Source organism: Hyaena hyaena, unplaced genomic scaffold (assembly GCF_003009895.1).
Source record: "Hyaena hyaena isolate Hyena2069 unplaced genomic scaffold, ASM300989v1 scaffold_279, whole genome shotgun sequence".
Lineage (NCBI taxonomy): Eukaryota > Metazoa > Chordata > Mammalia > Carnivora > Hyaenidae > Hyaena > Hyaena hyaena.
Genome location: NW_024080910.1, coordinates 242,813 through 383,876, shown reverse-complemented (window position 1 = coordinate 383,876; position 141,064 = coordinate 242,813). Strand labels below are relative to the sequence as shown.

The 141,064-nt window shown below is 39.9% G+C and overlaps 2 protein-coding genes across 3 annotated transcripts; one reads left to right on the top strand and one right to left on the bottom strand.

The window, feature by feature from the left end:
* Positions 1-7,784: 7,784 nt before the first annotated feature.
* Positions 7,785-50,754, top strand: GOPC (golgi associated PDZ and coiled-coil motif containing). Of its 2 annotated transcripts, XM_039246036.1 has the most exons (9): positions 7,785-8,276; positions 32,032-32,196; positions 33,727-33,750; positions 36,854-37,029; positions 38,016-38,181; positions 41,307-41,402; positions 42,680-42,844; positions 45,195-45,375; positions 47,783-50,754. In XM_039246036.1, the coding sequence occupies exons 1-9, from the start codon at positions 7,989-7,991 to the stop codon at positions 47,911-47,913; spliced, it is 1,392 nt and encodes a 463-aa protein (XP_039101967.1). In that variant the 5' UTR covers positions 7,785-7,988; the 3' UTR covers positions 47,914-50,754. The 2 variants fall into 2 exon arrangements, with proteins under 2 accessions (XP_039101967.1, XP_039101968.1); XM_039246037.1 differs by lacking the exon at positions 33,727-33,750.
* A 13,452-nt stretch (positions 50,755-64,206) lies between these two features.
* Positions 64,207-126,681, bottom strand: DCBLD1 (discoidin, CUB and LCCL domain containing 1). The gene is made up of 15 exons (XM_039246028.1): positions 126,603-126,681; positions 103,414-103,626; positions 91,560-91,694; positions 90,069-90,120; positions 87,609-87,681; positions 80,237-80,370; positions 74,998-75,038; positions 73,397-73,606; positions 72,656-72,780; positions 72,249-72,396; positions 72,041-72,148; positions 69,944-70,028; positions 69,660-69,709; positions 68,690-68,809; positions 64,207-65,946 (listed from the first exon to the last, which is right to left on the bottom strand). Exons 1-15 carry the CDS (start codon positions 126,679-126,681, stop codon positions 65,453-65,455), a joined length of 2,067 nt encoding a protein of 688 aa, XP_039101959.1. The 3' UTR covers positions 64,207-65,452.
* Positions 126,682-141,064: the final 14,383 nt, after the last annotated feature.

The window sequence follows — 141,064 nt, the reverse complement described above, 5'->3', positions numbered from 1 at the left end:
ACTGAGCCGTGAAATGGCACTGTACAATATTGTTTTCCTCCATGGTATTTCTATAGCTTTCCTGTAATGCTGACATTATCTCTAAAATGTTACTATTTTACACTGTGAATAGTTCTATGTTATCAATTGTAAACTTACTCATATACTTTATATCCTGTACATTTTACTATTTTATTTTTCATTACTTTATAGTTTCCGTAAATATAAATTTAAATGTCTAATAGGCTTTCAAGAGTATTGTCCAAATTTGATTAACTACGAAGTGTTGGAGTTTTAGGTTGTTTCCTGATTTTAACATTACAAATATAAATACTTTTGACCACAAAAAGTTTGAAAATGTTTTGAAGAATAAAAGCTCCATTTGTTCCCCTGGACCACACCTATTTATTTAGAGTTAAGCTGAGAAGTCTTTTTTTTTTTTTCAGGTAGAAGGCAAAGTCTTGTTGATACCATAAACTGCAGAGGAAGTATAGTGCAAAGGTACAGCCTGGGTGCTTGAAGGACATGCATGTTTTCTTGTACCTGTTCTGGAGGTGACAGTCCCCTCTGCAGTTATGTTGTGCTGCTAAGCAGCAGCCACAAAACGGCCATCACTGGTCAGCTTCTGGCATGCTTTCTTCTGACTTGTGCAGTTTTCACATGTTGACTAAGGGCCCTGGGTATAAAATTCCCTACCTTTAGCTTGTGTTTTTAGGTCTTGAGTTTATGGTTTCCTAAGGCTAAGTAAGGGACAGACTGTTCTTTTCCCTAGAAAGATTTAACACCTTAGCCGGTCATCATTGCTTGGCTTCTTTGGGCAAGAAGAAACCTAATAAAGAAGCACGGGTGCCTTTCTCAAGAACGGAGACTTAAATGACTCACCCAGCAACTGTTCAAAATATATCCCGGAATCTAGGTTTAATCTTTCAGCACAAGGATAGCAATCTCAAGGAATATGCTTTGCATTCGAATTTGGATTGAATTAGATTTATGTCTTTGTTTAGATTCTCAACCCAGGATCCTCCTTGGCTTGCTTTCTTATCTTCTTTATCTTTATGCCCCCCTCTTTGCCTCCCTTCCTTTCTTCCTTTCTATAACCCAGGAATTCTCAACCAGAGGCGATTTGGCGAGGTCTGAAGACATTTTTTATGACAATAAAAGGTGGTGGTGGCCAGGAGAGGATAGGCCGTGTTATGAGCATCTGGAGAGTAATGGCCAGGGATACTACTAAACACTCTACAATGTAAAAGACGGTCCCACAAGAAAGAACCATGTGGTCCAAAATGTCAATAGTGCCGTTGTTAAACCCCACAATAAATACAAATGTATTTCTCAATTAAATGAATATTGGCCTTCCCTGGTTTATTAAAAGCAAAGGGATAGTTCCCACTCTAGACAGGAAACTGAATTCCAGAGAAGAAACTGACTAACCCAAGATCTTCCTGACTTGGGTCTGTAAGCATTGGCTTGTGATTCCTATTGTAAGACTGATCAACCAAGAACTAAACCGAAGCCTTTAGTTTATGAAACTCTCCTTCTGAGGTAAAAGAAAAGAAATGCTAAAGACCCAAAAAATTATGAATATGATTTTTAAGCTTTTATTTCCTTCTTGACAATGTTGCAGGACAAGTGTAACTTTAAGGTAAGACACAAAAATAATTTTTTCTACTGTTTAACCTCTCTAAATCTTAATTTTTTTCTTCTATAAGTGAAGATAAAATGTGAGGAAATAATGTCCATTCTACAGAAAGGAATAGATGACATGAACTAAAAGCATGTCAAGTCCATGGGTGAAAAGGAAGTTGTAGTACGTGATAGTTGTATCAGTTTGGGTTATTAGTTACAAGCAATTTTTAAAATGGGGGAAAAAATCTGCCTAATTTAAACAGAAGAGGAGTTCTTGAAAATTGGGTAGCACACAGAATTGGGAAAACCTAGAGAACTAGATTTGGAAATGGCAAGAATAAAAGGAAGCCTTGGTAGCCAGAATTACAGGCAAAATCACACTTCAGTCTGGTGTCACCACAGAATATGGATGCCCCGGGCCTCCACCACTGAACCAGAAATTGTGTGCCACTGCTGTTCTCACTGCTACTGCAACGGGATATTGCTCCCCCACTCCAGGCTCTTCTCCTCACCAGGAAGAATTGTCCCAAGCTTGCCTCACTGTCTCCAGGGTAAATATTCCAGGTGGATTATTTTGGTTAGCTGACCCCAGATCATATGCCTGTGCTCCAGCTGTCAAGAGCTAGGAGAGTGGGCTTGTCTGACATTTTCAGTTCATTATGGGAATAAGACTCTGTTTACCATATTCAAGTTACATAAGGTAGAGAATTCCCTAAACAGAAGGGAGGGCTCAAATACAGGCAGTCCACCATGTATAGTGACAAATATTCACTATAAAAGTCTTTTCATCTCCACATACTCCCCCTGCTTACCATGGCCACAAAAGCCAAATGAGCTTTGAATGAGTTAGTCATATGGGGCCAAATTCTACGTCCAACAATGCTGTTGACTTAGCTTTTGTGTAATTGTTTCCCTATACTTTTCTGACTTGTTCATTTGAAAGACTATACAAATTCTAAAGAGATACTTAAAGGTATTCTTACAGTTTTAATCTAAGTGAAAAAAAAAGAGGTAACTAATGTTAAAAATGTTTTAAGTGTTCAGAATGCAATACAAGGGGCCCCTTGTAGAATTAATCTAGAAGAATGAATCTATGAGAAACACAAATGACAGGCGCTGATGAGGGGGAGTCTGTTTGATCTGTAAAGTCTGGCAATCTGAGATATAAACAGTGACTTTTCAGTGGATGAAAGAAGAAGAATCAATGATTAGTAAACTCTGATACCATTGTTGATAAATGGTGGTTTTAGATAATGCTGTTATCAAACCTGGAGTTGTGGGAAAGGGTAAATAGAGAATTTAAATAGGTAACAGTGGTAAAGGAGTTGTAGTTTGTCTTTGAGAGTGTAAGGAAAAAACACAGTGATAGAGATTTTGAAAATTGTTTTTTGTTGTTTTGTCTTTTTTGTTGTTTAATTTGAGAGAGACAGAGACAGTGCGGGTGGGGGGAGGGCAGAGAGGGAGGAAGACAGAGAATGAGAAGCAGACGCTGAGCTGCTAGCTCAGAGCCCAACGCAGAACTCAAACCCATGAAAACGTGAGATCATGACGTGAGCCGGAACCAAGAGCTATATGCTTAACCAACTAAGCCACCCAAGTGCCCCATTATGTTTTGTCTTTAGGTCTGGGTACACAAAAATGTAGTAGGTCTTAAATTTTAACTATAGGCAAAATAACTCTCAAAGCTTCAGTTATACTGAATTTATTATTAGTCAAGTCAACCAGATCATTGTTAAATAAACATTTCTCTTCAGATTAGGAAAAAATGTTCCTTAGATTTTAGAGACCACACGTGTTTTGTAGATATTCCTCACTCTTGAGCCATTATAAAAATATGTTTAGCTATGCTCTCTGGCAGGTATCAAAGGTATATCTTGAAAAGTGACAGGTTTTAGATTTCTAAGTAGACTGTTGTAATATTTTAAATATTAAACTGATTCCACAAATACATCATTTTTACCATGTTCTATGTTCTGTATTAGGACCTGGCCTTCAAAGATAAGTTAAGATACGGTTACTGCTGCAAGGAGCTCACAGTCTGAGGGGCTCCAAAAAACATGATCAGTGCTGTAGCAGGTACTTGGATACCTAGATACCATTTAGTTTAAAAGTGTTGATGGTATCCATAGCTCCACATTAGAAGAAAAAAGGACAGTTTCCTGAAAGAGGTGTCTGAGCTAATCTTCAATCACTGCCTTAAAATTTTAGGTTCTATGAAGAAGGCAAACAGTTTTTTCTTATGTATATATAAAAGAAATGATCAGAAGGAGAATAAGGCTAAGAAATCACTTTAGGATGCCCAGATTTACTTCTTCAATATGAATATCTCAAATTTTCAAATTGGTAGCAGATACCAATAAATATAAGTAATACATATGGACTAGATATTCCAAGACTTTATCTGCATTGCTCAAGTAAAATGGTAGTGGATTTTCCTTGACTTTATTTATCATACAACTGTTTATAGTGACCAACATCACTTAAATGACCTTTTCTTTTTTCCTGGTGGGGATATTAGAAAGTAAATGAAACATGCATAGCATAGTACAGGGCCTGGCACATAGTAGAGTTCAATAAACGGTAGTCTCCCTCTCCAACCCAAAGTGAATCTTCTATGTCCATTCGATACAGTGCCTTTGCAATTAAAGATGCTTTGATAAATGCCAGAACTCTACACTGACCTCACAGCTTAAGTACCAGTACTCACCAAAGAAATCTTTAGCACCTTCTCTTTTTCCCCAGTTTCCTCAATCCCCATCCTATTTATTCTTAGTAATACCTGTGGTAAAACTGTATAGGGATGAGTTCCTAAAACAAAACTATCACATTTAATTTTTATTAGAGATTTTTAAATCACATAAGCATGATTCATGAAACAGTTATTGGAAGTTTCTGCCAATGCAATTGCAAATAGAAGTATCAAGATTTTATTATCTTTGGGAAAATAAATTCCACAAGAACTGAGATTACATACAAATTCCAAATTCTAGAGTAGGTCAAGATAAGGCAATTAAAAATTAATTAACTAATTAATTAAGTCCATCGGGGGAAGAAAAGGCAATAAATGTAGGCAAAGCACACTGACAACAGATGGCAGCACTTGAATATCAAACCCTGCTTTTTACTTCCAGGTTAGGTTGCAATCTGCAGAAATACAGATCCCTGGTCAAAGTGGGCAAAAGATAATGTCTACACAAAGGGCACCTCATGAATATTTGAAACAGTCACATAGTACTAAGATAGCAAGCACACAGAAATATGGCAGCTGCTACATAGTGTAATAATGAGAAGGGGCAACATGAGATAATAAGTCTTCCAAGACAGGGAATGTGGTTTGTTGGAGTTGTAGAAGTTGTAATCAGAAATGGAACTGGGTTCTACAAACCAGACAATGTGGTATTCACAGAGGATTGGAGCACTGGAAGCTTAAAACACTCGAAATGCATTTCAGCTATGCCTACACAGTATAGCAGGAAGTTGAAACTATTCCTTTTTTGTTTGTTTGTTTGTTTTATTTCTAGGAGAGAGAGAGAGAGACAGCATGAGCAGGGGAGGGTCAGAGAGAGAGGGAGTCACAGACTCTGAAACATGCTCCAGGCTCTGAGCTGGCAGTCAGCACAGAGCCCGACGCGGGGCTCAAACCCACGAACCGCGAGATCATGACCTAAGCGAAAGTTGGACGCTTAACCGACTAAACCACCCAGGCGCCCCGGCTATTCCTTTTTTTAAAAGAAATTGAATTTATTTCAACTGTAGTCCAGACAAACTAAAGAGAGTAATCATAGAAAATGAGTAGTATTGTGGCTCAGTCAGTTAAGCGTCCGACTTCAGCTCTGGTCATGATGTCGAAGTTCCTATGTTTAAGCCCCATATCAGGCTTTGTGCTGATAGCTCAGAGCCTGGAGTCTGCTTTGGATTCTGTGTCTCTGTCTCTGCTCTCTTCCCCCCTGCCCCCCGCCTCAAAACTAAATAAAGATTTTAAAAAATTTTAAAAACCTTTTAAAAAAGGAAATGACTTTTTTTGGTAATATATTTCATATTAATGGACTTGTTTATGGCTTAAAATTGGGAATAAATGATTTGTTTTAGAAAAATTTTTAGATTGGGGCACCTGCAGGGCTCAGTCGGTTAAGTATCTGACTTTGGCTTAGGTCATGATTTCATGGTTTCTGAGTTGCAGCCCCACATCTGGGGCTCTGTGCTGACAACTCAGAGCCTGCAGCCTGCTTCAGATTCTGTCTCTCTGTTCCTCCTCCGCTTGTGCCCTGCCCCTCTCTGTCTCTCAAAAATAAATAAATGTAAAATAATAAAAAAAAATTTCTTAAAAGAAAACTTTTGGGTTAATTTGTCAATTTATTATGCTGGTTACTTAAAGAGAAATGGATTTCTTCATCCCTCTATATTCATGGTTAATAGGCTTTGTAGAAAAAGACACCTAGGTTGAAATCTCACCTCATTTGATTCTTAGCTATCTGACTTTACCAAGATACTTTAGCTCTTTGTGAATTGTCTATTAAACAGTAGTAATAGCTACCTCATGTGATTTTGTGAGGGTCAAGGAATTAAATAGCACAAAGCTTTACACATGGTACATTTTCAACAACTGAAAGCTGTTCTTATGTGATTCCAGGTATGTTCCCTCCTCCAGCTCTAAATTATTTACTTCAAATTCCTGAAAATGCCTTGCTGACTATAATATGTCCAGAAAAAGTGGCAGGGGCCTTGGTAGCTGTAGTAACGTTCTTGCAAATACTGCAGATGAAAATAATTTGGAAGGGAATGAGGTAAAATGCATATTTCAGTTTTAGGTTATATATTGTGTATTAAAACCTATGGGAAGGTGTCTATTTAAGCTCAAGGCAAAGACCTCATGGTTAATTTTGCTTAGCTAAGTTTGCTGAAGCCAAACCACTTTATTGACGCCGGCTAGCCTGCCCTGCAGTACCCAGAGAGCGAACTAAGCTTTCTTAGCCCTCAATGTCAATGCGTTGGCGAGAGGGTACGCGATGCAGGCTTTGGTGCAGAGCAATTGGAAGAGTCTGTTCTAGATCACATGAGTCCGTAGAGGGCTAATAAAATATTCCCTTAGGCAATACAAGAGAGACAATTCTCACCAGCCTACCCTAATGTCTGATTTCTCCTTTCCTAAGACTGGGCTACGCTAGAAGTTGAAAGGAATTGAGCGTAAATAGGGCTAATGGTAAAGAGCAGTTTGTCAACACTCCCAAAGGTACTACAAAATTCAAATTAAAGTTGTAGCTGTTAGGGTTTGACTCACCAGCCTACGAGCTATGCGTGCGTGAGGCTCCAACCTCACTCCTTTTTGTGTTTCCAATGCCTCAATATGGCTCTACACTCAATATATTTATGAATATATATATCTTCGTATTTTTGTTTTTATGAAATGTCACTGTGGGAACACCGTAGTTGTTGAAACATACACTTTTAAAAATAGTTCCTTTGGAAACGTATGACCTGTGGTGTCATAATAAGGATGAAGGCACTGAAGTACTTTAGTACCGAGCGAAGTAAATTTTTGAAACTGAGGCTTCAAGGTTAAAGAATACAACTAAATCAGGCAGCTAACACGTGACAGGGCGCAAGACTCGAACTCAGTCGTGCCTAAGACAAAAGGTCTCGCGTGATTTCAGCGAAACCTCGCCGGCCGCTGTCTTTCAACGCGCAGCTCCAAGCAGATTCCATCCGGAATTCAGGGCCTGGTTTAGCAAGAAGAGCCCGTATGTCCACCCACCTCACCCTCCCCAGGAACTGCAATGAAAGGTAAAACGTGGCCATTGCGCATGCTCACACCGCCCTTCCTTACATGCCCTTCCCCGCCCTGGACGTCACCGCAGCAACTGTCCCAGAGGACTTTAGAACGGCTCCCGCCCACTGTGAAGTCAAGCGGGCGGAAACTGTTCATCTCTGCGACGTGGACACGTTCTCTTCCTCTAGCCTTTCCAACTTGGAAGTCGACACGATGCGCTCCTGTTTCTCGGGGATTCATACTGGAGTTTGCCAGTTGTCAATATGGCCGCTGACGGGCCGGTTCCAAGTAGAGGCTTTTCATAGGCTAAGGTCGCATCCTAGCCCCACCCACTCCGTCCCTCCAGGCTGCGTCCGCCTAAGGTCTTCGCTACGCATGCGCAGCGGGGGCGGGCCGGGAGGTGGGACGGCTTGATTCTTCCGTGTGCCACCGCCGCCGCCTTAGCTTAGCTGCTCTTGCCACTTCTGGGCTGCACTGCCGGCGTTAGCCGCGCGAGGGAAAGGGAGGGGACCGACGGAGCGTGCGTGCGCGGGGGTCCCCGCAGTCCCAGCAGTTCCTCTCGCGCGGGGTGGGCGGCGGGGGTCATCAGCAGTCTGGGGAGGCCCTAGACGGCGCCATGTCGGCGGGCGGCCCGTGCCCGTCAGGAGCCGGAGGGGGCCCCGGGGGCGCCTCCTGCGCCGTGGGGGTCTCCCCCGGCGGGGTATCCATGTTCCGATGGCTGGAGGTGCTGGAGAAGGAGTTCGACAAGGCCTTCGTGGATGTGGATCTGCTCCTGGGGGAGATCGATCCGGACCAGGCGGACATCACTTATGAGGGGCGACAGAAGATGACCAGCCTGAGTTCTTGCTTTGCGCAGCTTTGCCACAAAGCCCAGACTGTGTCCCAAATCAACCACAAACTAGAGGTAAGCTGTGGGCCCTGGAGGAGGTGGCGTTCAACCCAGTCATCAGATCCCATTTAACGCACTGGTGAAACGACCCTAGAAAACTACCCACCAGGGCCCCTGAGCTCAGATGCGACAGGAGAGTGCATGTGTATATGTGTAAAGCAAAGGAGTGAGGTGAGGTTGGAGTAGAAAAAGGGGTGTAGATCGACGTGTGGGTGCCCTGGAGTCCTGTCACCCACCTTCCTAGTATTTCTGTGCGGAGGAAACAGGAACTAATTACACCAGCCTACTTGTACAGACATCATGGAGAAACCTAGGATTTAAGTTCAAAGATTGTCACAAGAATACTTTAGTCCACCTCTCAACATGTGAGTTCTTGTATCGATTCTGACAAACTGGGTTTGTGTATCACCAGACTGATACAGTGTTGATTGTGTTTTGTTTTGTTTTTTTTTAACTATTTCAGGTCATCGTATCTTGTTTCACAAAGACATACTATTTCCTGCATGCATTAACTATTTAAGGGAATTCTATCAAAGCTACTAGGAAAATTTAGTGGGATAAACTGGATAGTATTAGTGCCCTTCTCGGTTTACAGTTGGCCTTTAAATTATAGGCAGATAACCAGGAGAGTTCTCTACAATTTTTCGAAAGACTTATACCATTGAGTGAGGTTTTGTTTGTCCTTTACTATATTTCCCAAAGTCTTGATTTATTTGTGAGAGGATGTGAAGAACGATCATTTGCTGTAGTCTCTAATCTCGGTTGTGGCTGTGGGTGTGGGTGTGGGTGGAGTGGTGGTGGTTCCAGAACCACAAAAAACCTACCACGTTGTGCAGAAAGTTAAATTAATGCATTATTACAACATTTAGAAACATGGCACATTAACATTATTACATAAAGGGCATTTTCTAACTAAATAATTTAACAGAATGGATACTTCATTTTAAAGTAGATAAAAATAGGATAATCGCCGATGTGCAAAGCTCTTTGAACGTGAAGTTTCCCAAGAAATCATCATTGCTATCAGTTACAATGATTTAGAGCGCCCCTTAGATCCAAATCAATATGAATATCAGATATGTGTCCTCTCCTTGATTAGTGGTTAGCATTCTTCCACCTTCCTGTCAGTTAGCCATGGAAAGGGTGGTCTAGTTCATCTTTGATTAGCATGGATGCAAATCGGAGTTTTGTTTCTTCACTGAATGTACTGTTCATTTTTATTCCATTCTTTTTGAAGAGGTTTGAATGGAAGTGCTGATGTGAAGCTAATCACTTCTTGTTCTAGGTATATGAAAAAGATTTTTGATATCTTGATTACTGCTTATTTCTAGAAGATAATTTTTTGGGTAGTAAAAATGCATTTAATGGTTTTTAGAAATAATACTTTAGCTTTAAATACCAGAGCAAGAGCAGCTTTTGCCTCGTGAGAACTTTCATATCATTTCCAACTGCAAGTACCTACTGGGGATTAACAGCTATTAAAAAGTGAAACAATATCTAACTCATTTTTTAAATGACCAGAGGACATTTTCAACAGTTTCATTTTGATGTCAGATATAAAAATCTAATTTTGGAGAAAAAATTATTTTGTGAGTAGGAGATGGTACTCAGTCTTTTTCATCTTTAAATATTTTAGGTGAGTATTCAGAGCTATAATAAATTATGTAAGTTCTTTTTCTCAGGAATTGTAATTGCGTATTCTGACTCCACATCCTGGCTTAGGAGGTGGCGTTATTTCTCAAAATAAGAAACGCTAGCCTGTTGTGATGTGAGCATGTTTCTTCAACATACTTGAAACCCTTGGCTTTAAGATCTTAGAAAATGGGGAAGGAACATTTTGTTTATGTGTTTTTTCAGTTACAGTTGACTTATCTGTGGGGTTGATGTTTCTACAATTGGCAGTGTTTACAGTTTTCATGGAATTGGTTCTGTATTGCTGAGAAGAGAGGTTCATTGTCAGTAGTGCCTTTCACAGTAGACCTGCTGTTGGATTATTTGCAGAATTCCAGAGGTTCATATACTGTTATTAATCTGAGATCTTGAAATCCTTAGAAAAGATTGCCATACTTTCTTGCCCTGTTTTATTTTTTAGTAAGTGGATTGAATTATTTCTATTGTTTTTAAGGCTATGGGCATGAAGATATAACATGTGAGGCCATTTATGATTTGATATAACATGTGTGCACCAAAGTTTAGTGTTTTTACAGATTAATACCTTAAACTATATTACCATAATAAAATTGTTTTAGAATCAAGACACAAATACTTCCAGTATGGGTAACTTATAATATATTTAAATTGGTCTTGAGTATCTTTCCATATTGCCCGTTCTTCTGCCTGCTTATTGTGTCTTTAGGTAATACCATATTTAATATCAATATAGTAGTTAAAACAGTTTTGCCTCAAAAAAGTCAGAGGTTACATTTAAAATTAAGTAATAAATGGCGTGCCTGGATGGCTCAGTCAGTTGAGCGTCTTTCTGACTCTTGATTTTGGCTTGGGTCATCCACCCCTCCAGCCCCCACTCCCACGTTGAGATTCTCTCCCTGTCCTACTTCCCCATGCACAAGCGTGTGCACAGTTCCTCTCTCAAATAAAATGTAAAACATAAAATAAAAATTAAATATAAATGACGCTTATGTGACTACTGCTTGCCATAAGTTATACCTGGGGAGAGGGCTATCTATAAGGGGAAGGGGAGGGCAAAGAATATCAGAATATATTGAGATAGTGCCATTTCAGGGTACTCACATCTCTCTTACACTTCCCACCTGCATGAGAATTTCTGCTGTAGTGAGCCACTTGGTGACAGCTGTGCTGGAATCACAGGTATTGAGTGGGACAGTGGTAAGAGCAGTAGCAGTAGTAATAGTTACAGTAGTGTGTTAGAGTAATACAAAGATGTAGAACCAATACTTTAGAAAAACCCACCTGTCTACCTGGAAATGCAATTTTCTGCCTTTTTATTTACCCCTTTTTTAAAATAACAGCAAGACATAGGCGCATGGGTGGCTCAGTTGGTTAAGTGTCCGACTGAATCTCAACTCAGGTCTTGATCTCAGGGTTGTGAGTTTGAGTCCCGTGTTGGGCTCTGTGCTGGGTATAGAGCCTACTTAAGAAAGAATAAAAAAATAAAAATTAAATGACAGCAAAACAATATATCTTCTGTCACATCTATCTTCTTCTACCTCAGTTGCTGAATCAGTATATCTTTTTAGAGTGATTTCCTGTTCACAACCATCGTAGAGAAACTTTTGGTCTCGAGCCATGTTTATGATGAACTAATGATGTTCTATTCTTTTATGGCTTTAACACTGTCCTTTTTATTAAACAAGTGATGAGGACATTTTGCAGCCTTGAACTTGAAGGTTAATATTGATTCACTGTGTACTTCTGTGCCAGATGCTGTGTTGGGTACTTGGGATACAGTGGAGACCAAAATGGACATAGTTATTCCTGTTACAAAGTTTTGATTCTGTTGGGGGAGTTCATTGGAATAATTATCACATAAGTGTGAAATTCTAACTTTGATGAGTATTATGAAAGGTACATAGTGTAATGGGCGCCTGTTCTGGGGTATCAAGGAAGGCTTCCTCTGGAAGCAACCATTGAGTTAAGACATAAAACATAAGTAGGAATTAATTAGGCCAAGACAAGCAGGAATATCATTCAACATTTCAGTTAAGAAAACAAAGTGGAACACACCTGTGATGGGTAGGTGATAATGCACTTGAAGAACTGAAAGAGAGTTGGTATGTGTTGTCAGAGCAGATGGCCAAAGAAGTGAGATGCAAGGTAAGATTGAACAAGTAGCTAGGGACAATATCTACGTGATTTTATAAGCCATGCAATAGATTTGGGAGCTCTCTCATACCAGTGGGAGATGTTTTACACTAGATGGTAACCGGGGTGCCTGGGTTGCTCAGTTGGTTGAGCATCTGACTTTGGCTCAGGTCATGATCTCACAGTTCATAAGTTTGAGCCCCGCGTCGGGCTCTGTGTCTGAAGCCTGCTTCTGATTCTGTATCCCTTTCTGTCTCTACCCCTCCCTTGCTCGTGCTCTGTCTCTCACAAAAGCAAAATAAGCATTAAACATTTTTAAAAATAAATAAACTAGATGGTAACCTCGGATATGAGATTAGCATAGCTCACTGGGTCTAGGGTAAGGAGAGAGTTTTGGATAATGACAAGAATGAATGCAGGAAGTCCTTTAGGAGATTCTTATTTTGATCCATATGAGAGGACAGTCATGCAGGTAGGGTAGTGAGATGGAGGTGACAGAACAAGAGAGGTTTGGGAGGTAAAAATAAATAGTCTAGAAATGGATTGGAGGGATGAGGGAATTTCGGATGACTCCAAGATGCCAGTTGGCTGGATAGATGGATGGCTGTGAGTTATTAGTAACAGTAGCTATATTGCTAACCTTACTAATCAATTAGGACTGGCCAGTCTCTTCTCTGAGTGTTTTGCTTATATTGATTCATCTAATTCTCACAACAGTTCTGTGTGATAGGTTTACTATTATTATTCCCATTTTACCGGGGATTAAGTAAGGGGACCAAGGCTCATAACTAGAGAAACCAGTTTCTCCAAAAACACACATTTATACCTGATGGGGGAAAGAGGATGTGGAGAGAAAAGCAGGGCAGAAAGAGTGAGTGTGGCTGGATAGATAGCAGGAAGGAGGAGTGTAGAGTTCCAGGGAGGTATTGTTATATGAAAAACATAAATGTGTATAAGCCAATGAGAAGCATTTAGTTGAGAGGAGAGCTGAATATTCTAGTGAAAGAGAAGGAGAAATTGTATTAGTAAGGTTTCTGAATGAAGACGAGATCCAAGATACATGTAGAGAGAATGGCCTCACATTGAAAGCCCAGCTGTTAAACTTTGAGGGAGAAGGAGATGGTGGGAGCAGGAGGTGGGAGGTTAAGAGTTTTTGTCTGATGGCTTCTTTATTCTCTTTGAAATTGGAGCCTGGGACAACTGCTGAAAGTGGGTGAGAGTAAGAGCTTGGAGAGAGTGAAAAGATTTGAAACAGTTATGGAAGAGTGGGAGAGCAGTTGGCCAGAGAAATAGAAGGACTGCCAGTCAATGTGAGAGACTTATTTGGAGTTAGTTGTCATAAATTCATGGTACAACCAGTCTGCCCTGTTGTGTGACTTTCTCCAACAATACATGTTTAGTAATAAGCACAGTAATGAGAGTAATTACTATCCAGTATTGTAGCAAGGAGTTTGCTATGTTGACAAGAGTGTTACTGAAATGAAAATGATACTGGGGATGAAGAAAAGGAGATAATCTTCCATTAAAGAAGTAGAAACAGGATTTAATAATTAAAGTAAGGGCAGAGGATGAGGACAAGGAGGGGTTAAGGATGCCACCACATTTCTGTTTGACAAATGGATTAGATGGTAGCTGTTTGAGTATAATAGTTTCCCCCAAAATTCATGTATACCCAGAACCTTAGAGTGTGACCTTATTTCCAAATAATAATTTAAGTATAAAGATAAGATCATAACCTATTAGACTGGACCCAAAGTCCAGTGAGATTGTCCTGATAAGAGACACTCAGGACACACAGGTACACTGAGATGAAGGCTATGTGGAGAAGGAATCAGAGATTGGGGTGAATTGTCTGTAGTCTGAGAAATGCCAAGGATTGTTGTCAGTCACCAGAAGCTAGGAGACATGCATAGAACTGTTTCTCCTTCAGGGTATCCAGAAGGAAATAGGCCTGCCAATATCTTGGTTTTGAGCTCTTGGCATCCTAAACTGTGAGAGAATAAATTTTTGTTCTTTTAAGCCATTGAGTTTATGGTGATTTGTTATGTTAGCCCTAGGACACTTACACCATTTACTGAAGTAAAGAATCCAGGAGAAGGAGCAAATCTGGCAGGAAAGATGAGTTTAGGAGATTGTATTTAGTTAAGGTTCTTATCCTTTCTTGCATATTCCTAAACTAGTGTCCTAATTGCCCCCTTTAAGCCATCCTTTCATTGTCAAAATCATTCTTTTTTTTAAAGTATTTTTTAAAATGTTTATTTTAGAGAGAGAGCATGCACACATGTGAGTAGGGGAGGGGAAGAGAGAGGGAGAGCATCCCAAGCAGTCTCTGTGTTGTCAGCGCAGAGCCCATCATGGGCTTGATCTCCCAAACTGTGAAATCATGACCTGAGTGCAAGTCAGGAGTTGGACACTCAACTGACTGAGCCACCAAGGGACCTCCCCACTCTTTTTTTAAGTTGTATTTATTTATTTTGAGAGAGAAAGAGTGAGCACAAGTGGGGGAGGGTAGAGAAAGAGGGAGAGAGAGGATCCCAAGTAGGCTCTGTGCTTCATCACACAGCCTGAAATGGGGCTGGAACTCACAAACCTAGAGATCATGACCTGAGCCGAAATCAAGATTGGATGCTCAGAAGAGGAGCCAAGATGGTGGAACAGCTGGAAGTTTTTTTTCTGTCTCACTTCTATGAAATACAGCCAGATCAACATTAAACCATCCTGCATACCTAGAAAACTAATTTGAGGATTAACACAACAGTCTACACAACCTGAACCACAGAACTCAGTAGGTATGGGGCACGGAGAGGTGAACTAGGAGAGAGAGAAGCTGCAAAGGGCAGGGAGCTGTTTTTGCTTGTGGAGAGAGGATGGAAATAGGGGTAGAGCACAGGAAAAGCACCCTCCACAAAAGCAGCTGGAGAGAAAGTGGAAAAGTGGAAACAGCTGCAAGAGACTGTAAAAAGAGGAGAAAGGAGAGGGCTTAAATTCCATTAAGAATCTATAAACGGGGAGTGCAGAGTCTGAAACTCTGCAGCTCAATACCTGATGGTGCTCTGATGGGAAGGGTGAATCCCTAGGAGCAGAGTGGGTTCCAGGAGGTCCTTGGGCCATGCGGAGAGAAGCAGGTCCACTGCTAGAAGGACATTTGGTAGAGGCTGTGTAGCCACCCAGTGCCAGCAGACCCCAGAGAACAACCACATTCACTGGTGCTGGAACAAGGTCGTTAAGGGTGAAGCCTGATGCCAGATGTGTGTTGTGAATTTCCATAACCCCTGAAATGCTGCTTCTATATGATCATGTGAACTTTATCTGGGGCAGGCTGGCACCCAGCCTCAGTCTCTGGGCATTGGCAGCAGCACAGTCCCGAGAACATTCTAGGGTGCAGCTGGCACCTGGCCATTGCTTGGTGAGACCCTCCCCCAGAAGGTCTGAGTGGGTCAAAGCTGCAGTCACTTAGAAGTGAGGGGTAGGGAAACACAGCCACATCTGAGATAAAACTCAGGAGGGAGGTGCCGCCTGGCAACCTGACGGCTTGTTCATGGACAGTGTAAACTTGGGGAGTGGATGGAAGCGAGAGACAAAGGAGAGGTGTGCAGTTGCTGGTCACGGAGAGCACAGAGTTCTGATACTAGAGACTGGGTAGCTGAGTGATACCACTTTCACCCTGCTCGCACATGCGTATACACAGCTACAGGCACCAGTACAATCCACACCAGTAAGCTAAGCAGCACCATCTAGAGGAGAACAGAGTTGTTACACTAAGCCCCACCCAACTGGGCCAACCTGGCTCTTCAGGAACACCACAGACCTCTCCGCTGCTTAGTTTATGGACTATAAAGTGCTTCGTAGTTTGACTTCTAGGGGAAAACGATGTAACATCAATCATATTTCAGTCTGTTCGCTGGTCCATCTATTCAATTTTTTTTAATGTTTTATTTATTTCTGAGAGAGAGACAGAGAGAGCGAGCAAGAGAGAGCGTGAGCAGGGGAGGGTCAGAGAGAGAGGGAGATACAGAATCTGAAACAGGCTCCAGGCTCTGAGCTAGCTGTCAGCACAGAGCCTGATGCGGGGCTCGAACCCACAAACCACGCGATCATGACCTGGGCCAAAGTCGGATGCTTAACCAACTGAGCCACCCAGGTGCCCCTCAGGTGTTTTTTTTTTGTTTGTTTGTTTGTTTTAGTTTCCTTTATTTGAATAGAGAAAGAAAAATTTATTTTTATTTTCAATTTTTATTAAAAATATTTTTCTCCAGTTTTTTCTACTAATTTTTTAACTTTTTTGTAAAATTTTTCAAATTCTGTTTTCCATCATTTCAATTTATTCTATTTCATTGTATTCATTTTCTCAAATTTTCAAACATTTTCCTTTTTTTCCCTTTTTTCTTGTTTTTTCCTGTTTTTTTCTCCCCCCCCCCCACTTTTCTCTAATCAATCAGTCTCCTTTCAGTAAACAGACCAAAACACACCTAGGATTTAGCATCATTTACTTGATTTGTGTGTGTGTGTGTGTGTTATTTTTAATTTTTTAATTTTAACTTTTTTTTATGGTATTAAATCCTTTCCTTCCTTCAAAATGATGAAATGAAGTAATTCACCCCAAAAGAAAGAGCAGGAGGAAGTGACAGCCAGTGACTTAACCAAGATGTCTGAACCAGAATTTAGAATCACGATAATAAGAATACTACCTGGGGTCGAAAATAGATTAGAATCCCTCTCTGTGGAGATAGACGAAGTAAAAGCTAGTCAGGATGAAATAAAAATTGCTATAACTGGGCTGAAATCTCAAATGGATGCCATGGCAGCAAGGATGGTTGAGGAAGGGCAGGTTAATCAGCAATATAGAGGACAAACTTATGGGGAATAATGAAGCAGAAAGAAAGAGGGAGACTAAGGCAAAAGAGCACGATTTAAGAATAAGAGAAACCAGTTACTTGTTATAAAGGAACAATATCAGAATCAGAGGGGTCTCTGAAGATGAAGAGAGAGAAAAAGTGTTAAAAGGGTTATGTGAGTAAATCATAGTGGAAAACTTTCCTAACCTAGGGAAAGACACAGACATCAAAATCCAGGAAGCACAGAGGACTCCCACAAGATTCAACATAAACCGACCATCAATAAGGCATATCATAGTCAAATTAACAAAATACTCAGGCAAGGAAAGAATCATGAAAGCAGCAAGAGAAAAAAAGTACTTAATCTATAAGGGGAGACAGATCAGGTTTGCAGAAGACCTATCCACAGAAACTTGACAGGTCAGAAAGGAGTTGTAGGGTCTATTCAACGTACTGAATTGTAAAAATATGCAGCCAAGAATTCTTTATCAGCAAGGCTATCATTCAAAATAGAAGGAGAGATTAAAAGTTTCCCAGACAAACAAAAATTAAAGGAGTTTGTGACTACTAAACCAGCCCTGCAAGAAATTTTAAGGGGGACCCTTTGAGGAGAGAAAAGACGGGGGAAAAAAAAAAAGACCAAAAGCAACAAAGACTAGAAAGGACCAGAGAACACCACCAGAAACTCCAACTCTACGAGAGACATAATGGCAGTAAACTCATGTCATTCAGTACTCACTCTAAATGTCAGTGGACTAAATTCTCCAATCAAAAGACATAGGGTAACAGAATGGATAAGAAAATAAGATCCATCTATATGCTGTTTACCACAGACCCACTTTAGACCTAAAGACACCTTCAGATTGAAGGTAAGGGGATAGATAACCATCTATCATTCTAATGATTGACAAAAGAAAGCCAGAGTAGCCATACTTCTATCACACAATCTAGACTTTAAAATAAAGACTGTAACAAGAGGTGAAGAAGGGCATTATATCATAGGGGGTCTATGCACAGACCTAACAGTTGTAAACATTTATGCCCCAAATATGAAAGCACCCAAATATATAAATCAATTAATCACAAACATAAAGGAACTCATCGATAATAATACCATAATAGTAGGGGACTTCAACACCTTACAGCAATGGACGGATCATCTAAACAAAAAATCAACAAGGAGACAATGGCTTTGAATGACACGCTGGACCAGATGGACTTAACAGATATGTTTAGAACATTTCGTCCTAAAGCAGCAGAATATACATTCTTCTCCAGTGTACATGGAATGTTCTCCAGGATAAATCACATATTGAGACACAAATCAGCCTTCAACAGGTACAAAAAGATCATACCATGTATATTTTCAGACCACAATGCTATGAAACTCAAAATCAACCACAAGAAAAAATTTGGAAAGATACCAAATACTTGGAGACTAAAGAACATCATACTAAAGAATTAATGGGCTAATCAAAAAGTTAAAGAGGAAATTAAAAAGTACATGGAAGGGGCACCTGGGTGGCTCAGTCGGTTAAGTGTCTGACTTCATCTGAGGTCATGACCTCCCAGTTCGTGGGTTCAAGCCCTGCGTTGGGCTCTGTGCTGACAGCTAGCTCAGAGCCTGGAGCCTGTCTTCGGATTCTGTGACTCCCTCTCTCTCTGTGACCCTCCCCTGCTCATGCTGTATCTATCTCTCAAAAATAAATAAAACATTTAAAACATTTTTTAATAAAAAATTTAAAAAGTACATGGAAGCCAATGAAACCCCAAACCTCTGGGACACAGCAAAGGTGGTCATAAGAGGGAACTATATAGCAATCCAGGCCTTCCTAAAGAAAAAAGGTCTCAGACACACAACCTAACCATACACCTTAAAGAGCTAGAAAAAGAACAGCCAGTAAAACCCAAACCAGCAGAAGACAGGAAATAAAGATTAGAGCAGAAATGAGTGTTATCAAAATTAAAAAAAAAAAAAGTAAAACAGATCACTGAAAGCAGGAGCTGGTTCTTTGAAAGAATTAGCAAAACTGATAAACTGCTAGCCAGTTTGATCAAAAAGAAAAAGCAAAGAACCCAAATAAATAAAATCAAGAATGAAAGAGGAGAGATCACAACCAACACAGCAGAAATACAAACAGTAATAAGAAAATTTTATGAGCCACTATAGGCCAATAAAATGGGCAATCTGGAAGATATGGACCAATTCCTAGAAACATAAACTATCAAAACTGAAACCGGAAGAAATCGAAAATTTGAACAGACCCATAATCAGAAAAGAAATCAAATTAGTAATCAAAAGTCTCCCAAAAAACAGGAGTCCAGGGCCAGATGGCTTTCCGGGGTAATTCTGCCAAATATTTAAGAAGAGTTAATATCTATTCTCTTGAAGCTGTTCCAAGAAATAGAAATGGAAGGAAAACTTCCAAACTCTTTCTATGAAGCCATCATTACCTTGAATCCAAAACTAAAAACTCCACTAAAAAGGAGAACTATAGACCAATTTCCCTGATGAACATGGATGCAAAAATCCTCAACAAGATACTAGCCAACTGATTCAACAATACATTAAAAAAATTATTCACCACAACCAAATGGGATTTATACCTAGGATGCAAGGCTGGTTCAATATCCACAAAACAATCAATGTGATTCATCACATCAATAAAAGAAAGGAGAAGAACCACATGATCCTCTCAATAAGTACAGAGAAAGCATTTGACAAAATACAGCATCCTTTCCTAATTAAAACCCTCAAGAAAGTAGGGATAGAAGGATCATACCTCAAGATCATAAGAGCTTTTCCTAAAGTCAGGAATATGATAAGGATGTCCTCTCTTACCACTGTTATTCAACATAGTATTGGAAGTTTAAGCCTCAGCTGTCAGACAACACAAAGGAATAAAGGCATCCAAATCGGCCCGCAGGAGGTCAAACTTTCACCCTTCACATATGACATGATACTCTATATGGAAAGCCCAAAAGATTGCACCAAAAAACTGCTAGAACTGACCCATGAATTCAGTAAAGTAGCAGGATATAAAATCAATGCACAGAAATCGGTTGCATTCCTATACACCAGCAATGAAACAACAGAACGAGAAATCAAGGAACTGATCCCATTTACAATTGCACCAAAAACCATAAAATACCTAGGAATAAGTCTAATGAAAGAGATGAATAATCTATACACTGAAGACTATAGAAAGCATATGAAAGAAATTAAAGAGGACATAAAAACGGAAAAATATTCCATGCTCATGGATAGGAAGAAAAAATATTGTTAAAATGTCAATACTACCCAATGCAGTCTACATATTTAATGCAATCCTTATCAAAATAGCACCACCATTCTTCACAGGGCTAGAACAAACAGTCCTAAAATTTGTATGGAACCAGAAAAGACCCTGAATAGCCAAAGCAATCTTGAAAAAGAAAACCAACACAGGAGGCATCACAGTCCTGGATTTAAACTCTATTACAAAGCTGTAGTCATCAAGACAGTATGGTACTGGCACAAGAACAGACACTCAGATCAGTAGAACAGAATAGAGAACCCAGAAATGGACCCACAAGTGTAAGGCCAACTAATCTTTGACAAAGCAGGAATGAATATTCAATGGAATAAAGATAGTCTCTTCAGCAAGTGGTGCTGGGAAAACCTGACAGCGACATGCAGAAAAATGATCCTGGACCACTTTCTTACACCATACACAAAAATAAACTCAAAATGGATGAAAGACCGAAATTTAAGACAGGAAGTCCTCAAAATCCTTGAGGAGAAAGCAGGCAAGAACCTCTTTGACCTTGGCCATAGCAGCTTCTTACTCAACACATCTCTGGAGACAAGGGAAACAAAAGCAAAAATGAACTACTGGCGCCTCATCAAAATAAAAATCTTCTGCGAAGGAAACAATCAGCAAAACTTTTTTTAAAAAGCAGCCAATGGAATGGGAGAAGATATTTGCAAATGACATATCAGATAAAGGGTTAGTATCCAAACTCTATAAAGAACTTACCAAACTCAAACCCAAAAAACAAATAATCCAGTGAAGAAATGGGCTAAAGACATGAGCAGATACTTCTCCAAAGAAGACATCCAGATGGCCAACACACACATGAAACAATGCTTAGCGTCAGTCGTCATCAGGAAAATACAAATCAAAACCACAATGGGATACCATCTCACACTTGTCAGAATAGCTAACATTAACAACTCAGGCAACAACAGATGTTGGCAGGGATGCAGAGAAAAAGGATCTCTTTTACACTGCTGGTGGGAATGCAAACTAGTCCATCCACTCTAGAAAACAATATGGAGATTGCTCAAAAAATTAAAAATAGAACTACCCTACAAACCAGCAGTTTCATTTCTAGGTATTTATCCAGGGGATATAGGTATGCTGTCTTGAAGGGGCACATGCGCCCCAATGTTTATAGCAGCGCTATCAACAATAGCCACAGTATGGAAAGAGTCCAGATGTCCATTGGCGGATGAATGTATAAAAAAGATGTGGTATATATATTAAATGTTATATATATATATATAAAATGAAGTATTATTTGGCAATCAAAAAGAATGAAATTGTGCCATTTGCAACTATGTGGATGGAACTAGAGGGTATTATGCTAAGCGACGTTAGAGAAAGACATACTGTATTCTTTTGCTCATGTGAGGACTTTAAGATATAAAACAGATGAACATAAGAGAAGGGAGCAAAAGTAATATAAAAACGGAGGGGGACAAAAACATAAGAGACTCTTAAATATGGAGAACAAACAGAGGGTTGCTGGAGGGGTTGTGGAGGGGGGATGGGCTAAATGGGTAAGGGGGATTAAGGTATCTACTCCTGAAATCATTGTTGCACTATATGCTAACTAAGTTGGATATAAATTTAAATTTTAAAAATTAATTAAATAAAAATTTTAAAAATGTTTTTATCTAACAACAACAAAAAGAATTGGACACTCAACTGACTGAGCCACCCAGTTGCCCGTCATTGTCCAAATCATTCTAAAACATGTCGTTTTAATGGTTCATACCAAAAAAGGGCAACTCTGATTTTGGTCACTCTTCTTTTACTTCTTTTACTTATACTTCCCTTTTACTTACTGGCTAAAATTCAAACTCAGGCATGGTGGTCAATGCCCAGTGTGTCTGCCCTTTTGTCACCTCTTATTAGCTCCTTTGGCCTCTCAATAAAACTGGTCTGTTTGTAGCTCTCTAAATAGGCCTTGCTCTTGCATGGCATCAGTACTTTAACATAGGCTTTTGTGTATAATGCCTTCTCTGTTCCCTTTGTCTACAGTATGAAACACCCACTCATCTTTCAAGATATCACTTACATCACCATTTCTGTGAAGGCTTCCCTTACGGCATTTATCTCTGCTCTGTATAGGCACCTTCAACTCACCTTTAACTCACTTGGACTGTTAAATTTGTTATGTTGTCCTGTCATTAGTAGTTGCCACATCTCTCTACCTCTAGAAGGTAATCTCTTTGAGGGTCAAGACTATATTTTAGGTGAAATAATATCAAGTGCTTTGTGAAAGCTGACTTTAGAGGGGAACATTATCTCTTTATGAACTCATTTTGGTGTCTAGGAATTGGTGTTTTTCTCTATAGTGCTTTCAAACTTTATGGAGTAATGAGTAATTCCTTTGAGTATGGATATCTGGTTAACTGAGGTGTGGATTACAGAATTATTGTTCGGCCCCTTTTTAAAATTTGAAATTTGAAACTCACATTAAATACCAACCTTTCTGACCTGTTTACATCCCTGTCTCGCTTGCAAGGGGTTTTCATTTCTTAGACTTTTCCCTTCTCTATACATTAGCTGATCTCTTTAGTACTCAAGTAAATTTCTCCTTTCTGACTGAGTTTTTCACTGCTTTTTAAAAAATTTTTTTATTTAAATTCTAATTAACGTACAGTGTAATACTAGTTTCAGGTGTAGATGATAGTGATTCAGCACTTCCATGGATCACCCAGAATTTCACTTCCTTTTTTTTTCACACCATTTTGAATTAGTACATCATACACGCCTCTATAACAGTGCTTATGACACTCTGTCATAATTGGAAGTGTGATTTTATCTCTTTTTACCAGAGAGTGAAATTCTGAAGGGTAGAATCCATGTCTTAACTCATATGTTTTTGTCTCCAGATCCTGGCACACAGTGTATACTCAAATATTTATTTAAATGCATAAATTATTTGAAACACTTTTAGTGTCCTGCCATGAATCCTCAAAGATTACCAGTAATCATTCTATAATACAGATTTCATGAGATCTGGGTTGGTGTCTGTCTATATCCATGGTATCTAACACCATGTCCAGCACATTGTTGAATGACTAAATCTGCAGGTTCATTTATTCCCCTGGTATGTGGTTTGCAAGGATATGATTTGTAAGTTAATCTTTCATGGTATTCCACTTTAAGAAAAATTTGAAACTGTGGCTAAAAGTAACATTAAACATTCATACTGTGTGTATGGATTCAGTGCACTTGTGATATTTCTAGAACATAGGGTAGCTTGATTCTCTTCACCCTACCTCCAGTTTGATTGTAGAGCAAATCTGTTAACATGAAAATGGAAACAGGAAACGTTTTGTGTTGTTTGGAACTTCATTTTGAAGTTAATGTCAAAGTAATTTAACTTTCAAAAATACTTCACAGGGAGAGGGCACTTGTTGGGATGAGCACTGGGTGTTATATGGAAACCAACTTGACAATAAACTATTTAAGAAAAAAAAAACTACCAAAACTCTCCTGAGCTTTGAAATAAAAAACAAAATTCTTTAAATAAAAAAAAATACATCATAGATTTATCTGTTTCTTTTTGAAATCCCTCCAGCCCTAGTTCATTCACTTTGTCTTCTGTATTATACAGAGCTGCCTTTTTTAAAACATCAATTTGATTATGTTGTTTTGCTTAAAATTCCCCAATTATACTATGAATAAAATTCAAACTTCTTTTGATGGCTGTCAAGCTCTGTATGATCTGACCTCTGGATATTTCTTCAATGACATGTCCTACCATTCTTTTCTCATATTTTGTATGGTGCAGTCACATGGGCCTCCCTTCAGACTCAGAGACTACAGTTCTCAAACTTTCCGTCTCAGGACCCCTCTCTACTCTACAAATTATGAAGTCCCCAAAATGTAGATTATGTCTATAGGCATTTACTGTATTAGATATTAAAACTGAGAAAACTTTTAAATACTTCCTGCAACAGTTGAAAATAGTAAGTCTATTATATGTTCATATAAATACCATTTTAATGAGATTTTTGAATAACTTTTCAAAAAAAAAGAATAGCACTGTTTTACATTTAAGATTAATTTTTAAATATCTGGCTTACTAGTAGAGAGCTGGATTCTCATATCTGCTTCTGCCTTCAAACATTTGTGATAGGAGGTATGGGTTGTAGCATAGAAAGGTTGACCTCACAGAGATACACAGTTTGATAAGGGAAGAGTATTTTAATAACCTTTTTAGATGTGGATATTTTTCTTTGATATTTAAAGGTAATTTCTTGGGGTGGCTGGGTGGCTTAGTCCGTTAAGCATCTGGCTTTTTGGTTTCGGCTCAGATCATGATCTCACAGGTCATGAGTTTGAGTCCTACTTCGGGCTCTGCAGTGACAGTGTGGAGTCTGCTTGGAATTCTCTTATCCTTTTCTCTCTCTCCCTCCCCGCTGTGCCCTCTCTTTCTCTCTCAAAATAAATAAGCTTTTTTTTTTTAAAGAAACAGTAATTTCTTAAAGGTTAGTTATAATGTGGAGTCTAAAACTCTTATCAAGTTTTCATCCACTGTTACACTAAAATACATTGGTCTATGTATGTAGTCATTGAATGGATCTTTTACTGAGTCCTGATGTTAACATTATGGATTGGTCATTTTGAAAATACTGGTTTGCTGAGTTATGCACATTTTCTAAATGTGGGTATACCTCATACAGTATTTAAAAAATCACATTTGTTGGGGTGCCTAGGTGACTGTCAGTTAAGCATCCGACTTTGGCCTAGGTCATGATCTCACTGTTCATGGGCTTGCGCCCTGTGTTGGGCTCCGTGCTCACAGCTCAGAGTCTGGAATCTGCTTTGGATTCTGTGTCTCCTTCTCTCTCTGCTTCTCCCCTGCTTGCTTTCTGTATCTCAAAAATAAACATTAAAAAAATTTTTTTAAATCTTATTTGTTAATATCACCAGTCTCATCAGAAAGTCTTTGTGTTTGGAAGCTGTCAAGCTTCAATTTTTCTAAAATTCTAATTTTCATTTGAAAACACAGATTCTTATCATTGGCAATAAATGCTCTCAGTTGTTTGCCTTGAAGTGACAGATTCGCTTAAACATTCTCAAGAATATGTCTACCAAATATATTAATCTGAGTAATGTATTTGTTCTTTTTAAAAAAATTTTAATGTTTATTTTTGAGAGAGAGAGACAGAACATGGAGCCTGGGAGACGTAGAGAGAGAAAGACACAGAATTTGAAACAGGCTCCAGGCTCCGAGCTGTCAGCACAGAGCTTGACGTGGGGCTGGAACTCAGAAACTGTGATATCCTGACCTGAACTCAAGCCAGATGCTTGAGCCACCCAGACATCTCTGTTCTTCTTTCCAGTAAAAATGGTGTTCCATGAAAAAAAGAGTTTGGTGTTGCAACTCAAGCAAATGCATAAGTGGTTTTTCTTGGGACAACATGATTTGATATGCAACATATACGTTCTGTGTACACTTCCCATTTCATCACAGAGAATGTTAAAAGGAAGTACTCAAGGGTTGAGATTTTTAAAACTCTATAATTTTTATTGCCTCATCACGGGCATTCTCAAATGATGAACTTTTTGGGTTTTTTTTAGCTGCATGCATATAGTAGCTTGGACTCAAATGCTTTCATTTTACTCATCATCTCTTTTGCACCTTCAGTACAAATGTCATCATGGTGAAAAAGACAAATAATGTTTTATTAGTATTAAAATACTTTTGACCTTGTGGATGGCCTGAAAAGGTCCCACAGGCCTGTGAGAACTGCTCCTCTGACAGTAACCGGAACACTCTAAGAAGAGTAGCCATACTCTCCCACCACACTAATTCCCTTCTTTTAGTTTCTTTCATACAGCTTACACTTTGTAAGTACGTGTTATATTACTTGCTTTGTAATGACCTTGGACAAGTGGTTGGCATGTGGTTGGTGGTTGATGAATACTTGTTAAATGAATGTAGTTTAGAAACAAAAATAAGTTTTCTGGTCTTAAACTGCAGAGCAGTGTGTAGAGGAATGATGACGGATACAGTTAGTGGTCCTTTATGCTTGGATTGAGGGAATTGGAATGAATAGGTAGTTTTCTCACAGAACTTTTGTAAACCAAATGAGCAGGCTGTTTCAGGAACTGACTTGTAATCAAGAGGATTATTACTTCCTGTCTTGAGGGGTGGCAGAGATTTTTATATTTGACCTCTGAATACATTTCCTATTTGGTCAGTCTTTGTTTTAAAATAGGAATTGCTGGCTTTCTGTATGCTTGGGTGGTTGGAGCAATGCTAACCACTTCAGGCACTGGGGAAAAAGAGAAAACAGAGGAAGATTCTTATTTTTTTTTAATTTTTTAAATATTTAATTTTGACAGAGAGAGACAGACAGACAGACAGCGTGAGCTGGGGAGGGGCAGAGACAGAGGGAGACACAATCTGAAGCAGGCTCCAGGCTCTGAGCTGTCAGCACAGAGCCCAACGAGTGGCTCGAACTCAGAAACTGCGAGATCATAACCTGAGCCAAAGTAAGACGCTTAACAGACTGAGCCACCCAGGCACCCCAGGAAGATTCTTTATAAGAGGTGTGGGCTAACTCAGATTAGGTCTAAGACTGCTCTGCTATGTTGAAGGAGTAGAAGGAAAAACAGGGAATGGATCAAAATGCTTTCATTCGTTACATTTTCTCCTTGACTTTCGTCAATGAGAACAACAGAGAAATTGGGCTTCGAATTTTAACATCTGCATCTTCTCTTTATAAAGAATTTTTTCTTTTTTTTAAAAATTTTTTAAAATGTTATTTATTTTGAGAGAGAGACAGCGTTCAAGCAATGTAGGAGGGCAGAGAGAGAGAGGGAGACACAATCCAAAACTGACTCCAGGCTCTGCACTATCAGCACAGAGCCTGATGCAGGGCTCGAACTTAGGAACCATGAGATCATGACCTGAGCCAAAGTCAGAGGCTCAACCAACTGAGCCACCCAGGTGCCCCAAGAATTTTTTCTTACTTTTTAAGTTGAGCAACCTCTTGAGAAATTGACTTAATGAAGAGTCTGTATTTGTAATGGGCCACATACAAAAAAACCTGTGTACCACCCTGTTTTCTTTGCCCTTTTAGAATAAAATCATTTCTGATTTGAATATTAGTCTGCCAAATTAATTAATAAATACCACTTATGCCCCTTTAATTTCTTAACTCCAAAAGTTTTACTCAGTTATTAATGAATCATGAGATTCTTGATTTGAAAGATAAATCATTGTGGGGCTACCAGGCAGTGTATGCCTTTTGAAACACACAGTATACCCCCTGCCACAAAGATTTAATTAAGTAAATCTAATTAAACCTTTAAAGAGTTTTTAAAAAATTTTTAAGTAATCTCTGCACCCAACGTGGGACTTGAATTTCTAACTCCAAGATCAAGAGTTGAATGCTCTACTGACTGAGCCTGCCAGGTGCCCCTAATTAAACCTTTAGATCTAACTTCCAGTTTATAAAAAATGTAAGAAATAGAGGAGTATATTAGATAACACCGTAAAGAAATAATAAGATTAATGCAGGATGAAAGCAAATGTAATGAAAAAAGAGGTAAGGGTTGTTATAGAGTAAATGATTTATATTAAACTTTTTCTGGGTATAGGTTCACTTTACCATAAACTTCATATTGCTTAAGAAGAGTGCATATTATTCAAATCTTTGTTTTCCTTTTGTGGTTATTTTGTTTGAAACACTAAAAACCTGTAGGTTGTTTGTTTTGTTTTGACTAAAAAGAACTTTCTAGACAAGACTTTTAAGGAGCAGTCTTTAAAATGTACTGAACATTGTCTGGTAAAAGGGGATCTTAAATGTTTGTGATTTTCTTTGGTGGGCATTTTTGTTGTTGTTAAAGGGAAGAAGATCTGTTTACCATACATGTTTATCATACATGCAAGGTTTTTTGTTTTTCTTTAAAGAACAGTTAGCTACCATGTATATTAGCATATGCTTCTAAATATAGAAGTATAGTTGACACACTATATTACATTAGTATCGGGGTAGTGATTCAACAACTCTGTATGCTATACTCACAAGTGTAGCTATCATCTCTCATCATACATTGCTACTGTAATACCATTGACTATATTCCCTATCCTGTACCTTCCATCCCATGACTTACTTCCTAAAAGCCTGTTGCTCCAGTCTCCTTTACCCCCTTTTTGCCTCTTCTCCTACTCATGATAATAAGTGTGCTGGTGTGTGTATCTATATGTTTGGAGGGAAGGGGAGAGAGAGAGAGTGTGTGCATGCAAGAGCACTTCTGTAGTCAGAAAAATAAATAACCCTGTAGAAAAATAGACAAGAGACTTGGCAGGCACTTTACAAAACAGAATATCTTGGTGGCCAATAAACATAGGAAGAAGTGATTAACCTTATTAGTAATCAAAAAGATTTAATTAAAATTATGGGAATCTCCTGCATTCCTACTAAAATTATGAGACTGGCAATGCCACGTGAAGGCAAGGTTGTGAAGCTATCACAGTTTTCCTACACAGTGGGCATGTCATGTCGGTTGCTACAATCACTTAGAATACTGGCCCTTCCTACCAAGGTTTAACATATTCATACACTTTAACCAGCAGTTTTCCCTCCTAGATATAACTCAACTGAATTCTGTATGTACCAAAAGATACATTTAGAGCAACATCAATTTAACAGAAGCTGGAAAACAGCATAAGTGTCCATCAAAAGTAAAATGAAAATGAAAAATTTTGGTATATTCATTTAATGAATACTCTGTAGTAATGTAAATGAATGAACGGCAGCTTATACAAAACATGAAGGAGTCTCACAGTTATAATCTTGAAGCAAAAGCCAGGCATGAGTGAAAGCATACCATAGATTCTATTCATATAACATTCAAAAACAGGCAAAGCTATCTGTGATGTTAGAATTCAGGGTGTGACTCTGATGGTTATGCCTGTGGATGAAAATGGAGGTAGTGATTGGGAAGCAGCCTCAAGGAGAGTTCTGGAGTGCTAGTACTGCCCCGTTTCTTTATCTGGCTGGTAGATAAATAGATTTGTTTAATTTATAGAATTCATCATGTGTATACTTTCTGATGTAAGTTATACATGAATAAAAATATGAAAAGGAATGAGGAAGTTCTTCTAATACAGAGTGATGTCTAACAAGTAACAAAAGCAAAATGCAGCAGTGTTTATATTATGAAACATTTTACCTTGGTTTATAGCATGCCACCTCTTGTCTTCTACCTCTAGTTATTACCCAAGCCCCAGTCTTTGGCCACTGTTTTTCCTTTAATTCAGTCTTAGGATATAAATTCCTATCTCTGTGCTTTTAGTGCCACCCCTAGTCCCAGTTTGTCACTTGTTTTTTATTTCCAAAATTCTGTGGGATAGTTTCTGTTGATTATATCATGGCTGATACAAAAATCAGCACATATAAAACTTAAGCTCATCCTTCTTCCTCCCTCATGTTAGAATAAGCTACTATCTTGATCTTCCTATTTCCTTCAGTGGTTTCACTGTTCTCTAAACTTGAAATACTTGTTATTGTTGATCTAATTTTCCATTGGACATCTGATCTGTAAGTGTTGGCCAACAATTTCCTTTCAGCATTGTGAATTGCTTTATTTCCATGTACAAAGTTACCATGATAACTTTACTTATTTATTTATTTATAATTATTTTTTAAAATTTATTTTTGAGAGCAAGAGAGAGAGTGCAAGCGGGGGAGGGGCATAGAGAGAGGAGGAGACACAGAATCTGAAGCAGGCTCCGGGCTCTGAGCTGTCAGCACAGAGCCCCATGATAACATCATTTAGAAAGCTACAGTTAGGTGTTGCTAATGTCCCTGTCTTCACCTTACCTGCAAGAAGCCTGTTGCTAAAATGTCATTGGAAGAAAATGTTTCAGAGTTACACACGATGATGGTTGCATAACTCTATGAATATGCTAAAACCCACTTAATCATACACTTTATTTATTTATTTTTTTTAATGTTTTTTATTTATTTCTAGGAGAGAGAGAGAGACAGCGTGAGCAGGGGAGGGTCAGAGAGAGAGGGAGTCACAGACTGAAACAGGCTCCAGGCTCTGAGCTGGCAGTCAGCACAGAGCCCGACGCGGGGCTCGAACCCACGAACCGCGAGATCATGACCTAAGCGAAAGTCGGACGCTTAACCGACTAAGCCACCCAGGCGCCCCAATCATACACTTTAAAAGAGTGAATCTTATGGCATGGGGATCTATCTCAATAAAGCTGTTATTAAAAACAAAAACAAAAATGTCTTTGAGAGTATATGGTGAATTCCTATGAGATTAAATCTGTTTTGGTCTTTCATCCAGAGCTAGTCATTTATCCAGTCCAGGGCATTCTGTGAATACACAGCTTCTCTAAGTTGTCTAACCTCCTTGCTAATAACATCTTCATATTCTAGTAAGTGCTTTCATGTAAAAGAATAATTTTATGAGAACAAAGTCATGATATTAAATAATATTATAACAAATATAATAAATAAATATAGTAAATATAATTAAGTTATTTCCTGATTTAAAATTGGAGAAACTTCAATGAAGATGGAGTGGTTTATGTGGAAGCACAGGGCTAGTATTAGTATTCATTTCAACTTAAAGATATTTATTGAGCATCTTTTATGTACTAGGCACTGACTGGTGCAGTTGGGATGTAGAGATGTATTTTAGTCCTTTGGTCGCTTATACCCAGAGAATTTCTCTAAGTTGCTTCTCTCTCTGCCTCTTCTAGTCTTTCCATCTCTAGACTGTTGTAGTACTACAATTTTGTCCTTGTTATTTAACTTCAAAGCATTTCTAAACTCTCTATCCCTCACTAACGCTCTTTTAAACCTTCCTTTGCTTTGAATTCCTTGGGATGATCGATTCTAAATGTACCCATAACTTGCCACATTTTACTTTAGTTGGTTCGCATGTATATCACCTTAGTTAATAAGAAAGCTTCTCCAAGACATAAATAATTATCATCTATAATTCTAAAAGTATTTTCCCCAATTATTTTCTCCTTGAGCTAGCATAGTTCTGAGTCCCTTGATGCTTAGTACAATTATGTTGAATTAAATAGAAAACTAAGGCTTTTTCTTAGTCTTTGATCTACTGGCTGATTGGGAAGACCAGACACAGGAGAGACATCCTGTGCACAACTATAAAACATATCAGTTGTAAAAAATTAAAAACTTTCAACTTGAATGGATAAATGGTTTTGAGGAGTTATTCTGCTGTGTTGTAACAGTTAACTGTAGCTTATAGTCAACTCTGATATTTAGGTCTGTTGTGACCGGACCTAAATATCAGTGATTCACACCTTAGCACCTAAAATAATGACTAGATAGATAGTGGATGGACTCGTATGGGCTGGCCTCTCCTCTAATACACCATGAATGTTAGTGAACCACTATAGCACATGTTATCTTTAAGGATGGTGAGCCATCCCATAACTTTATATTTTCAGAAATTTTATAGGTAAAGGCAGAACAGTGAAAAGCCCTCTTAAAGTAAGCAAAGTAAAATGGAAGTAGCATTCTGTATTGAAAGATTCTGTTTATTGGAGCACCTGGCTGGCTCAGTCAGAAGAGCACACAACTCTTGATCTTGGGGTTGTGAGTTTGAGTCCCACGTTGGGTGTTGAGATTACTAAAAAAAATAAAAGAAGATGCTATTTATAGTAGATTCAGATATATTACCTGTGCAGTTGAATTTATGACTATTTAAATGGATGTCTTATAGATCAGTCACTTCGTCTATTCATTCTGGTGTTCATTTGTTCATTTCACAGGTAGTCTGGCTCCTTTTTGAATATTTAATATTTGAGTCAAAATAAAGAAAATTAAGCTTACTTGATGTTTTTTATTGTTGTTTTATAAGGCACAGTTGGTAGATCTGAAATCTGAACTGACAGAGACCCAGGCAGAGAAAGTTGTGTTGGAAAAAGAAGTCCACGATCAGCTTTTACAGTTGCATTCTATCCAGCTTCAGCTTCACGCTAAAACTGGCCAGAGTGTTGACTCTGGTACTATTAAGGCAAAACTGGTAAGTAGTTTAGAAGGTAACGAATATTGACATGTGTTTTAGAGGGTAAAGAGGACAGTTTTTAATAAGGCTTTTGATTATAAAAGGTAATATGTGCTCATTGTGGGAAATCTAGAGAAAACAAGCAATATAAAAATCATTATCATCCACTGTCTCATCACTTAGGGGTAATAACTAATAATACTAATAAGCAACGGATACTTAGAATAGGATTTTTTTCCCTATTTGAAAATTGCTGTCTACATATATTTAAAAGATATTTGTGATTATAACATGTAAACATTTTCCCCCCTATCGGATCAGTTAGGATTAAATTCAGCTGCATATATAACAGAAATCCAAATAACACTAGGATTATTCTTGAATAGTACAAACTGTTTTCTCTCAACCCCTGAGATATGCGGTCCAGAGCTGATACGATAGCTCTCCAGATACTGGCTATCCAGGTTCATTTTATTCTTGTGTTCTGCCATGTTTAGCTCAGAGTTTCCAACTTTAGGATTTCTTCCTTCCAGACAGGAAGAAGGGTGCAAAGAAAAGAGCAAAAGGGTGCTTCCAGACTGTATTAACCTTCTTTAAGGAACTTTTCTTGAAATCCTCCTCAGCCATTTTTGCCAGTCAGTTTAGCCATCCTATTGACTATTGCAACTCGCATTTCAGCCTCTTGGTCACATGACCACCTTCAGTAAAACTAAGAGTTCTGTCAGTAAGGATGAAGGGGAAAGTGGAATTGGGTGCCAGCCAGTGGCACGTTTTTTCTGTCGCTCTTCATAGACACATTTTTCCTGCCACTAAAATTTTGTAAGGTTTGTATAGTAGTCATTGTGTAAATTTTCCATAATTAATCTTTGCCTTCATAATATAGGTTGTTTAAATAGAAAAATTTTTTAAGTCTCAGGTCCACTTGATTTCTTATGTATTAAGTGTGTACTATGTGCCAGACGCTTTACTGACCACAGGGGACACAGCAATAAGACATACAGCTTGGGACAGGCAGGATGTGAAATGATAATGATGATAGTAATACATTGTTAAGTTCCTGTTTTCAGTTAATTCCATTTGATTAGTTGATTAGTTTCTAATACTGCTATGTTAGAATTTATTTAAATGAATATCTACATTCTCAAACCTTTAAAATTCAGAAATTTTATGAATATAAGTTAGTAGTCTTGTTTCACTGAAGTGAGTTAGATTTGTAACTGCTTCTTTGGGATATTGGATATTAACATTGAGCAACAATGTATATTTTCAGTAGAAAGGAATTGAAGTTTTAACATTAGATCTTAAACAGGGTACTGTAGTGGAAAGGCACTGAACAAGTTGAGTTGACTTATTTTGGTAAAACAAAAAATTTTAATCTAATGCTAAATAGTTACTATTGCTTTTGGATTTGCAAATAGATTTGTTCTAACGAACTTTATCCAAATGATATTCAGCATATGGGAATTTTCCTTATAATGATTATACCACTAGATAAATTCATTTGTTTGATATTTTTCTAATTATAAAACTTTTTTCTTATATCTTAAGTCTGTCCCCTCTGTGGAGGAGCTGGTAAGTTTGCTGTTTCTGTTTTGCTTTAATATGTCATGTTGAAGTGTTTTTAGTGTCTTATTTGCATATTATATGTTGTCACTTTGTATTTGAAAATGATGTTCACAATGGTAATTCTTTAATGTGCCAGTACCTGAAAAGTTCAGTTGGTGGCCCATTGCTCTTTCTCACTTCATGTTGTCAAAGATTTTTCTTTTGTTTGTGATTTATAATCATTATTTGCAGAGCCCATCAATATTTGACAACTTCTGAGCCTTGTAACTTGCTCAAACCTCTACTTCAAAAGAGCAATTGGTTTTCTCACCTGAATATTTTGAAGATACATTAAGCAGAAGCAGCAGCTCTTTTCTTCTATTTGAGTTTCTCCCCAGAAAAAGAATGTGCATGTTGGTTTCTTACTCATCTACTGCATGTGTCATAACTTTTTCGTAGTCTTGGAATAATTGTGTGGCCTTTGAAACAACTGAATTTTGAAACTCCATACCAGAATTTTTTTAGAAAATAACAAAATGTAAGTTCTTAATATTTTTCCCATTCTCCCAGTCTAATCAGCCTCCAATTTATCTTATGGTTTTCTTTTGAAATTATAGTGTTTGACTATCTAAATACAATATGAGCTTCTTGTTTGTTACCTAATAATAAACAGGTTAACTAAAACATTTTTTTTCTTTAAACTTAAAAGTGATTAACTTCAATTTTCTTTGTCCTTTTCATGGTTGCAAGTGTTATTTTTAGGCCTAAGAGTTTGTCAGATTCATTAGGGGTTTGAATAGTGAAAACAAAGTGATGGCTTAATATGTGTTTCTCATTCCATAAATATTACATAAATAGCTCATTGAAATAATTCTAAGTAGATAATTCTTAACATAAAGTTTATTTAGCCCACAAACCAAAGAATACTGGGCCTTCTAGGAACTCTTTTTCTGACACAAACAGCGTTAACCCCAGTAAATGCCATAAGAAAGACTTTTGTTCATGTTATCCAAACTTTGGGGGGTTTTTTGGAACTGATACTTGCCTTTTAGGAAATAGGTTCTGAAATAAATTGCAATTTTAGTAATTCCAAAGTTGTTATAAAAAGAGGATTCTAGATTATTAGTTCTTCAAATTCTTTAAAAACGGTATCTAGAAGTTATGTTTTTATGGTTACTTTTTTTAACAGAAGCTGAAAAAGCCTGCTAATTTAATTTTCCTCTATTTATAATAATAACATATTTTTAATCAAAGAGGTGATAAGTATATCCAACATTTGGTAGTTACTCATTTTAGCTTGTATATTATGTTTTTGTGTTTAAGTTAGTGGTACCCACTCCCTTGTATTTGAGTATATCACGAATAAAGTGATATTTATATCATTTATTGATATACTGTTGTCAGAACAGTTGACCAAAGCAGACAGTTAAATTAGTACCAAAATATATTCCATGAATTGTTAAAAGGTTTTTAAATTTATTTTTAAGCTTCTTAATATCCAGAATAAAAAGGGAAATAATTACAATAATCAGTACCCAAACAATAGAAACAATAACACTTGCCATTTGCTCAAGATAAAAATCTTTCTGGTGCTGAAGTAGATCTTTTTTTAATATATTTTTTTAAGTTTATTTATGTTCAGGGAGACTGCACACATGGGGAGGGGCAGAAAGAGAGGGGCGGGAAGAGGCTCTGCACTCCTTGAAGAGCCTGTCATGAGGCCTGAGATCATGACCTGAGCTGAAATCAGGAGTTGGACGCTTGACTGACTGAGCCACCCAGGTACCCATAAGTCTTTAAATCTCACAAAGGGGACACAGTAAACAGTGTCCTCACAGCTCGTCCACAAATACAGCCACAGTGTCACAAGATTCATAGATGCTGTGAATCAGTAAGTTGGTAAAAGCAGTTCTGTAAGGCAGTAAAAACACTTCTACTTAGGATAAATAAATGGAAGTTTACAGTGTGTGGATAGTTTTCTTGATCCAAAACAGAAGTTTTGTTTGGCCACAGAGTTTGTGTGTGTATTTGAACTTGACTGCCTTTAGATTTTGTACCTTCTGTTTTCCACTCTACTTTGTCTTGTGTCAGCCTGTTTTGTGTTTGGGTCCTGAAGGCATTTACATTAGTAATCCCTGATTTATAGGGATAGACATACTGTATATAATTTTAAGGTAAATTGAACATTATTTCTCACATGTGAGCTTGTGATAAAAATTTGATAGCAAAGATCTTGAGGTTTTATACTCTAACTTGTAATTCACTTATATGGGCTATCTACCAAGTGGAACATAGGATGCCATCCTTTTAGGAGAGCTAAAAATGGATGTCTATACTACCTCATAATAGACAGTGGGCCCTGTTTTCCTCAGCAAATAGTTCTTCATTCACTTTAACATATGGACAAAAAATGAGATACCCAAATTCAGTGATAATCTGTACCATACATATGCTCACGTAGAGAAATTTTTTTAACATGGTTTCAATACAGTTGCTACCAGCATTTTTCCATTACTACCAAATGTTCTTTATTATTGTTTTCCATCAAATGTTCTTTAAAAAATTAGAATATGTGTTCTAATGTAAGCAGTCTAACTTTCTTATAGTCCTTTAAGGTAAATTAGCTGTGGAATCTATTCACAGCTTAAGGATTTTGACTTGTTTATAGAATTGTTGCCTTAAAATTAAATAAATGTTTGGGTACAACCACCAGAATGATTATTTTTATTCTAGTCTAGGTTCTTGAGTCATTCTTAGAAAGTAAATAGAGAGCAGATTCAATTATTCATTGAAACCACTCCTATTAGTATGTGATGACATGAACTTAGAGAAGACTAAGTATCTTCAGTATCTCTTAGTATCCTCAGTGTTAGAGTACTCCAAGAATGCAATTATCTTACATGGAAGTGGTCCCAACACCTTCTGGTACTAGTTTAAAAGAACTGTATCCAAATCTTTATTTCATTTCACAGAAATGAAGTGGTCACTTTTATCATATGCTTTCATTGTTGGTATTGTAGATTGTGTGCTTTTATGTATTTTGAGGAAATTGGTCTGTTGTTAAAAAAGTCTTAAATGTACTTTCATTACATTGTGCTGGGGTTTTTTTTATTTTTTATCTTTTAATTAGGAGAGAGAGCTTGAAGCAAACAAAAAAGAAAAAATGAAAGAAGCTCAACTTGAAGCTGAAGTGAAGTTGTTGAGAAAAGAGAATGAAGCCCTTCGTAGACATATAGCTGTTCTACAGGCTGAAGTTTATGGGGCAAGACTGGCTGCCAAGTACTTGGATAAGGAACTGGCAGGAAGGTGTGTAAAAAACGGGTACTCTGTACTCTTAGGTAACAAATTAGATATTTAATGATGAAACATTAATCTTTACCTTAAAAGTTATTTTATAGTTGGCTATAGCTTACTATTGTTAATATTGTCAGCATTGTATCTTGCAGATTTATTTAGCCATACTACATAAGTATTTCTGGTTTACACATACATATAAACACAGACTCTGATAGGAACTTACTGTGAAATGCTAATAACCCCAGATCTGCCCTTTTCAGCCATTTCGTGCCTTGAAACCATAAAAGATAATGTTCACATGTACAGCATGACTTCCATAAGGAATTTTTTTCTGTGATCATTAAACCCAATCTTTCTTCACCCTACAAAACATGTTTGAATGATAGTGAATTTATCGTTAAAATAGTTCTGCTTGCATTAAATTTTACAAATAATTACTCACAAACTTTGGTGACTTATTAATTTTGGTAAATAATTTTTGATATCATATTAAGAAATGATGTGAAGCAAATAAAAATAATTTCTGTCATGTTGAAGTATATATTTTCTAATAACTTTTACCATATTTAAAATTATCTTTTGTAAAAAGCTGCCATTAAAAGAAATGTTTGTATGGATAGTATCATGTGAAAACTAGCAGTCAACAGTATCTGATTTTATTGACCTACCCTGATTGCATGCAAGATATGAAACACATTCACTGACGTTAGTTTCAAAAGTTGTTTTTTAGATGCATTTGAATTAAGTATATGATTAGAAAAGGTCTCATTCATTCTTTTTTTTTTAAAACTAGTTTTCCCTTGAAGACATCTGTTCTTTTCAGAGTTCTCATGGTTTACAAATCTGAAAGACATCAGGAGATTCCTGAATAGTAATTTTATTACTAACTTGGGTTTATGCAAAAGCTATTTGTGTTCAGTAATTTTATGAATTCTCTCTAATAAAAATTATAATAATCAAAAACTAATAGAATTACCTCTTTTCCCAACATAAAGGGTCCAGCAAATACAGTTACTAGGACGAGATATGAAGGGACCAGCTCATGATAAGCTTTGGAACCAGTTGGAAGCCGAAATACATTTACATCGTCACAAAACTGTGATCAGAGCCTGTAGAGGACGTAATGACCTAAAACGACCAATGCAAGCCCCTCCAGGCCACGTATGTTTGCTTTGTTCCTGCTTCCTGCTTGACCTCTTCTTTTCTTTAGTCAGCAGTCCCTTCCATTTTTTTTTATTCTAGTATTTAAACCATTATTTAAAAACTGAATGAGAACAGATACATATAGTTCTTTTCTGACTTATCCTCAAATGTCCTAAAACTGATATTTCTGAAAACTGAACTGTTGCTCGCAAATATATATTACTTACACTTTGGTTCATATTTCAGAATTTTCCTGGATCATAATTAAGCATGTTTAAATTTGTTTTTTAAGCTTAGCAGGGAGCATGTAGTCATATTAATAAATTGGCAAGTATTTTGGGGGTAGTTTAAAGGAAGTTTTTGGTAACTAGATTCAACCGTAGTTAATATTTACACCTGTTTGGTCTCAGATTAAGGTGGAATTTGAGATCTGTATCCAGTCGTCTGTTTCTGTAGCTACCATTATACTGAATAAATCTTTATTAAATTTCATTACTACAGCTGCCTGATAATAAAAGCATGTCTGACTCCTACCCAATGGCTTACATATCTTAGTACCAGATAAAGTATGGCCTTAAACAGTTAAAGTATTTTGTTGCCTCTGCAAAGACTATAAGAAGAATTGATATGTACATGAACTTGGTGGGGAAAAAGAGGGAATTACAATGTCAGACATTGGGGACCATTAAATTCTTGGCAGTGGCCAGATGGCAAAAATTATTTTATGCTAAATAAAAGAGTATCAACTTTAACCTGATAATCATGGGATTTTTTTAATAAAATGGTGGATTGAAGACTTAACATTATTTTAACAAATTACTTTGGTATAGTGAAGAGGATATACTGGGAGAGGGGCTAACTGCAGTCAAGGAGCGACATTAGAAAGATACTGTAGTAACCTGGGAAGAAAGTGATGGATGCAGGGGAAGTGTATTTGAGAAGAAGGACAGGTTTGAGAGAATTCGAATCAAGAGGACTTGGTGATTAACTGCTTTCGGTTAAGTAGATGACTGAGAAGGAAGAGTCTAGGTATTTGGTGCGGGCAGTTGAGTGAAATGATAGCATTCGTTGATAAAGCAAATAGAGGAAAGGAAGATTTGGGGGGAAATATGATGAGATTTGTTTTAGCATGTAGTGTTTGAGGTCCCATTGGGTCAAACAAAATGTATCCAGTTGGCCATATGACTCTGGAATTTAGGAGAATTTAGAGTTGAAGAAGTATTAGGGAAGTCATCTGTTAAAATAAAAACAATGGAATTGATTAACCCAGGGAAATGTGTAGAAAATTAAAAAAATAGGAGTGCTTGGGTGGCTCAGTTGGTTAAGTGTCCAGTTCTTGATTTTAGCTCAGGTCATGATCTCAGAGTTCATGAGTTTGAGCCCATATTTAGGGCTCCACACTGACAGTGCAGAGCCTGCTTGGGATTCTCTCTCTTTCCCTCTCTCTCTGCCCTTCCCACTCTGAAAATAAATAAATAAGCCTAAAACATATTTAGAAAGAAAGGGGAGGGAGGATGGGAGGAAGGAAGGAGGGAGGGAGGGAGGGAGGGAGGGAGGGAAGGAAGGAAGGAAGGAAGGAAGGAAGGAAGGAAGGAAGGAAGGAAGGAAGGAAAAAGAATAGGAAGCCAAGGATAGAAAGAGTGATGGAAAGAAAGGGATCACTTAAAGGTAGGATTCTGAGATGGCGCTGTCAGATATAAGCCATCTGGGAAAGTAGTATAATAGAAACCAAGGAAGAGAGTTTCAAGGAGGTAGAGTGATGAACAGTATCAACTTTCTGCAAGGTTTAAGTAGGATAGTGAGTAGAAAGTATACATTAGATATAGCCATGTTGGTTGCCAGTGACTGTCGAGAAGACAGTTTTAATTAATGGAGCAGGTGGGGGCAAAACCCTAATTACAGTGACTGGAATAGTGAATGTGGGAGGCAAGGAAGTATAGTTAGGATTGACTTTGTGTGAAGGTTAAGGAAGGATGGAGGGAAGATACTAAAGAAGAGAATAGGTGATTGAAGGGTTTCTATTTTGTTTTATGTTTTTACATGGATAGTATTTTAAAGCTGGAAAAGGCTTAGGATTTGTTTATATGTTGAACAGGGAAGGAGCTTAGCAGAGAAGGAAAGAGTAAAGGTACCAGAGAAAGAATTATTAATGGAGTAAAGTCCTTTATTTAAGAAGTAGACTCCAGAGTTTAGCAGAATGAAAAAGTAATTAAGGATCCAATTATGAATTTGTTTTTCAGTTCTACAAGTTAGTTAAAATGGGTGCAGATCTTTATGATATTTTTCTAGTGAAAATAAACATTTTACCAACTTTTATTTCTTGAGGATGTTTCCTCATCAGTTAATTCCTGGCAGTAGTTTCCTTTGTAATGTCCTACAGTTTAAAAGATGAATCAATATTAGGGGCGCCTGGGTGGCTTAGTCGGTTAAGCATCTGACTTTCGCTTAGGTCATGATCTCGTGGTTCGTGGGTTCAAGCCCCGCGTCGGGCTCTGTGCTGACTGCCAGCTCAGAGCCTGGAGCCTGTTTCAATCTGTGACTCCCTCTCTCTCTGACCCTCTCCTGCTCACGCTGTCTCTCTCTCTCTCTCTCCTAAAAATAAATAAAAACCATTAAAAAATTTTAAAAAAATAAAAGATGAATCCATATTAAAAAGAAATTAATCTAAGAGTGAGAAAATCATCTATACATTTCACTATATTAATAGAACAACTATTTTCATTTTTCCATTTTACCTACTAATTAATTTCTTAACACTTTATTGTATATCCATTCCAAGAAGTTAATTAAGAGTACTAAAAGCGAGCTATATAGCATGGGTTTATTCTATTTGATATATCTTTTAAATAGCACTAATTTGGGGCGCCTGGGTGGCTTAGTCGGTTAAGTGCCCGGCTTTCGCTTAGGTCATGATCTCGCGGTTCATGGGTTCGAGCCCCGCGTCGGGCTCTGTGCTGACTGCCAGCTCGGAGCCTGGAGCCTGTTTCAGTCTGTGACTCCCTCTCTCTCTGACCCTCCCCTGCTCACGCTCTCTCTCTCTCTCTCCTAGAAATAAATAAAACATTAAAAAATAAATAAATAAATAAATAAATAAATAAATAAATAAATAGCACTAATTTTTCTTTTTTTTTCCCCCATATAAGGATCAAGACTCTTTAAAGAAAAGTCAAGGTGTTGGTCCAATTAGAAAAGTTCTCCTCCTTAAGGAAGATCATGAAGGCCTTGGCATTTCAATTACAGTAAGAAGTAGTGCTTCCAGTCTCCTTCTCTGTAGTTATGTAGTATAATCATGCTTCTGTGTTGGACATCCTTGGGAAACAAAGTATTCTGCATATATTCTCTAAATAAATAAATTTAACCCCCCAGGCACCAACACTCTGTGTAAACTTTTTTTTTTTGGTATGTAAATCTTCCTAATAACCATTAAGTATGGCTTTAGTAAAATCATTACTTTATTAAGCATAATTTAACATTTTCATTTTGCCTTGGGTCATAGTTCTTTACAGTGTCCTGTTGTTGCATCTAGGAGCCTTTGAATGGATCTGTTTTCTTCCGTGTTAAATTACTCCATATTGTAATGTTCTTGTCTCTGGAGTGTATGTGTTATCTTTCTCTTGTCTCATTTCTTTGCTGTCAGATTTCACTGGCTCTTGGGTCCAAATATTCTTCCTTTCTAATTTGATGCCTTTACAGACATTTGTCTTGGGCAACATTTCTGAGAGCACCCTATTAGAAAAAACTACATATATTTGGAGTCATTTTGCTGTTGTTTAGTGCTTTGTTCCAGATGAATGAATAAGATGGCTTTACTCTATCTTTCATTGGTAATGCTTAAACACTGTAGAAGTTCATTTGCTTTTTTGGTATTGCTTAATGTAGAAATTATTTTTATAATAAGTTTATTTGTTAAGTATTTATTGAATACTTGCCTACCTTTTTTAATGCACTGCCCTCAAAGAACATAAATTTTAGGAGAAGTAATACACATATATACAAATAATACATGTATGTACATACACACATACACACAAATAATTTTGATCCAAGCTAGAAAGTGAAAGCCACCAAATAACTGCATTTCATCATTCTTTGTTGCATATATTTTCACATTTTAATATCTCTGAAATTGAGATTACACTCTTAGAATGATTTTTGTAGTACATAAAATAATGGTATGTCTTACTGTTCATAGTGATTCAGATTTGATAAAATCTAATAGTGCTATGGAATACATAAAATATATTTATGTTTAAAAGAGTTTTGGGCTTTGGAATGTGTTTTAGAAAGCACATGCATGTTACTGTTTTATTCAGAAATAACTCATTGATACTTATAATAGGATATTCACCCTTACCTAAGTAGGAAGTAATATTTCACTCAGCATTTATACATATAGTATAGATGTTTATTGAAATGCATTTTTAAGAAGGTATTTTGTTGTTCAAATAGTGTGTAACTGTACAAAGAGTAAACTAATTGACTGCCCTTCCCCCCGCCCCCTCCTTTTTTTGGTCAGGGTGGGAAAGAACATGGTGTTCCAATCCTCATTTCTGAGATCCACCCAGGGCAACCTGCTGATAGATGTGGAGGGTTACATGTTGGAGATGCTATTCTGGCTGTTAATGGAGTTAACCTAAGGGACACAAAGCATAAAGAAGCTGTAACCATTCTTTCCCAGCAGGTAAGCTCCCTTAATATTATTAAAATTGAATCTATCAGTTGGTTTTTTTGAATCTTTTGAATATTTTGGACTTCCCTAGGAGGCTTCTCAAGTCATAAAAGTGTTCATATATATAGATATCAGGTTCCTTTGCTTTCAGCCTTTTATAGAATACATTCAGCCAGATTTACTGAACAAGATTTTATTTGCCCTTTTCCACAGCTGTGTAACTTTCAGCAAGTTCGTTAAGTCCTCTGTGGCAGTGTCTTTATCTGAGAACTGTCAGGATTGTGTTGATTCATTTAGAGTGCTCAGAACAGGACTTAGTACTTAGAAAGTAAAAATCATTAATGACTAAAACACTATACAAATAGAAGGTCTTATAAGAAAAAACAGTGCTAGATGGTTTTACAGTCATAGATGATAGAACTGAATGAGTCCTTAGAAATCATTTAGTCCAACCCTCTTGTTTAAAATAAGTAAACTAAGGTTCTTAGGGATTAAATGATTTGATCAACGTTGCAGAGCAAATAAATTACAGAGTTTGGATTCATATCCACAAGTCCTATTTGTTATCAGGTTAACTTAAGGTGGGTTTTGTTTCTGTTGTTGTTCTGTTTTTTCCTTCAAGTACTAGAGTTGAAGAAATTAGAGGGGTGTTGACAGTACATTGGGATTTTTGTTGGGTCATCAGTGTGGAATTGAATCTGAAAGTTAAAAGTGAATTTATAGCTTGTTTAGTTCAACTATACATGTGGTGTAAATCTCTGCCTTATCACTAATCGAATATTTACATTGGAGGGGGACCTGTTGATGATAAGGTAGTCCATTATGTTGTATATTGCTGATTTTTAGAAAGCTCTTCCTCATATTAAGCCTAAAATCTGTCTCCATGACTGCTGTGCACACACCTCATTCTTTAATCTAAAACTACTGAAGACCACTGAATTATCCATCTAACCCCCTAAAATGGTATTTAAAAAAGTTTTTTTTTTTAATGTTTTATTTATTTCTGAGAGAGAGGCAGCATGAGCAGGGGAGGGTCAGAGAGAGAGGGAGACACAGAATCGGAAGCAGGCTCCAGGCTCTGAGCTAGCTGTCAGCACAGAGCCCAAAGCGGGGCTCAAACCCACAAACTGTGTGATCATGACCTGAGTTGAAGTTGGACGCTTAACCGGCTGAGCCACCCAGGCGCCCCGAAATGGTATTTTTAAAGCTTATCTGCTAAGAGAGATCTAAGAATGCAACCCTATCCTCTTTGTTAGCGTTTTCTCAACCCAACTTGGCTATATCCAGTAGCGTCAGGGTAAGACGAATGGCAGCTGTGGTAAAGGAAAGACAGACAGGCAGTCATAAACTTTTAAGGAAATGCAAGCACATTTTAAAATTCTGAAGCATAACCTCTTTAAGAGGAGACTGACTAGTGAGTGGCAGTAAACATGACACGCTGGCTCTGGAGCAAAGGCAGACCGTAATTTTCAAAGATGCAAATACCAGACTCATGTGAAGTGACTATAGTCTCTTATTAAATGACTTGGAATGGTTTGTAAACATAAAATAATCTGTAACTTTTTACTCGAATGTAAAGTTTTATTCAAGAATAGGAGTACAGATGTTACACATCTAGTCTAGTAGAAAGAGCAGGGACTTTGGAGTCAAATTTATATTTTTTTGTTTTACTTGTTCATCATATTGGGGAAATTATCTGCTCTTTCAGGACTCACTCAGGTTTCTCATCCATATAAAAGAGACTGCATTACAAAAGCGTTATTCTGAGCATTGAAAGATAGGGTTTCACATAGTAAATATGATAATTATTATTAGTAGTGACCACATTACCTTCACACTGTGGTACTCAGTGAAAGTTAAGAAAAGGTTCAAGACCTATTCAGTAACAAACAAGAAATCATTGTGTAAAGGTTTTGTGAATTAGTCAAGGAAAAGTTTGTGTGATGCCCTTAAGTGCAACTTTACTCTCTGCCCACTTAGATGGATTTGCTGAATTGCTGTGCAAAGTACAATATGGCAGAATGACTGTTTAATGGAATATTTGTTCCAGAATTTTGTAAGTTGAGTAGTTAAGCATCCTTTTTTTAGATTAGATCTGTTAGCAAAAATACTGTCATCAGTAGAAAGAGCTACTGTAATATTAAAAGGAAATTACTTAGGATTAATGGGGTTGGTCTGGACATGATGGCCTCTGTGTTTTCTTCTATCTCATGAGATTCTAAAATTTCATTATTTCTTGTCTGGAAAGGGGCTGCATCTGAAGTCTCCTTCTCATGTCTATCCCTCACCCCAAGGAATTTGGAAATCCTTTTTGAGTACAATTAAAATAACTTGACTTCCTCATTTTCTTCCCTCATTTTAGAGAGGAGAGATTGAATTTGAAGTAGTTTATGTGGCTCCTGAAGTGGATTCTGATGATGAAAATGTCGAGTACGAAGATGAGAGTGGACATCGCTATCGTTTGTACCTTGATGAGTTGGAGGGAGGTAGTAATTCTGGTGCTAGTTGCAAAGACACAAGCGGGGAAATCAAAGTGTTGCAAGGTAAAAATTACTCTAAAATTAATATATTTATTATCAGTAAATTTGAAAATGAGAGAGAGAACGTAAAATTAACTGTTCATTTTATTAAATCTTGACCCTTGAGTACATGTCTTTTTTAGTACCATGTGTTACGAGAAGGGAAGTATGCTTAAAGCTTTGAGTCTGCACGCTGAACTAAGATGCTGGTCTCAAAGAAGAGCACTTAGTGATTAAGTAGCTAGCTGAACTAGCCATTTTTTTCACGGAAGACAGTTTTTACTTGAAGAATGACAAATTATGGTTGTTCAGGCTATTTGGCAGCCATTTTCTTCGAAAGGAACAAAGCAAGTCCATCACTTCAGGGAAAACAGCTGACACTATTTATTGCCATTGATAAAATGTCAGCTTTCAAGTGACAATTAGAATTTTGTAAAACATGCATCACCCACCATAAGCTTGATAGCTTTCCAATGCTTAACTTGTATAATAAGATCGGTGGTGATGTAAATGTGATTTTTTTGATACAGTAATAAGTGAAATTTGTCAACTTTTGGAATTGCTACATAACTCAGTGATTTAATATTTCTCAAATGACCAGTGTATGTTAAAAAATCCTGCATGGGTAAAAGAGCCATTCAAACTGTAAGATAGACCAGTGGATTTTAATGTAACAAAAAGTGAACAGTTCATTGATACAGTTTCAAGTTCTATGGTGTCAAATTTTGGTGTACTATCAAAGAAGAATATTGACAGTTATCTGAAAAGGCTATTAAAACTAGTTTTCTCAGGGTGCCTGGGTGGCTCAGTTGGTTAAGCATCTGACTTCGGCTCAGGTCATGATCTCATGGGTTTGTGGGTTTGAGCCCTGCACTGGACTCTGGGCTGACAGCTCAGAACCTGGAGGCTGCTTCAGATTCTGTGTCTCCCTCTCTCTCTGCCTCTCCCGCGTGTGTGCTCTGTCTCTTTCAAAAGTAAATAAACATTTTAAAAAAAAATCGTCCTCTCTTCCAACTATATATCTGCGTGAGGATGAACTTTTTCATATATTTGTAATGAAGCAGAGGCAAATAAGAAAATCCAGCTATCTTCTAGAAAGCCAGACTTGAAGGATATTTGTAGAATTGAAAATTATGCTACTCTTCTGACTAAATTTTTGGAAAATGGAGTTATTTTCACTAAGACAAATGCTATTTATATTAATATTTATGGGGCTTATTTTAATTTTTAACAAAGTAATAATTTTTTAGGCTTCTCGGTTTTAATTACTAATATGGTAAACATCAGTAACCCACATAGCATTGGTAAACCACATGAACAAAACTCTTTGGAACCCTCAGTACTTATTAAGAGTGTAAAGGCATCCTGAAAACCAAAAAAATTGAGAATGTCTGGTATAGAGTTCTGTAGTGAACTGATGAACTAATGCTCTTTTGATAAGCCTGGCTCTTATGAATTATCTACATGTAGACAGCAGTAGCAATTGTGTTCTCCCCATGCATCTTGATCAAAACTGTTGTGGCAATATGTCAAAACTTTACAGTGTTAGTCTGCTTTCCCTATGATTTCATGGTCTTTCATCCTTTCTACTATTTTCTGTCAGGAATAGAAGGCTCTGTTCCTTCCTTTTTTTGCAGCTGAGGCTAAAAGACTTCTCTCTTGGGGTGCCTGGGTTGGTCAGTCAGTTAAGCGTCCGACGTTAGCTCGGGTCATGATCTCCCTGTTTGTGAGTTCAAGCCTGCATCAGGCTCTGTGCTGACAGCTTGGAGCCTGGAGATAAATAAATAAAATGAAAGATTTCTCTATTACCTGTGTAAATTGCAGACCACTTAAAATGTGACTCATATAACTGAAATGTATGCTCTTATGATATATTACTAGTAACGGATTTAAACCACAAAATATGTCCATTGGTTATTGTTTAGCACATGTCTGGACTTCATAGCTCACTAAGTAGATAATATAATCAACTCTGATTTATTTGCAAGCCTAGTATGTATTTTTTAGATTAACCAAAATTTGTTTTAAATATTATCTGGACACAGTCCTGCTCACAACCTAGATTTTTGGCAGTAGGCTAGCATGTGCCCGACTACACTCAAGTTAAATAATCTGAAAGCAAGATGTGAAGGAAGCATATAACTTACTGTTCAATATATATTTGTATAAGTAGAATTCTGGTAGGAAATTTCACCGAAAGTCTGGTAGGAAATTTCATACAGTTTTTTGATAGGTCCAATAGATAATGTGAAAAATCTGTACAGTGTTTGATATGTGCTATAAGAAGAAAGAATTCCTTTGTCAGAAATTGCCAACTTGATTAACACTGTTACTAGTTATAGTGGGTATTCCTTTGTTTTTGCTCAATAAAATTGCAAGACTTTTTTCAGATTAGATAGAAAGTATCTAGTTTTTTTTCTGTTTCTTTTAGGATTTAATAAAAAGGCAGTAACTGATGGACATGAAAATGGAGACCTAGGAACTTCAACTGAACCTCCTGTAGAAGACAGTACTTCTAAACTAGAAGATCTGCACAGTCTGTATCACAAAAAATCTTACTAAATTGACTTTATCTGCAGACGAGATTGTTAATCAGACTCTTCTGAGTTTGGGGCACTAGGGAAGCCGGTGACAGAGACAGATTATATGAGATCAAGGGAGGCTTGTGGCCTAAATGAAAGGCGGGCACCTCAGGGCTTCATGTGAACAATTCTAAATGCATAAAACTCCCTGTTTTCTGTGGTAGACCATAACTAGCTATTGCATGTAAAGCGATTTTGATTTTCCTAAAATTGTAAAGCACCAAAGCATGTGTTTCCCAAAGGGATATTACTAGGCTCTTAAGTACCAAATGAAGCACCACTGTTTTATTTGGCTCCTTTTCCATTTAGTAGAAGGACCATGCTAACCGGAATTTATAAGAAATAACCTTTAAATACGAGAATAAATATATATTCCAGAATGTTAAGTGTGGTATTTCAGAGGACAGAACTTAACTCAATGAATTGCAGAAATGTAGGCTTGACTTAATTTTTTTTTAGCTCAAAGAATGGTTTTAGTTTTTTTACTTAATTTATTGTGCATCCTGATATCTAAATCAGTTCTTAATGATCATTTAGTGTCATGAGTTTGCCTTTCAGCTTTATTCAATGCAGTACATAATAGTTTTCTTTAAGCAATCCTTTATCAATCAATGCTGCACTAGAAATACTTTCTGAAAAGTTATTGTACATTGTACTTTCCTGGTTTTTAAAAGAAATGCAGATGAGTGTAAAATATCTGTTCTCAATTATGTTGATCTGTGTGCCTGGTATTGGAGCATTACATTATTAATGTTTAGACTCAGATGTCTTTTTTTTTCTAGAATCCACGAAAGACAGTTTTATACATTTTGAGTTGTTCATAAAGTTTGTCTTCTTGTGATAGTCTTGGCACTTAAAGATACATTTTTTTTGGCAGTAAAAGCTCAACTTTGTCAGTGAAATACATTTCATCTGAACAGCAGTTTTCTCTCAGAGTAACTAATTTGCCAATCATCTAAAAAGCCAAGGCACTGGTGGGTAAGGTAAGGCAAAGACATTTTGATATAGGAATTGTTTGGTTGGCTTTTCATCTCAGTGTTTGACTGAAGTGCTCTCGTATGTAAACTACAGATTTGTTTGTTCTCATCCCAGGATTAAGCCTGGAGGGCCACATAATACCTTGGTGGGGAAAGTGAAAACACTGCATTTAAAGAGGTGATAGTTTTGCCAATGTCAAGGTTTTAAAGGATGTATGTTTAAGGGAATATTAAGTGGAGGAAAGCCTACAGGCTTTTAGAGTATTATCAGTACCTTCATGTGTAATAGTCAGATGTTATGTGATATAAAACACATTTTTTTCTTTTCTAGATGCACTATATATTTGTTCATAGATAAATCTATACAATGTATATACTTTATTTGGTGGTTTTGCTATTTATAAATTTTATGTTTTAACTATTGCTCCTTTATGGTTTGTTTTGGGTGGTTTTGTTCATCTGTATTATCACCATGTTAGTTTATAATAGAAATGCACTTCCTAGTGTATATTGTTACTGATATTAAAATAACTTGTAGTGTGACGTTGCCTCCAGGCAGAAGTTAGTATTTAAATTGTACAACCAAATAAGCAAGCTACATGTTATTGTTTGCTCCTGACAGGCTAGGCCTCTTAAAAGAAGAAGAGTCTTTCCCTTATGTATTCCCCCTACACCAAACACATAACCCAGGATTGACATAGGATCTGCAGACTGGATTTTAGTCAGTATATTAATTTAGCCAAAAAAAAAATTTCCATTGTAGCGTATCTGAAAACATTTTTGTTGTGACTCAAAAACATGTTCTTCTTTTTTTAAAACACAGCCTGGGATAGGATGACCATGGCATTTTTTTCAGAGAATATCCTTTATCCACTAGATAGAATCCTTAGGAAATCTTAGCTAAAACCTTTTGATTTTCAGGAACAATCTAAAAAGTCAACAAGGGGTTTTTTAAGAGCCTTGAGCTGTAATTTCTACTTTGATGTTGCATAATATAAATCATATGGGATGGTTATGACTTAATAAACTTTCAAGGCTGAAGAGCAGAATGAAAATTTTCCCCAGTAGTTTCATTCCTGCTTCACCTGGTTTGCAAAGGTGAGAGTCCTGTTGCTCAGCTGCTACCGTGAGCTTCCTGGCAGGTGTTTAGAAAGTACCCAGTTAAAAAGTCATTTTAGAATATATGGTCTCTGGGGGAGGAGCTAAGAATTATAAACTAATGAGAAGCAGTTTTTATATTTTCACACTTACAGGGAAGAAATTCCTAATACTCAAGTTTCTAGGGCAAAACCAAACAGAAAAGAACTGTTGCAAAGCCATTACAGTTTAAAAGGAAAAAGAAAAACACACAAATTCACAAGCGAAATAGCTGAGGAAAAATGTTCCACAGAATGTGAGGGTTGTGTGTATGTGTGTAGATATATTTACATTGTAGCCTCTGAAATTCTCTTTTGTGGTATCTGTTGTGAGTATGATGGAGCAACAACATTTGAGATTGGAGGCTTGTTAAAACAGGTTTAAGAGAGATGAAAATGTTGTGAGTCTTGGTAATTATAACCGGACAGTTGTCAAAAAGTAACAGTGTGCCTGGTGCTGGTTTTCTTCCCCCACACAGTGGACTTACTTTGTTTTCATGTTAGAAACAAAATATATTGGTTAGTGTGTAAGCCGCACATTATTTGACATCTGTGTTATGTAATCCACCATTTTCCACCTATTCAGTCTTCCACTTAGGGTTGGCCTCAGATCGATAGGATTTATGACAAATGTATTATATCTAGTTAAGTTGAGTTTAATATTTTTTTATTGGCCTGTAAATAAAGATGGCATCTTCTACATTAAAATGTGTTGATCTCATTTTTTAAAAAATAAACATTTTGTTTCTTTCACATTAAATATTTTGATTTCTTTATTTCTAGTAGCTTTGTCATTTGTACCAACAGGTCCTAAAGTCTGTATAAAAGGTGGAAACCTAGTTACTGTATTGGAATGATTTTTTTTCTTTTCTCTATTCTTTTTTTTCTTTTTATAGTAATGAACTGTTTGATCTTAGGAACTGCTTAGTCTGGCTTAGTTAAAAAGATGTTGGTTGGAAGGATCTGTCCGAGCAACTGTGGGACCGTGTTTTGTTGAAATGTAGCAGATGGCAAAGACTCAGGTCTCCTTGGGTTTAGTTTTGTGTTACAAGTCTTGAATAGTCAGTGTTATCTCAGAGGATATCACTGAAACAAATCAGAAAATCAATTCTTAGGGGCGCTTGGGTGGCTCAGTCAGTTAAACATCCAACTTCAGTTCAGGTCATGATCTCACGGTTCGCGAGTTCGAGCCCCACGTGGGGCTCTGTGCTGACAGCTCAGAGCCTGGAGCCTGCTTCAGATTCTGTGTCTCCCTCTCTCTCTGACCCTCCCCTGCTCACACTGTCTCTCTCTCTCAGAAATAAATAAAACATTAAAAAATTAAAAAAGAAAAGAAAATCAATTCTGTTAGATACCATGTAAGAGGACATTCTTCTATTTTATCACCTGAGCCTATAGTTTTAGAAGTTCCCAAATTATTTGTAAAATAACTTTTAGAAATATCTGGAAACATTATTCCGTTTGTCTCAGAAGTTTTACACGTGGTCGCTAATAGCCTAAGAACTGGGTGTAAAATGTGTAGGAATGCCTTTTCTTTGCTAAGAGTTTTTGAGGTCAGTCAGGAAGATAAACTTACAAATGATATTTTCCTCTAAGTGTTAATGAATACAAATTATATTTCAGAAAATTACTTAAGTTAGGAACATTTAGAAATAATTTTTTGTCGTTGACTAACCTTGATTTAGTTCTAATGCTGTCTGTCAGCTTAAGCTCCCAGTTCACTAAGGAGTTTGGAAGTCTCTTCCCTAGAATTCATCTGCACAGGATGTAGAGTTTGTGAAACTTAAAAGATGATTTACCTTTTTGTTCTTAACCAGTGCTCTATTCTACATAGTTTTATAAGTTTTTTTTTAAGCTAAAATTCTTGCTAGGTACCATGTGCTATTGGTGCTAAATATTTGTTTGATAATACATCTTTTTCAGGTGTATCTGGACAGCTGTAGCCCCGTGGTGGCAGCCAGCAGTGTGTGTCCTGGATCTCCAGCGATGCCAGGCCGCCTGGCTGCTGCGCTGTCACATCCAGCCCTGCCTGAGCACGAGACTCCAGCTTCCCCAGCTGCCGCCTTGACCCGGATGTTATGAGCCCCTGACTTTGACTTGACTCCTTGATGGTCTTGCCAGACTCCTGTAGAATCACATGATAATCTAAATTGCTTTCTTTTTTTTAAATTTGTTTTTTAATGTTTATTTATTTTTGAGAAAGAGCAAGTTGGGGAGACAGAGGGAGAGGGAGACACAGAATCTGAAGCAGGCTCCGAAGCAGAATCCAAGCAGTCAGCAGAGCCCGACTCCCGGCTCGAACTAACGAGCCCCAAGACCGTGATCTGAGCTGAAGTCGGACGTTTAACCCACTGAGCCACCCAAGCGCCCCTGAACTGCTTTCACCCAACCGTCCGTCCTTTGATTCAGCTGAGCTCATACCTGCATCAGAGTCTGGTTGCTTCCAGCTTCCGCCCTACTTTTCCTCACCGGCATTGCTCCTAATCTGTTACACAGCGGACCAATCTTCTTGGTCTTGGTGTCTGCTTCTCGGAGGACCCAGGGTAACGCAAGTGGACCAGGAGTGAGATCTGAGGAAACGGGTTAGTAGATTAGGAGCTGGCTCATCTCCCACCCAGAGGGTGAAGAGAATGACATCCTCCTAGGTAAGTGGGGTACATATAGTCCTTGGCATGAGGTCATGGGCTCAGTTACTAAGTGTTTCCTAGAGGGTGTGCCTGAACCCGTTCTTAGAAAAGCCTACCTGCAAAGTGCACCTTTGGCTAGTGTCCAGCAATTTGGATTTCAGGAGGGTACCCACCACCCTTACCCCCGTTCCCTAACTGATAAGGACTGTGCCTGAAATCTTTGTACAAACCAGAAGACTTAGGTTGCACACCAGCTTTCCTTCTGGGAATCTGGAATTTTGATACATGCCAGGCAGAGAGTGCCTGTGTAACAGAGCCCAGTAAAAACCCTGGACTCCGTGCCAAGGCTCAGGCAAGCTTCACTGATGGACAGTGTTTTATGTGTTACACATCATTGTTGGAGGAATTAAGCTCATTCTGTATGACTCAACTGGAAGGAGATCCTCGGAGCCTGTGCCTGGTTTCCTCTGGACTTTGTTCCTGTGCCTTTTCCCTCTGCTGATTTTGCTTGGTGTTCTTTGTAATCGCATAGTTGTGAGCGTAGCTCCATGCTTAGTCCTTTGGCTCCCTCTAAGCACCCCTCCTCCTCAGACAATAACTACTCTCTTGGTTGGTTGGCCAATAACTAGTCTCAAAGCCTAGCAAAGCCTGGCTGTGGATGTGCTGGACCTGTTAAGGGAGAAAAGACTAGAAATCAAGTGTAAGAATTAGCTCACATATACTGGCAGGTGCCAAGGATATACTACTAGGATTGGATTTTGAGAGTGGTTGATCAAAGAATTCAAATTGAAAAAATAATCCACACCTAAACCATAAGGATATGGAACATTTGAAAGTGAAATGATCAAGAAGATACATTGGGCATACATTCCAAAGGTCAGCCTAGATAATTATTCATATCAGAGAAAATAGGCTTCCAGGGGAAAAAAGCATTATCAGGGATAGAGAAAGCTACTTAAGTTCTTAAGAAATCAACTCTCACTACGAAGTTAAAATAATTCTAACCTTGTATATGCCAATTTAAAATTGCCTCAAAAAATATAAAACAAAAATTAACAACCACAAGAAAATTCTAAAAATCCATCACAGCAGTGGGAGGTTGCAACAAAACTTCCAAAGAATTCAGGAAGGAAGGAAAGTTTGAACAGCAAAAGTAACAAGATTGTTTTAAAGTTCAAGACACTATTTTATTGTAAAAGACTTCTGACTTATAAATAGGAAGACAGATGAATGGAACTGTAAGAAAGTATTAGATCCACAAAATGTAAACCATACAGACACAAACTTGGATTCTATGCTTTGGAAAGGTAAAATTTGCAATTCGTCAAAGCGTCAGCAGGGGGCAGCAGATATTCTACTTCTGCCTATCAGCTGGAAGGCTTTATGAGGACTGCCAAATAAAATACTCTTGGGAGGGTGAATAAACTGAGAACTAGAAAAGTTAACATTATTTGTGCAGAGTTACACAGCTAGTAAGGGTCAGAGCTAAACCCCTCTCTTGAATCTACTTTAACAGGCCACGTTAAAAGGGAGAAAGGGAAATATAGATGAAATTGTTGGCTTTTCAGTCCTTCTCCAGAACCCAATAATTATTTCTTCTTTTTTTTTAATGTTTGTTTTTTGAGAGAAAACATGAGCGGGGGAGGGGCAGAGAGAGAGAGAGAGGAGACAAAGGATCCAAAGCAGGCTCTGTGCTGACAGCAGAGCCAGATGTGGGGCTTGAACTCACCAGCCAGGAAATGATGACCTGAGCGAAAGTCAGATGCTTAACTGACTGAGCCACCCAGGTGCCCCTTTGTCTATTTTTTTTTTTAAATGGTGCAAGGTTTGGTGGAGCCTAGGATTGATAAAGTTTTTATTTTTTTTTTAATTTTTACTGCTTTTTTTTTTTTGAGGGAGACAGCATGAGCGGGGGTGGGGTGGGGGGGAGTGGGGGGGGCGGGAGTCAGGAGTCAGAGAGAGAGAGAGAGAGGGAGACACAGAATCAGAAGCAGGCTCCAGGCTCTGAGCTAGCTGTCAGCATAGAACCCGACGTGGGGCTCAAACCCATGGACCGTGAGATCATAACCTGAGCCGAAGTCAGACGCTTAACCGACTGAGCCACCCAGGTGCCCCCAGTTTTGATTTTTAAGAGTGATGGTTGAGCTGGGTTTTAATTTCAGTCGAAATAGATTTTCGGCAGTTGGCTGTTAGAATGCAAGAAGTCCTCGCATTGCAAGCAGAGCCACAGATCCTTCAGACTCAAGCCTTTCCTGCCCCGCTCTTCCATTTATGCACAGGGTTTCCGCTGTCTCTAGGGAACAAGGTGGCAACGGGGCATTTGTGACAATTGGGAAGGTGTCATTCTCACCATTGTTAAAGGCATTTTTACCTCTGCCTTGGGCTGTTAACAAATGTGTCCGCTTCTGAAAGCAGAAAAGTAGAACTAAAAAAAAAAAAAATCAGAAACTAATTTTCTGGGGAGAAAGACAATAGATGAACTGCTGGCTAAACTAATAATGAAAAAAGACAGTAAAAGAAAATATACAAAATAAGGGAGAGATCACTGTAACAAAAAAGGAACTGAAAAGATAATAAAAAACTATTTTGTTCAATTCTACATGAATACATTTGAAAACTTCTAAGATTATGTAATTTATCATTCTCCAAAACTGAAGTTTTAAAATCTAAGCAGATCTCCATGGAAACAATTGTCTGTGCTTGCCTCCCCCCATTACCACAAATATATGGTTTCACAGGGCAATACTACTTTAAAAAGATTAATTTCAATGCCTAGCAAGAGAAGAACCTAAAAGGAGGAGAAAATGACATTGTTTTAGTCAAGCTAGTAAAACCTGATAAAGCTTGATAGAAAAAGAAAAGGCCTATCTCGCAAAAAGAACATTCACGTAAAAATCCTAAATAAAATGTTACCGTTGTGAGTTCAGCACAAGCACACACACCAGAACTATGTAGGACATCCGGTGATAGAATTAATCATACGGCTGCATCTAGAAAGGGGTTCTGGGCAAGAAAATCATTTGCTTCTAATTCCATAGATGCTGAGAATTCATTGGTAAAAATCCAACACTACTTCTTGGTGAGGAAAAAAAAAGGAATGGGTGCATTTTTGATATACACCTCAACATAATCTATTGCTGCACCTAAGCCAGCATCATATTGGGTAGGGAGATACTAGAAGCAATGAGAATATGGTAGGGGAGGTGCTCCCAATGGAATTAAATGTACATGTAATATCGTAAAGGAGATTACACTGGCACTATGGGCAGACGTGATCACGGCCCCAGAAAAACTAAGAGAATCAGCTAAACACTACTGGAAACAAGGAAACTTAGTAAAGGAGAATATAAACAGAAATCATGGGGCACCTGGGTGACTCAGTCAGCTGAGCATTTTTTTTTTTAATTTTTAAAATGTTTATTTTTAAGAGAGACAGACAAAGTGTGAGCAGGCAAGAGGCAGAGAGAGGGAGACACAGAATCATAAGCAGGCTCCAGGTTCTGAGCTGTCAACTAAGAGCCCAATGTAGGGCTCAAACTCACAAACTGTGAGATCACGACCTGAGCCAAAGTGCGATGCTTAACGGACTGAGCCACCCAGGTGCCCCAAGCATCTGACTCTTGATTTTGGCTCAGGTCATAATTCCAGGGTTGTGGGATGGAGCCCCACGTCGGGCTTCATGCTGAGCATGGAGCCTGCTTGAGATTCTCTCTCCCTCTGCCCCACTCCCCTGCTCACAGTCTTTATCAAAAAAATTATTTTAATGTTAAAAGATATCAAAGAGGAAGAAAAAAAGTTTTAATATTTTTAATTAGTTTTATATATAAATATAGTTTATATATATATAAAAATATGTATAGTATAGTATATATATATATATATATAAAATAGCTAATAGCAACATGGTGCCTACCATGGGTCAGGCACTGTTCTAAGGGTTTTACATGTACTAACCCTTGTAATCTTCAGCACCACTCCATGGAGATATATTCTTTACTGTCTCCATTTAGAAATAAGGGTATGGAGTCAGACAGGTAAAATAATGCTTTCTTGGTCACATAACTACAGTGGAATTTGAACAAGGCAGTCCAAATCCAGAATTCATACTTTTTCCCACTAAGGCCATACTGATCCTTGATATAAAGAGAGGGGCATGCAACAAACTGAGGACTCATGGGTGTGGGGGGGGAGGAGGGAAATGGGCATGGAGCAGGGCACTTGTGGGGATGAGCACCAGGTGTTATATGGAAACCAACTTGACAATAAACTATTTGTAAAAAAATAAAATAAAATAAAAAGAGGGGCATGCTACCATTCACCATGGTAACAACAACAAAAATCACCTGAACATAATTCAAACAAAAAATGTGCAGTACCTAGGGGAGAACCATTTAAAATGCCCTGAAGGGAGGCAATAGAAGACTTGGATAAATGGATAAGATGACTGTGTTTCGTTCATATACCCAGGGTAGAGCTGCGTGTAACTGATGATTACATCAGATGAAGAATGAAGCTGAGGCACACGTAAATTCTAAGAATTTCCCTTCTTGGAAGAAAGGGGACAGGTAATGAAATGGGCTTGGGATGTTTAGGGAGAATTCTTTACACTTGAGATTTTAACAAGTTTATAAGCCAAGAGGAAGTCATCAGCTGAGAGGGAGAAGATGAAGACAAGGGAAAAGGGGATAGGTGATTGGAGCAAAATCTGAGGGGAAGGAGAAGGCAATGGGGATTAGGTCACCGGTGAAGGTTTTGAATACCTTTCCCATTGACACAGAGGGGAGAAAAGGACTGAATTGGATGCAGTCTTCTGTGGGAAGAGGGATGGACAGGCAGTTACAGGATCGGATTTTATTGACCACTAGGTGAAGGAGCATGGTGAAGCCTCAGTAAAGGTAAGGTGTGGAGAGTGGCACTGATTTGGAACAGTTGCTGAGGGGGATGAGAAAAGAAGTGGATCAAAGATCAGTTGGATAAGGTTGAGGAAACTAGGAGTTTGTAAGAGCCGGTACGAGTGTTTTCCTGCTGCCGTGGTGAACATGTGGAGATGGTATGTTGAGGGGGGGCTTATGCCGTGGGCTCCTAAAGGTTTGGGGTTCCAGGGAAGACAATGGAGTGAAAATGCTAAGACAGAACAGTTCAAGTGATGGATGGAAAGGAAATTGCAACTAAAATGACTGTCAGTTGAGTGTCTGACTTTGGCTCAGGACATGATCTCAAGTTTGTGAGCTGGAGCCCCGCATCAGCTTCTCTGCTGTGAGCAGAGCTCAGTTCGGATCCTCTGTCTCCCTCTCTCTCTCTGCCCCTCCCCTATTTATGCTCTCTCTCTCTCTCTCCCAAAAAGAAATATTAAAAAAAAGTTTAACCACCAGAGGAAAATGATATCTAGGCATTCAATATCTTCATGGGGTCCATGAGTAAGTAGGAGGAAAGGTGAGGAATCCGAAGAATAGGAGGTTCTGAGCAGACAGAATTAGTATGACTTCAGAGCCAACAGCAAGAGTGTGAACACGTGTGTGGAGGTAGTTTAAATGGAGTGGCGGTTACGAGAGGAGACGTGGGAAAACCATGAAAGTGACCGTGCTGGACACTGAACTCTGTGATTGGAAGGAACAGGGAAGACCCTGAGCAAGGCAGAAGTCCTCAGTGAATGGGGAACGTGGCTTGCAAGATATTAGGTGCCAGAGCGAGAAGAAAAGGTGGCCGAGCGAGGGGGGCATGGGTGTCACAAAGGGAGAGGATTTTGCAAGGTGGAGAGAAAGTGGGAAAGGACGGGAAGTGGGTATCGGGAGGAAGGCGTGCATTGCCCCCTGGCCACAGAGAGGGCAATCAACTGCTGAAGAGAAAAGGTGACCTCCGCGTGAAAAGGACTCTAAGGGAAATGGTGTTGGAGGACAGTTTAGACTTCAGATTGGGTGGAAAGAAAGGAGTTAATATTTATTGATCACCAGCTGTATGCAAAAGACTGATAGATTAGTCTTCACAACAGCCCTTATATAATCATTCCTCCTTTAGGGGTTAAGAAGTGAGTTTAGAAATCACCAATGTTAAAAGATAGACTGGGGCACACTAAAGATTCTAAGTTTGAGCATTTATAGCTTCTAATCGGGTAGTGCCAAACCAGGAGTGGTTAGCAGCACCCCACCAAAGAAGCCAGGGGAGAGACTGGGAGAAAATGGGGGAGCAAAGAAAGGACATTATTTGACTGGCTAACTTAAATCTTCGTTGATTAGTTGGGCTGTTCGCCACCGGTTGTCCTTAGCATCTGATTTTGAAACCTGGAGACATTTAAAGGGTTAGACCTTGGTTTGCTTGCACAGGCCACCATGGCATTACAGCCACCTCAGTCTAATGAGCCTCTTGTCTAATCTTAGACTGAGCGCCAAGAATGTGCTTGAAATCATGTAGTTAAAAAGATGAAAACCAGGGTAAACCTGAGTTCGAAATACTGTACTTTTTGAAATAAACATGCTGTCTCCTGCCTGGTAGGGAGGCATCATTCCAAGCAGATGAGATGAAAATCTGTCTCTAAGTTCCTAGGGATGTTAGATAAAAGGAAATCATAATTCTTTAAAAGGCCCAGATAATTTTAAAAAATAAGGGGATGGAGGGTCTTGGGTGGCTCAGTCAGCTAAGCGGCCAACTCTTGATTTCGGCTCAGGTCGTGATCTCGCGGTGCCTGAGTTTAAGCCCCACATTGGGCTCTGAGCTGAAAGTGCAGACCCTGCTTAAGATTCATTCTCTCTCTCTCCCTCTGTCTCTACCCCTCCCCAACTCGTACCTTCTCTGTCTTTCAAAATGAATAAATTAACCTAAAAAAGAAGAAGAAGGGAAAGAGGGGAGGAAAGGGGAGGGGAGGAGAGGAGAGGAAAGGATTACCCAGAAGAAACTTTATAAACAGACAAACACTGGAGTGGAGGCTCTGGCATCCTGGGGACGGTGGGAGGGTTTTAGTCAGTCAGCTGCTGGGTATTTAACCTCTTTGAAGGCATAGGAGACGTGATTTGGGGTTAGGCATGACAGAGTGAGAACAGTGAAAGGGTGAACCTAAAAAAATCTGCCTGATAAAACTGACAACAAAGGATGAGTGGCCCTGGATGACAAGGGGAGAAATTAAAACGCGAGTCCTGTGCCTCACTTTGGGTCTAAATTTTTGGCACAGTCTAGGAACCACCAACCCAAAAGTCAAACTAAAAGCTGATGCGGGGCTGATGATATTCTTGGTGTTAGTGTTGCCAGATTTAGCAAACTACAAGACATGGGGGCGCCTGGGTGGCTCAGCGGTTAAGCGTCCGACTTTGGCTCAGGTCATGATCTCACAGTTCGTGGGTTCAAGCCCCCTGTCGAGCTCTGTGCTGATAGCTCGCCTGCTCCGGATTCTGTGTCCCCCTCTCTCTGCCCCTCCCCTGCTTGTGCTCTTTGTTTCTCAAAAATAAATAAACACTTAAAAAAATTTTAAATACAGGACATGAATAATTTTTAATATAAATATGTCCCAAATATTTCACAGAACATACTTACACTAAAAAATTATTTGTTGTTTCTCTGAAATTCAAACTTAACTGGATATCCTATATTTTATCTGGCAACCTCACCCGGTGTACCTGACAGAGATGGAAAACCACCCCGACGGATAGTCATGAGGGTTTTCACAAGGAGGAGAAAGCCCTGCTACGGGAGGGCTCACAAGAGATGTGAAACCAGACAAAGGCAGAAACTATCATGAACGAGAGTCAGTAGAAACCACAAACAGGACGGAGCCTCAAGAATTCTGGCCATTCGTTCATTGAGCAAATATTTATCAAGCACTGGTCTAGGTGCTGGGGACATGCAGGGAACAAAACAAAACTCCTGGCCCTCATGGGATGTCACCTGGTGCGAGAGACTGAGGACAATAAATAAAAATGGGCTCTGTGGTAGACAGCGATAAATGTTCCGAAGAAAAGTAAAGCATGAAAGGAGACAGGAACTGTGCTTGGGAGAACTTTGTAGTTTTTACACAGGGAGAGGAAGGAAGACCCCATGGAGATTATGTCTGAGTGCGACTTGCAGGAAGTGAAAGAATAAGCCATGCAGATATCTGGGGGAAAAGCTTTCCAGGAAGAGAGAGCAGCACACGCAAAGGTTTCAGGATGGGTGTGTCCCTGGTATGTTCCAGTGACAGCTAAGAGGCCGGTGTGGCTGCAGTGAGGGGAACAAAGAAGAGATAAGGTCTGACAGGTGACAACATGATGGAGGGGGGGCAGTGCACGTCACAGATGTGTCCTGTCCAATAGAGCAGCCCCATGTGTCTTTTTACATCCAAGTAAACTGAAGTTCAAGAAAACCAAAAACGTCTTCCTCAGTCCAGCCACATTCAAGTGCTCGATGGCCATGTGTAGTTAACGAGAACCACACCGAACAACTCAGAGAACATCTCCAGCATTGCAAAAGTTCTACTGAACAGCACTGACCTAGCCTTATAAATAACTGTACACTGGCTCTTACTCAGAGATGACGGTAACAGGACAGTCAGAATGAGGATATGAAATTAGTATGTTTCAAAGGATTAAAAGAAGGAATCAAAGCTCAATAAAGTACTGTAGCAGTGTTAAAAAAAAAAAAAGCAGATTTAAAAAAGAATCAACAGACCTAGAAATTTTTTAAAAATTGAAATTACAACCTCAATGGCTAAATTAAACAGATTAGATAGCAGGAGAGGAATTTAGTAAACTGGGCTATAACATGGAATCCCACACAGTGTTTCATGCGGGCCAGGCTTCATTTAATCTTCACAGCGGGCACGGGCAGGTGGATAGTACTGTTTCTCCCCACATATCAAGCGTGGAAACAGGCGCCAAGGGATTTTGGCTCCTTGTCCAGGCAATCAATCTCCAATCTGTGCACCCAACCACTATGCCATATTGTGCCTCAGGAATTGACCCAGAACGCAGCACAGAAGATAAAGAGACAGAAAATAAGAGGTGCTAAGAGACCTGGGTGGGGGTGGAATGAGAAGGCCCAATGAATAGGAGTCCCAGGAGTGAGTAAAGGAAAAAAGCAGAGGCAAGTAGTATTGCAAAACAGGATAGCTGAGAATCTGCCACGGTTGAGAGATGAATCCTAGGATTCAAGACGCAGGAGTCCCAAGTAACATGAATACAAATGAATTCACACAATTCACAGTTGAACACATAGGAGTAAAACTGCAGAATACCAAAAACAGAGCAGGCATCTTTAAAGCTGCTGGGGGGGGGGGATTTATTTGTAGAACCAGGAGGCTGGGAGAGAGACCTGTAGAGTGAGAGAGGAGAGATCTGGGGCTGGCGGCGCACAAAGACAGTACCATGGGTGCAGGGAGAGCGCTGGGTGAGGGACTGGGCTGGGCTGGTTGGGGTGAGGACCGCTAGCAGGATTATATTCAACCTTTGCTTTCCATTAGCGGACTGAATTGCCCCAAGGTTGCAGAAAGCCTAAATACACACTCTTTCAAGTAAGTACAGGGTGAATCTTAGGAACTCTCTGGTGCATGAATGAATGAAAGCGAGGCATTTTGAGCAAAGTGAGGCCAACCTGGTGCCTACACTTGAGCTACTGATGTATTTATAAAAGTCCTTACTGTGATATGAAAGGCTATTCATGGTGTCTATAGCTTTGTCTGTAATTGTGATTTCATTTTCTAAGAATCAAAAGCAAGTGTAATAAACACAGAACAATCTCTCATATTCCTTCTAGAGGTTTTCTAGGCTGATTATAAATATTAACGAAAGTTTAAATAGCAATAAAGCCCAGAGCAAAGTTTCAGCAGCCTCTGTGGTCCGTGTAGTTTTCTGGGTAAGATGTGTTGCATCCGCCATGGCAGGACATGCTGGAATGCAATCTTTGCCAATAGGATTTGATAACACAGAAGACACCAGACAGAATGATCTCATTCTCACCTTATCACATGTGCCAATGTGGCAAAACACTGAAAAAGAAAGGCACACTATTCTCCTATTATCCTCTAGTTTTAGGTGGGCAGTGTATGGTTTTTATCAGATCTTTGCACTCAACCCACCCGGTCTACACAGTGAGGCCACCCCTAGGAAGTGCTGTTCCAAAACAAAGTCCTGTTCTCTTTCTGTCATGATTATATCATGAGTATAGGGAAGAAATGTGAGGGAGGAAAAAAAAACATTAATACACTGTAGGAATTCTATTCTTACGAACTAATATTTTAATGTTAGAAGGCTATATGCAACCCACGGAGGGCCTGGATTAGAAAAAAGGCCTATATGTAGAACAATGTTGTCCCAATAAATTTTTGATAACTGTTGTCCCAATTAATTTTTACTTGTAAGCCTTCGAGAAAGGAAGGCACATTAACTTTTTTTTCAGTTTTATTTATTTTGAGGAGAGAGAGAGAAAAAAAGAATGAGTAGGGGAGGGGCATAAAGAGAGGCAGAGAGAATCCCAAGCAGGTTCCACACTGTCCGTGCAGAGCCCAATGCGGGGCTGGAACTCACAAACTGTGAGATCATGACCTGAGCCAAAGTCGGACACTTAACTGACAGTTTCGGTCCACATTTTCTGTTAAACACACACTTTCCTCTTGGCTCTGTATTAACATTTTTACACACGAGGAAACTGAGGCTAAGCGCTATATAGAACAGACTGAATACATAAATGGGTAATGGATAGACCATAAATAAAAACTGAACTCTGATTCACAACCCACAGCAGTAAGTGCAGAAAAGCAACCCATTTATCCACAGTAACCAGCCCAGAAAGCCAGCCTGCTGTCAGTCCGACCTGTAGAAGGTCAGACCACTATTTCTGATAACAATCCAGGAAGCCAAGCAATAATGCCTACAACAATCAACCCCAAATCACTATGATTTGATTAATAACTGATAGCCTCTATAATTTCTGTCCACACTTCCAACTTAGGCCAAGCCGAGAAAGCCAAATATGCATCCCTAACCAGTGATCTAATCAATCCATCCAACAGCCTCCAATCAGGATACACCTGAAGCCCTCCCTTTTCCATGATAAAACTTCCCACTCCTCCGTGAGGGTGGTTGACTCCTCTGCTATACAAGCTTGAACAGACTCTGCTGGTTTGGGCAGGCTTCACTTATTTCCAAAATAACTCAGCTATTGTATGGCAGCTCAGGGTCTGGAACTAAGTCCTAATTGACTCCAAACCCAGCCCTTTGCAGCGCACCACTTGCCCTTTTATGGAGGCTGAGCCTCAAATGCCTTCAATAGCCTGGCAAGCAGGACACCAATAAGGGGCAGGCACTCTGATTTGGCATAGTTTATTTTTAGAATTAGTATGTATATAAAACCATGTAAACTCCACAAAGTAAATGGTTTATCCTCTAAAATCACCAAAAAGTCTATGAACGTCCAGCACCCTATTTCAATATTTATATTTTCACAGAGAGTCATCGTCATACAAATAGGATTATAATACGTTTTTTAGGTCAAGGATTTTTTGGTCCACATTTTCTGTTAAACACACACTTTCCTCTTTGGTAAAAGAGGTTAACTCCCCCCCCCCCATCACCATGAACCCAAAGCAAACTCAGATAAAAAGCACTGAACATGAGGTACAGCTGAGGTCCGGACTAATCTGAAATTAGAGACATACATTCAAGGGGGAAAGGTTTCTTTACAAAATCAGTTCACCCCCCAACTATCTCAGTAGAAAAGCTCGATATGGATTTTGCCTTTTTCACTTTTGTAAGAACACACTTCAAATAACGTTTTCATATTACAATGTGCTATTTCTCAAGAAAGTCACGAAGAGTGTGGACATCTGACCTCAGCCATATTTTCAATCTGAGGTACAAAAGCATCTGTCACAGTAATTGAGACTACACTGCTATACTACCCTCATTCAATTTGCTGGGAGGGCAGTTTGAGTTGCTGTTAAGTCTCAGCTGGGGGCTTTGCAGAGTTTGAAAAGGTGAATTTGCATGTGAAGGCTGCACAGTATCTGCCAGGCCTGAGGTGAGAAAGAGGCAAAGTGGGACAAAGGCCAGGTCCCATGGGCGGGGAGGTCCTCTGGAAGACCTTCTGCTCGGGCAAGCCCCTACTGGCCGCCACACGTCCCATCTGAAGTGGAGTCTAAGGAACAGGCAGCTGCTGAGGTGGCTGTGTTGTGTTCGGTTTTCATCTATAATCATAATTGCTAACAACCACCCTGGTGCGCTTCTCATGCTTCAAGTAATTTCATTCCTTCCGGAAGAATGTTAGCAATGCTTTTAGTTCTAGGTATCAAAGGAAAGGAAATGAGCCACAATAACAAGATTAAGTTTAAACAGACCTGCTGCTAACACGGTATCAGATAAAATACACTTAAAAAGTGAACATACTATTATATACGATTTTGCAACAGCTGCATTCTCCCACTTTAACCACTGCACAGAACTAAAATCTGATAAAGCGAACTTAAGTTACTTTAAATCATGTTAAATACAACTTTGTACAGATTGCACATTTTATACCAAAGCAGCTCAGTATCACAGAGAAATGAAAATGCTATCTGGAAATTTTCATTTTTCTAGTCCAACAAAAACCATCAGACCCTTGCCCTAAGGGTCAGAACAAAAACCAGACGCACTACTTTGTAAACAGTAGGAGTGGTGGTGGTCCCTAGGACTCCACCGCAGGATCCTATGAAATCACACACGCACTGCCTCACTCACATACACACACTCACACTCACACACGCGCACTTGAACATGTCCCCTCTTCCAGGGCCGCACCCAGCCCGCCGCTCGGTACCGCAGCAGGTTGCTTTCACAGTGTGCTCACAAAAGAGCGGTCATGGCCGTGGGGCTGAGGGGGCTGAGGCAGTCTCTGGGGGCCGCGTAGGCGGCGCGGGCGGCCGGCTTCGGCCGCGGCTCCTGGTAGTCGGGGTGCGCGCGGTCCGCGGTCTGGCCGCCGGCGGTCGGCTGATCGTAGCCCGGGCGTTGGGCGGTGGGCGCGGGGCGCGGCGGCCTCTGGTAGGGCGCGGCCCCGGAGGACAGCGAGGGCTTGTGCGCCGGCCCCGGCCCGGGGACCCGGTACCCGGAGAAGGTGTGCGCGCGCGCCGCAGGCCGCTCCACGATGGGCGTGGCGTACTCGGGCTCGGGGTGGGTCAAGGGCAGGGCGTACTGGTGCCGGCCGGCCAGCAGAGGGCGGTCGTAGTGGCCGCCGGCTTCGGCGCTCGGCGCGGTCTCGTCCGCCTCTGTGTCCATCGGCCGGAAGGTGGAGCCCTTCCTCGCCACCGTCCCGGTGCCAATCATGAGCGGAGGCTGATAATCTGCAAGTAAAAAGCGCAGGTCACACACCATGTGAGTGCAACAAGGACCGCAGGGCCAGGGCAAGCCAGTCGTTTGCAGAGGGAGGCGCTCGGCGGAACCCACTCGGCTGGGCGCCTCATCTGTAGCAGGGGGATGAGAAAGCCGGGGATGGAAAGGGCGTAGATGCCACACACACGGGCTTGCGCAACCATACTGCCGCTTTAGGAAGCCTCCACGGATCACAGGAACCCAGAGAAGACATACTATGCCTCCCCACACCTAGGGGAGCGAGAGGAAGTACCCCATGGAGATCTTCAACTGGCCCTTGAAATGCCAGATTTGGGAGGTGGAGGGGATACCGTGAGAAAAGGGAACAGTGATTAAACAACCGAGAAAAAGTCAGGGGGGCCTGGGTGGCTCAGTGGGTGGAACTTCCGACTCTTGCTTTCTGCTCAGGTCACGATCTCACCTGTGGAGAGGCAGAGCCCCGCAATGGGGTTCTACGTGGTCAGCCCTGAGCCTGCTTGGAATTCTCTCTCCTATTCACCCCACCCCCCTCCGGCCCCTCTCAAAATAAACATTTTTAAAAAAAACGTAAAGATCGGAAAAAAAAAAAAAAAGAACGAAAGAAAATTAAGCAGTCACCACTACGGGTCTGGCAATAGCCTTGGAAAGGCCACACTTTGGGGACAGAAGTCAGAGAAAGTTATCACCAACAATGCCGGGCATGAGGAAGGAGGACCAAGGCCCCTTCCCGGACGTTCAGCCGGAAGCCGAGGAGTCACAGTCAGGAAGCCACTTGGGAGAGGAAATGTGTGGAGCGTCCGTGGGGAGGGTTAGGAACAATCGGTTCCGTTTTGGACACACAGGAATTGGCGACACTGGCAGGTAGAGGTGTCCAGCAGGTGAGAATGTCTTCTTGGGGACAGGGAGGCAAGTCTGGGTGTAGCAGGCAAAAGTGCAAGGAAGGGCTCTCTCTTGGGAGCTCGGGAGCAGGGTGGGTGGGGCTGCTAAGGAGAGAGACTGAGGCTGAGTGAGGGCAAGAATGAGACCTCGCGGGGCTTGCACAGTCATGGAGAAGGACCACACAGCGGGGAAGGAAGGCATGCTGCACCAGAAGCGAGGCAAAAATGAAAGAGAAAGGGAGAGACAAGGGGGCCTTTCCTATCCCCGTTTTCTCTGCAAGGCAGCACGAGAACTGTCAGAGGGAAAGGAGTAAGGATGGATTTGGGTGCACAGATGCTCTCTTTGCCCTGCAGCGGCTCCTGCAACCGTTCCCCCGGGAGCTTTCTGGCTTTGATGTATTTATGCCCCACCTGGGAACTTCTGGATTGGTAAGCCTGGGGCTAAAAGCCTGGGGCTAAAAGCCTGGGGCTAAAAGTGGGGCTAAAAGCCCGCACTTGTAGCAAGCTCCCTAATGCTTCTGGTCCTCAGAATGCACTCTGGAGAAGCTAAGCGGAGTGGGCTGTAGAGTGTGGTCTGCGGGCGCCCAAGTATCTGAGAACCGACACAAGTTTGTAAAAAAAGACAAGCACACAAATTGAGAGCAAGTGTTTAGAAACTCCCAGCAGCTTGAGACAGTATATTTACGTCCATTGAATCTAATACAAGAATTAGAGTTTGGATTTTGTATGTCTTTTTAAAAATGTCATTACTGCTAATTTACACAACTGGCCCTTGAACAAAGGGGTTGAACTGTGTGTGTCCACTTATAGGTGAGTTTTTTTCAATACAGCACAGAGCACTGGAAATGTATTATTCTCTTGCCTGTGATTTTCTTGTTTGTTTATGTTAAGAGAGTGAAAGCGTGCGTGTGCGTGCGTGCGTGTGCAGGCAGAGGAGGGAAGGAGGGAGAGAGAGAGAGAGAGAGAAGGAGAGAGAGGGAGAGAGAGAGAGAGACAGAGAGAATCCCAAGCAGGCTCTGCACTGTCAGCATAGAGCCTGACTCATGGCTGGATCCCACGAATCGGGAGATCATGACCTGAGCTGAAATCAAGAGTCAAACACTCAACTGACTGAGCCACCCAAGTGCCCCTCTTCCTTATGATTTTCTTAATAACATTTTATTTTCTCTAACGTACTTTATTGGAAGAATACAATACATAATGCAAGTAACATACAAAACGCGTGTTAACCCGTTTATGTTATTGGTAAGGGGGAGGCAACAGGTTGCTCCGGTCAGCAGTAGGCTATTAGTGGTTAAGTTTTGGGGGAGTCAGAAGTTACACTGGATTTCTGCCCATGGCACTGGCATCCTTAGCCCCCTTGTTGTTTAAGGGTCAACTGTACTGTATTTTATAAAAGCAATTTTCCATTTCTGACAGATTAGAAATGCTAATTTTTTCAAAGGCAAAAAATGGATCCATCTCCACAGACAGTTTGAGAAGCTTGACTCCTGGTGACGGCTTATCAGGGACACAGAGGCCATTCTAACACTGTCTCCTCTTTTCTCAAGGGCAGGAACTGGGCTTAATTCATCTTTCCAGTCCCTCTTTCTTACTGCCTTAACCAAAACCCGAGTAACAGATAAATTAAGGGCTTCCAGATTTCCATGATACCTCAGGGCCACTGCTACAGCTCCTCCATACTTCCCTCAGTGTCAGTTTGTAACAATTCGCAGAGGAAAGAGAGAAGACTGTACACATTGCTGATGTCTTGGGCCCCATCTCAACACCAGGGTTTTGTCGTATTTCCCTCCTGGTCTCCTCACTCCATGAGCAGCACTGCCGCCTGAGAACACCGTCACAGAGGCCTGACACTTACCTGCCATATCACTTGTGATGAGATCTAACTTTTGTGTCATCTCCTTTTCATTATCATAGCTGATGGTAAACTCAGATGACTGGTGTCTGGCAAAGGGATATTTGATCTGCTTCCAACAGTCTGGAATAAACAGAACACGAAACCAACAGAGAGCTCAGAAGTCTAACGCACACAGTCTGTGTTGTGTTCCTGGACGGGCTGGATGTCAGGCCACCTTTCGCCGGCTGCCCGTGACGAATGCGGGCCTGGCTCCCAGGTTATGTGGATGGAAACAGCATGCTGAGTGGTTACAACAACAGCAAACACTACTCCATCCGTGTTTTCCACCTGTGTCTGTGAACCCATCAGGTCCCAGATTATGCCTCTGTTAGGCCACCTGGGCCTGGTTTTCCATAATCTGCAGACACAGTATTCATGTCTCAGAGGAGTCAACACATCTGGCTGCTGAGACCCTGTGCAGGTGGGGTCCCCCATTGTACCTGAGATTCTGAGGGGTCCCGCCCTGCTGGACTCTCTGGACAATAGCTGACTCATTGCTTGGGGCATCCTAGATCCTAAGGATTCCCTGAAACCTGAACATGAACCCTGCCTGGTTCTTCCTTCGCTCTCCCAGAGTGGAAAATACAGTGGAAGCCTGGAGACGCAGAGAGTACTGGACAATGTTCAGTTCACAGGTGGGGCTTTTATAACTTCTCCTGGATTCTAAGCAGTGTGGTGGCCTAAACTCCAGTGGCCAATAAAAAAATGAATGTTGATAAGCTGATGGGATAATGCTCAACAAAAGTAAAGGTCACTGGCCATGAAAACGCTCAATTAAAATAAAGAGATAGGCCACAATATTCCATTCCTTTTAGACTTGCTAACTTTTTTAACCATGTAAGTGTGAGCCACCGACCTAATCGTACTTTTAATCAGCAGACCCTGTCCCTTCTCGAAGACAGAATAAAACTGTAGTTTCCTGTCAACCAACCTGTTTTCTGGGCCTTAGCTGATCCATACGGATTTCCTTTCTTCTTCCTCCTATGGAGACAAAAAAAATCCTACTTGAAAGGGTTTCTAAGTGATAAGTACTGTTTATAAAATAATAACTTGGTTCCTACCTCTACACAACTTGCTTTTAAAACATAAATTAACTTTTTATCTTGGCCAAAGTAATGCCGCTTTTCTACCCACAAGCACCCGAAAAGCAAACATTTTGGTCTTGTAATTAGTTGCATGATTAGAGAAGAAATTTAAAAATGTCAAGTCACATACTTTCGAAGGGCGGCAAAGATTCCCGTTCCAGCAATCAGCAGAGCCAGGACCACCAGTGGAATAGCCACGGTTGTGATGTTTATTCCTGAGAAGGGGGGAAGCCACACATTACAACAGAAAGGAAATGCAACCAAACTGCTCAATCTAAACCCGACCAGTGATTTGAAAGGTCTTCAACAGTTTAACAAATGGGAAAAATGAGTATGAGCTAGGCATTTACTGATGTCAGAAAGCAAAAAGAGAGGATTTCAAATCCTGGCTAAAGGGGTGCCTGGGTGGTTCAGTAGCTTAAGTGCCTACTCTTGATTTCGGCTCAGGTCATGATCTCACAGTTCATGAGATCAAGCCCCGCATCGGGCTCTGTGCTGACAGCACGGACCTGTTTGGGATTCTTTCCCGCGCTGTGTGCGCTCTCTCTCTCTCGCTCGCTCGCTCTCTCTCTCCCCCCCCCGCCTCTCCCCCACTCTCTCTCTCCCTCTGTCAAAATAATTAACATTTTAAAAATAATAAATAAATAAAACAAAATCCTGGCTAAAGTTGAGGAAAATAAATTTTGGGTTTTGTTTTTCCAAAAAGGCAATTTTTGATGGTCCTCATGGATTAACACTTACTCTGAGCTTGTTGGGACCATATTAGACTCCCATATCAGAACTGAAGGGGAAGGTTTACAGCGGGCCCACCCAGGTGGCCAGGAGCTACTCAGAGAGATAAATGACTTAAGCACAGGGTGGAGCTCAAGGCCCCAATCCCTGACACACACACACACACACACACCAGTGGGCAGGTTTGCACTTGCACTTTAACACAACAGTAGCTGGGGGTGGAGGGAGGGGAGAGGAGCTCCATGCTTCCCGTTACCAGGGCTTTGGAGCTGTGCACTGAGAGGAAATGCAGGCTGATGACCTCAAACAGCATTTCCACTCTGCTGCATGGAACAGTGTCTTCCTACTTAAAAAAAGGAAATCACTCGAACAGCCACTAAAGCAGGCCCAAGCTTGTAGAAAGTAGGCAAACTAAAGGAGAAATATTTGTTCTTTACCCTTTATCTGCGATCCCTGGGAGGAAAACAATGGGGTGATCAGGAGTGGAAATGTGTAGTTTGTGAAAGGGGGGGATAAGGTCCTTCGAAAGAAGCAAATGTTATGTGAATAACACTGGTGTTATTAACAAGAGTGGAAATTTGGGATAAATCTAACAATTTAAACTTCCAACAGGGGAATGGTTAACTAAGTGATAATACAGCCATATGAGAAAATAATATAAAGGTATTAACCACCGTGTTTTGCAACGATTTTATAACGTTGGAAGATGATCATAATACAATGTTAAGTGAAAAATATATGCTACAGAACAAATTACAGGTTTTCCTCAAAGTTATTAACATAAGTATAGTTGATTGGATATAGAGGAATATGGTGATTATCTACAAATGCTAATTTATGGCTTATTTTTATTTTCTTATTTATTTATCTCTAATTTTTCTGAATTTTATAAAATTAATATGCATATTATTTTATATTCTGAAAAAGTAAATGTACTTTTAATGTTTATTGCTTGAACTGATGATACATTTACATGTTCAAACTTCAAAAAGTATAGAACAGTCTCCCTCCTACCTCTATTCCTTCTCTATGGGAAGCCAAATTATGTTTCTTGACCTTCTTCCAGAGATACCAGAATGATTATACATATATATTCATTCTTTATCCCTCCTTTTTTACACGCATGGTAGAGTGCTATATAGACTGTCCCACACCTTGCTTATTTTTTTAAGTTTGTCGTCATATCTCCGAGAGCTTCCTATATTACAAACACACTGATTTTTCATGGCTGCAGAGTATTCCAACTTGTGCGTGTGCTATTATTTTTCCAAAAAACATTCACCCAGTGGTTGAAGGGCAAACACTACTTTTTCTGTTTACAATATTGCAATGAATGGCTGTAAATATACATCCTTTTACACATATCCAGCTACCTCTGAACCATCTGACTTCAGACATTCATATGACAGAGACAAGTTTTTGTTGAAGTCACTGTCATATCAGACGGAGTGTAGTCACACTCCTTAGGAAAGCACAAAACAGTAAACTGCTCTACCTGTGGGGATTTCTTCCGAGGGGACAGATTCTGTGATTATCTCATCTCCTTTTTCAGTCGAACCAACAGTACTTGGACTTGTTTTGCGCCACACCAATGAATCATTATCTGAGGTAGAGGAAGTATCAGGAAAACCACATTAGTAACAACAATTTGTGAAAGGGCATAACCAGAATCAACTAACCTACTGGCTTGCCCTGAGTCCTACCTTGTGTAATCTGGCACCCAAAGAGCTCCACGTTCAAGGCTATCCTCTGGTGCCACGTCTGGGGGACAACCCGCACGTATCTGGCCACGATGGGAGGGATAAAATTATTCCTCACTGGATCCCGAAAATTAGAGTTGCCCTGAAACACCTGGGGAAACAAAGAACTGTGACCTGCGGATGCTATTAGTTAGTTCCTAGGTCTTTCTCCACCCACTCGTACCTGGTTATATGACACCAAAGCCAGGATTCTATGTCTGTTGTAGTTTTGCAGACACACTTGAGAATGAATTTACAGGGCTTTGCCAACAAAGGCTGAGTTACCTAACGAAGGTGGTGCTACAAACCTGCTTTCTTGAAACGCACGACCTGCTCTCCTACTCAGTTCCTTCCTCCAAAGTTTCTCTTACCTTCTCTTTATTATTTGCAATTCCTTTATAGGTCCTCCACTGGGAGTTGTTGTTTTTGAACTTCATCACAAAACTCTTAACATAAAAGTTGAAATTCGACTGTGTGGATCCTGTGGTCATAATTCCTTGTAAGAAAACATTATTGACAGGTTAGTTTTTAAAATATATATAGCATGTATTACAGTCTTAGGTTTCTTTTCCTTTTTTTTTCCTCACTTGAAATCTCAAATCATTTTACAAACCAATTTTGCTTATTTGCATTTAGAAACCTGATCACAGATGAGTGTTTCCCTACTGACAATATGCCATACAGAGGTTTCCTCATTGCAGGGTGGGCTTTTTTTTTTTTTTAATTTATTTATTTATGAGTGAGAGAGAGTATGAGTAGGGGAAGGGCAGAGAGAGGAGGAGAATCCCAAGCAGGCTGCGTGCTGTCAGTGCAGAGCCTGATGTGGGGCTCAATCCCATGAACCTGGGATCATGACCTGAGCCAAAATCAAGCGTCCCAGACACTCAACTGACCGAGCCACCCAGGCACCCTACAGTGTGGGCTTTCTACTCCCTACATCCATACTTAAAATCTGCATGTGGGCTCTGCCCAGAGACACAATGAGAAGGTTTGTTCGTTACTTTTAGAAAAGACAGAAGACTTTGAGGTAGAGAGAGCGGCTCTATATAACTCAAAAACATAATGTGAACAGCAAGTAATTTTGCATTTGTAAAACTGTACTGTGTCAGTACCTGTTATTTTCTTTTTCTCTCCCAAATCAGTCTCCAGCCATTCTCGATGTCTGCGGTTCTTGCTGCTGTCCCTGGAAGCCCACGATAGGTCTTGGTCCTTCAGCTGGGTTTGGCCAGGAGACCAATGAGCTTGCTCTCCCATCTCACTGACCCACTGCCAAGTTGTTCTGATTTGCGTATCAGGCTCCAAACTCAATGATCTGCTGCAACCTAAAAAAAAAAAAAAAAAAAAAAAAAAAAAAAACCAAAAAAAAAAAAAAAAAAAAAAAAAAAAAAAATGCCAGGAAAAGTCCTTCATACATAAACACAAAATGAAAAAAAAAAAAAAAGTATTCCATCTCATCTAGAATTATTCAGTTGATTTATTACCATTCTGATATCAAATCAACTGTTTAATTACTAGTTTTTTAATGACCCAGACTCTCATTTGATTAATTGTACTGTAGTATCTTGAAATTGTTCCTGCTCTTTTTTAAATGGACCTCACTAAAGTCACACCCCCTATAACGACATCCTTGTCCCCATTATAGCTTTTCCCTTCTCAACTTCTAAATTCACCCTCATTTCAGCAAAGTGAAATGTGTTTTAAAGGCAATGTGGAGGTTAGCAAATAAAGGCCACACTCCTCTCCCAGGACAAAGAGACATATTCATACCATTCTCTTTGAAATATTTTCCTTTATGCTGAGAGAATATTTACATAGAATGTATTTCATGATAGAAGGACTAAAAAGCCTTTATTTTACATACTTATGTTTAATTGCTTTATTCAAGAAAAACCACAAATTAAACTGTAATATTCAAAAGGTTTTTCTGTTAAAATCTAACATAAAGGAATTTATCTTAAAATAAATGTCATTTCAAATTTTCATTCTTTTTTGGCAAAAGTTTGAGACAGCTGAGATTATAAAGAAAATATTTTCTACTTAATGATAATTGAGCTACTGTCTTGTGTATTTTTAAGTCACAGCATACTTGGTGCTGTGTGACCTGTGAAAAAAGAGAAAAATAAAATCCTTTAAACTATATCATTGAAGGGATATGAAAGAATAAAATAACCACTTAAGATTCTAAAATGTCAAATTCTTTTTACTTATTTATTTATTTTTTATTTATTTTTATTTTTGAGAGAGCACAAGTGAGCAAGGGGCAGAGAGAGGGAGGGAGGGAGGGAGAGAGAATCCCATGAGGGGCAGAGAGAGAGGGAGAGAGTGTGAAGCCAGAAGCAGGGCTCGAGTTCACCTGATGCAAGGCTTGAACTCACAAACCGAGAGACCATGACCTGAGACAAAGTCAGGTCTTTAACCGACTAAGCCACCCAGGCACCCCACAAATTCTTTTTTTTAATGTTTATTTATTTATTTTGAAAGACACAGACAGACAGACAGACAGACAGACTGAGAGCAGGGGAGGAGCAGAGACAGAGGTTGAGAGAGAATCTCAAGCAGGCTCCACACTGAGTGTGGAACCTGACGTGGGGCTTGATCTCATGACCATGAGATCATGACCTGAGCCAAAATCAAGAGTCAGACACTTAACCACCGACTGAGCCACCCAGATGCCCCTAAAGTATCAAATTCTTAAGGAAAACATGATCCTTACCATCAGAGGTAAAAAGAAATCGCTTGTCTGACAGGGAACCGCTGAAATAATAAACACAAACACGAGGAAGTGAGTTGCTTACCTGGATCTTAATGACTGACACAGCACCGCAGCACAGGGTTCATAGAGCCTTCCCACACCTCATGTGATCTTCACCGCACCCCAGCAAGGCTCTAATTATCATTGTCACTGGTGTTTTATAGACCAAGAACTCAGGACCACAGGAGGTAAGCAACTTTCCTAAAGTCACCCAGGTGATAAGTGGCCGGGACTCTGAGTCACTGCTGTTGGATCAAAATCTTGTGCTGTTTCCCTCATGCCACATTGTATTGGGAAGGAAAGTACACATACACCATCTTAGGAACAGCCCTCAATCCCAATTAATTAATACCCAGCAACAGAGGCAAAAGGAATAATGACTGCCCTGAATATTCCCTTTGCTTCCGTCGTCACCTTAAAGCATCCCAATCGTTGTCAATCATTAAGGACCACTGAGAGAAATGAAGAAGACTGGACACTTTTAGAAAAATGACGATGGGTCATGCCCCAGCAGTGCCGTTCTGGGGACAGCCTCAGCTCAGTCTCTCTCCAGTCATACTCCTACCTACTGTAGCAACTAACGCCAAGCCATGAACCAGCTCCTGCTTCCGGATGACAAAGTACAGCTGGAGAAAATTCATTGCATCCCACTGAGCTGGACCTGGCCTTCATCCCTGGGCCTGTGGACTCCAGTGCTTTCACAGCGTGAATTACTCACACAGGCAAACAGCACATCAGCCTCGCTCTGCACTTGTCTCCTTCAGTGGAGAAGAGATTCCGAAGGCCTGCGACTGTATTTACCTTTTAGTAAATCCCTTCTCAACTTAGCAGTGTAAAAATACATAGAATAAACAGAAAATCTTGAAGTCTCAAGATTAATCTTACGTGCATCATACTTATTATATTAGATACTAGAGATAAACACAGAGAGAGATGCCACTCCTGTGATCAGTTATTTTACAATCTGAGAGTACTGCTTATTATTTTAAATGTTTAACTCTGCATTATGTGCGGTGCCAGTGGACAGAAAGAGTACCAAACTGTGACATCCACAGAGAACCCAGAAATAGTCTGGACAAGAGCTTAAGAATCTTCCCAACAAAGCTTGGTTGCTGTTATTGCTTAGAAGTACCAGGTAGTCAAAGTCGCTGGAATGGACTTTTTCTTTCCCATTCCTTGTCCACTCGCAAGCAGAGACTCCACAGCCCTCCTATTCCACATTAAGGTTCTGCGATAACCTGAATATAATGCAGGCACCAATCACTTCTGACATGAAAACACAGACCCACTGGGGTCGCAGGACTTGCCTGAAGTCAGGGGGTGGCCAAGTCTGGGTGAAGATCCAGCTCTTCTAACTTAACAAAAAAAGGTGCACATTGTTGCAAGTCGCCATTTAAAGTTTTCTTAATTTATTCAGAACCTCCATTTGACTTTTTTCCAGTTTTTATAATATTCTGGCATGAAGTATCCCACTTGAAATTTTGCCCAAATAGGCGCACGTGATCCTGCCGCAACCCAGAGGACCTAAACTCGCTCCCACTGCCAGGAGACACTGATGTATTTATTCTGCTGTTGCTGAAAAACAGGAGTTACGGAAAGAAGGATAACTGGAGTTAACTCCAGGAAGACACCTCCAGGGTGGCTTCTAACACCTCTCTGCCTGGCTCTTTCCCCTATCAGCTGGAATATGTTTTTCCATTTCACTCTAGTCAACTAACTAAACACAACCACTAGAGAATTCTATTGGGAAATGGGCCTTCTCTTTTAAAAATGAAAATGCCCCAGGAGGCTGGATTTCTGAGGCATTCACACATCAAGGTGAATGAATTCCATCAGATTACCAGATTTGCAAGCCTTCCCAGAGGGCTAGAGAATAGTCTGGTGTCAACTGAAAGAAAAGCCTTCCCTGCTGATGGTTTGAGCCTTCACCCTCTGTATGAGGTCAGCCTCTCTTCCTGATTCCATTCTGGTCTCCTCAAATCAAGGAAGTGAGCTGACCCGGATGAATCCCAGAAGAACCTTAGATATTTACTTTAGGGACTCCTTCTTCCTCAGCTGTACTGCTTCCTTCTGTGTTTTTTCCTGAACACCAAACAATCACGTGTGGGAACAGAAGTTCAATGACCGCAAACAGTGTACAGTGGTTCCCCAGCAGCAAAACAGCGTGGATGAAAACAACTGCTCCCTGAAGATTTAGGAATCGAAGTAAGTGGAGGAGATGTAGTCACATGTGGTGGACTCTTCCCTGCTCAGTACAAAAAGTCAAAGCAAAATCAGAGCTAGAAAGAAGGGAGCTTGATATAATTCTGGACTTTCTATTTGCACCAAAACAAAAATCGAACAACTTGTTCAAATAACTACATGGAATATGGAAGAAAACTCTTCCTAAGTCATTAATGGTTTCAATTTCTGTACTCTTACCTTTGCATCAACGTTTAATTTCAGATTACATAAAGCAACTTCATCTGTATTAAGCCCAGAAGTAACTAAGAACATGTCTACTTTTATGCAACAGTTTAATTTTTTTTCAAAACTAAAATAAAATCCTGGTAGTACAAATTAAACTTCTTGCGGCCCTATTCTTCTATAAAAGAAGCACTGAAATGTACACAAACATAGTCAAGAGAGTCCAAAAAACAGATTTAACACCAAAGGTCAATTCTTTGCTCCTATTTGGAGATGTAGCAACATCAAACAAATCTGGGCCACAGCTTCCTAAAGTAGCGCCTGAGTATCAACACATCAAACCATAAAACATGTCAACAAAAACAGATCCTTGAGAGTCAAGGTCAAGCTGGCATTTACAACTTACTGTGCACTTTTACTATAAATCAGATATAATACTTATGTTCCAGGCAAACCAGAAGAGACTCTTAAATACAGAGAACAAACTGTGGGTTGATGGGGGAAGGGGAAAGGGGAAAGTGGGTGATGGGTACTGAGGAGGGCATTTGTTGGGATGAGCACTGGGTGTCGTACGTAAGCCAATCTGACAACAAATTATATTTTTTATAAAAAAAAAAGATGAATCTGAAAAAAAAATTTATGTTCTAAGAAGTCTGAGGCAAATACATAAGGGAAAAATATATGTACATACATATGTGTATATATGTATGTATATACAATACATGAATATATACTTATATATAGTACATGTATATGTACATATACGTATGTATAAAATACATGTGTGTGCATACATAAAAGTGAACTTATGACACACACACATATACATTTTATTTATTTGCGTAAGGATTTTAGTTTCTAAAGGCACTCTGTTACTAAGCTTTTAGGTCTTAAACTCTGGCACAAATTTGGGAGTAATCTGTGTTTGCATGTTCAGACAATATAAAAAGAACACTTTGGGGCATGTCAAAGTTACAAGTCCTATCCAGAGGGAAGGTAGAGGGGAGTCTTATCCAGAGCAAGCAGAGAACACAAACACAGCGTGGTGAGCCTGCACCTCCAGAGTATGTGGATGACTGCCTTTTATATACCACATACAGTGTCACTTGCATTGCCTGTGGAAGACTTGGACTGAACAGCCTCTCCTGATACCCCCACCTGCATCCCTGACTCAGAATTACTAGTGGGAGCTCTGCCTTTTCCCCTCAGCCACCCACCAGCCAGGACCCTAGACGTGAGCATGGTGAGCTAACCTCCACAACTCCTCTGGTGTCCCCCCTTGGGCCTTGGCTCTGCTCCCAGGTCCCCAGATGCTTTGTTCCCATCTTCCACCAAACCCAAGGTCCGCTTCCTTCGTGCAGGTGACCAAACGAACTTCAGTCACTGCTTCTAAATCCCCTCCCTTGTGAGCTTAAGGCCAACGCCCCAATCCAGAAGTGAGCTTTAGTCTCTTTAAGTTCACTTGTGAGTTCTTTGAAACTTAAGATACATTTGCCTATAAAAATAATTTTATAACTTGTGGTCAGAATCCCTATTTGAAGCACCAGATTGCTAAACTAAGCTAGAATGCATGTAAATACAAAGTAGAAGGGGAAGGGAAAAATTACTGCGTAACTTTTTCAACATGACATCAGAGGCACTATATGCTAACTAGGAAACCTATCTACCCCCTTTTGTAGTTTTTTTTAACCAGATGAGATGGCCCACATCCACTGGGAGAATGGAGCAGGGAAGCATGATGATCATGTTCTTTCTGCACGCAAGCAGGGACCACACCAAAATGGCGGGACAGGGCCGGCGGGGGGTGGGGAGAGGGCAGCGGGGGGGTATCCGCACACACACTAGGGAGTGGTAGGGAATACAGGCCTTGACCTACTTTTTCCTACTTTTGGATCCCGAAATGTCTGCGGTCTCTGTCTTGTGCCATATCCTCAAGACCAAGGCTATGTGACAATCTGTCTAAAAAACACAGGGTCATGGTAGCAGGAAGACATTTCTGGGGCAGATAGGGAGGGAGGAAGCAAGACATAAACATGTGGCTCGCGGATCACCTTTCTCTCATATGGCATCCACCCAAGGAAAGCCTCCCTCTGGCCCCGTTCAAGCTGCCTGTTTCTATGGGTGGACACCTGGACCACAAGGCCGGCTTATATTTAGGTCTAACAGCTCCGGCTTTCCACTCCAGAAGCTGAAGAAACCTAAAAGCATTAAAAGCTCAGGTTGAATGTTTAAACAACTGAGCAACTGACATGTTTTTCTCTCATAAAGCTAAACGAGCGAGCGGAGGATAACAGCAAACAGAGAGGTTAATGTTAATAACAAAAGTCCTCTTTTTTTTTCACTTCCCAACTATTACGCGTCACTAAGAGACTGTCTCTAAGGATCATCTAGGGGAGCTCGGTGGTTCTATGGGGGCTTATTTCAGTTCTCTGTGTCCTTCAGTATCTGTGGTAATATTGGAGACAACAGGTAATTTACTACAACTGGAAAAACTGAAAACAAACAGGCTTTGTTCTCTCCTACTCAAGCACCTGAGAGTAGAAATGCTCCTCTGCCCTAGAATTTCAGATGTATGCCACTTTAATTTACTTGTCAGCATAACCAGTGAGCTCTTTTATTGCTGCATTTATCTTCCACAAAGACACCATAAATGCTGCTTTAAGCATTCACACACATTCCTCCCAGCTGACAAACCCTTGAGATCATATGCCCACTGCCCTCTTTCAAAACTGTGAGCTGACAAATCATGCCTTTGGGGTTACCTTCCACTCAGAACAGAAGACAAAGTACTTACTCTTTTGAGAGCACACCATTGGCGAGGATTCCTTCATACCGACTTATCCCTTTGCGCTGAAGCACGCTGATCTGACCTCCCAACTCATCTGCAATTACTCCTGCGTGGATGGCGGCTTTGCACAATACAGAGGTCTGAAATACAGCAAAGTCATCACTCACGGCTACTCAAGAACACATTAAAATATGGTGGGAGTTTTCCATTTTGTTATAACACGTGGTCAGGATCCCTACTTGACCCGTGACATCGCTACACTGTAATTCATTTACAAAAAAGTAGAAGAGGAGGGGGAATATTATTGCATAAGTACCTCAGAATGACATCAGAGTCACCAATTTATGCTAACTTGGGAACCCATCCACTAGAGAGGAAGTAGGTAATTTAGTAGTGGTGACCCCTCAGTGAATAACGAACACCTCCCATGGTCATGCCCTTGTGTGGGCACCTCCCACTGACTGCACTGGGCCAGGTAGCTTGTTTGCTCTGCTGCAGAGAACATGGCCCAACCAACTGCCACACATGTCACTGTGGCCACCTATGACACTCTGCCGCCAGATGATCTGCCCACATGATTGTAGGAGCTGTTCTAGGCAAGGGGAGATTAAGAACTGACCAGCCAAGGGGCGCCTGGGTGGCTCAGTTGGTTAAGCCCCTGACTTCAGCTCAGGTCATGGTCTCACAGTTCATGAGTTCAAGCCCTGCATCGGGCTCTGGGCTGACAGCTCAGAGCCTGGAGCCTGCTTCGGATTCTGTGTCCCCTTCTCTCTCTACCCCTCCCCTGCTTGCACTCACTCTCTGTCTCTCAAAAATGAAGGGAAAAAAAAAAAAAAAATGACCAGCCCAAATTGCTGACCCACAAACTCATCAACAAATAAAATGGTTATTTTAAGCCACTCAATTTTGGGGTGGCTTGTTAAGCAAAAATAGAAATAACTTCTCAGTTTCTTATATCTGGTTTACCAGATATACATACTAAGGATCCTTTGAGAAGGTCAATCTTCCATACCACAGCTTCGTTTTATAATTAGAGACTGAACAAGGCATTAAAAACAAAATAGTGATATCAGCCACAGAATATTAAGTGGAACAAAAGACTTCATAAAGGTCTTAGAGCAATGGTGATGAACATCCCAGGGCCCACAGCCTCCACCTCATTTCCTGAGTCTCTCTGGGAGGGTCAGACAGCTAGCACCTGCACAGGCCTCCAAATTGGCTGCCTGGAGTCACAGATGGAGCAGGAGCACCTGACTGGCCAATTACCAGGTGGCCTGGCGGTTTGGACTGGCACATTAGAAGTGGGGCTGGAGGAAGGACTGAAACTTTTCCATGGGGTGCCCACGCCCGTAGGTCCCCATGGGCACAGACCTGCCTGGGAGGGTGGTTAGGCAGTGAGCCCAGGACTGAGAGGCTGAGAAACATCATTTTCTAAATAATCCTTAGCAATGCCCCCACTTCTCCATGATGGCTAATGCCAACATGGGAAGAGCAGCTCATGAAATTATGTCTCGATAAGTGGACTTGGGAATTTCTGTGTTAATGACAACGTTGTTACTTTAATTGCAGTGGAAAAAAAAAATCTCTTGGATTTAGGTTACAATATCTGGGAGACTGAGGAGACCAACCATATTTTGTTATAATTGTGGTTGCAATAAAATTGAGAACTTCTGTGATCTTTAGAGAGTGTATATTTCCCAAACTAGATTAGATTTGGGAAAATGAGTCAGTCTTGCAATAATGGCTATCAGAATAAAAAGAGGGGGACAGTTCCTGACAGAGAAGATATAAAAGAATGTTGAAAGATGGATGCAGACACAATCCTCTTTGATTTTGGAGGAAAAAAAGTATTAGAAGATGAGAAAAAGACCGTATTTTGTTTTATTTTATTTATTTTTATTGTTTTTAAGTTTATTTGTTGATTTTGAGAGAAAGAGAAAGTGCAGGAGGGGCAGAGATGGAGAGAGAGAATCACAAGGAGGCTCCACACTGTCAGCACGGAGCCCAATGTGGGGCTCAAACTCATGAACTGCAAGATCATGACCTGAGCCAAAATCAAGAATCAGATGCTTAACTGACTGAGCCACCCAAACAGCCACCCCTATTTCGTTTATTAACTTTTAGGCAGAGCAAGTGAGCGTGAGCTGGGGAGAGGCAGAAGGACAGAGAGACTCGGAAGCAGGCTCCGCTCTTAGTGCAGAGCCCAGTGCAGGGCTTGGTCCCACCACCCTGGGATCATGACCTGAGCCCAAATCAAGAGTCAGATGCTCAAACACCTGAGCCACCAAGGTGCCCCCAAAACAGTGATCTTTAAACTAAATAGGCAGCTTGTGTTTTTCTTTTTTCTGAATGTTCCTTCCTTAAAAAGGTTTGTTACCACTGTTGTGGATTTTTGGAGTACAAAATGGAGCAGCCGGTTGTGACAGAAAAGACTTGAATTTAAATTAGGCAACTTAGTTCATCATCCTGGCTTTGCATCTAACTCTACTCGGTGTGCCTAAGTCATGTCACTGCTCTGGATCCGGCCCCCCCATTTCTCTGTACAATGAAAAAGGTGAACTGCATGATGCCTAGTATCTTTTCTAACGGTCCATTACCTTGTGATTCTAATGGGCACCCTATGTACCTACTATAAGGTCCACGCAGGCCTGCCTGGGTCTCTCGGCCCCAAGATGAAAAGCAACTGGTCCAGTGGTCTACTGGGCAGATAAGCCCACTGTCCCTGGGATCACTGATCTTCCTTGGAGTTTGTTCTGGGGCTGGGTGGTCTTTAACGCAGGAGCCCTGCCTAGTGGAGAGCTCTCCCTGGACTGGGCATGTTCCAAGGACTCCCCGCTTATAAGAGGACAGGTTTACAGGTCAATCAGCAGTAGGACCTACTGGCGTCACTGGCCAACACACATTCCCACTTTCCGTAGTAATCAGCATTGAGGGATCCCAGGAGCATATACCCTTTTAATGGAATGTATTCAACTGCAGCTCACATTTTTCCACTGATGCAGGTAACAGGATACAACTCCAGGAGAGTAACCACCAGATCTGGCTATTACATCATTATGATAAAATTATCAGCCCCTTCCGGATTATTTTAAGAAAAACAAAATTCCTCGCTCACCAAATCAACTTAAATAAAATAGATGTTTACTTAAATTGGAGCTTTTTGCTGTGGACTTAAAATTTTTACTTTCACTGACTTGATTTTTGTAAATATCCTTTTGAAGAGGAAATTTATACTTTGGTTTTCTAGTGATTTTTGAGGTCTATGCCTCACTGAAATGTGAATATAGGAAAGCCACATCACAAGCCTATGTTAACTGGTGAATTTGCTTCAACTCAAATGAAATAATTTACATGTAATTCTTCATTTACATTTCCTCAGACATCTAAGAATACCTGCATGGCTCACAAAATTGCAGGTTGATGGGATTAAACATTTCTAAAGTTTACTAACCATAGAACATGGCTAAACAGATCAGAAGTAAGACTACATCAAGCTTTTTTTTTTTTTTAATGTTTATTTATTTATTTTGAGAGATAGGGAGAGAAAGCACGCTTTTGAGCATATGCTCTCAAGACTATGTCGAGACTACACTGACTTTCAAAGCGATTATCAAATCATCCCAGAACTGGAGTTATTTTCCTATGTCTTCCTTAGGAAAAGTCATCTTGTATGGGAAAATATTGACAAAGTATTAAAATAAAATTTAATATAAAAGTAAACACTTCAGGAGTGCCTGGGTGGCTCAGTTGGTTATGTATCCAATCTTGATTTCAACTCAGGTCATGATCTCATGGTTCAGAGATGGAGCCCTGCATTGGAGCTTGGGATATTCTCTCTTCTCTTCTCTTCTCTTCTCTTCTCTTCTCTTCTCCTCTTCTCTTCTCTCCTCTTCTCTCTCTCTCTCTCCCCCACTCATGCTCTCTCTCCCAAAATAAATAAAACTTTAAAAAAAGCAAACACTTCAGATTGCATCTAATAAAACATGAATAAAGCACATGTTTTAAAATGATAGTAAAATGTTAAATTATATAAATATGTTCCACAGTCTCTCCTATGAATTGGCTATGAATTGGTCCTATGTTCCTACAGTCTTTGTAATTACCATATTGGCAACATTTTCTTTTTCTTAATTTTTTTTTAATGCTTATTTATTTTTGAAAGAGAGAGACAGAGCACGAGCAGGGGAGGGGCAGAGAGAGATTGAGGCACAGAATTCGAAACAGGCTCCAGGCTCTCAGCTGTCAGCACAGAGCCCAATGTGGGGCTTGAATTCACGAACCATAAGATCATGACCTGACCCAAAGTGAGATGCTTACCTGAGACTGAGCCACCCACGTACCCTGGCAACATTTTCTTTGCAAAAGCTATTTGCACTCATTTTAGAAATATTGGAAAATATGAAAAAAATCACTCATACTGCTTGCTATCACCTGGAAACAAGCACGTGCTATTATAATGTATTTCCCTGTGGCTTTTTGTGGGTGTGTAAATCGGCCTGGTTTCTCCCCTTCTCCTCCTAAACCAGGAGCACACTATATATACTGTCCTCCTTTATTCTACAATACTTCTTGAATATTCCGGGGGTATGGAGAACTTACCGAAACAAGTGATGTCTTAAAAGCAGATGGTACAGTCAGCAGACTTGGGAGAAGGTGCCAAGAGAGAAACTATTCTAGGGCCTTTTTATTTCTGGTTTTCGGGTAAGGCTGGTCTCAAAGAGAAGCCCATCCTACTTAACCAGTGTGGCAAGCATATACCAATCCAGATGCCTTAATTCATCAGTCAAGGAGACAGATTCACAGAACCTTAAGAATTCAAAAAGAGCTTTCAAGTTCTCCACCGATACTTCTTGACAGACTGTGACTTTCTCCGCCCCACAGCACCTTCCCACATGTATATAGGCCATGTCTGACCAATGGTTTAACATCTACACTTGACACTTCTGGGGACTAGAGCTCACCATTTCTTAAGACATCTGATTCCATTTTGCACTGCTCAATTATTCCTTACATGTAACTAAAATTGGCTTCTCTATAACGTTCACCCCCTAACCCTAGTTCTGCCTTTGGGAACAACATAGAATGAACCAATTCCTTTTCTGTAATTGTTCTTTAAGACAACATACTTCTTCCCTGATACAGAGCATCTGTTTCTTCAATAGCTTCTCTTGTAACTTGTTTTACAGATTCTGTTATCCTGACCTACAGAATATGCTTTGGTTTCGCAAAGGCGCTTCCAGGAAGGACTTGCTACAACTGAACACACTTCCAAAGATGAAGGAGGACAGACGCTATGATAACCTCCAGGATCTCTGCCTCCTGGCATTCCCCCACTGCATAATCCCTCTGGGTTTAGGTGGGAGCTGTGGCCTTCTTCTGATTAAGAGAACAGCAGCAAAGCTGGTGGGATGCTGCTACTCCCATGATAACATTATATGGTTGTAATGGTTTTACTAGGAGACTCCTTTGTTGGGAAATTCTCTCTAGGTGGCTTTGAAGAAGAAAGCACTGATGTCAGATAGGCCCAAATGGCAAGGAACTGAGGAGAGCCTCCAGCCAAAATCCAGGAAGAAACTGAGGTCTTCTGTTCAACAATCCATAAGTAACTAAATGCTGCCAAGACCAAGCTTAAAAGCCACCACACTGAGCCTCAGAAGAAATGCAGCCTCAGTTGACAGCTTGGATGCACTCCTGTGAGATCCTGAAGCAGAGAATTCAGCTGAGCTCTGCCCAAATCCTAACCCAGAGAACATGAGAGGTAACACGTGTGTTGTTTTAACCTTCTAAATTTGTAGTAATATTATTATGTAGCAATAGATACGTCATACACCCACAAGATTAACATATACCAAAACGGCACTGATAAGACTTCTTTGAAGAGTTTTCAAATATAAATTTTCCCTCCAGATGAAGTCATTCTGAAAGCAAACACTATGAAACTACCTAGAGAGTCAAATAGGACACCTGTCTGCTACATCTACAGATCATGTACTTAGACACAGCATGCAGGAAACCATGTAACAGAGCTCTGTCAAGAGGAGAAAGATAAAACAACTAAAATAAGAAAAAAGTGATGCTATCTCTCTTACTGCACATAATTCTTAAGTTTCTTGCATGGGACGTTAAAATAACAAGTAGAAACTTTCTATCATTGGGGGAAAACTATACGTCAACTATTTATTTCTCTTAATTTCATGAAGTCATTTAGAAATAGCCTGTGTCAAGTACATCTTAGATCAAGGTACTGTAAATCATTTTAAGATTCAAACAATTTCTAGGCCAAATGAATATCCTATGCCAATCTTGTAAATAAAGACAATACATGAAAAAGAAAACAAAGAGCAAAATCTGCTGCTTCTAGAATCAGGATATACTAAAAGCAAAAGTTAAAGCCAAGTTTGTTGGATCACCTGGAACATGGATGGTTTTTTCCCATTCATGAAGACACATGTCAATAACTCTTAGGAAAGTTACAACACTACACAGATTTTCACATTTCTAATAACTCAAGCCAATTCCCATATGCTGTAACCTCAATTATTTTATTTTTTTAATGTTTATTTATTTGTTTTTCAGAGTTAGAGCGAGCGAGAGAGAAAAGGAGGGGCAGAGAGAGAAAGAAACAGAGAAAGAGAATCCCAAGCTGGCTCTGTGCTGTCAACACAGAGACAGTTACGGGGCTCCATCTCACAAACCATGAGATCATGACCTAAGTGGAAACCAAGAGTTTGATGCTTAACTGACTGAGCCACCCAGGCGCCCCTGAATGCAACTATTTTAAATAGCAATGTTAGTATTCAAAAGTCAGATATCAAATTTCTAGGATGGAAATCTGCAAATAATAAGAAATGAAGGACTATGTATGTGGAGACAGGACATATACTTTAGGGAAATGACTTCTTGTGAATTTATTTTTCTCTGGGAACAATGTATGTAACCAGAGAGTCTCATTTGGAATAAGAAACTGGGGTGAGAGGAAGGAAGGGATAATATATAAGTGCAGGGCAGGTGGCTTCACTGCTCCCAGACACAATGTTGTTACTCTCTGACGTGAATGTTCATGTCCTTGGCTAAATTTTATGAATCAGCTGAAGCATTAAAATAAAGAAAATGGATGGAATTATACTCGGGGTTGAAAAGGGCTTTGTTTACCATTTCATGTAAAGCATGCTTAAGTGGAAATGCTAAAAATAGGAATGAATGCATGAATAACCTTGGTTTTTATACTGACTGTTTCATTTATTCTCAGAAAAGAGAAAATTGTGCATTTACCTATGGGGTTTGAGATCTTATTTGACTTTACTTCAGGATGCATTTAGGCAGAGCAATAAGTGCTTTCAAATTTCCTCCCTGCCCTGTAATACCCTCAGTTACTTACATCTCTGTATCCATCCACCAGATTCCCAGAAATGTCTCCTGCTGTGTCTCTACAACCAGCTGGGCAGAATTTACTGGAAAAAGAAAATAAAGAATTTATATTGTATCAAATTACATTTAAACTGAAAAGGATAAATTACACTTAAACCTATTTCTCCTCCATAGAGCATGCAGGAGGGAATTACACTGCAATTTATTTGATAATCATAGCACATCTAAATTTGGACTAGCCGCAGTCTAAGTGCTTAATATCTATACGTGGCTAGTATTAGACAGTGATGGTCTACATTAATTATAAATTACTTTTGCAATCAGAAGAAAAAGGGTATATATTTTTTTCAGTTTCATTGTGGCACAATTAAGAAATTGTAAGATATTTCAAGTGTATATTGTGATGATTTACATTGCTCAACTAGTAAACTAACATATCTATCACCTCACATATTTTAATATCTAAATACATAAACATTTAAAATATATGCAATACGTATATTTTTGGTGAGAATATTTAAGTTCTACTCTCAGCAAATTTCAATTGTATAATACAGTGTTGTCAGCCACAGTCCGGTTACACATTAGATTCATCTTATGCCTGCATACATTAATCAAAAACATTAATATCTCTGTATCAAATACATGAATAGTCATATTAAGTGCAACATAAAGACTAAATAGACTCATTAATTTAGTTCAATTTTGCTGTCAAATGAATTTAAGGTCACACTAATCAGGTACTGCCACCAAATGAGTTACAAAAACTTTTTCACTTTTAAAGCTTTCTACATTTCACAATTTATAGATGAAGGAGCGTGAACATGTATGTCCCCATACCGCATCTTCAACTACTACAACAGCTGAGTTACAGCCTCGATGATCTGGCACCATAACATCAGCCTGCAGGCCTGGATGCGTTCTTTTCTGTAGGACAGGAAATGACCACTGATGCCTACAAGCTCTCGCACCACTGGGAGTCTATAGGTACAGCTGGAAAGATCCCAGAGAATGTTGGCATATGTCTATATTGAATGAATGGCAGCTGTAATTACTGGTTATTTTCAATTTCGTTTTCTAATTATTTAAATTATTGATCATTTTCATTTTTGTCTCTATTATACTTAATAACTGATAATGCTAGAACTGATTCTGCATATAAAGTAATCTTATTTATTAGAATGTCTAAGATGGTCAGGACCATGACTCTTGGGCCTCTCTGAGCAAGCTACTTCTCTGCTTTGTGTCTCTTATTTGCAGGGTCTAACAGAACCTACCTTGCAGGGATGCTGGAACATTCACACGAGTTATTTATATGCAAAGGCTAGGGAGGTATGACTGGCATTAGGAAAGCACTCTAAGGAGTTAGAGCTGGTGTTAGTGGTGGTGTTGACAATCCTCTCTAGAACACTGTTTCTCAACAGGGAGTGAATTTTGCCCACCCTGGAAGATATCTGGCAATATCTGGAGACATTTTTGTTTATCACCAACTGGCACATACAAGGTAGAGGCCAGGGATACTGGTGAATGGCCAACAATGCACAGAACAGCTCTCCACAACAAAGAATCCTCTAACCCAAAACCCCAATAGTGCCAAGGTTGAGAAATCTTGCTCTAGACTCTTATTTTATAGATGAGGAAATACATTTCATCAAAGAGATTAAGTAATTTTTCCAGTTAACATAAAGCTGGGATCAAATATTTCATCTCCTATTCTCAGTTGGTTTCTCCTCTGTGGGAAAGACAAAATCAACTTCCTCTGAAAGTAAAGGAATTCTAAAAGTTACCTACAAATGCTGGCCAGGTAAAAAAAAACACACACTCTGGGCTCCATTATGCTCACTGATACTATAGTAGAGCTCAGGAGTCAGTAAACTGTGGCTCATGGGCCAAATCCATGCTGCTGCTTGCTTTTGTAAATAAAGTTTTATTGAAATACAGCCACATACATTTGCTTTCATACTGTCTATGACATCTTTTAAATTACAGCAACAACAGAAACAAGAAACAGATGCAAAAGACACTGGATGACCTGAACAATCTAAAATATTTACTATCTGGCCCTGGACAAAAAGTTTGCTGACCTGTGCTATATAAGAAATCATTTCAAGTATTCCTCATTAGTTAGAACATTAATGCTATACGGGCGCCTGGGTGACTCAGTTGGTTGAGCACAGGACTCTTGATTTCAGCTCAGGTCATGATCTCAAAATTTGTGAGACTGAGCCCTACGCAGAGGTCTACACTGACAGCATGGAGTCTACTTGGTATTCTCTCTCTCCCTCTCTCTGCCCCTACCCTGCTCGCTTGCGTGTGCTCTCTCTCTCTCAAAATAAATACATTTTTTAAAAAGAACATAAATGCTGTAAAAAAATTAAGTACAAATAAGGTACTCTATGTGGCTTAACCTTTAGGAAAACAAAATGATCAGCAACGTACAACTGCAGCATAGCTAAGACAGCGTACTTACCTGTACTCTGGCTGCAAATAATGGTTAGCTCGTTCCAAACATGTTATTAAATCTGTCATAAATAAAGGTAATTGCAATTAGGAGCCTGAATGGAAGTTTGGACACTCATGCTCAAAAAAACAAAAAAAGAAAAGAAAGAAGGAAAGAATTTTAAAGAATTTTAAATAAAAGAATTTAATAATTTTAAATAAAAAAGAACTTTTAAAAAGTATTTATTCACTATCTAGTTATTATCTGCATTTTTTCCATTTCAAAACAAATCAAAACCGAGAATATTGTCTTCAGGATTTAATCAGTTTCCTTCATTTCTCTTTTCTACCACCAACGATGGTTTTTCAGCAATTCTCCAATGAATGATAACAGAAACGATTTCAAACAGAACAACCAACACTGACTCATTACTGTCTACTACATGCCTACAAAGATCATGTGTATAACCTCCCTGGGCAGGAGGAAAACAATTTCAAAAGCCTGACATAGTTCATAGAGAAGGTTTGGGAACATTTTAATTTAGCAGTTTAGCTAGTGGCACCTCAGTGCCCATGGAACCACATGTTTACTAAGAATACAACCTTTTCACTTTGATCGGTCAGGACCAAGGACTTAAAAAGAAGATGTTCTTTTCTTTGGAGTTTAGAACTGAATGAACGCTCTGTAACGGAGATGTTAAGGTACTGTGGATTTTGATGTGTTTAGATCAACCGAGTATAGTTTCCACGATACTTCACACTTGCTGCAACAGTTCTTTCTGTCCTTAATATTTTCAATAGTTCTTAGGGACAACGTACGCTGAACACTAGCCATGCTGGGTTTGGCCAGATTTGATTGGCTGAGAGGGAAATGAATGGTGCACCCTCTTCCCAGAGCATTTCTGGCCTTAGGGGACTGAGTGCAGAAACTCTGGGCACATCTGTGACTCAGGGCAGACACAGAGTGAGCTGCGCAGTCATCATTCTGGGGCACAAGAGGCCTGGCCAGGAGGCCATGCTTTCCTCTCTTGTCAGTATTCATGCTCCCTTCTCTCCTGCTCAAGTGTCAGCCCCATGGTTAAGGCACACTGTGACAGCGACTTCATATGTGACTCACATTCTATGCTGTTGCACTGGTATGTATATGTGAATGGGGGTGGTGCAGGGGACAGAGGTGCCACTGGTTAAATAATTCGCCCCCTAAGCTAAGAGGGATTGGTGGAGGGCTCCAGAGAATAGGCAGACCTTAGAAGCCAGACCTTAAAATAGCCCTAAAAATGTGCCATCCAAGGTTTCTAGGAAAATGAGATCCACACTTTCCCATACAGGTCAGCTGATCAAGCTAACAAGTTTGATACAAGTATTCTGAGTTCAGACTAACTGCTTACAATGATATAACATTCCTTTCTTCCTACACGTCCCTTCTTGAGGTCACAATTCTATCCAGAGATGGTGATAAGTAGCAAGAGGAATTCTTAGACAGACACATGTTTACAGATTTTTGTTGATTCTTTTGCTATACCTGGATGGTCGCTGCTGGCATAGGTCAGCAAAAATCCTCGCCCCGAAATGTGGGATCCACTCTCAAAGCGAACAGTGACTTCATTTGTGTTCAGTAAGAGTTCTTTGGGAACGGGCATACTTCCACAATATGGTCCTAAAAACAAAGCACACTTTTGGCACATTCAAAATTTAGGCCAGCAAAAAGAATGGGTATATTTCTTTCCTTAAAGGTCAAATTTAGCAGACAACACATATATGAGATGGTAATCTTTACCCAAATGAAGTTTTGCTTAATACGGAACTGCTAATTAGTGCCTGTGGACGTGATCATACTGACAAACCAAGGGGGGGGAGTGGCTAACTCCAGATAAGCAATAGGCAGGAACTAGTTAATTGTGAACAACCCAGGAGATAGGTTCTAGTTTTTGTAAAAGAAAGCTAACAAAGGTTAAACCCATTAGGTTGCAAAGAAAATGCTATCACAAAGTGATATTCTGGAGGCCTCCTAAATTTGCTCAAAGAAACTCACAAATTTTCTTTTTTCAAGGAGGGTCCAGAATTAAAAGACTGCCAGTGCATGCTAACAATCTTGTTTTCATGCCAGTTACACATTTATCTCTCACGTACAGTACCTTCTGGTTAACCCATATAATTTATTTTGATTTGAAAAATGAAGCTTATAAAAAGGCAGAGGAATCTCTAAAGGATTTTGACATACCATAGTATAAGTGATGCAATTGAGAGAATAACACATGGTTTCTAGACTAAGTTGCCTGAAAAGCAACAGGAAGCTCAATGAACTCTCAAAGGACAAAATTAGATTTGGAACTAAACAAGAAAAATAGACCTTCCTAAGGCTACTCAAGTTAAAGTTTAGTTTGTAAACTGTCATCTTCAAAGACACGTATGTTGGGGCGCCTGGGTGGCTCAGTCGGTTAAGCATCCGACTTCAGCTCAGGTCATGATCCCACAGTTCGTGGGTTCAAGCCCCGCATCCGGCTCTGTGCTGACATCTCAGAGCCTGGAGCCTGCTTCAGATTCTGTGTCTCCCTCTTTCTCTGCCCCTCCCCCATTCATGCTCTGTTTCTGTCTCGAAACTAAATAAACATAAACAAATTTTAAAAAGTCACGAATGCAAAACAGAATGATCTTAAGAAAATAGGGATTAGCAAGCAAATTTTGACAACAGGTATTCTTCATTAACTTCTCAAATAAAACAGGATGGGAAGAGTCGACAGCAACATCAGGTAATAGCCAACAGTGACAGCAGGCCAACCGTGCCCACATCAGGTTGAAGGAGGAGGAAGGAAAGAAAAAGGTCCAGCAGAGGATCATGAACTCAGGCACTCCTCTCCTGCTATAAGAACCCGATTTCTCTACTGTCCTTCCAGGTCTCAAATTCAGAAGATGTAACAGAATAAAAGAGAAATGCTGTGTGTTTCCCTTCATGCCTCAAATCTCTGTTATTCCTTATTATTGAATGAGAGTGAAATCCAAATAAGAAAAGATTACTTACCTCTTTAGAGACACTCACCATATATAGTTACTTACATGAGTTAATACTAGCAACCTGTTTAGAAGAATACTTGCCTGAGAGCTATAGACATACTTCATAGTAGTAGTGAGTAGTTAAATAAATAAATCGATTAAAACAAATAAATAATGCTTGTTTCCCTTTTAGACCACATCCGTGGAGTTAGAAACTTTTGTATCCATCACTTTATCCCCAGCAACTTGTACAATACCTGGCATGTGGTGGCCTTCCAAATATTGTTAGAATTGAAATGAAGCTAAATGTTCTTCTATTTGCAACAGTTTTTAAAAGCCAAACCTAATTAAAAAGATGCATAAAAGATTTAATCCTGGCATTTTAAAATATCATGAAGAAGTCGAGAAAAGAAAACGTGGAAAAGGGAGGAAAGAAAGTCATTAGTATAATAAAAATATGGCTGTTTATGAACTTTTATAGTGCTCACAGCATGGTGCATGGGCAGTTTATCCTAAATCCACTTTTTTATAATAAAGTAGACAATGAGCAGTTTTTCAAAATCAAAGTGAGTCAGGTTACTGTAGTTCACTTTTGCAACTCATTCTTAGTTCACGTATACTTGAAATTCCTTTGTTTTCTGCACAGATAAGTGAAGATACTTGCTTTGCAAATCTAAGAATAAAAATGAAATAGCTAGGGGCACCTGGGTGGCTCAGTCAGCTAAGCATCTGACTTCAGCTCAGGTCATAAGCTCATAGTTCATGGGTTCGAGCCCCATGTCAGGGCTCTGACAGCTCAGAGCCTGGAGCCTGCTTTGGATTCTGTGTCTCCCTCTATCTCTGTCCCTCCCCTACTTGCTCTCTCCCTCTCTCAAAGATAAATAAAAACATTAAAAAGAACATTAAAGAAACCTGTAGAAAATGAAATAGTAACTTCTTGCTACTGATAAATCAGAATATTTTTCTAAACAAATTTGTCTTTTCCAAAAGGAAATAATAACATATATACTCCTCTCCGAATGGTGATAATGATACAAATCTCTCAAATTTCTATAGCATTCCAATGAGTCCTAATAAAAACAGTGAGATAAGCAAGTCTAAATTGATCATCAGTGAGAATTTGTTCGAATTCTTTTTATTTGAAATATATCTGATATATAACACTGTAAATTTAAGGTATACTATATATTCACTTGATATATTTAGGTACTTTAATGTGATTGTCACTGTAAAGAAAATTAGCACTTCCATTATGTTACATAATTGGAATTACTAGCCTCTTAGCAAGCTTGGTGATTATACAGTTGACCCTTGAACAATGCGGTGGTTGGGGCGCCAACCCCCATGAAGCTGAAAATCTGTGTGTAGCTTCTGACTCTCCAAAAAGTCAACTACTAATAACCTACTGTTTTTTTTAATTTTCATGCTAATAGCCTACTGTTGATCAGAAGGCTTACCAATAATATAGTCAATTAACATATTTTATATGCTATATGCATTATATACTATATTTTATAATAAAGTGAGCTAGAGCAAAGAAAGTATTAAGAAGATCATAAAAAAGAGAAAACACATTTACAATACTGTATTTAAAAACAATTCATATGTAAGTGATCTGCATAATTCAAACCTGCATTGCTCAAGGGTTAACTTTAATTCAATACTGTTATCTACATTTACTATACTGTGAATTAGATTAGGGTTTATTTACTACTTGTTACAAGCTCGTACCCTTAAATAACATCTGACTTATCCACCCCATCCCATCCCCATCCCCTGGTACCCATGTCCTTTTACTCTCTGTTTTTATGAGCTTGGTTTTTTTTTTTTAGATTCCATATAGAAGCAATAACAGACAGTATTTGTCTTTCTCTGTCTGATTTAATCCTACTTAGCATAATGTGCTCATGGTCTATCCATGTTGTTGCAAACGGCAGGATACCCTTCTTTCTCTTGCCTCAATAATGGGAATTTTTTAGATGTTTCTGGAACAGTTGAAAGGAAAGTTTGCAACACTGCATATATTTTACACGAAGAGATAAGAGTGCATGTCATCACGCTAAGTTGTCATGCAATGTATATAATTTCCTACACCAAAGAACCACGTAAATATAGTAAAACACTAGTTTGGTTGTATCCTCCCAAAGTCATGATAGGAATGTGAACTGGGAAAAGTTCAAAGATAAAATGTAAACACATACACTCCTTTAATCACCTGTGCCCCACAGACCCCAGACCCTTTCCTCTTCTTACGGATGGTCTGCAAAAATGCAACTAACCCCTGCAGGGCATGGGATAGACCCTCCGTCTATCAACACAGTATTAGGAGTTATTTTGATGGGTCCATCACAGCACAACCCTCACGACAGCAGAAGGCAGCTTCAGTCTGGCGTGGAGGCCAGAAGTCGGATGCTGGTGGTGGTACTGCCTATGGCAAAACATCCAAATCATTTCCTGTCTGAAGGCCTGACAGATAGATTCCCTTTCACAGAATGAAAGTTAACAACTGCATTCCTAGAGTTAAAAGGGGAAAGAGATGAAAATAGAAAAATGTGACTGGCCGTGAGAGGGAGAAATAATGAGAAAGCACTGAAGGGTTCTACCAGCCTGTTCCAAGCAATGTTTTCAGTTCTCAGCCAACCCCTGTGGAGGACTGTATCTTTTCTGATGAAAAAGCCGCTCTCTACCCTCACCTGGCCAGACAATATATTTCACTGTTGGTACTCTCCCTCCCAACTCTCATAAAGGGTCTACACCTATATTTAAACATTCACAAAGACAATTCCAATGGAAACCCAAATGAGAGCTTGGGGACTCTGACCACGGTTACGGTCTCCACCCTGGGCAGTGTTCCTGCACTGGTAAACCTGTCCCAGTTCACAGACTTGAGGGGGATCGTGAGAATGTGAGCAGACCTCAGCGCAGGATTCACAGTTCTGCATGGGCGTTTGCTTCACAGTCGGTCGTGCTGTGTGCTTTGCTAGCTCCCACTCCCCCTCACCTTTGACCTTGTCAGTGACCTTGTCATTTCCATCTTACTTCACCATCCCCAGTTCCTGCCAGCCTGGGGCACAGCAGAAAGGCAGTTAGTTCATCAAGGAGGCAGACAAATCAGGAAAAATAAATACTTCTACCTTTTGTGAAACAGAATTGGTAGCCCCGGATTGTGGGAAGAGCTACCAGTGACACCAAATGGAATGGCATTGTGGCATTTGGCACCAGCCATGAGACCAAGACCTAACAGACAATGGACTGATTCCTTGGACAGAAGGATAAAAGGCCAGGAACCGTAGGGGCTGCCTTCATTGAGCACAGTAGGCCAGCTCCTCTCAACACATCCCTTGTCTGGAGCTACTGTCCCATGAGCAGCTGAGAGGAAAACCCTTTATCTTTCCTTGTGTGAATAAAAGAAAACTGTCCTACAAGGAAGAATAAACTGTCTGCCCCAGGCCAAGCCCAGAATCCTCTTGCTTCTCTGGCAATCTGACAATCTGTTCTGTACTGCGATTTATGCTACTGCTGCATTCTCTGAGGGCTGTCTGGGACTCTACATTACAAGGCCATAATAGTGTGGTTAATAACTGCTCCCAGCCATTTCGGGTGGGCATGTGCTTTTCACTTTGAAACTGATGAAACTAAGCTATTGTTTCCTCTGTGAAAGGGTGTGTTTTAAAAATGTCGGGCATGCCATTAAAAAAAAAAAAGACTCCTCCCCATTCATGACCATACTCTCAGTGGTGAAAAACAGAGACCAAACGGCAACCCAACTCCTGAGAGTTCTGTCATAAATCAAATTAAACAACAACAAAACATCCTCCTAAAAACTTTCATTAACCTTATGAACAGCCTTAATTTCTCATGACAGATAAGAACATGCTGATGAGCCTAAGTGACCCTTCCAAGGGAGTGTCACTGGCAGAGCCGGCTGCACCGCACACCACCCGCTGCCAGGAAGTTGGTAGCTGGCGCAGCCCAGATTTGTGCTGGGAGGCATGCTGATAAAGCAATCTCTAGAAATGCTGAAGCTGCAAACGCCTTCACACTAGTGTCCCTTTGCCGTTTGCTTTTTCAGTGCAGTCAGATGGCACGGTCGTCCTTGCCTGCCAATTGCAGTAGGGTCATCGTACAAAATTACAGAATTTTCAGGGCCATTTTCTTTGAAAAGGACAGAAATTAGCATAAAAAAGGATATTCCTGGACTATGCTATTAAAACCATAGTCACGTAAGAATGTAAGTGGTATCCCTGGAGAGTTTTGGTCTCTGGTTCCCAGACAAAAATCAGTGACAGATGATAAATGAACCAGGCAGATTCCAAGACAAAGGTGCAGCTTTCCCTGGGGATATGAGACGCAGGTCAAGAGATGGCTGAACACCAGAGCTCACAACCCACCTAGGCCATTCCCTCTCTCCCAACAAAAGATGGCAATTACTGAAACTAATCTCAGTGTCTCCAGGGAAGAAGGATCTGGGAGACAGTGGAGGAGGAAGCCCATAGCTTTTTCTCCCGGAGGCTTACAATGATGTCAATGAAGTACCTTGTGTGAAACATTCTGGCTGATACAACCTTTTTTATAAGTTTAAGATTCTTTTTGAATTCTATCATGGCATAAAAGACAAAATAAAACAAAAACAAGTAAACAAAAAGTAGTCTTTCTCAGGAACGTCCACCAAAGTAGACCCAATCAGAAGAGAATAAACTTCTGAGGCCCAAAACAACTTTCCACAAGCTAGAAATTTCTTTGAAGGCTTTTGCTTTATTTTTAAAAGTCGTTAGAATTTTGCTTTCTTCATAGTATGTCTGGATGACATAAGCCATTTATAAAATAGAAGCTACAAATCTTGTGCTTTCTCCCTATTTAGGATTTTAAAAAAATCAAGACAGGGTATAGTGTGGTATTCCAGATATGTATCTTTCTAAAAATTATCATAGAAGTCTTGTTGCAGTTAGAAATTAAAACATTTGGTTTCGTTTCCCACTTTTCCCATTTCTCTTGTTCCTAGTGTAATACAAATATTAATGGTTGGCTTCCCATCACTGTACTTCCAGATCATGACAATGGTTAAAGAAAAAAATGGGAGTGGAGGTGGAAGTACAGGAAATGTAAGAGAACAATTCTTGGGCTTCCTGGTTTTTCTATATCGCAAATCATTTAACAGACCACAACCAGTTTAACCAATTTACCATTAGGTTCCTGTGGTAAGCTGGTTTCTTTCTATCCCTAACCACAATGCCTCCTTAAACATGTTGACTGAGAAGCATTTTTTTTAAACCTTAACTTTATACTAGTACTCTGTGTGTGAGATTTCTCAGAACTCCATCTTATTCTCAGGCTACCCCTATGGGGAAGCCTGAATAAGTTTCCATCTCTTCCAGCAAATGACAAACAAAACTATAGCTCAGGTTTTCTTATACACGAACCACTGGGTTGGATGGTCTTTGCCACACAGAATTAGGACATTACAGAGTTTAAAAGTGGAGTCTCGGGGCGCCTGGGTGGCTTAGTCGGTTAAGCGTCCGACTTTCGCTTAGGTCATGATCTCGCGGTTCGTGGGTTCGAGCCCCGCGTCGGGCTCTGTGCTGACTGCCAGCTCAGAGCCTGGAGCCTGTTTCAGTCTGTGACTCCCTCTCTCTCTCTGACCCTCCCCTACTCATGCTGTCACTCTCCTAGAAATAAATAAAACATTTAAAAAAAAAAAAAAAAAAAAAAGTGGAGTCTCTGGAATCAAATGCCCAGCCTTGAATCACACCCAGATCTATAAAGTGATAAGCAAGTTACTTGACGTCTTTGAGCTTCAGTTTTCTTAACTGTGGATATTAATAATATGCCCTGTCCTTAGGGCTATCGTGACAAAGGGGTAACTCTGAGGAACTAACCAGTGTGCAGCATATAGCTGAATGCTCGAGTGTAAGCACCTTCTACAGTACTTTATGGTCTTTTCTATATAATAAGCAGAGTCTTAAAATTTTATGTAAATCGAGTCTTTTTGAAATGCAGAGGGGACATTGGTAGATCATTTGTAAAAGTCCAGATTTTTAAATATAAGTTTGCCAAAACCAAGCTACATGCAATCAGATACATTAAATGTTCAATGAGCATCAGCAATTGCAAGACTAGGCTTAGCATCAGGGGATACTAAAAAAAAAAAAAAAAAAAAAAGAAAGAAAGAAAATGCAATTTCTTGCTCAAGGAACCCTATACCTGGTAGAGAAGCTAACATAATGATCTCAACCTGAGACTGGTGCTCTAGTAAAGACTTAGAAAAATCAACACAAGCCCCAGAGAGGGAGTAACTGGAGCTACTGGACATCAGAGAAGGCTCTAGGGTAAGTTGTATTGGGTTTAGTTTGTATGCATGTGCATGTGTGTTCAAAGGGGCGGGAAACACAGGGGAAGGGAAGGAGACACATGGAAGGAACACCATCAACAAATGTATCATGGCATAAAGCTGTACAACGTGACGTGGTTAGGAAAAGGCACAGACATGGGAAGACCCACAGATGAGATCACTTTATTGATTTATTTATTTTAATGTTTATTATTTTTGAGAGAGAGAGAAAGAGAAAGGGGAGGGGGGCAGAGAGAGAGGGAGACAGAATCTGAAGCAGGCCCTGCCCAAAATGGGGCTAGAGCTCTCCAACCAGGAGATCATGACCTGAACTGAAGTAGGGCACTTAACTGACTGAGCCACCCAGGTGCCCCTCAAAGATCACTTTTAAAAGGGATAATGCTATATTTGCCAAAAATGCATAATCTGAATTTAATCATGAGGGAACAATAAGCCAACCCAAATCAACATTCTACAGAATAAGTGGCTGGAACTCTTCAAAACTGGACAAGACACAAAGTAAGACTGAGGACCTTTCCCAGATTGAAGCAGACAGAGGAGTTATGAGAACTAAATTCTTTGTGACCCTAGCTTGAATCCTAAAACAGAAAAGAGATGTTCGTGAGACATTCGTGTTTTTTTGGAAGGTAGTCTCAGCTTCTTGGGTCTCTTAAACAAACAAAATCCCAGAACTCCCTCAGTTATAGTGAAAACAATCTCTACTAAGCAAACTATGATACTCGTTACTTTTGGGGGGGATCAGGATACTAGCACACATGATCTTGAAAGTCAGTGTATATATATTTCAGATCCAAAATGTTTTGTAAGTTTCAAAGTAAAACTAGTGTTTAAAAATATCTTTAAAAACTTATTTTGTCCTTAAAATTTTGTTCCCCAAAGTAAGGTTGATATACTTTACTTTGTCAATTTTGCTGCATCTTGGCTGTTTCAAGGGTATTTTGAAAGGAAAAGTCAGTGTCTTAACTCAGTGATAAATACACATGTAATTCTTCTAACTGATGTCAAAACTGAAATATCAATTATAATTATAATATCTGACAAACAGAAGAATAATAATGCCACCTTGTCTCTATCAGGGCTTTTAAAAGCAATGAGATCAAGTGTATATTTTGCCTGATTACTATGAAAGTTGTTGTGGTTTACACTTGTTTACAGTGCATTTTGTGAACATGAGTGTGGATTATAAAAGTGCCCAAAGTATATGAACCAAATATTTAAAACAAAATTGGCATCAGATGATCCATTAAAAATGAACTGTATGATGATTAAAAGTGCACAATTTCAGCATGTTCACAATTGTTAATGCAATCGCACTCCAAGTACTTCCATTCTTGGCAAAGCTTACTAACACCAATGCCAGAAAACATTATTCTTTTTCAAAACGTTAACTCCACATTCAAAATTCTGATAGCGCTGAGCCTTAAAATTTCTTGGCAGGAGTTTTAACAATTAATTGGTTAATGAAAAAAGTCTTGTTGGATCAACTAAAACTACTCAGCAATTTCAGGCACACATGTAATTGTTAGAGCTGTCATATATGGGGATTTCAAAGAGGTATTCTAGAACATACGTTCTCCACTGCCGCCCTTGGGCAGGCATTTTCCTCCATCGCCACCAGCCCAGACAAGTGTTGTGGATCCCCGGGATCCTGTACTCCTAGGGCTCTCCCTCCATGGTCGTGCCAGGTCCTGTGGCTACACTGGCTGCAGGGTAACCTCCCACTTTCCCAGGGACGTGGGCAACAGCCCCACAGATATGCCCACCCCGAGCTGGGCACAGAATGACAGAGCACTTGTCCCTCCTCCTCCTTCTTCTTTGCAGATGTCTGCACTCCTTAGGGAAGTTCCAACTGACCAGGGGACTATTTTAACTAAGTTAAAATATTGGTCTAGTTAAAAATTTTGGTCAGGGGCGCCTGAGTGGCTCAGTCGGTTAAGCGTCCGACTTCGGCTCAGGTCATGATCTCACGGTTCGTGGGTTCGAGCCCCGCNCCAGGGGACACTTTCAAAACCATTTATTATTTGGGGCGCCTGAGTGGCTCAGTCGGTTAAGCGTCCGACTTCGGCTCAGGTCATGATCTCACGGTTCGTGGGTTCGAGCCCCGCTTCGGGCTCTGTGCTGACAGCCAGCTCAGAGCCTGGAGCCTGCTTCACATTCTGTGTCTCCCTCTCTCTCTGACCCTCCCCTGCTCACACTGTCTCTCTCTCTCAGAAATAAATAAAACATTAAAAAAAAAAAATTTTTTTTTAAATAAAAAAAAAATTTTGGTCAAAGGAAATCTATTTGGTCCTTATTAACAACATATCAACATATGTTTGTTAAAGAAAAAATAGAAAGTGGAAAGAAGATATAACAATATCCGTAGTTAAAACTTCTAAAGTCTCAGTTTAAGATCCTCCTAATGTTGTGTTGTCTTATTTGATTCTAAGGTTTTTTTCCCGATTGATATAACATTAGTGTATATTCGTATTTTACCTAACACTATATCATTAGCAGCTTTCCATATTAATAGTCTTTTAAACAAATATGTGTTTAATATGCCAACTAACTGTACCATGTTTTAGTGAACTGGTTCCTTATCAATGAACTTGTTGATTCACTTCAAAAAATCATTTATTCACTGAGTAGACCTACTACATTCAAATCACTGGATACAATATTATAAGTACATATATATGAACAAGTGGCTCCTCTCAGAATGCTCTTCAAAACTACAAAAGACAGGTGTGCTTGGGTGGCTCAGTCGGTAAAGCATTTGACTTCAGCTCCGGTCATGATCTCATGGTTCATGGGTTCGAGCTCAGAGCTAGAGCCTGCTTCGGATTCTGTATCTCCCTCTTTCTTTGCCCCTCCCCTGCTTGCATCCTGTCTCTCTCTGTCCCAAAAATAAATAAACATTTAAAAAAATGTTTTAACTTAAACTACAAAAGACACAAACATATAGACAACACATACAGCATATGCATGTCTACACTTTCTTTATGTGGCCCTAAGCATTTAACTTTTTAAAAATATTCTTACAGGACTGAAATATCTTAATTTGCTTTCCAGATATGTCTTTTATAGCTCATTTCTATAATCCTTGTCTACTGGGTTTGCCCTAGCAGGACTGATCAGGAAATCTGTAAAGTAGCCACAGAAAAAAAAATTCCAAGGATCTTTAAATATTTTATCTTTTTTTTTTTTTTCCTAGGAGAGAGAGAGAGAGAGACAGCGTGAGCAGGGGAGGGTCAGAGAGAGAGGGAGTCACAGACTGAAACAGGCTCCAGGCTCTGAGCTGGCAGTCAGCACAGAGCCCGACGCGGGGCTCGAACCCACGAACCGCGAGATCATGACCCAAGCGAAAGTCAGACGCTTAAGCGACTAAGCCACCCAGACGCCCCTAAATATTTTATCTTAAAAGCATCTCTAGCCAAAAACATTAACTATGCCTGCATGTTAGACAGAATTGCTGGATGATGTAATATTGGGTTTAGAATTTGTTGTGGTTTTCTTTGAGTGATGGTCCTGGAACAGAGAAGTAGACATCTGGAAACAGAGGTCTTAGAGCCACATAGACATCGATATGAATCTTCCTTTCACCCCTTACTGAGCTCCCTACCTCTCATATTATAGATGTATTTGATTTTCTACTTCTTCTCCCCACCAGTGCAAGCTCCATGAAGAAGGAATTTTTTTTTTCTCTGCTATATCCCACAGAGTTCCTGAATACATCATTACTGCTCAATAAATATTTGTCACATGAATGAATGACTTGTAGATGTTTTAGCCAAGTGCCATACATCTCCAATTCTCTTCCCAGCAAGATACAAACTCAAACAAAGCTCCTGGGACACTCATAAGGCTAACACTAAATGTCCTTGGATGTCTTCGTTGCAATTTACAAAGCATATCCATGTGAGCTACCCTAAGAGTTTACAAAAGCAAGCTTCCCTTCTAATTTTCCCAGGCTACAATACTAATCAACACACAATCTGCCCTCCCTCTCAAGTTTCAAATTATTTCATGCTCACAGAAACCTAGATCTCTTTCTTACCATACTGATCGGAATTGGTGGTGAAGAGAAGGTAGTCAGAAGCACAGGTCTGGGATTCAATATCCAAATCTCCTAACCTCAGAATCAGTCTCTTCCCCTTCGGTACTCTGATAGTCTTTTCACAAACAGTGTGATTGGGGTAGGTCCCTGGATAATTCTTAGACGTCATTGTGCCACTGTCCTGATAGGTCACTATGTGCCCACAGCCATCACCTGGTAAAGAAAAAAATGAAAGAAGTGAAATTAATTCTTATTGAGCATTGAGAGAGTCTAGTACAGTCTCCAAGTCATATATTTATTTCTTCTTTGCAGAGAGGGGAAAACTAAAAAAAAAAAAAAAAAAAACTAAAAAAAAAAAAAGGAGGGAGAAGAGGAACAGGAAGAGAAGAAGAGAAAGGCGAGAAGAGGAGGTAGAGGAAGAGGAAGAAAAAGAGAAAGGAGGAGGAGAAATTATTTATTATTTCAGGGTATTTCATCTTGTTTCCCAGTTTAATCTTCTGAATACTGTTGATCAAAATGTTTCAGATATTAGAATGGAAAGTCCATACCAAACACACCATTTAATCACACTACTAACTATCGATTTATCTACCCACTGAAACTTGCACAGTAGGTCCTCGGCTTTCACACATTTGTCCTTTGTGGTTTTGTCTATTCGTAAGCCAATGCCACACAAACATTTGTGATGGAGAAAATACTCCGACTCACTTTAGAGGGTCATTGTACTGTTAAACAAGAAAATGTATGCTGCATGCTGCTGGTAGAATGTGAGACCGGGCCGACCAAGAGGCAGAACCAGTTGGGGGTTAGCAGCCGTTTGACATTCATATCTCAGTTAATGGTAGTCACAGATGTGAGGGTTCCTGAGAGACCCAGGATGTTTCATTAGAGACTGTTGAGGGTCTAGTGCATTGAGTGCTTGCCACATAACCAGATCTGGTACTGTCAGAGACACCAAAAAAAAAAAAAAAACAAAAAAAAAACCCAACAACAACAAAAAAATGGCGGCTTCACAGGACTCAGAGCAAAATGGGAGCCAGTCACATGTTCAACTAATACTGGGTGCCATGTGCCATATGGGGAACTTAAAGTGGTGAGGAAGGTAGGAGAGAAGAATTATCACACTTCACTAAAATAAATTCTCTTCAGACTTTTCTGAATAGGGAAAAACATCAATTGACCAGCTCCAGTAGCTCCAGCAGATTAAATGACTAAATCGCTCACTCAGATATCTAAGTGCATGCACAATTGGGTGGGCTGCAAGGTAAATTAGCATACGTTGCATTCAAATTGCAAAATTCCTGTGGTTAGTTTGGCTTCACATAACAGTAAGAATGTCTGCCTTTAGCTGGAGGGAGAGAAAGCAGAAATTGATTGCAGAAGGAATTCTCTGAGTAATAAAACAAGGCCTCTGCATCCCAAAGTCTCCCACAGAGAAGCCCAGCTTGAGCAGAGAGGGAATCAAAAGCCCAAGGCAGCCTTCTTCCTGAATTAGAGGAGGATTGGCCTGGGGCCTTCCTTTATCCCACTCTCTTCTGACCCTGAGGCTCAGCCTAAATGATAATGGAGGCTTAGTTTAAAAAAAAAAAAAAAAAGTTAGGAGAGGCACAGAACTCCAGAATATACCCCATTATCAGCAGACAAGTCTATGGAGAAGATCCACCCATAATCCAGACGCTGCCACAAGATTCCCATGGGCCAAGGCAGGCAGATAGATGGGAGAGAAGAGTTAACCTTACCAAGTGAGGGGTGAGAGAAAACCTGCAGAAACGCAGATGGACACTAAGATAAACTACTATGAAACCTGGGCACCTAGGGAGAAGCTGTGGAATTTATCCGGAAGAGGACAGAGACCCATACAAGTTTTTGAGAAAGGAGATAACGAAAGAAGTCTTTGAAAAAAAGTGATCAGTCTGGTTTGGGAATGCTACAGGAACTAGGATGTAGGAGAATCTGGATAAGAAGAACACAACAAAGGCTAGGAATGGGGCAGCTAGAAAGGGAAGGGAAAGAAAAGCACGGACATTCACAAGAAAAAAAAAAAAACATCACTGGACTTGGGTTTTGGATAATTATAGTGGGAAAGACAAGAGAAGGAAAAAAAAAAAAAAACTCCAGTGAGATTCTGACTCCAGAAATGACTGGAACACTGAGGCTAATATAAATAGAGAAGCCCAGAGAGAGAGAGAGAACAGGTTTGGGGACAGAGTTTGTAAGTCTGGTTAAGGTTCAGGTGACAGCTCTATTTCTTGACATCTCTGGCAGTAAGTACAAAATAGTTGAAAATTACACTAGAGTGAAGCATGTGGTACAGAAGAACATGGTGTACAGGGCTTTGATTTAAAATTTGAATTGGTTGCCTGCTTGTAAAGGCTTTAGTTTAAAAAATCCAGTTTTGGGGCACCTGGGTGGCTCAGTTGGTTAAGCATCCAACTTTGACTCAGGTCATGATCTCACAGTTTGGGAGTTCAAGCCCCACGTCCGGCTCTCTGCAGTCAGCTCAGAGCCTGCTTGGGATTCTCTGTCCCCCCTCTCTCTCTGCGCCTCCCCCCAACATCGTGCTCTTTCTGTCTCTCAAAAATAAATAAACATACAAAATTAGTTTAAAAATCCAATTTACAGTTTCTTTTGAGAACTGGAAAGACATGGCAATCATGCCAGCAGACATTCTTGTCGGGCTAGTGGCACAGTGGCTGCCCCTTTAAGGGAGACAGGTGCCCTAGCTCCCTACCAGGTCCTGGCTGCTCATCTCTACGACTTGTCCCACCTTGGGAGGCAATGATTTTGAGCATGCTGCTAGGGCAACACTAGGGTAGCAAGTGTACAAACAATCATGCATATAAATAGACACCTAACTAACCCCCGCTAAGCCACCAAGATATCACCTGGCCAAACATTTAGATGCCTCTTATTGCTATGAAATTCACTGCTTTAATAAGAGAAGAAAAAGTGATCTCTTTTGGAAAACACAACTCAAAAAATATAATATGAAGGGCAATTACATGTGAATCAACTTTCATATGATTATTGTATTCTTGATTTTATTTAAGTGACATGTGATGACAAAGGAAAATTCCAGGGTATCATGTTTATCCAACCCTGTAATTATACTTCTTACCAATCACTTTTACTCTAAAGCCCAAGAGGAAGCTAATTTTACCCAGTGATACGGGCAGAAAGTGAGCAGGTTTGTCTTCAACGCTCCCATCATTATTTTGCCTGGGGGATCCGTGCCTCCTTGGAGAAATTTCTCTTTTCCATTGACTATCAGAATGAAACTCTAGGAGTCTTTGTTCTGCCAAAAAACCTGAAAGGAGCTGCTGAGTCCTAATTTGTTAAAAGGCAAGCTGTCATCAGAAGTTGTAATTTCACTCCTGCCTATGGACTGAGACGATTTCTGGAGTTTTCTGTGGTAAGCACTAATAGAATACATTTACTCCAGGGTATTAACTACAGCAGGAATTCTCATCTTACTGTCTTCCCACAGCTTTGATGAATTCAAAAAACTAGATATAATAATAATACTGTAATATATACTTGAAAGTGGCTGAGAGAATAGATCTTAAATGTTCTCACCACAAAAAAAGAAATGGTAATTTTGTAAGGGAATGGAGGGCTTAGCTAACACTGTGGTGGTAATAATTTTGTAATATGGAAGTGTATCAAATCTACACATTTGAACTAACATAATGTCATGTCAATTATATCGCAGTAAATCTGGAGAATAAAAGGACTAGAAATATGCCAAAGGGGAGAATAGAGAACTGGTAGAGATAGAAAATGCCTACTGCATCATGGATTGTATAATGCAGATTCATGCAAATGATCAACACGAGAGAAGCAATATTCCCATGACCTCATCCTAACACTCTGGTAGTTTAACTCATCACGTGATTCTAGTTAAGAATCCCTGACAAAGATGGGGCGCCTGGGTGGCTCAGTCGGTTAAGTGTCCAACTTCGGCTCGGGTCATGATCTCACGGTTCGTGGGTTCGAACCCCATGTTGGACTCTGTGCTGACTGCCAGCTCAGAGCCTGGAGTCTGTTTCAGATTCTCTATCTCCCTCTCTCTCTGACCCTCCCTCCCCTGCTCACACTGTCTCTCTCTCAGAATTTTAAAAAAGAAAAAAAAAAAAGAATCCCCAACAAGGAACACAACAAAAATTATTTAAAAATTTATCAAACCTTGGGGCGCCTGGGTGGCTCAGTCAGTTAAGCCTCTGACTTCGGCTCAGGTCATGATCTCACAGCTTGTGGGTTCGAGCCCCACATCAGGCTCTGTACTGACAGCTAGCTCAGAGCCTGAAGCCTGCTTCCAATTCAGCGTCTCCCTCTCTCTCTGACCCTCCCCTGCTCACGCTGCCTCTCTCTCAGAAATAAATAAAACATGAAAAAAAATTTAATTTATCAATCCTTATTCCATTTCTTGTGTATCAATGTCAATTTCCTGGTTGTGATTTGCAAGATGTTATCATTGAGGGTAACTAGGTAAAGGGTACATGACATTTCTCTGTATTATTTCTTGCAATCGTATATAATCTAGTTATCTCAGAAATAGCTTAATTAAGAAAACTGAAGGGCACCTGGGTGGCTCAGATGGTTAAGCGGCCGACTTCAGCTCAGGTCATGATCTTGCGGGTCCGTGAGTTTGAGCCCCGCGTCAGGCTCTGTGCTGACAGCTCAAAGCCTGGAGCCGGTTTCAGATTCTGTCTCCCTCTCTCTCTGTCCCTTCTCCGCTCACACTCTCTCTCTCTCCCTCTCAAAAATAAACATTAAAACTTAAAAAAAAAATTTTTTTTAATCTGTCAGTTTAGTTAATTTTGGCTGACAGGGTAAAAATGAAGGGGCTTTCATTTTCTACTTTATACTTTTCTATACTATTTGGATTTTGTTATTCTGTATGCTTCTCCCATTTAAACTATGTTTAAATAAAATATACACATTTGCATTGAAAAAATATATATGCAATGCCAACCAATAAAGGAGGCCACTTTTATTCAAAAATCCCTCTGTACCAAATTTATTACCTATGTTTCTCAGTATTTATCTGAGGAGCATGGGGTGTTCTGAGGCGTTGCCTGTACGTGCTCCAGTTTACAGGTGAGAAAACACAATGTATATTGACTTTCCTTAAGGCTACTTTACTGACGGTGGATCCCAGACTGCAGTTCCCAGGCGATTTAGCAATGGCTCTAGAATTTTAAAAACATTTTTGTCTCTCTTCTTTGATTTTGTAACAAGTATTTATGCTTAATCTTTAAAAAACATCTGAACTGCTGCCGTATCAGACCTCCCTTTGGATACTTTCATGACATTCTCCTACTAAAATTAACAGTTTCCTAATGAGGGAAAGCTAACTCCTGCAATAGTCATAAACAGATGGAAAACCATTGGGTAGAAGGTCGAGGAAGAACTTTAAATTTTAAGTGCCAGGTATGTTACCATCTAAACTCACTGATGGATCCCAGCATGACTACAAGTAAGACAATCAGATACTATGTTTCTCCGGATAGGATATGATGTGCTCTATGCACCAACACCTAAGAAGTAAAAATCCAAAAAGCAAAACATGACTCAACAATTGACTCCAAATCTCATCAAGCCTTTATGTCTAACTTCCAGGCTACAGGAAATGCATGAGTTTATCAACACCGTAAGGAAGCCATTAGCTGAATCTAGGCTGGGATAGTCTAGTGCAAGTGATCCAGTTTCTTCAACAATGAATTGTATAAAGAGGCATAAAAGAATGTATTTATTTTAGACTAAAGGAAACTGAAGGACCACAGCAACCAAGTGAATCTTGTTTGGATTCTGATTTGAAAAACCAACCCTATAAAACCGTTTAAGAAGGTAAGTGGGGGTACTGACATCAGCAAAGCATTATTCATTTTATTAGGTGTGATAATGATGTTGAGGCTGTGTAAGAAATGTCTATTTTTAGGGAGGCCTACTGACATATTTGGGCTGAAATGGCATGAAAACATGAGGTGTGGGATTTGCTTTAAAATACTATAGTAAAAAAAAAAGGAAGAAGCAGGATAAGAAAAAAGAGATGGGGAAAGGTTGATGGCTGCTGTCGCTGGATGATGGTGTTCACAGTTTTGTTTTGTTTTTTAACTGAAATAAAAAGAAATGAAGGTCAGTCTTTAGCGGAAAAAATACAACCTTGGTTTTGAAAATTAAGCTCCACATGGTGTTAGGAGACCTGATGGGCAGGGAGCCACAGTGATACAGCACTGTGGGGTGAGGCAGCTAGGTTCAACTGTCACCTACCTAACATCAAAGGGGCGGGGGGGGGGGGCATAGAAATAAAGGGGAAGGAGGAAGCTTTGCCACAGGGAACTTGTCTACTCTTCAAATGTGGCTACCACGCAGTGTTTATCTTTTTCTTCCTCTGAACTGTAATTTAATGGCCAAAGCACATGATGACTAAAGTATGCGTCATTTCCTCCTCTCTGCAGAATATCTGAAGGGTGGTCACTCCATGATGGGCCGTAATACTGGGGTTTGCTTGGACCCATCTGACTTGTGAGAGTGATCAAACCCCTTCTCAAAACAACTTACAAAAACAAAACTGGATGAAGTTGAGATTTTGGAAAAAGCTGTAAGTATTCAATAGTTTATAGATCCCCGAGTGAGCTCTACACAAAATTTAAATATTTTATTTCTGAATATTTGGAAACAATCTAAATTAGAAAAGGACAGTCAAGCTATATCTCCAAGCCATGTGATATTAAGGAAAAATTAAAGTCATGTTTTAGAATTCTATTTAATTTAAAAACAGAATATAGTATACTGATATAAAGGGAAAACGTTTAAAGTGCTATGATGTAGAATTACAAGTGATTGTCATTTTATTTATACATTTATTTTCTAAATTCTCTACAATATGAAAACATTATGTATATACCAGAAAAAAAGTATAATGAAAAATACCAAATTTACCTAACATTCTCTGTAACGTAAGCTACTTTTAGCATTAGCCTTAAGGTACAGACTGAAAGAAGTCTCTTTAAACCAATACACACAGACTGTCATTAAAAACTCACTCAACAGCTAGGAATTTAGTATAATGCAGATCTCACTTGAAGGAGCTCACAGGCAAGAGGAGAGTAGTGTGCTAACAATTTTTGAAAGTACAGTGACAGGTTCAAAACAGAGGTATGGGCTCAGTATCTACTCTCCAAATGCCTGAAATGAATGCTCTATGCTTTTTAGATCAGCTGCTCCGGAAGTATGGATATACAGGGTATTTTCTAAATAAGCTTAAAACAAATCCCAGATGCTTGTCTACACGCGTCAACTGTTTATTTAGTCTACTCTAATTCCACCCACTAAGAAAGGAAAACAATAACTTCCTTAAAAGACTATTTCCCTTTGATAAGAAATCACGTTCCACTAACAGAAAAGTGAAATTAAGATATACCTGGTATGAACTAAGTTCTGTAATACTACAAAGCAGGAATTAGGCTTCAGAAGAAAACTTTCCACTTAATTGCACTTGTGGAAAGTTGTCTGGATGACATAAAATACATAGTGCAAAAATTCCTTTAAGATTAATGATTAACTAATCCATAGAAGAAAACAACAGACTTCAAACTTTTTTAAAAAATTATGACCCATGGTTAGAACACAGGTTTTTTGGCGTGCCTGGGTGGGCTCGGTCGGGCATCCACCTTCAGCTCAGGTCACGATCTCATGGTTTGTGAGCTGAAGCCCAGTGTTGGGCTCAGCGCTGACAGCTCAGAGCCTGGAGCCTGCTTTGGCTTCTGTGTCTCCCTTTCTCTCTGCCCCTCTCCCACTCTCGCTCTTTTTCTGTCTCTCTCTCTCTCTCTCTGTCTCACTCTCTCTCTCATGAATGAACATTTTTAAAAAAGAGAGAACACAGATTTTTCATTACAATCTAAGTAAGCACACATGCATACACATGTAGAAACAAACAAGTCTAATGTTACAATTCTTTTTATCAAATGTAATGCATTGTGCTTTTCCTATTCCATTTCATTCTTTAAAATTGAAAGCATGCTGGTTGTATCAACTGCATTGAGTTTACTGCCTCTAATGGGTCGCCACCTGCAATTTGAGAAATAGTACTCTAAAATATCACAAGAGTGAAACCATTTCTAGAAACATGATTTCATTACTGTTGTAAACTTGCTCTTCTAATATTCAAGTTATAACAGGTCTCAACACATATACAATCATCCGTGTGTGGGCGTGAGAACATCTCTTCCCATGTCTAAGATCAAGTGAGCTCTTGATGAGTACAATCTTTTCAACCACAAAGGGGAGTTTGCAATTATTACAGAGTCCTTTGTCTGATGGCAATGTGAACAGATTTCCCAAGGTATTACTGATTTCATGGTCAGCCATACTCTCTCATACACTTTGCTCTTTCCAGCTGTGTTTAACTTTTTTACATTGTGGGTCGCCTGGAATGAAAAAATAAGAGCAGAAGGGTCTACGTGATTACGTGAGAATAAAACTAGTAACACAGAGGTTGTGATGATAAAACTTCAATTATTCAAAACTTTTCATTTTCTTGAAAGGAAAATGGATAATACTATCCTGACAGAAGATGCAGCTATAGATTAGAAGCTCAGGACCGAGTTCTGTAAAACTGTTTTAGAATCTCTTTAAACCTTACTGTCACCAGGTATAATAATGGAAGTTAATGATAGGACTAATGATCTAAAGAAGATGATATGTTCGCCTCAGAAGATGAAAGACATTTGGCAGTAAAATAAAAGGAAACACAACGTCCTTACTGTCAAAAGTCCCTCCATGTAAACTCCCAACATGGTGTTTCCTATCAGCTGAAAGAATCACTTAAAATAAAATCAATTTGAATGCATGAAAATGAAACGAATCATTTCAAGAGGTCCTATCCAAGCCTCCTTGCATAATGTGAGGCTGTTTTTGTCAGGATGCAAAGACATCAAAAATTTTAAATGTTCACATAAGAAGCATCATTTATACCTAACAGAAAAAAGATCTCAAAACCTAATTTAATGCTATCTTTTAATGTGCTATAAGTAACACCACATAGAACTACAAGAACTACATAGTTCTTAGTCACTCTGCCATCCTGTGATTCCTAAGGAAAAGTTAAAGAGCACAGAAGGGGTGTGGGGGGAAAGGGCTTGCACACCTATTGCTTTTCTAATTTCATAAATTATTTCCATAAACTTAAGAGGTGACAGAGCACAATGGTTAGGACACTGGGTTCCTGCCCAGTACTGGCTGTTCGACCTTAGGTGAGTCCCTTTACCTCTCTTAGCTACAATGCATCATCTCAGAGACAATGATAGTGCCCCCCCCCACAGCATTATCATGAGCATTAAGTGAGATAATACTAGTAAAGTATTAGGCATAGAGGCTAGCTAGCATATAGTAAGAATTCAAAATATTTTAACTGCCATATTTTTATTTAAAACTACCACACATATTAAAGTATCAAGAATATTGCTTTGGGTTTGCTGACTTTGTCCTAATTCCCTCACTCATTGGCTCTATGATCTTAAAAAATTACTGATTTTTGTGTATCAATTATCCTCATCTTTAAAAAGCCTAATCACACATGTGTCTAGGTGGCTTAGTCAGTTAAGCGTCGACTTTTTTTTTTTTAATGTTTATTTGTGTTTGAGAGAGAGAGACAGCACACAAGTGGGGAAGGGAAAGAGAGAGAGAGAAACAGAATCTGAAGCAGGCTCCAGGTTCCGAGCTGTCAGCACTGAGCCCGACACGGGGATCAAACCCACAAACCACAAGATCATGACCAGAGCTGAAGTCAGACGCTTAACCAACTGAGCCATCCAGGTACCCCAACTCCTAATTTTAGCTCAGGTTATGATCTCAGTCATGAGACAGAGTTCCGTGTCAGGCTCCACACTGAGCATAGAGCCTGCTTTGGATTCTCTCTCTCCCTCTCAAAATAAATAAATAAACATTAAAAAAGAGCCCAGTCACAACTGAGCATGGTAAAGATGAGCGAGGCTGTGTTAAGAGCTAGAGAATCTAATTGCCAGAAACTCTAATTATAGAGTGCTCCCAGCCCACCTTACGGCTAGTATAGCACGTTGAAGAATGATACTGAAATTATACTATGTGAATCTGATAATTCAAAAGAAAGGCCTTTCCCACTGTTGTTAAGTCACAAGTGCTTTGGGGGAAATTTTTAACAAATTGGATGCATTCTTTAAGAGAAGTTGCTTAATTTCACAGATAAAAAGGTGAAAAATCTTGTTTGTACAGCAAAACAAGTCTAAGACAACTATTTTATCTCTGTTGAATAGATGCTCAGGATAAGGAAGTTAGAGAAAAGCAGCTGCTGACCTTTACTAATAATGTCAGGATGTTGATGTCATGTCCAAGTTGCAATTGCTGGTGAAGATAAATACGGGAAATCTCTCCTGTCTCTATCACGTGCTATATTTTCTAACCTTGGTTCCATGTTAAATATACACATCGCCAATATTCAGATAAACTGTAACTGGACAATGACTTTTCTCTCCGGAGTAAAAAAAAAAAATCCAGTATACCAAGTGTCGATAAAGTTAATCTCAGTTTTAGAAGTTAAAACTATAAAAATCTCTCTCTCTCTCATACACACACACACACACACACACACACACACACACGTTGTCACTTCCCCAGACATATTTTTCAAAAAGTCAATAAGAACCAAAATGTTATTGGAATAGTTAAAAAAAAACCATAAAATTGCGAAAACACTTAGCATTTACTAAACATTTATTATAAAAGGCAACAGATACAGAGTATTCTAAGGGACTTTATGTTACTGAATCTTCTTATAATGATCATATTTTATAGATAATAAATATTAGTTCCCTTTTTAAAATTATGAAACATTTCATAGATACACATACCGATATATAAAAAGTTAGATCTCAACCATCCAAGATTATACCCCATAGCTTATAAGATAGACCATTTCCTATAGAGCATGACTGAAGCCCACAGCACCTTTTTTTCAACCCACACCCCTCTTGTTATTACCCCTGTTCTATGTGAGAAGAAGATGAGGCTCTGTGATACCTGGTAACCTGGGCCAGGTGGCCGAGCTGGCATTGAACCTCGCCTGAATTCCAGAAACCACGGATTGTAGCTTTAAGGCTGTGGCTGCTGAAGTCACCTAACGTGGAGGTGAAGAAACTGAGGCAGACAGATTTAAGACTTGCCCACGCTCACATCACTTATATTAATGATGTTAATTAATCACTAATATTAAAACACCATTAATATTAAAACACACACCATTAGTATTAAAACACACATTATTTTTGTACAGTCTTACCCTTTTGTCTCAAAATTAACATGAGGAAAATAGCCAAGTTTAATTCAGGGATTCTTGTAAAACTTAGAATATGAGAAACTCTATCATCCTCCCTCTTTAATTATTTAAGCAAGTACTTTTTACCACACTATTAAGGGACAGTCTAATGCGAGGTGACTATTTTACCTCAAACAAAGGTTGTTCACTTTTCTTAACACCAAGATGGCTCTTAAAAGATGCTCTGTAAATGAAGTTTTCAGAAGATCAAAGTGCTACTTCTTAACCTTCTGTGGGCATGCCAGTCATCTCAAGATGTGGGTAATAAGGTAGGGCCTGGAAATTCTGCATGTTCAAAAAGTTCTTGGTAATGACTATTCTGCTGATGCCTGAAAGATATACTCTGAATAGCAAGAGACTTAAAGTGCCCTTATTAATTAATTCCTATTAACAGATAGGGATCAGGGGCGACTGGGTGGCTCAGTCCCTGAAGTGTCAGACTTCAGCTTAGGTCAGGATCTCACGGTTGGTGGGTTCAAACCCCACAGCTGGCTCTGTGCTAACAACTCAGAGCCTGGAGCCTGCTTTGGATTCTATGTATCCCTCTCTCTCTGTCCCTCCCCTGCTCACACTCTATCTCTCAAAAATAAATGTTTAAAAAAAAAAAAAAGATCGGGATCTTGCAGTGAACACTTTTAAAAATGAAAAATCCTTGAGATAATAGTTTTATATGGTTTTATTTTAATATCTATTCCTAAAATTGGAACAAGTCTATATTCTTAATTCTTTGACACTTATTTTCATGATTTCATTTATAAGTCTAGAACAGGTAATAATCAATTTCAAGATCTACATTTAAGCCAGGGTGACATTTCCGACACCTGGAAAAAAGTGTCGATTTAGAAATTATTCTAGCATATGGTAGAAAATGCACAAAGAAAAAATAGGATGAGAAATTTTCTAGAAACATACATGTATGCACCATATATAAGTAAAAACCAATCAACGTTTACTGACCAGAAAATACCAAATTTCAATTAGGAAAGAAATGGTATCTAATCATACATCTACTAAAGTATGAAACATTAAGAGTTGAGGGAGGAAAAAAATAAACCTTATAAAGCTCATATCACATTGCACAGTCCCCAAAAACTATACTGCCTTTGTACCTGCCACATCCTGTACCACTGAACTTATACAATAAAAACACAGTTAACTACTAATTGAGATTTGAAAAAGTGTTAATATTTCTGTGGCAAATGTGATCACTTCTAAGAGAAACCAAAGACTATTGACTTGAAGATTTATTGGGGCACCTGGGTGGCTCAGTTGGTTAAGCGTCCGACTTCAGCTCAGGTCATGATCTCACGGTTCGTGGGTTCAAGCCCCATGTCAGGCTCTGTGCTGACAGCTAGCTCAGAGCCTGGAGCCTGCTTCTGATTCTGTGTCTCCTTCTCTCTCTGACCCTCACCTGCTCACGCTCTCTCTCTCAGAAATAAATAAAACATTAAAAAATTTTTTTTAAACTTGAAGATTTATTGCATAAATGACTTCCTGCAATTATGTTTCTCTAAGCTTCTTTTCTTTAACTTGATCTCCCCAGGACAGAGCTTCCCTCAAAGATGAAGAGCCGGAGACCATTCTAAGGCATCTAGGATTGTGGGACATGCACCTGTATGTATCCCACTATGGACACTCATAGAAAGTGTGTGTCTGGGGTAAATGATTCAATCTTTCTGATTTCAGTTCCCTTCGTAGCTCTCAGAACTATTAGAATTAGATGCAAAAAAAAAAAAAAAAAGGACACTTGATAAATCAAAGTACTTATGAAGGTAGGGTTTTAAATTTTTATTGACATAAAAAATCTAAGTGGACAAGCAATGATTGATGGATGCTTACACCACCGAATGGGGAAGAGTAATTGTACTGAGTAAGTCTATCATTCCATAGACTATAGGTCTTAAAGGCAACTTCATAATGGAGGAATCAAATTGCCACTTCCTGAAGTCACTGATCATTTTTAGCATGATGGCAAGTGGAGCAATAATAAAAACAATACTAATGTATGTATCTTGAGACATGACACCTTTGTGGCACTTTTACCAAAAACACTTAGCATGAATCTAAGCAAGTCTTTAGGTCTAATTTCAAGTTCATAGAGAAATACAGTGGATAGTGCACCAAGTAAAAGACACAAAATTCAGAAGCCAGTTGGTCTAATTTAAGATTGGGCTGTGTCACAATATAGCTGAGCCCGATTTCCTTGCAGGAAAATAAAACACATGTGTGCAGCAGTCAGTGGTACATTAAAAGTGACTTAAGACACAGAATAACTAACTGTAATGTGTGGACCTTGTTTGTATCTTTCTTTGTACAAAGCAGCAGTAAAAAGACATGGTTAGATCAACCGGGTAAATCTGAATATGACTTGACTATTAGATGACATTAAGATGGCACCATTAATATTTCTAGGTGTGTTCATGGCATTTAGTAATAATGTAAAAGACTATTTAGAAACACAAATAAAATATTTGGGAGAGAAATACCATTAAGTCTTTAATATCTGTCAAATACCTCAGGGCAGGGAGGAGTGTTTCTGTTAAAATCTTAGTGATATTGTTGGGATGAGCACTGGGTATTAGATGGAAACCAACTTGACAATAAACTATACTAAAAAAATAAAATAAAATCTTAGTAATACAGCACAGCAACTGTAGCAAAGAGGATGAAAAAGGAAAAAGAAGAAAGAAGATGAAAAACAGAAAGAAAAAAGAACTTCCTACCTACAAGGCAAGAGGGTCTCATAGATTTTTAGACCCTTTGGAGCTAGGAGTAACAGCAGGTACAGGGCCATTTCTCTATCTGAAGGCTATCTTCAATTTTAGTTTCTTGGCAAAGCAGGGGCTTTTGGGGGTGGGAGTAGAGGCAAATCATGGTCCATGTAATTCTCAAAATAAGCAGCCTCTGTTCTAAATTCCTCAGAAGGGGAGCAATTCAGTGGTCCTATGGATTATTAAGTCCCAAAAGTTTCCTCTTTTGGGCTGAAATCAACCACATTTCAACATGAGGCAAACTCGTTTTTGTGAAAAGCCATAAAAAGTTTGAATTAAATCCATTCAGCCATTTAAAGATTAATTGAGTCCCACAGCGATGTTTATTTATATTCCCTGTAGGAAGTTTTATGCACTAGTAACTCAAATTTACTGTACTTCTTAACTTTTAATATCCACTGGCCTTATTCTTTGCCAGAATAGTGAAATACAGTTTTGTTTTCTTTTCCTTTTTTCAAGAATAGAGTGCTCCTTAAAAAAGATAATTTATTGAGGTGTCTGGGTGGCTCAATCTGTTAGGCGTCCGACTTCGGCTCAGGTTATGATCTCGTGGTTAGCAAGTTCGAGCCCTATATCAGGTTCTGTGCTTACAGCTCAGAGCCTGGAGCCTGTTTTCGATTTTGTGTCTCCCTCTCTCTCTGCCCCTCCCCTGCTCATGCTCTCTTTCTCTCTCTCTTTCTTTCTCTCTCTCTCTCTCTTTCTCTCTCTCTCTCAAAAATAAATAAATATTTAAAATAAAAAAATAATTTATACACAACTTTTAGGAACATCCACTAAACAGACTTAATCATGAAGTGGAACTAGATTTGTACTAATTTCCAAGAATTTTAATTTTGTGATGAGAGAGAGAGACACTGTTCTTTTCCCTTCCCATAATGTGTAAATATGTTGGACACTGAATTAAAATGCTACATACAATAGTGGTTGTAATTTGAGTTGGAAAATGAATATAAAACCATATAAAATAAATGTGGTTATCAGTAAAGATAAACTCCAAATGGTCTAATCATTGACAAAGTTGACTCCTTTATGTATGAATTAAGAATTTCATCCAACAAGGACTAAGAAATCTTACCTTTCTGATACTTACTACATTCAGAGTAATAATTTTCTCAAACACAGTATGGACAAATTGCTTATGATTCCAAAAGCAAGGGAGGGTTATTTGAATCACACAAAAGACAAAAATCTGGACAAGACCCATAGCTGACTGGCCAAGACAAAAATTCCATTTTCCCATTACATATGCCTCAGTAGCAATAAATGACTTGAAAATGAGTTTTCGGTTTCCCTGGTGGCTAATTCTAAAAATAAATATAAACTTGGAATTCTTTCCCAAATAGCATGGTGAAAGCTTTTAATAAAATGTGAAGTTTAGAAATAAGCAGAATATAAAAGCATGTAGAGACTAGGTAGTAGAGTAAGTATCCAGGTATTAGTTTTATGTTGTTCTATACTTTACACATATTTTATATATAAAATTTTGTCTACCTAATATTTAGTAAAAGAAAAAAAGAGTAATAGTTTAAGTGTGTGTGTGCATATATACATTGGTTATGGGGCTGTATATTTTATTTGTATTTGTGCGTCTGTGCATGCCAAAAACTTGTCCTTAGTGGTTCTCTGTGTAACAGCTTCCTTGCAGGATTATGATATGTCAGCACAGTATTATTTATCAACCCCCTGCTTGTTCCACAACCGTGGTACCTTGTAAGCACTGGGAAATATGTTTGGGAAAGCAAAGGCAAGGAAGTCTCATCCTAAGAGAAATTTAATGGTTTTTGTTTTTGCTTGGGGGGAAAATAAAACTCCAGTGTAGCTTTATAAAAAGGGAGAAATGGGGTAAAATAAAACCACTTAGCTAATATCTTGTTTCAATGTTATTCTGTGCAGCTTTTCTTACAAAAAAATCTACCTAAGCTAAAATTACCACACATAAGACACAAGACAGTTCTGCAAGTATTAGCTACAATTTCACACAGCATAAAAGATCTCACAGAGATAGTTCATAAAGACTAGATTAATAGATCAGATGGAAATGGCAGTAAACAGTCAAGGCATACACGACAATATGGCTTAATACAGTGATACTGTCACAAGTGTCTAAACACTGTCCCACTGATTTTCAATGTAAGAGAAGCCCCTGACACCTCCAATGTATAAGCAGCTGGAGATCTTGGGGACCCCTGACTGTATCACCTGCTCCAATATTCTTAAGACTGCCAGCACCTGACTCAAGGCAGCTTTCCTGGTGCTGCCTGGAAAGGAGTCTCAAAGATTCTCAAACCTTTTCAGAGTTGAATTTAGTTATTTCCTTGAACACGTTTAAAGTGTTTCCTAAGACATCGCAATAGTCATGTATGCAATTCTTTTTTTTTTTTAATTTTTTAAACTTTTTTAATTTATTTCTGAGAAAGAGAGAGAGACAGCATGAGCAGGGAAGGGTCAGAGAGAAGGAGACACAGAATCTGAAGCAGGCTCCAGGTTCTGAGCTAGCTGTCAGCAGAGAGCCGGACGCGGGGCTCGAACCCACGAACCGTGAGATCATGACCTGAGCTGAAGTTGGTCGCTTAGCCGACTGAGCAACCCAGGTGCCCCTATGCAATTCTGTTTAAAACGGCTTAGTGAATATTACCCCTCACCTCATTCTCTCAAACCTCAGCCACACCATTCATGTGTGAAGACAGGAAATCATTACCTGGAGCCCTTTCTCTACCAGGCACTGTACCAGGTGCTGGTGGAGACTATAAAAATCTCCATTTCGTCTCTACTCTCCCCTTTTTCCTCCCTTCCTCCCCACTCCTGGACAAAACAAAACAAAACAAAATGAACCTCTCTTCTTCAATCCAACAGACAGTTGATCTGGATTCAGCATACTAGAGCTCACAGTTAAAATTTATTTCTACACGGGGCTAGAAATCGCCATGTGGGTTTTTTCCCATCAATTAAGTCTCTCCCACTCCTGTAACCCCAAGGCAAACAACTATTATATATATATATATATATATATATATATATATACACACAAAGCAGAAAACAAACATCTGGAAAATGACATCAACATGATTCTTCAGTTGCAAAAAGGCAAAATTACGCCATAGTCTAACAAAAAAAAAATCTGAAGGCCTGGTGATATTTATGGGTTTATCCTCAAAGCCAAACTTCAAATATGCCAGAACGAATTCTTCTATTTTAAATCTATATTTCAGACTTTTTGTCTATAAATAACAGTGGGACTAGACATAGAATTTTATTACTTTGTCTTGTTCTGGTTTTGAGCCTCAGAATAGAGCCACAGCTCTGAGTCTTTAACAACAGGGTAGGAATTGTGTTTCTGCTGCCATCCTCACCGAGCACACATCCCCTACTGTGCCCCATCGTGTGCTGGACGCTGTTCAAAGCACAAAGTTCCTCCCGGACCTGACATTCTTGTGGGGGAAGGCAGACACATTAAATAAAAGTGTAAATGATATACTCTGTTGGAAGATGGTAGTGCTCCAGAAAAAAATGAAAGCAAGGAAGGGGAATAAGGAGTCCTGGGGGTGGCAGGAGGGTAACAGGTGGTTAGGGACATTCTCCCTGAGAAGGTAACATCTGAACAAACACTGAAGGGGGGGAGGATGTAAATATTTGGGGCAAGCCTATTCCAGGCCGCATGTGCAAAGGCTCTGAGGCAGAATAGCGTTTGATATCTTTGAAAAATGGCAAGAAAGCCAGTATGGCTGGGAGTGTGGGGGAGAATGGAAGAAAATGAGGTCCTAAAAGAGTGGGGAAGGCAGAATGAAGGGACCCCATATTTGTCAAATTAGTAATAAACAGAAATGAAAAGTAAGATAGCTCGCATTCATTGAGCTTTTACTATGTGCTAAGTGCAACTCCAGAGAGCTAATGTATATTATCTCCTTAAAAAATACAAAACAAATGGGGCACCTGGGTGGCTCAGTCGGTTAAGCGTCCAACTTTGGCTCAGGTCATGATCTCACAGTTGGTGGGTTCGAGCCCTGCATCGGGCTCTGTGCTGACTGCTAGCTCAGAGCCTGGAGCCTGCTTCGGATTCTTTGTCTCCCTCTCTCTCTGACCCTCCCCTGCTCACGGTACCTTTCTCTTTCTCTCTCAGAAATAAATAAAACATTTTTTAAAATCTTTAAAAAATACAAAACAACTTGTTGCTCTAATATGTATAGGGTTAACTTATGCTTTAGGACACACACATAGCAGTAAGTCCAAAACTTTACAGAAAATATTTCCATATTTCCATGAACAAGTTTTTTGGTTTTGTTTGGCTCTTTCTGCCTTAACATGATTAAAAACTTTGCTAAACGCGGGGCGCCTGGGTGGCTTAGTCGCTTAAGCGTCCGACTTTCGCTTAGGTCATGATCTCGCGGTTCGTGGATTCGAGCCCCGCGTCGGGCTCTGTGCTGACAGCCAGCTCAGAGCCTGGAGCCTGTTTCAGTCTGTGACTCCCTCTCTCTCTGACCCTCCCCTGCTCACATTGTCTCTCTCTCTCTCTCTCTCTCTCCTAGAAATAAATAAAAACATTAAAATTTTTTTTAAAAAACTGCTAAACGGTACAATTTATTTCACTTCCCTACGCATCTTAAAAATAAAAACATAATTCCTTAAAAATGTCAGATGTCTAGTCAATTTCCAAGTTATGTTTTCTATGTGACTTTCAAGTCTGTTTCAGTACCACAAGGTTAACAAGTACAACTTATAAAATAAAAAGTTAATGAATGCAGTTCCGGACACTATTCAGAGTTCAAATCGTAATAGCATAGCTTCCTTTGGCTTGTTTAATGAATCCTTTAATGTAACTTCTTTTCTGAACCATAGGGCGCAACTTAATGTTTCTGAGTGTTACAAATTACATCTACTGTAGCCAAAAAATACCGTCCACATTCTGCTGACATGTTCCCTTCTTTCTGCTGTTCTTTCATTTAAAAGGCATCCTTGCCACCCAGCTGACGGGGTACCTGGGTGGCTCAGTACGTTAAGTGTCATGATCTCACAATTTGTGGGTTTGAGTCCCATGTCAGGCTCTGTGCTGACGGCTCATTTCCTGGAGCCTGCTTCAGATTCTCTGCTTCAGATTCTGTCTCCCTCTCTCTCTGCCCCTCCCCCGCTTGTACTTGCTCGCTCTCTCTCTCAAAAATAAATAAACATTTTTTAAAAAGGCATCCTTACATATAGAAATAAGCATTCCAAGAGAGCGGGCTTGCTAAACAAAAGTAATTACTGGAAGCACTAGATGAACCTTCATAAAGAACTTTAGTAGACTCATCATTACTTAGTTTCTACTAATTAGGAAACAATTTGAAGATATCTCCTAAACATACTCAGTTCAGCCCAAGAAACATTTATTGAGCACTTCTGTCTGGCGCCAGGAGGAGAATGACAATCCCAGTCACTCTCACAGGAACTTACAGTCTGCAGGGCAGACAGAACCCCAGACCTCAGAAATGAGGGAAAGTCTGGGGTGGGTACACACACTGATACAAAAGCTACCAGAATAAAGTTGTGCTTACTTTTTCAGAAGCCACTCACCTAGAACATCAGACATTAGCTGTCCCACATCTAACCAAACATGTAGAAGTGATAACTTAAGAACAGACCTTCCAATAGTAAGTAGGAAATAAGAGTTGGACAGAATTTTTAAGGCGATTTTTAAGTATTCAGTTTTACGCTTAGAAGTTTCCTTAGAGACTGACTGCTTAATTTTACTCTTCACTAACACTTAAATCACAAGGAGGAAATCTTTCACACACATCTCCAAATATTTTGGGGATAGGAGCCTCAGGGATGTTTAGCGAGCACAAATTCATCACATGAATTAGTGTATTTTATTCTCAAAACTTATAATCAAGGTAAGAAGATGTAAGTCTAAGTCTACAGATTTATAATAATTGAATCAATCCTAAAGATTAACTTATATGTGGTGTTATGAAGTTCAAAACCCATGTGAAACAATCTGGATAAATATCTCAATTTAGTTAACTAGGTCCTAAGGAGCAGGACAGAAGTAGTAACAAACATGAGACCAAATTCTGCTCATCAAGGCCTTAGTGTCTGGGGCCAGGCAGGCTCTAAACACTAGAAGAGGTGGCCACTCTAAAAATAAATAAATAAATAAATAAATAAATAAATAAATAAATAAAGCAAAAGCACCAGATAGGCAAGCAGCAGCCCTGCAAAGGAACCTGTATAGCTTCTCCAGATTCTGACATAAAAAACTGGGACAATGTCACTGACTAGGCTTATAAATATTCAGATTAAATTATCACATTCATTTTTCTGAAACATAACACAATGAATAAACGTGTAGTACTAACTTGTCCATGGCACAGATGGCAGCAATTTATCATAATCCTTACATTATAAAATGTTTCCACCATCTCAAAGCTGATTTGAATCAAATTACCTGAGGGTATTTTTTTTAAGTGCATATTCCCAGGCCCCCACCCATCAGCAATTCTGATTCACAGTCTGGAGCTGGGGCTTTACAGAGCTCCCAGAGATGGTGGTGATCAGGCAGGCTGGGACCCAGGGAGCAGCAGACGAGGCTGACTCCAAGAATGAAGAAGGCAAGATGTAAGAAATGGTCATCTTCTCACCAAAAACAGACTGTTAGGCTAGGGCCGTCCTCTTCTAAACATGAAGAGGGCTAATCTCACCTATGACCCCCATTCAACCACAAGGCCAGTACCATATCTCAAGACCAAATGGGTGTGCCTGCTTAAACTTTGGGACACTTGCAAAATAGGTGACCAAGGGCTAATTGGGAAAATCACAGATATCAGAAGTATTCAAAAAACATCACTGGCTTATTGCTTCATTATCAGAACCAGAGTTTCTAGGGGATTTTTTTTTTTTTGCAGTAAATGTCCCAAATCTCAATTTTGCTTTTTTTTTTAATTTTTTTTAATGTTTTATTTATTTCTAGGAGAGAGAGAGAGAGAGAGCGTGAGCAGGGGAGGGTCAGAGAGAGAGGGAGTCGCAGACTGAAATAGGCTCCAGGCTCTGAGCTGGCAGTCAGCACAGAGCCCGACGCTGGGCTCGAACCCACGAACTGCGAGATCGTGACCTAAGCGAAAGTCGGACGCTTAACCGACTAAGCCACCCAGGCACCCCTCAATTTTGCTTTTTTGTGTGTGATTGAATATTTATGCCTTTATTGGTTCTTTTAACATACTAAACATATAGGATGTTTCGTGGAAATTCAAATGACAACATCTTCTTCCACCAGTCAACTGCTATAAAATCCCAAGTTTGAAGCTCAGTAAAAATCTAACAATCACACTTGTTCCCTGAGAACTGCTCTCCAAAGCACCTGTTCAACAGCCTGAATGATCTTGCAACATCTGAAACTTCTTTGGAAAGATGGATGGCAGTTTTGGCCAGATTAGTACAGGGACACATTGTCACAGGGATTCACAGAGCTGCAGCAATAAAGTTGCATCTTCAGAAGCACCGGGGTGGCTCTGTTGGTTCAGCAACTGACTCTTGATTTTGGCTCAGGTCATGATCTCATGGTTAGTGAGATGGAGCCCAGGATTCAGCTCCCTGCTGGGTGTGGAGACTGCTTGGGATTCTCACTCTCCATCTCTCTTTGTCCCTCCCCCACTCTCTCTTTCTCTCTCTGTCTCAAAAATAAATAAACTCAAAAAGAAAGTTGGATCTTCAAGCAGTAATGAGAAACATTTTTAAATGCTTAAAATACCTGTGATCACAATCCTGCATATTAAATAAAAGCATATATTTTTTTGAATTTTTATAACGTTTATTCATTTTTGAGAGACACAGAGAGAGTGCGAGCAGGAGTGGAGCAGAGAGAGACAGGAAGACACAGAATCCGAAGCAGGCTTCAGACTCCGAGCTGTCAGCACAGACCCAGACCTGGGGCTCCAACCCACCAACCTAGAGATCATAACCGGAGCAGAAGTCTGATGCTTAACCAACTGAGCCACCAAGGCGCCCTCAAAGCATACATATTTATTAAAATTTAAGGATATGCATAGCATTCTATTAGTGTCAAGACATATTTTGTCTAAACTTCAACTTTAAACAAACAAACTGGTATGTAAGCAAACTTAGGAACCACTAGTAACATCTTAAGTATCCCTGTTTCAGACTGGGAATGGATACGTGCTTCAGTGGGTGGGGAAAAAATGTCAGCATTTGGTTTAGCAGTGATTCTCGTTTCATTAGAAAACATGGGGTGGGGGGCTTGAGCGCTGTCAAAATATTCTAGATGCCTAGGACTATTATACAGGAGCAGAAGTAGGGAAGGAAACAAGAATTGAAAAGCCGCAGAAAGCTCCCTATCAGTAAAGAACTAATGGTCAAGGATTTGTCTAGGGCTGGTGAAACGGTTTGCTGCCTTAATCAGGTGGATGTGCAGAGGCGAACTGGGCTGTGGATTAAGTACGGCCAACCTGACACCGAGGAACCGGTCCACAGAAAGACCAGCCCGGTCGGGAGTCGACTCGCTCGAACACCCAGAAAGGAGCCACATGACTCCGACTTGGGGCGCAAACGGCACCAGGGTGAGGAGCGGCAGGGCGGCCCGCCGGCCCCCAGGCCACAACCCCGGGGAAACGTCTCCCCCGCTTCCTACAAGCCGCAAACGCACCCGCCAGGATCGCAGCAGCGGCGCGCGCAGGGCCCGGCCGCCCGGCTGCTCAGCAGCCGCGTCAACGGAGGCTGGAGCGCAGCGTCCCCACACACGGCCCTCCCCAGCGGCGGCCGGGGTCGCCGGCTCGCGACCTCGGGGCCGTGTCACTTCTCCCGGGGCCGGGGGAGTCAGGAAGTCTGGGAGCAGAGTGAGCCCGGCTTCGGGCGAAGCGGAGCGAACGTGGGGAGGCGTCGAGTTGCTTCTCTCGTTGAGCGGAGCAGCGCGGAGTTGGGTGGGGGAGCGCTCCGATATTCCGTAACTTATCTTACATTCGAGCCGCCGTTGGCCAGAAGGAGCACGACTCCGCGGGGTGCAGGCGGCGACCCCACTTCCTCCCGCGCCGGGTCCCTCCAGGCCCGGCTCGGCCCACCCCCGCCGGCCGCGCTCCACTCACCCAGCTCGCCCGCCTGCAGCCGGAGCGGGGCGGAGACCACGAGCAGCAGCGCCAGGAGGCCGCGGGCGCCCGCCTCCATGGCCCCCCCGGGCGCCAGCCTGGCTCGCTCGGCCTCCCCTCGGCGGGCGCAGGGGCTCCGCTGCCCGCGCCGGGCCGCCTCCTCCGCGGCCGAGCGCGCCGCCGGGACTGGGCGCAGCCGCGGCCCCGCACCGAATCCCATTGGGGCGGCGGGGAGCCCAGCCCGGCGGGGGCGTCGCCCGCCCCGCCCCGCCCCGCCCCGCCCGGCCCGGCGCGCCGGCCCCCAAAGGAGGAAGTCGGTCTCCCCGGCGGCTGCTGGCCCCGAGGCCGGAGGCGCAGCAGATGCTGCCCGCGGTCTCCCGTGGGCACCCGGCGCTGCTCGCCTCACTCTCTCCTTTCCTTCCGCCGCTCCTCCCCCAGTGCACGTGAACCTGGGAGACCGGGGGACACCTGGCCTTGAGGCCAGGCCCGAGCCCCGCTGTGCCTCGGTCCTCCGCAGAGCCCCGGAGCGCGCGGTGGGCGCGTCGGAAGCGCTGCTCTCCACCAGGGCTTTGCAGGGGTGGGCAAGCCACGACAGCAGCACGGGGAACTCGAAACATTGTTTGATGGGTTGATGGTGGTGACAGTTAAAATGTACTTAAGTCCCGGGGCGCCTGGGTGGCTTAGTCGGTTAAGCGTCTGACTTTCGCTTAGGTCATGATCTCGCGGTTCGTGGGTTCGGGCCCCGCGTCGGGCTCTGTGCTGACTGCCAGCTCGGAGCCTGGAGCCTGTTTCAGTCTGTGACTCCCTCTCTCTCTGACCCTCCCCTGCTCACACTGTCTCTCTCTCTCTCTCCTAGAAATAAATAAAAACATTTAAAAAAAAATGTACTTAAGTCCCTCCATTCATTCATTCAAAAGTTATTAAGTTCCAGCAGTGTGGCAGGCAGGCACAGTGCCAAACCCTTGTGACACTTGCAGACATTATAAATAATTAGGCAAGTGTCTAATGCAAATTGCAATGGGTAACGTGAAGACTCCTTGGGGAGCACATTCGGGAAGATCTAATCAGATGGCGGGTGAAGAGACCGCGGGGGAGCAATTACCCAGGAAAGGCCTCACTGAACAAGTGGCTTCTAAACTGAAACTGAGTGGGATTTGGGAAAGCAGGGGGCGGGGGATAGAACAGACAGGCGCAGCGTGCGAGGCAACTATGGGAGGAAAACGCCAGGGTGTCTGGTGCTGGGTGCACAGGTGGTTACGTGGCAAGGGGTGGAAGCCAGTGCACGGAGCAAGGGGCAGAACGTGGAGGGCCTGGGAGGCCACGTAAAGGATGTTTCACTCGATCCTCGGACCAGTGAGCAGCCACGGAGCGTCCGGACGCGCGATCTGATTCTCTGGGGTGTGGAGAGGGCTGGGGCGGGCGAGCTAGAAGGGTGGAGATTTACAAGGCTATTCGAGCAGCCGAATGGGGAAGTGGCAGTGCAAATGAACGTGGACAGATTCAATACGTATTTTGAAGACTGTGATATCTTCAGCCTGCTTGCCGGTCTCCCGCGCTGCCCCCACTGCAGGGCCCTGCGGTTTTCCCAGGTAACGCGCCGCCATAGTTAACACCTGCTAGTGCGGAGAGGGGGTTGGAGGCGCGGACGGTACCCCTGCTGAGGTCCAATATTCGCCAGCCGCGCGTGCTCTTTGGATACTCTGTTAATACATGCATTCATTTTTTGCTTCTGTCATTATTTTTTAACCAAGTAAAAACCCTGTTGAAATTTCCAATGAGTTTGTGGGTTTTGCTTTATCAAAGGCGGCAGAGCCTACAGGAAGGAGCTTGGACTTTAGAGATGAGGCTGATCCAAGCCTGAATTCAAGATCAGCCACTGACTAGGATTGATTCTCTCTGGTCCTCACTTTTGTTGGGGAATAGAACATCTAATTGCCCTGGCTGTCACAGCGAGGAAATAAAATAGGTATACATAGTTCTAGCATGTATGAGGTACTCAATAAATAGGTTTATCACATTTGTATTAAAAGTAAATTCAGGGGTTACCTTGGCGGCTCAGTCGGTTAAGCGAGGCACTCGATTTTGGCTCAGGTCCTAACCTCACGTTTGTGAGATGCAGCTCCTCATGGGGCTCTGCACTGACAGCAGGGAGCCTGCTTGCGATTCATTCTCTCTCTCTCTCTCTCTCTCTCCTCTCTCTCTCTCTCTCTCTCTCTCTCCTTCCCCTCCCCCTTCTCTGCTCCTGTGCTCTCTCTCTCTCTCAAAATAAATATTTAAAAATTATATTTGGGGGCGCCTGTGTGGCTCAGTTGGTTAAGCGTCTGACTTCGGCTAGAGTCATGATCTCGCTGGTGTGTGCGTCGGAGCCCCACGTAGGGCTCTGGGCTGGCAGCTCAGAGCCTGGTGCTGCTTCCCATCCCATCTCTCCCTCTCTCTGTCCCTCCGCTGCTCATGCTCTCTCTCTCTCAAAAATAAATAAAAACTAAAAATTTTTAAAATATATATATATATTTAAAAGTAAATTCACACCCATGAAAATATTGAATATTTTCATACAATAAACATAAAAGATACTTTAAAACATTGAACTACTCCCTAACTCCAGCTTTCCTTTTTCTTTTTTCTCCTCATTCCTTCTAAGAAGGTGAGTTTGGGCAGCTGCTGCTGGCCTCCAACAGGCAAGGCTCTGTGAGCAATGAATGAAGACAATGAGAGTATTGTTTACAACTGAGGAATTCACAGGGTGAGCCAGGTGGGCTCCCAGAGGTGACCTTTTCCATCTCAGGTAATACCTTCATGAGAATGAAACAATCTATTCTACACCAGAATCCTGAGCCAGATCAAAGGTGAGCTTTAGGATCTGGTAACAATGACAAAACAAGAAGGCAAGCTAGATCCTAATGTTTTCATTATGCCATACTTTTCTTGAAACAATAAAAGCAAAGCCTAAGGAAAGAAAAACATGAAAAAACAACAGTCAGTTATAGTTTTGTGTATAATGAAATACATAAACCTTACCAAATTGGTATACTTCAACCACATAGACTTTCATGTTAAGCATGTGTATCTGTTTTGAGAAGATTCCATTATGATTTTTTAAATAATGCATTGCGGAATCTCAGATCTTAAAGCATGGAGATTCTATTAAGAATGATAATTGCTAGGATCCACTTACAGCATCTCACATATTAAGGTTAAAGAACTGCTTAAACCTGTCTGGAAGGGTCTCAGAGAAACTCCACATTTAACCCGTCTCCTCACCATCCAGTCTTTCCATATTTTGTATATCTTACTGCAATTTGTGTTTATATTTGCTAGTTCTTCTGTAAAAGTAGGGGGCAGCTAGCTGGTCAGAGCTGTCGTCTTTTGCATACAAAATCTGTACTCTGTATTGCTTAGGTAGAACAAAACTTAAACAGAACTCCTAGCCTAGTATTATTCTAAGTAGTTACAGAGCTTTAGACTGTGGTTCAATTTGACAACCTAATCAATTGTATCCTTAACATTTGGTAACCCTGTTGTGACTATGAAGAACAAATGGGATAAAAATTTGAAGCCCAAGTAGGCTTCTACTTCCTGAATGCTCTCTCTTTTTCAGTTACTCAATAAATTCAACCCTATAACTATATTTTGAACATTTCTGTATGCAAAACAATCTGATGGAGATACAATAAAAACAAATACAGGTACTTCTCTCTCTCCTTCATTCATAATCCAAAGAGAAAAGTAATTACATGGGCTCATAAGTACGATAATGGAAAAAATCCAGAGTGTTAGGGAATCACTGAGTAAGGAGGGTATATAGCTGGGTTTCAAAAGCCTGAAAGAGTTGGGAGGGGTGAAGATGGGAATTAGAAGGAAAATAATCTTCGTCAAGTGAGAGGAATTTGCGAGAAAGCTCCGAAATAGAGATCATAGGGTGCTCAGAGAAACTGAGCCGAATTCACCGGGGCTGGAACACTGAGCGTGAGACGGGAGTAGGAGCCTTAAATTGCCGTGGGAGGCAGGCGCCCCCCGGGCAATGGGAAGCAAGGAAAGTGGAGGAACTTGTTCAGATTTGATTTTTGGAAGAGTACACTGGCTGTGGGGTGGGGAAGGGATTGGAAAGAGGCAGAAAGAGCAATTAGGAGTTTGTGGCAATACTCCAAGCCTACAGATGATGGCACCTGCCTTTTGTGCTCAAAGGGGCGGGGACCACTGGACCAGCAGCATCAAAACACCTGTGAGCTTTCTAGAAATGCAGACTCCTGTCCACACCTCTGCCTAGACCTCTGAACAGAATCTGCATTTTAGTAAGATCTCCAGGTCAGGATAAAGCCATTGGTAGATCTGAAAGATAGACATTAGAAACATTAGCTATAAGTGAGTCTTAGGATGTAGGCATTGAGGGAGAAGGAAGATTAAATTCTGCATGCAACAGCCCAGATAGTTTGCATCACCCACATTATTTCCTTATCTCTAACTCCCTACTGACTTTTGCTTGCTGGTGTTCAGTAGGTAGCTGTGTCATCTAAGCTCTAGCATGTATTCTTAAATACTGTGGCTCACTATGGTCAGACCCCACCTTCTGGTCCTCTCTTTTGCAGCTCCAGAAAGCTGATTTTTGTCAATTTGTTTGAAGTTGGGATACTGCTCCACAATTAACTTAATCACAAAAATATACAAACCAACAATAAATTGACAGTGAGAACTATAAAATGGTGAGGGACATTTTCTTTAGCCTTAAAACAACTTTGGAAGGTAGAAACCAGCAGAGCCTGATAGATGAACATGAAGGAAAAACAAGTCTGATTATTTTAGTGGTTCTCATGTTTGAAGGCAACAAGTAGGAGTGCTGGATCCTTCCCATTCCCCATCCCTATTAAAAGAAAAAGAAAAAATATTCCGCCACTCAAACAGCAAGGAAGATTTCTATGGGAATATTGCACCAGGGGTCAAGACTATGGCAATAAGGAAGAGAAATCAGGCTTAACTCTGAATACAGAAAAGAAATTCTGGGATTTCCAGCCAACGAACAGAGTAAGGGGGGAACAGATGGAAAATGATTAAGAGGAGACATCAAGGATGGGGGATTCTTGCTAAACCCACTTAACAGGGTTACTTGGACACCTACATCAAAGGTGGAGGATGAGAAGCTTGATCAAGTTTCAAGGGTGAGGAATATCCAAGGTGATCCAATATGGTGGAGGATTCTCTCTCAACTGACTTAGCAGGCAGAAGAGAGCCCAAGGGTGAGACTTAGTTGAAAAAAGGAGCTCAGATGACCAGACAGTCTGTGATACTTCCTGCTTGGACATCCAGGATGCTGTCTTGATGTTAATGTGAGCTGTTGGGGAAGTGGTGGTGACCCCTTGGGATCTCTGGAAAGAATTCTTGGAAGCTGAAAACATAAAACAAACAAAAACTTTTAAGGAGGACTCACCCCATCCCTTGGGCTGCCCATGTGACTCTCATATACCTGAGGGCTGAGGGTTTCAAAATACAGACATCCGCTCTGGATGGAGTAAAGTATCCACAAACACCTCACCTGTGCTCACAGTGGGGGAACTCATGAAGCTTGGGAAAATGAGGCTCTTCCTTCAAAAGCCTGGGCCATTTACCTCAGCTTCTGCTAAGAGATTAGGTACTGATTTTTATCTTCTTTCCTTCCCCTGCATCCCTACACATGATTTGACTTTATAGTTTGAAGAAAACAAAGACCACTGCAGTCACCAGTCCATTTAAGAAGGAGATGCATTTCTTTTTCTTTTTTTTTAAATATTTTTATTTATTTCTAGGAGAGAGAGAGAGAGAAAGAGAGACAGCGTGAGCAGGGGAGGGTCAGAGAGAGAGGGAGTCACAGACTGAAACAGGCTCCAGGCTCTGAGCTGGCAGTCAGCACAGAGCCCGACGCGGGGCTCGAACCCACGAACCGCGAGATCATGACCGAAGCGAAAGTCGGACGCTTAACCGACTAAGCCACCCAGGTGCCCCAGGAGATGCATTTCTCTTAAGCAACAGGGTAAGTGTTGGAGCAGGAAGACCTTGGCTGAGGTGGCCCAGGCCATCCCAAGATCCCCTCAGCCTTGTCTCCACACAGCCTTTGTATCCTGATAAACATCTTGAATGCAGAAACTCAGTGGAGTTTAAAATAAAAAGTCCTAATGATGAGTAGGAAATGAGACTACTCCTATTAAACACTAGTATCTGCTTTTCTTTTCTAAAGACTTTTATCTCCTACCTTCACAAGCTTCATCTCAAGAAAAGGTCTTCATTTAGTTAATCAAGTGAAGGATAGAATTTCGGCTTGTTTAAGAGACAGGCTTTGCCTTTTCAAAGAGGATGTTTTCCATTTTCCCTAAAAGGTCTGAATGTTTATGTCATATGGCTTTAAAAAAATCATGATTCCAGGCCACATGGAGATGATCATAGGTTGGAAAAAAGAGAGATAAAAATATTGAAATTAAGAAGTTGAGTAATCTTTTCTACGCACAGAAATTTCTAAGTAAACAGAGAGGCTTTTATGGGTTTGATTCTGAAGTCTTTATTTAGACAACAATTCTCTTAGTTAATGGAATTTTTATTTGAATAGAGAACATAGAATGAGGAGATTGAGAGGCAGGTTAAAAGGAATCCAAAAGACTTGCTACTTTGTTAGCAGAACTCCCTTTGAGAGCCAGGCAGTCTGACACCAGGCTGTCTCGTCTTTCCCCTCCTTGCCCCCTCCCTGCTCTTGGTTACTTTGCTGCCTTCTCAAACGTGCCAAATGAAATCTTTAAGGATACAGGTTTGGCAGACTTTGGTTAAAATATTAGCTAACCAGTTTCTACCCTTTCTACTCTGTCCCTATTTGTGAGTCCATGGCAGAGGGGCTATTGAAACACAGCAACATGGGGCACCTGGGTGGTTTAGTTGGTTAAGCGTCCGACTTTGGCTCAGGTCATGATCTCTCGCGGGTTCGAGCCCCGCATTGGGCTCTGTGCTGACTGCCAGCTCAGAGCCTGGAGCCTGTTTCAGAGTCTGTATCTCCCTCTCTCTCTGACCCTCCCCTGATCACGCTGTCTCTCTCTCTCTCTCTCTCTTAGAAATAAAAAACAAAACAAAACAAAACAAAAACACAGCAACATCAACTCCACTTTCTCAGGCCAATGTTTTCTGTCCCTTCTTGAAGGTAAATGCTGTTGGCTTTATTCCTGAAAACTGGAACATACTCTACTCTCTTCGTCATTAACAATAGGACTTTGAATTACACACCATTCTTTAACTGATGCAGGGAAAACACTTGACAAAATTCAGCAGTCATTCGTGAAAATAACTGAGAAGTAGAAATACAAAGTTCCTCAATTTCATAAAGAATGTCTAGTAAAAAACCTACAGCTAACATCATAGTTAATGTGAGACCCTGATGTTCCCGCTGACATTGGGAATAAGGTAAGAATGTCTGCTCTCCCTGCTCTTCCATTTTTATTCAACATAATGCAGAAAATTATAGTCAATTCAATAAGGCCAAAAAAAGGGGGGGGGTGGTAAGAGACATACAAACATACAAAAATCAGTTGTGTTTCTATATACTAGCAGTGAATGTGGATGTCAAAATTAAAAATAAAATTCCATTGGCTCAGTTGGTTGGGTGTCCAACTTTGGCTCAGGTCTTGATTTTTCAGTTTGTGAGTTCAAGTCCTACATCGCGCTCTGTGCTGACAGCTCAGAGTCTGGAGCCTGCTTGCTTCAGATTCTGTGTCTCCCTCTCTCTCTCCGCCCCTCCCCTACTCATGCTCTGTGTCTCGCTGTGTCTCAAAAATAAATAAATGTTTGGGGTACCTGGGTGGCTCAGTCAGCTAAGCGTCCGACTTTGGCTCAGGTCATGAGCTCACAGTCTATGAGTTCAAGCCCCGCATTGGACTCTGTACTGGTAGCTCAGAGCCTGGAGCCTGCTTGCTTCAGATTCTGTGTTTCCCTCTTTCTCTGCCCCTCCCCTGCTCATGCTTGCTCACTTGCTCTCTTTCTCTCAAAAATAAATAAATGTTTAAAAAATTAAATAAACAAAAAAGTAAACATTAAAAAATTAAAATAAAATACCAATTAGAGTTGCTCAAAAATGAAATACATGGGGTAAATCTATTAAAACATGTAAATGACTTGTATCCTGAGAACAACAAAACACTAATGAAAGAAATCAAAGAGGATCTAAATAAGTGGAGAATCCAACAAATGATGTGCCTGGGCAACTGAACATCCGCAGGCGAAAAAAGGAACCTCAATCCAAGTTTTACAGCTTATACAAAAATTAAGTCCAGATGGATCATGGTCTCAAATGTCAAACATAAAAACAATGAAGCCTTAGGAAAAAATATAAGAGAAAACATTTGGAATGTAGAGCTAGGTAGAAAGTTCTTATACTCAGCACCAAAAGCACAATCTATAAAAGAAAAAATTGATAAGTTGAATGACTTTAAAATCTTTTATTCTAGAAAACAAAACAAAAAAAAAAGTTAAGAGAATGAAAAGATGTTACTGAGTAGAAGAAAATATTTGCAAATCACATATCTGACAAAGGACTAGTATCTATAATGAATAAAGAACTCTTAATATTTAACAGTATAAAACCCAGGGGCACCTGGGTGTCTCAGTTGTTTAAGTGTCTGACTTCAGCTCGAGTTATGATCTCACTATTCGTGGGTTCGAGGTTGTGTGGGGCTCTGTGCTGACAGCTTAGAGCCTGGAGCCCACTTGGAATTCTGTGTCTTCCTTTCTCTCTGCTCTTCCCCCACTCATGCTCTATCTCTTAAAAATAAATAAATACTTTTAAAAAATAAAAAAGTAAAAGTGTCTGACTCATGACTTTGGCTCAGGTTATGATCTCATGGTTCGTGGGTTCAAGCCCTGCATCTGACAGTGCAGAGCCTGCTTGGGATTCTCTGTCCCTCTCTCTCTGCCCCTCCCCTAGTCTCTCTCTGTCTTTCTCTCTCAAAATAAATAAACTTAAAAGATAGTATAAAACCCAAATGCTCCAATTAGAAAATAAGAAAAACATGAACAGACATTCACCAAACACAATATTTGAATGATAAATAAGCACATGAGAAGATATTCAACATCATTAGCTATTACGTAAATGCAAGTTAAAACTGTGAGCTATAAGTACACACCTATCAGAATAGCTAAAATAAAAATAGTGACAATACCAAACACCATAGAGGAAATAGAAGAACTGAATCACTCATACATTCCTGGTGGGACTATTAAATGGTACGACCACTCTGGAAAATCATTTGCAAGTGTCCTAAAGTACTAAATATACAACCACTATACAATTTAGCAATCACATTTCCCAGAGAAATGAAGATTTGTGACCACACAAAAACCTATACACAAATGCTTCTACTAGCTTTATTTACAATAGTCAAAAACTAAAAACAACCCAGGTGTCTTGCAGTGAATGAATGGTTAAACAGTTTACCTCCATACCATCAAATATTGCTCAGCAAGAAAAGAGAAGCGACTATTGATGCATGCAACAACTAGGATGAATCTCCATATTCATTGCAGATTATTCTAAGTGAAAAAAATGCGAGCCTAAAAGGTCACATGTTACATTAATGTAACACTCTTGACATGACAAAATTATAGAAATAGAGAACACACTGACAGACAAACATAGAATCAATGTTAATATTTTGATTGTGGTATTACCCTGTAGTTGTGCAAGTTGTTACCATTAGGGAATGCTGGGTATACCAGATCTCCGGTATTTTTCCTTACAACTGTATGTGAATCCACAACTATCTCAAAAAGTGAAATAAAAAATGATTGAGTATATAAACTGTGCCAAAAGTCCCACAATAAAGCAGGTCCACAGTAAAAGACCTTGTGACTTCCAGGTCAATGTATAGACTAAATCAGCTTGAACCCTCACATTCAAGATTTGGGCTTAGGCTTGATTTAGGAGTGGCTTGATTTGTGAGTTTTCAGACAGGTCTAGACAGCCCACTTCCTCTCTTCCCATTTATTAATCTACTGCGTAGAGAATTTGATCTATATTCACTGTAGGATTAGAGGAATGTTTTTGTTCGATTTATATTGTTAATAAATCTGTCTACCTACACCACTCCAATACTAAAACAAAACAACTATGATTGGAAGCAAAAAGTGGTATTTTGCAAGGCAAAATAGGTCATATATATCTTTTCAACTTGATTGTGTGGGAAACAATACCTGTGAGCAGCTTCCCCTAAACTGTCATAAGAAAATGTCAGAGAGAACAAAAGCACAACCATAAAGCAAAATAATTTAGGAATTTGATTGAAAAAAAATTCTATTTTGCAAAGGACATACTGAACGAAATGTAGAGGTAGATGAAGGACTACAGGAAGATATTTGCGACTACTAAACAGACAAGGAGCCAACATTTGGAATACATTTGTGTTTACCAATCACTCAGAAAATTCCAGGGAAGGTACAGAAGATGAGCAAAGGATATGACAAATATTAACAGAAACCTTAATGGGTAACACATATATAAAGAGCTGTCCAAACTTATTAATAAATGGAGAGAAATGTGAATTTTAAATCAATGAGATACCAGCTTATACCCATGAGAATGGCAAAAATAGATAATATAAAACTTGGTGGGGATTTTGGGTAACAGGAACCTTCTTGTACTGCTAGAGGGAATGTAGATTGGTACAGCCATTCTAGACAATGGTTTGTCATTACTTAATCAAATCAGGTACTCACAGCCCCATGATCCCACCAGGACCATCATGGATATGCATGAGGATGTAGAGGAATCAGAGTGTCCATCACTTGGGGGGAATGAGAAGTGAAATGTGGTGCTTGCACATCTTGGAGCACTATGTAACATTTGGAAGCAATGAACTTGATGTACGTGTAATAGCACAGACAGATCTTAAAAACATGGTACTGAGTAAGAAAAGTAAGTTATAGAATGGAACCATGAGTATATATATTTATATAACGTTTTAAAATATACACTCCAACAACAGTACTTTCTACAACATTGCATACAAACTCAAGAAAACTATCAACTATATTTGTGTTATTGCCTGGGGTGGGAAAGAAAATAGGGGTAGTGTGTAAATAAATAAGCAAAAAAGGGCTTTGTATAGACTGTTGACATTGATGAGATTATGCCTTGGAATGAGTAGGAGGACAAGATGAGGAAGTAATGGAAGGCTGCTGGTACGTGAAATTGAAAACTGTAAACATCAGCTTAGTGGAACTGGTAAATTAAAAAAGACACATTAAGGATTGCACAGTTCAGTGCTTTCCTTTTTTCTTAGGACAGGGCCCTTATCCCATAGTTTTGCTCAAGTTCAGGGCTGTCAAGGCCAAGGATCAAGTGGGAAAATCTTCCTAATAATTGTAATTTAGTTAGTAGACCCACTTGGGTCTCACACTTCCATCCAAGGTCTACTGGTAATGGTTCCATTTTAACTTTATTACTCAAATTGTTTGTAACTGGATGGGGGAGAAGGGTGCCATTTATGAGATCAATCTAGGCGGCTGTAGCTGTCACAGGTGCACAAATAGCCTGAACTGTGTTGTTTTTATTATTTGGCAACCAATTTTCCTACCATCTTACTCACCTAGATCAAGGTACTGCAGACTGGACTTTGGCAGAGTAGTGTACTGACTTGAGGAGTAAAAGTAAACCATTGGAGTGGAATGAAGTCATTATCAGAGTTTCCTATCAGAGCCTTTTGACTCAGGTTTGTGTGTAAAATGAAGTGTACAGATTAAGCAAGCTTGCTTATCAGGTCTCACTGGTTACTTCCAATCATCACTAAGTTCCTAGGGTGTGGTATAGCAGGAAAAAATGCAAAGGGGGCTGCAAGCATGCTGGGAAAAACAGACCACAAAGGAGGTAGCAAGGGAGCCAAACCGCATATAAAAACCTTAGTAGTTGTGAAGTGCCTCATGCACCGCAATAACTAATGTTCCTGAATCTTGGGACAAAGGTGATTTCTGCTCAATATATTCTGTTCAATTAGCCAAGAATATATCTGGTGCAATTTTAATAGGTTGTCATTAAAAATAAAAAGACATTTGAAATGGTTAACTGCAGCTGTTTGAAAAATCACTAATGTGCCACACCCAATTCTCCAGTGTTGTTCGATGAGTTATATATGATTTGATATTATTATTTTAAAATAACTAGTATATTTACAAAGTTTATTTCTTGTACTCTTTAAAAATGTGCACCTTATTACTCTCTGCAGTTATCTAAGCAATAAACCCAACTTATTATTATGAGTTCCAAGGTCTTTTCTAAAACTAGTTGAACAGGTTAAGTGCTTTAAACAAAGAAGTGTCTTCAACTCAAGCCATTATTTTGAATACTCTATTGCTTTACAGAATGTTGGGAATTTGCAGTGTGTGTGTATTGTAGTATGCAATTGTATGCTTTGGTCAGAAACACACAGTGAAATAGTAATCTGTAACAAATTTGTATTACATATATAAGTAGGTTTGCAGAATTTCTTCCCAAGGTAGAATAATAATGACTTAATTTCTACAGCTCCAGTTTGAGGAAATTGTGGCCTTATAAATCTTTGGCTGACAATAATGTTTCTAGTATGGTAAAAACCCACATCTTGTAGTGTCTGTGCTCTGATATTCGCTGAGATCCTCATGTCTTTCTGCACACTGAATTACAAGGAATTTTTATGAATAATCATCTTTATAATATAGAATAGAAATCTTCTGGGAATGATTTGTCACATAAATTCCAGAAGCCAACATAAACAAAAATTTTAGATTATTTTTTTCTGCTTAAAATGCCATATGGGGTAAATTATAAAAAGATAAAACATTTCAGAAGTATAGACAGAATGTTTTCTTCTTAATTTCTTTCCCTCACCAGATAACCATTGTTACATTTTTGTATGTATTTCTTCAGAACTTCCAGAATTGAGACTTCATCTTGCCACAGGAATGTTATTAAGTATAATTATTATATCACGACTCTATTGACCACCATATAGGTAAACTTTCAAAATGTAGATAAAATTTGGTTTAACATATGTAAAGTTATGATCAAGACTGAGGAATCATTTTACAGCATTAGACTTGACTCATTTTAGATCCCATACTTTTGTACAAGAAGAGCTGGTTAGGCCTGTTTTTCTCAGTTCCCACAATCTTACTGGCTCAATCCAGCTTTGTGCAAAATTGTTATACACCCAGTTAAAACCTGCTTTTGCATTACAGTTTACTTTTAATAATTCTAGGATAAGTTACTTTTTGTCTTCTTTAATGTGTAGGAAAGGAGTGAGCTAGTATAGGTTCTGGTTATTTAAACTTTGAGGAAAGCAATAACTGCTTTTGTCAAAATAAGAAAAGCTTTCGGGATGGTTAGTTCTTTTTGTTCTGGATGGATACAAAACCTTAACAGTTTGTCGTGTTATACTTTCCAGTAGATTAAAGAGGTACATAACTGATCTCTGTTGATTCGTAACCAAAATTCTTGGCATATCAAGTGGGGATGGGTGCATATATGTAGGACAGTAATTTTCAATTTTATATTTCTAATTATCAATGCTTAATTGAAGTGAAAAAATACCAAATAAATGCATAAAAGTGCTCATTAAATGAATGGATAAATAAATGGCTTTTACAAGGATGTTATTATAATCTTTTCTCATCAACAATTGAAAAGACAAATGGTTCTAAGTTCACTCATGAATTCATTCACTCATTTGTTGTTTGGTTGGTGCATCCAACCATTCATCCATCTATCCATCTTTCACCATCTTCTCAAAACATACTTTTTGAACACCTCCTCTGGAGATGACCTTGTGAGAGAATTAAATAACAGACAAAAAATCACATAAAACATCAATGGCATTCCCCGAAAGCTAATCATCAACATTCTAGTTAAAATTCTTTGAGTGGATTTTTTGGGTAATATTTCTTAAAAAAGGGGGGGGTGTAAAAAAATGGATTTATATAGGCCTGAAGAGAATTGCCTCAGGAACTAAAATTAGAGGTAGAAATGTATACCCCACCCTGGAAGAGCTTGATTAAGTAGGTCTGAATCTACTGATTACTATGAGTTCTTGATCAGACTGCTCTATTTTCAATGCTGGCTTCCTCATCAATAATAGAGATATAATGAAACCTACCTGCCAAGCTTATTCAGGAATATTAAGTGAGATACTACACATGAGAGCCTCTGCAATTCCAAAGTGTGATACAGTTCTAAGGTATTAGTGATTATTAACATACCTCAATGAGATAAAAATATTTTCAGAGGTATAGAGACTTTTTCTTAGTGTTTGCAAATGGCATTCTGTTCTAAGGTAATCAGTCAATTTTCATGACTCAGGATAAATTCATATGTAACTATCCTTTTATTTGATTCAAGTGTGGAGTGAGAGGAAGTCTGAGAGTAGGGAAAGATGGGTAGAGGAGAGAGAAGGTGCAGAAATGTGGGGTGAGAAACCAGGAGTGAACACTAC

What these genes read in the sequence shown, in the direction of transcription:
- DCBLD1 (XM_039246028.1), bottom strand. Translation starts at nt 126,681, where the DNA reads ATGGAGGCGGGCGCCCGCGGCCTCCTGGCGCTGCTGCTCGTGGTCTCC. An exon ending in TGCCAGCAGCGACCATCCAG is followed by an intron (nt 90,121 to 91,559) that starts GTATAGCAAAAG and finishes TATTTATGACAG; the next exon opens with ATTTAATAACATGTTTGGAA. An exon ending in CTCGGAAGAAATCCCCACAG is followed by an intron (nt 70,029 to 72,040) that starts GTAGAGCAGTTT and finishes CCCCCTTCTCAG; the next exon opens with GAATAAACATCACAACCGTG.
- GOPC (XM_039246036.1), top strand. Translation starts at nt 7,989, where the DNA reads ATGTCGGCGGGCGGCCCGTGCCCGTCAGGAGCCGGAGGGGGCCCCGGG. An exon ending in AAATCAACCACAAACTAGAG is followed by an intron (nt 8,277 to 32,031) that starts GTAAGCTGTGGG and finishes TTGTTTTATAAG; the next exon opens with GCACAGTTGGTAGATCTGAA. An exon ending in TCCCCTCTGTGGAGGAGCTG is followed by an intron (nt 33,751 to 36,853) that starts GTAAGTTTGCTG and finishes TCTTTTAATTAG; the next exon opens with GAGAGAGAGCTTGAAGCAAA.